The 103190-nt window shown below is 44.9% G+C and overlaps 1 protein-coding gene across 1 annotated transcript; it reads left to right on the top strand.

The window, feature by feature from the left end:
• Nucleotides 1-23947: 23947 nt before the first annotated feature.
• SLC7A10 (solute carrier family 7 member 10) lies at nt 23948-102731 on the top strand. Its single transcript, XM_084812431.1, has 11 exons — nt 23948-24244; nt 70259-70463; nt 84830-84981; nt 86243-86368; nt 87377-87530; nt 92301-92424; nt 92615-92718; nt 94451-94547; nt 97921-98070; nt 100188-100365; nt 102412-102731. Exons 1-11 carry the CDS (start codon nt 24052-24054, stop codon nt 102537-102539), a joined length of 1611 nt encoding a protein of 536 aa, XP_084668557.1. The 5' UTR covers nt 23948-24051; the 3' UTR covers nt 102540-102731.
• The last annotated feature ends 459 nt before the right edge of the window (nt 102732-103190 follow it).

Genomic DNA, 103190 nt, shown 5'->3' with positions numbered 1-103190 from the left:
CGAGGTGTATTTTGGGAGGGCGGAGAGAGAAGCAAAACGCAAAAGATGCAGTTGAGAAAACCATGCCTTGAAGGCTGCCAGCTGTCTCTTTCGCTGGTCTGTCCCTGCCTTTGCTTTTTGGCAAACGTTAAGGTTGATCGCTAAGGCGCAATCCCATGCAGTCCTACGACTCTCAGCATGGCTGGCTGAGGAATGCTGGGAGTTGTAGGACTTTTTTTTCTGCCTAAACTTGCATAGGTTTGCACCCTAAATAGTTTTATTTCTTGTTCTTTCTCCATACAGTTCCCCATTTGGAATCCATCTTCATTTATATTTATTTGTTTGTGATATTTATACACCGCTAAATATAATAAAATTGGCATCTAGCGCTTCCCCCCCCTTTCTAAATAGGCATAGGATTGCACCCTTAAAGACGTCCGTCTAGAATTCCTAATGCACTAGAATTCTAACAGTGGTGCGTTAAGAGCTGGTCCTTGGAGGCCCCGAGTTGATGGGGACAGTGGCGAACGGGCCCAGTGTCCCCATTTGGGCCGGCATGGGCATGCCAGGATTCATCAGGTCTGACGCTGGTCACAGCATCTTTTCTTCTTATTTTTAAAACATTTGACAGTCCAGGATGGCCAGCCGGACATATCCGTCGTTAGAGACGGACATTTTATTATTTTTACTTTTAAAATATATGATGTTTTTCGACCACAAAATGGTACTTATTCCTAAGTAAATGTGTTTAGCATCAGGGCAGCGGAAGCAAACTCCATTTTATTCCTGTAATTATGAGGATGCCATGATTTATGTTGGTTTAAAAAGCAGAACTGTGCATTCTCAGAGTATATCTTTACTTTTTTATTTTTAATCGTGTGTTTTTGGCTCTAACGTATCAGGAAACTAGAAGCAGTTTTAAAGCATGGAATGGTGGTGGGTGGGGAGAAGAGAAATGCTAGTTTTCTGCTCCACAAGTGAAGTAATACACATGGCCATCTAAATGGAGCCCCCAGAAGACTATCATGTCCAAGGTCTAAAACTGCAAAGCTGCACCACGGATTCCTCAGGTTTCAACCCTCCAGAGAAATTTTCAGGAGGAGGCAGCAGGGAGAAATGCATCTTTAGACTCTGCAGCGCATGCATGTGTATGGAATCAACATGCCAGTGCATGGCGTCTCTTCCATCGCCGCCCACCACTTCCATAACTGCCTGCCCTGACTGTACATTTTGCTGGATGCATTTGACACGAAGGCATATGCCACAGCTGAAGTTAAGGACACCGGACAGAAGATGGAGCAGGCTTGTTCTCTGTTGCTCCCAGAAGCAGAACTACAGCCAATGGGTGGAAATGGCAGGGAAGCAAATTTCGGCTAAACATTAGGAGAAACTCCCTAGCAGTGTAAGCCAAGGGTGGGGGACCTGTTTCAGCGCAAGGGCCCAATTCAGTTTCGGAGAAACTCTCGGGAGCCGCATTCCAGTGATGCGCAGAGCTAGAGGCAAAGGGGTGTGGGCAAAATACTAACAACTAGTGCTGTGCTAAAAATTCCTCCCACATTTTCTTCGACCGTTCTCATTCAATTTGATAGAAGATAAACTGCTTTCGAAAAGAAATTCAGTAATGAAGAAATTTCAGAGAAGTTCTCATGGGTTGGTTTTGGGGGCTTACCTTACTTAGGAGGTGGCCAAGAAGTGAGCACGAGTGTCTTGTTTCATTGTACCATCATCTCTCTGGCAGCTTGTGGCCTCCTCAGCCTCCTACACTTCAATCAAAGCCCATTTTAAGGCACCATGAGGTAATTCCTCCTATAGGGTTTTTTCAGATCAGGACGTGCAGGCAGGCTGAGAGGCTCGCTGTGATTAGGTAAGCTCAAAAACACCACAAAAATAAATTATAAAGCATCCTGAATAAGGCAGAACAATGGAAGCCTCTTTCATGGGGGAAGAAAACTTTCTGGAAATTGTAGGACAGATTTTGGCAGAGCACTAACACCACTTCATTGCTGGAGCTGGACATAACACTTGCCCCCACACACCTGCATCGAGATGGATGCAAACTGGGGGCCAGCCTGCCAAGACAGTTGATCCTGTTGCAGCACGAAGCACCCCAAAAACACTGACCAAAAAAGAAAGCAGCTGTGCTACAAGCCCTCTCAGTGGGGAGCCCTAGCTGGGAGAAACTCTGGAGAATTTCTCCTCCCCCTGGAGAAATTCAGTGAAACTGTCTCCCAGATTTCTCTGCCCACAAGTAAGGTGGAGAATTTCAAGAGGCCATTTGTGCACAGCTCTAATTTCAGCCTTTTAGACTGAGGAAAAACACACAAAAGCTGTGAAACCACCAAATGATCCACCAAACTATTAGTAGTCAGGGGAAAGCAGAAGGGGCTGTTGTATGCTGGGAGTTGTAGGACTTTTTTCTGTCGAAACATGCATAAGATTGTGCCCTTGTTCTATTATTCTACATGTGGTTTCAGTTACTGCAAAGCACAGAGGACAGGCTGCCTTGAGAACCCAGTCTATATATGGAAACTTACACTCCGTGGAAGAAACACAGGACATAAATGTAATAAATACACAAAACAAATAAATTTGTATAAATATATATTAACAAATGTAATTCTTTGAGAAGGGCTTGGGGATCTCAAAACAGAATTGTTTTCAACACTTGCCAGATGACAGTTCCCAGGATCCCTTGGGGAAAGCCATGATATTTAACATGGTAGAAAACTGTTTGTAGATGTTTGTAGTGTCAATATGCACAGAGAGGCACCAACAAGATCAGCCCGATCATGAGGTAGGCCAAAGGGCCTGTCTCAGGCAGCAAATTCAGAGCAAGGTATGAGAGGGGCAAATTTGTAGGTGGACATGTTATGTTGTTCAAAATGTGCCTCTCCTGTGCCCTGGAGTCACGGGGGAACACCTCCAAGATGCAGTGGGCAGCTTCCTAGAGCAGGTGGTTTATAAGACCTATGCCAGGGGTATTGTCTCCAAGCATCTGTAGGAATAGGCTCTTGTGGATAAAATCACTGGATGGAGAGTCGAGACAGCATGGCCCCCTCCATCAGTCTAGCTATGACCAGCTGCCATTGTCAGCTCCCAGAACCATCTCCATCTGCAGCTGATCTGCCTTAGAGGGACTGGTGAGACACCAAGGCCCCCTCCATCAGCCTAGTTAGGACCAACTGCCATTGTCAGCTCCCAGAACCATCTCCATCTGCAGTTGATCCACCTGGCTGCCTCAGAGGAAGAGGTAAGAGAGCAAGGCCCCTCCATCGGCGTAGTCAGGACCAACTGCCATCTGGCTTCAACTGTTTCCATCTGCAGCCAATCCACCTGCATGCATTAGAAGGAAAAACGAGACAGCAAGGCCCCTACCATTGTCCTGGCTGGGGCCATTTGGCTCTTCTCTTCCTAGAACTATCTCCTGCAGCAGCTGCAGTAGCTGAATTTGCTTATTCCGCTTTGGTGTTGCACTCGTTGACTAAATTTTAAGCCTTTGTTTTTAACTGTGAACTACCTCACGAGCACTGGAAGAAAGGCACTTTATAAATGTAGTTGAAGTAAGTATAAATTAGTCATTTCAGGGTTTCTAATTCCTCTCTCCCTGTCCCGCATTCTCATCCAGTCATCTATCCAGCATATGAGGCAATTTGCAACCTGTCACAGGGGGGAAAAGCCTCAGCAAATTAAGCAGCCGCATTTTGCTGAGACAGATGTGTCAAGTAAGAGGAAGCAAAACAGAAAAAGCCAAAAAAGGTGGGGGGCGGGGAACGGACTGAAGCTCACTGGCAATGTGCAAAAGGGGGGCTGTGAGTTTGCCTCCAAGGTGACTGTGCATCCATCTTCAGCATGAATGCCTGGAAGTGTCAATCATCTCCACTAGGCCGAGCTCTGGATGGGTTTAATGAGGAAGACAATATAAAGAGAAAAGCTGGTGAGATTCACTAGCCCAGAGGCCTTACAAAAACTGCACTCTAGCAGCAAAGGAAGTAAACCGCTCTGTGGGAAAGAATGTCTACACTACAAATTTTAAAACCAGTCAGGGCTCCCCTATGAAAATATATACTGCAGACAAAAGGGGTATTCACAAGATGAGCCTTTGGTCTCATCAGATCCAGTACAGCACATCTAATCCAGCATTGTTCCCAAAGTGGCCCAACAGATGCCCACAGGAAGCCCACAAGCAGGACATAAGTGCCATAGCACCCTTCCGCTAGTGTTCACCAGCAACTGGTATACAAACTCATACTACTCATGATCCTGGCAGTAATATGTAGCCATCATGTCTAACAGGACCGGTGTCAAGGGTAGGCATGGCTGGGCACCTGCCAAGGGCCCACACCCCAGCAGAGGCCCACTGGCAAGAGCTCCCTGAAGTTGCTCCTACTCTTCATCGCTTCAGCCTGCTTGGCTTTGCTTTTTGTGTCATTTGGGGCTTTTCTACGTGAGGCATTTATCATGTGCTTGTCATTCCTTACAGTTGTTTACAGGTTCTTTAGACAGTTTCGCATTTGTGTCTAACCAGCGCTTTTGGCAAGTTATTTTAGAGTAGGGGAAATGAGACATTTAATTGTGCAAGTGAAATAAAACATGATTTCCTCTTACGTATTTGCGCTATTCTGCTATAACACAGTGCCACCTAGAGGTTACGTAGCAGAAAACCAGGGAAGGAAATGCTCCTCATGTAGTGCTCAGATCTCAATTCTGCGACAAAACTGGAAGTAGATACAGCAGACTAACAGCAGGTTAACATTCCTCACCACCACCAAATGTCACAGCTGTTGACTCCCCAACGCCCTTTAGGATTGTCAATGGGCCAGAAGAACAACTCCCCCAAAACAGATTGGCCTGCTACACCCTTTAACAGAGATTTGATCTCTGTTGGCAAAATGTTCAGGGCATAGAGTTAAACGTGAAGACTGACCACATATTATAACTGTGTACACTAAATGAGCATTTGTGGGTGAAATCTATGGGATAGCCATTGCTAACGCCCTCTGGCCCCACACCTCTCCCTATGCATGTTCAGCAGACTTCACTCAATCATATATACCAAGCATACACATGCTTGTTTATTCCTTTCAACATTTATATGTTGCCTTTCTATGATGAATCATACTCAAAGAGATTTACAAATAAAAATATAAAAATCATAACTAGATGCAAATGTAATCCTAACAATAAAAAATAAACAAGCAAGCAATGCAAAGAAACAAAACACAAATGGTAATGAAGACGTACCATAAAATATATCAGCAAACTACAGCTACTGATGAGGGTGGAAGCCAAAACATTTAGCTTAAATATATATTTTTTTAATACTCTGTTGTTAGGCTTTCTATCTTTCATTATCACAGACTAACAGAAATGCCTACTGGATTAACATGGACTTGAGCCTGTTGAAAACAGGCAAAGTTGACTATGTACGTGTAAGAGGCTCTGTCTGTACCTGTGATCAATGACTATGAGAGTCAGAGTGGTGTAGTGGTGAGAGTGTTGGACTGGGAGCCGGAAGATCCAGGTTCTAGCCCCCACTCAGCCATGAAGCTCACAGAGTGACTTTGGGCCAGTCACTGACTCTCAGCCTAACAGACCTCACAGGGTTGTGTGTGGGGATAAAATGGAGAGAAGGATCACGTATACCACCTTGGGCACCTTGGAGGAAAAGGTGGGATGTAAATTGAACAAACAAACAAACAAACAAATAAAGTTAAATATATGTAGGGAGGGGGGTGTCATAAAAAGGTATGATCCCACTCAGTCCTCTACATATGTGCAGGGCACAAGATGCTAAGGTATGCAGAGCCTTTTTTCGACTGCTAATTGCTGCAAGTCGGATTAAAGGGACAGCCATAGGTGGGCTTCAAAATTTGGCACCATCATGGCCAGCCACTATCACCTAAGAAATGCTGTGAATTGTAGATCTGTGAGAGTAATAGGAGACTCCTTGTTTGTGTGTGTGTGTGTGTGCGCGCGCGCGCGCACATTCTCAGCAACCCCATAAAATCACAGTTTCCAGGAAGGAAGCCAAACACAATTTGAAATTGGGTTAAAGCTTGCAGTGGAGAGCAACAGTGCTCAAATTATGGAGGGGAAAGTAGAAAGGGCTCTGATTCACAAACCCCAAACCTGGACTCCCCCACCCTATTTCTGCCAAATCACTCCCCCTATATCTTTCTAAAAGCTTTCGCTAAGGGGGCTGCCATGAAAGTTAAGGGGACTAGTTGCCCCCACCTCTAATTTGAGCATTATAGACATATCCAGTTGCATCCATTCTGCAGGGAATCCATTTTCTATAGGAGCTCATCTACTGCTGTTCTGCATTCCCCAGCTGCTGCTTTAAACTCTTCCCCCTCTGTCTCATCATTATTTCTTGCCAAGGGGATGATGAAAGATTAGCTGCTAAACAGCAGCCAGAACAGCATTATCACTCTGTAGGTTCTGAGATAGTTGGTAGAATTGGCTGGCCTAAGACATTTTACTGCCTGAGGTAAAGAGCAAGATGGTGCCCTCCCCAACCCCCTGTACAAAAGCCAACTTATGCTGGCGGCTGAATCTTCCTTCAACACTGGCAATGGCACAGCATCTTCCATTATACCTGAAGGCAGCAGGTTAGCTTACAGAGCGCAGGGCAGACTATGAGGCACACAGGTCCCTCCACCAAAACTTTGCTGCCGCCTCCCAGAATCTGCTGCCTGAGGCGACCGCCTCACTCTGGCTAATGGTAGGGCCGGCCCTGATTGGGGAAACAGACAGGGGTGGCAAATGAGTGGCAGGGACAAAAAGGGGGAAGTGTTTGTTTAATGAGCTAGCCCACTCCTGAAGCCAGGAAGAGGAACCTTCTCGAAGCGTGAGTCCCACTGTCCAAAAAGGCCTAGGACAACTGCCTTGTACTTCTTGTAACCCACAGTAACAACCTGATCCTTGGGGATGGCCAAGATATTTAACTGCCTACAGCAGAGCAACAAATGGAAGACACACCCACACCCAAGTCAAGGTACATAGTATTCAACACTGGTCACATTTTGGCAACTACGGCAGAAAAAGTACTCCCTAGCAGTAAAAATACAACAATAATAAATGAAATAACTAATGGTGTGATGCCCTTTCATTTTTTTATACAATGGATTTAGGGTGCTATCCTATGCATGAATAGATGGGGGAAAAGGCCTACAACTCCCAGCATTCCCCAGCCAGCCATGCTGGCTGGGACATGCTGGGAGTTGAAGGCCTTTTTATGTCTAAACACACATAGGATTGCACCCATAAATTTTTATATGGTATTTTATCATGTTATATTTTATGGTTTTAACTGTGGTGAACCACCCAGAGAGCTTCAGCTATTGGGCAATATAGAAATGAAATAAATAAAATTTTATGACACCCAGAATCAGCTGCCTGTGGACATCCAATCAATGGCCTTAAGCATGCCTAACTCCGGATAGGATCACAGCCCAAGCCAAACACAGAGTTCGCTACCAACCACTTTCAGCATCCCATCATGGGCTCAAGAACCCTCACAGGAACATAGTAGAAGGCAGCTTCCATTGGTCCACATGGCTCAGTATTGTCAACACTGACTGGCAGCGGCTCTCCAGCATTTCAGGCAGGAGCTTTTCCTGCCCTACCTGGAGATGCCGGGGATTGAACCTGGGACCTTTTGCATGCAAAGCCCATGCTCTACCATTGACCTACAGCTCCTTTCCTGTTCATTTTGCTCCCTGCGTGGAATTGGAAATACATGGGAGGGTTACCAAACTTTGGGCAAGCCATCTTCCAAGGCTGGTTTGGCTGCATTCAGCTTGGTGGGTCCCAAGCAGGGTATGCCTGATTCAGAAGGAATGAGGTTCAATTCCCCTACACAGACAGACTCCCCAAAGGATTCTGAGGGTGATCAGATTAGGGGTGTCGGAGAAATCTGCAACAAAGTCAAATGAGTTCAGATTTCTATGAGTCCAGCCCGTGGATCCACAAAGGTGAGTTCTGCAGCAGATCAGCTTTTCCTGAATTTCCATGGACTTGCAAACCATTGTGTGTTTTTTTTAACTTTCCGGAATGTTATGCAAATTTAGTCATAGAAAAATATACTAAAACATTTTAAATGGCTAAAAATGCACATTTCCCCAATAGGCTAAAGCATGAAAATGCGTGTGTGGGTTGCGCATTTTTGCAAGTGTGGATTTGTGCAAATGTAGGAAATTTAGGGGGAAATCTGATTTCGTCAATAAGCAGATGACAGAACGAAAGGCGCCTGACAATCCGCAAAACACAGATGGAACGGATTTTATAAAAAATCCGTATATCCCTAGACCAGATGCAGATGGGCTTCCTAGACTCCTAAGTGGGCAGACTTTGGCCATGAGTTCCATGTACATGATGTCAGTGGAAAAGAAAAATCGGAACATTTTGAGATTTCATATGCAACACTTCCCCAGTTCTACCACAAGGTGTCATCATGATGCCAGGTATTAATTGAGCCCCCTGCTGCCAATATGATAAGGGCTTTAAAAGCAGCCCAACTGGATAATTTGGTTATCATATAGTTTAGACTCTGCTTTTTCCTGCTGGAAGCAAAAGGGGAGTTAGCAACCAGCTAACTAAGAAAAGTGAACTGGACTGCACTCAGGCAGGAGAGCTGGGAATCCACAACCAGATAATTATTAGAGACTGTAGGTACAGCGGTTAACGTTTATTACTGCTACATCACATAAGCAAATTCTTGGTAGAAGACTAGGTACGGCTTAACAACAATCAATTGAAATATTACCCACCCAGTGTTAGAATCTGCTAAAGCCCTGTTCCAGATGCCCCCACCTTGAGAGGTGATGGGGACAGCTACCGGGAACAGGGTCTTTTCCATGGTAGCACCAAAATTGTGCAACACCCTTCCCAGAAACAATTCCTTAAATGGCATCCTTCATTCATGCTTCTTAACACATTGGATGATGTTCACAACTGGATGTTCCAAACGATGGTAGTGCAAGTTTGCATGCGTTTTGTCTATTGGCTCTGCGGTGATATTTTCATGAGGTTCTTACACATCATTTTAATATCATCATTGTCGTCGTCATCATTACAAGGCACATTGAATTAGGCTTTGCCCAACCTAGAGGAGAAGATTATGTAATTATAGCTAGCTGGGGGACAACAGGAGTTGTAGTCCGTCACATCTGGGGTGCAACAGGTTGGGCGGGGGCTGAATTACACTTAATGAACCAGGTGACTGAAATAAAAGTGCAAGTACTGAGTATAATGTTAACAACTGGAAAGAAAAACAACACAGCCTGGAATGCTTTTGTGTCTTAATCATTCTCACATGCTAATTACTGCAAATGAAACTGCTGTTAAAGTAAAAAACACCTACATGGGCCAGTTCATAAGTTGGCAACCATAAGTGGGTAACTGTTCACTACACAGATCTTTTCATTCCAATACGCTGTTTGGCTTACACTGGAAATAGTAGTCAGCTATTATTCTCCTCCATTATTCTGATGTTGCAGTTTTCTTTCATTTGGAAGTGATATTCACCCACAGGCCTTCAGATTTACACTTGGGCTACATTATCCTTCTGAGATGGCTAGATAGTATCACCGATGCAATTAATATGAACTTGAGCACACTCCAGGAGAGAGCACAGGACAGGAAGGCCTGGCGTGTTATGGTCCATGGAGTCATGAAGAGTCGGACACGACTGAACAACACATTATCCTTCACCTTCATTTAAAAAAAAATCAGGAGAAGAAATTAAGGAGAAGGCTGAAAAGAATGTGAATACAAACATAAGAGAAAATATAATATCGTAATAGTTTGAAATCATCATAATATAATATGAGATCATCTTCTATTCCATGCTTTTGTAGACAAAACAGCACCATCCATGCACAAGAAGGAGGTATCAGCAGACTTCAGGGAACCCTGAATTTTCAGAAATCTCTGAAATCCCTCTGGTGGGGTGGGGAGGAACCAAATAGTCCAGTGACTGATCATGCGCTGTGATTGTCGCAGGGTGCAACATTTTATTGCAGAGGTCCCACTTGTATTTGTCTACGGAACTATATGTTTGTCTAGAAACTATGGAAGAAGAAGTGCTTTAGGTCAGCAACAGGCAGAAGGTAGATTGGGATTTACCGGGTGATTTGAAGAAGATAAAGGTTTCTGACTTGCAAATAAGGTAACAATAGCAAGTAAAAATGCTAGGGTTTTCATTTTTTTAAAATCCCACCATGTCTGTCTTTTATTTCTAGCTTCAGTGTTCCCCACCCATAAAATACAAGCATAAATGGCTTGCTTTTGACCATGCCTTCATTCAGCTCTGCTTTCCAGAGTTCTACAAGGGCTAGAGACTTGCTACAGCAGCAGCAGCAGTATTATTTAGTAGTAGTAGTAGTAGTAGTAGTAGTAGTAGTATTGGACAGGTGGAGATCTGCAGCACCTTTAGCTCACTGGTTAATGTAGCCATGGAGCTCACAGTCCTTTTACACAAAGGTCCATTCCTGGGTGCCCCAAGCTTTCTTCATTTCAGCAGCTTAATTTAGGTAGAAAAGGCCATTTTGCTGTTGCTTTTGTTAGACAATTGGGAGTCAGAAACCTTTGCTAATCTACTGCAACTCACCCAGAGATCTCAAATTACCCAGAGATTAGCCAGTAACTCCTGATCTACCCTTCTGCCCACTCCTGGCTTAGTTGGTTTTAAAGAGGGGCAGGGGTAGACGAATCCATGGAGAGGGATAAGGCTATCAATGGCTACTGGTCATGATGATTATATGCAACCTCCAGTACGCTTCTGGGGAAACATGGACAAATCTATCAATTTTGGTTCCTCTCAGTACCTCATTTTTCCAATCTTAAGTTAGATTTGTCTCAAACTTTTGGAATTTCTCCATTCTTAAGTTTGGTTTACCCCAAACTTTAAGAATTATTTTTTAAAGTTTGCATGAAAAGTCATAAGCATTTTTCTGCACATTTCTCCAGACATACATTTTTGTATGCATTTTTGCCTAATATACACACTTTTTGCAAGCAATTTTCCTTTGAATGTTATTTCCCTGATATACACATTTTATATGCTTTTTAAAAAATGGGAAAACTCCATTGCAAAATTCAGAGAAGTGCAAAGTTTGAAGGACAACTGAATTTCGATTCAAAAGTGCAAAATTAGGTAAGTTCACATTAAAATGCAAACTGAACAAACTTCTCTCCCATCTCCATCTCTGAGTGCCCATTGCTAGGGGTCAACAAAAGGAGAATGCTCTCCACTTCATTGCTGCCTGCGGGCTTTTCAGGGCCACCTGGTTGGCAACTGAAGGAAATAGTTTGCTGGGCTAAATGAATCTTCCGTCTGATCCAGTAGGGCTCTTCCTATACTGTTCTTAATGGCCAGTGGTGCTAGCAGTACATTTTGAAGCACAGGTGCTCACTGTGACTGTACCCATAACCAAAAATTAGGGATGTTGTGAGCGTCCAGTTGGGGCTCGAAGCCCAGTGAGAAGTTGCCGGTTCTGCCCTCTGGGCACCAGCTCGCAGACCTGAGCTCTTGCCCGACTCGCGGCATGCTGAGTCGGGCAAGAGCTCGGGCGCCCCCTCCCTCAGCAAGGAGAGGGGAAGAAGGCAGTGCCTCTCCTCCTTCCCCCATCCTTGCTACAGCAGCCGTGGCGTGGGAAAGGCTGGTCATTTTCCATAAGTTTTCCTGGCCTTACAGAAAATGACCAGCTTGTCCCTTGCTGCCGCTGCTGTAACAGGTGGGGACGGAGGGAAGAAGGAGGCACCTATCCTCTTCTCCCCCACCTGATGGAGGCCAGGGCAAGAGGCTGGGGGCTGACCGCCCAGGCCCTTTTTCCCTCACCGGCCTTTGCCAGCCGGTGTATGGAAGAGGGGCAACGGCGGCACCCCAGCGCTCTCTCCCTGGCCTCCTCTAGAGAAGGCCAGGCAAGAGGCTAGGGGTGTCTGCGCTGAGGCCCTCTTTCCCCACGCCAGCCCTTAACAGCTGGCATGAGGAAGAGGGGCGGCTCGCACAGCTCGCAGGCAGGCAGGGAGAGCAAGGAAGCTTGCCAAGCAGGCCCAGGCTGCACAAGCTACACGGGGGGGGGGGGCAATTCGTCAAGCTCCCCAGTCCCGGACGGAGATGGGCTCATCCATCCCTACCAAAAATGCAGGCAGCTATGTTGATCTCTATCAACAAAAACCACTTCTAGTCGTTTCCATCTCTGCCAGAAGCAGGTCTTTTGCAAAGCTAATGGGTCTGAATTGCCCAAGACAGAGCCACCCCCAAATGTGACGTATTACAGCAGAGAACAATATATTGTTCCTGGGAAAATTCACCCCCACGCCCCGCCCAGCCAGTGGGGGCTGGTGGCTCCAATGTCAGTGGGGTGGTGAATCTGCTCCAGGTTTCAGTCAGAACTCTAAAGGAGCTGTAGCTGAGATTCTCCCTTCCCGCCCCACTGGCACTCTTCCTTCTCACAGCATTGCCCCTTCACACCTTGGATCGCTCCTTTAGAGTTCTGACTGGTTCTGATTGAAACCTGGAGAGGATTCATTGCTGCACTAACATCACAGCCACCAACTCCATTGCCCCCAGCTACTGTGATGATAGCAGTCAAGCTCAGAGGGCACAGGGGATTCAGGGGCGGGGGGGGGGTGGTAGATGACGTCAGCATCCCTGCTAATACAAAAATGCCAGCATTGCATCCCCGTGAGCGCTGTCCGCACTACACCACTGTGAAGGTCTGAGAAATGGTGCTGAAAAGGACTTCTCCTCCTCTTCTTTGTTTTAAAGGGGCTTCTCCATATACATATACAGGCTTTGCTACGTTTCAGAGCGTGAAAGAAAACCAGGCCAGACACAGCAACAAGCCCTCAAAGGAGCCCACGGCCGTTTTCACTGTGCGCGCTCTTGCGCTCTCTCGCTCTCTGTTCAGTTGCTACGAAGCGGTCACCTTGCGGCAAAGAACTCTGCCTTTTTCTTTTTTTTTTTTTTGCTTACTAACATTTCATCATTCAAGGGGAACACAGTATGTTCGGAGCTGACTGCCCAGAGGAAGTTGTTGTTCCGAGAGCTGACTTTGGGGAGCTGGTCGCTGGACGAGTGTGTGCCTTTTGAATGCCGCATTTTAAAAACAAAAATGATATGAACTGTGGGACAAAACGTGTGGCCTTGCTAAGACGAAACGCAGGGCAGGTTCATCCTAATGCACAAACACATAGCAAGGTGAGCAAGCACTGAATCTTATTTCTTAAAACATAAAGAAAATAGAGGAGGAGGAGGAGGAGAAGAAAGGGAGAACCACATTGGTTTTTATTACCACATTGGTTCATTGGTTCTCATTACTGCATTGGTAATCCCTGTTATGTTTTTGTGATCACCGCTTTTTTACAATTAGTTTTCCAAGCCCACCGTTTCCCCTCCCTCACAGGCTCCAAGGCCTATGCACACTTACTCGGGAGTAAGTACCATTAAACGCAGTGGGCCTTACTCTTGGGTAAACATGCACAGAATCGAGCTGTTGGTACTTCACTAGGGCCTCTGGATGGAGCACAAAAGCCGGTGTCATGAACTGCCACTTGCTTGCTTCTTTTGCACAAGGGGAAAGCAGCCAATCATACCTTGCCGAAGTTAAGCACGCTTCAGGTAAGGATGCTTCAGGTAAGGATGCTTCCAGGCAGATGGCTCCTAGCGCTACCAATCAAAAGGCCTTGTGCAGCCATTCCGTCTTTCCCTCCTTAACGGATTTTCTGTGGTAAGAAAAAAATGGAAGAAGTGGTGGAAAAGGCCATGTGGATGATGACGATGTCTGGACCCCCCCTCCCCCCCGTAAAATTCTGTAAATGAGGCAGGACGAGGCTGGACAGCCACCAGTCAGGGATGCTCTGACTTGGATTCCTGCATTGAGCAGGGGGTTGGACTCGATGGCCTTGTAGGCCCCTTGCAACCCTACTATTCTAGGATTCTAGGACAATTGCAGAATAGAAGCCTTGTCTGGAAACATTCTAATGCTTGGGGCATCTCTACACCAGCCTAAAATCCTGCATTTAAAACGGGGCTTTCTGCTTCTGTTTTAAATGCAGGATCACAATGACTCCCTTTTTCAAGTGCTTCCTCCCTGCCATTTCCCCCTCCTTCTCCCCATATCTGAGTCTTCCATTATCTTCCATTGATCTCACTCCTCTTCTTGCTGCTTTTCCTCTTTTCACAGAGGGAACTCAAGCAGAACTCAGTGGGGTAATTTGATAGCTCATTATCTGTGATCTATTTAAAAACGGAACAATGGGCATTTGGTACAGGAGACTGCTTGGATGATCACGGTGTCATGTAAAGAGCTTGCAAACTTCCATGAAGCAGCCATCTCAATCGCAGGGTAAAAGCTCTGTGTGAAGAAAGCCTTGGTCTATCCATGAGGTACCATGAAGTGGTAGGATAGAATTTACTGCTTTAGAGGGGGAATAAATGGGTTGTGTGTGTTTTTTTAATATTCTGAAAAAACTACCCTGCAATGAAAAAAAGAAACTCCTAGCACATCAGGGAGAGAAAAGTTCTAGTCCAGCCTGCTTCCTGTTGTGCTAGTTTTCTGCTTGTATGGTGTTGTTGTTTTTAATTATGTGGGGGAACATTTATCAATGTGATTTCACACCTGAAGTCTGAAATGGTGCCATGCATTCTACCACCTTTTTCAGCTGTCTGAATGTACTCCTTGCCTTAGGCTGCAGTCTTATATACACAGTTGGGAATAAGACCCACAGAAGTCAATGGGGCATAGCTCCGTGAAGAAATGCTTAAGACTGTGCTGTAAGTCTGGTTCATCTCACGGTGGAAGAGAGTGAAGGCAGGGACTCTGCTGCCAACACCTCCTCCATCTGGAGCCAGGCAGGTGGCTGTCAGGAGCAGAGTCTTCTCTGTTGTCCCACCCGATTTGTGGAACTCCCACCACACCTCTATTCACCAGTCACTTAAGCTACTCACATTTCAATGCCAGATCAAAACAGTTCTGTTCTTTTTGCCTCGTCATCTAGCAATAATTTACCACCTGAACTTTGCTGTTCTGCATTAATCTTTATTGTGCTGTGTCTCCTCAAGAGGTTTTTGCTGTAGGGCAGAGGTGGGCAGAATAGAAGGTAGATGGACATCTACTGGTAAATCTCTTGGTGACTTGAAGTAGAGGACAAGGATTTCTGACAACCAATTATTTAACAATAGCTGCAAACACCCCCCCCCCCAATTATACTGCTAAGGTGAAGAAAGCTTGCGGGGTGGGAGCAACCAAGAGTGATTTTATTTGCTAAAGGACTGTGAGCTTGGTTCTGTTCAGTGGAGGCTGGTGGCTCCAATGTCAGTCGGGCAGTGAATCCACTTTGGGTTTCAGTCAGAACTCGGTTCAAAGCATCTTGGATAGTTCCTTTAGAGTTCTGACTGGTTCTGACTGAAATCTGGAGTGGATTCACCGCCCCACTGACATCAGATCCACCAGCCTCCACTGCTTCTGTTCTGGTACTCAAATCAAATTCCTGGGTTCAGAATTCTTTAATTCTAAGAGTGTATATGTTTTGTACCAAGCTCTGGCTGGTGGATCCCAGGAGCCTGGTAAGAAACAAAGTAGATTCCGCAAATCTGAACACTGCCCACCTTTGGTGTAGGGTGTCTGGGAAGAGTATGTGTGCTTTAATTCTAAGTATGCTTCATCTGAAAACATCAGTCACTTTTATTATGATATTATTTAATGTGATAAATTGTACGCCACCTTGGTTGAAAGGTGGGGCAGAAATGTTTTAAACAAATAAATATGCTTGACTTGCTGCCACTGACATTATAAAAGAGTTTACAATAATTATAAAATAGTGTATTAAGTATAAATAGTACATCATTATACAACCCCAGAGTTGGAAGCGACCATGAGAATCATCTAGTCCAACCCCCTGTTCAGTGCAGGGTCTGCAATGCAGGATGCAACTACAGCATCCCTGCTAGATGGCCGTCCATCCTCTGCTTAAATACCTCTAGTAAGGGAGAGCCTATCTCTCCCCGAGGCTGACTGTTCCACAAACATCTCTTACCGTTAGGTTCTTCTCATTTCTAGCCCAAATCTACCTCTCTGCAATTTCCACCTATTGGTTCTAGTCCTGCGCTGTGGAGCAACAGAGAACAAGTCTGCTCTATCTTCTTCATGATAACTAGGGATGTCGGAGCAATTTGCAATGGGTTCAAATTGCTGTGAACCAGACCTGTAGATTCCACAGCAGGCCGGATTTTTCCGAGTCACACAGATTCCATGGACTTGTGGACTGCTTTGTCACTTTCAGGGGGGATTTGTGCGAATTTGCATTAGTGTAAGTTTGCATTAGCACATTAGCACAAGTGCCCATTAGCGGTAATGCAAATTAGCACCAGTAGAATGAAATTCTGGTTTTAAAAATCCAGTTTGCCCAACAACCTGCAAAACACAGATGGAACGTATTTAACAAAATCTGTACATCCCTAATGACAACCCTTCTGATATTTGACAACAGCTAGTTTGTCTCTCCTGAGTCTTTTCTTTTCCTGGCTAAACATGTCCAGCTCTTTCAACCATTTTTTCATAGGACTTGATTTCCAGACCCCTTGCCTCCTGGTTGCCCTCCTCTGAACATGTTCCAGTTTGTCAGTGTCCTCCTTACAATGTGGTACCCAGAAGTGGACAGAGTCTTCCAGAGGTGGCCTGACCAGCACAGAGTAAGAACATCAGAACATCAGAAGAGCCCTGCTGGATCAGACCAAGGGCCCATCTAGTCCAGCATTCTGTTCACACAGCGGCCAACCAGCTGCCCATGGGAAATGCACAAGCAGGACATGACAGCACCCTCCCACCCATGTTCCCCAGCAATTGGTGTACATAGGCATACAGCTTCTGATACTGGAAGTAGCATATAGCCATCAGGATTAGTAGCGTTTCTAAGGGTTTTTTTTTAAGTATTTTACTCAGCTGGATAACATCACTGTTCCTAAAATTTGAAATGAAAAAATCATTGTTGGGCACTTCCCCCAAAATATCAGTAGTTGTTGTTTTTTTTAAAAAATGTTATTATCATTTTCCCAGAGTACAGGCTATTCAAAGGGACTAACAAAGTCCCATTGACTTCAGTGTGACTTACCTCCAGGCAAGTGTGAATATGATTGCAGCCTTACATTCACAGAAACAATGAATAATCTCAGAACAAAATAAAAAGATTTTTTTTAAAACAACAACAACCCAATCTTAATATCAACAATCTAAAGACTGTAAAAACAGATTAAAACAGCAGATTAAAACAAAGCCAGCCAGCCAACAGCAGCAATTAAATCCCAAAGAATTTCAAAACTCTGAAAGGGCCCGCTGAAATAAATTAAACCTCCTCTTTAGTGTGGCCCGTTGCTAGTCCACATTAAGCTTGTTTGGGGTTGCCTACCTACATTGCTTAGTAATCAAGCTAAACCCCTTAAGAGCTTATATATTTTTTTACAAATAATAGAGGAATTTACCGCAGGTATAGGGCACATGGGTGCCTGCCTATTCAAGAAACCAGGACAGCAAGGCAGGAGGTTAGATTTAACTTTTCCAGTTCTACCAGGCAGGTGGGTATCGTCTGTGGAAGACTAAGGGGTTTCTTCCCATATAGCTCTTCTCTCTGGCAACATTGATAGGATCAGGAGTCGACATTGTTGGGCACCTGCCTAGGGTCATGTGTCGGCAAGGGGCCACTACTGACCCCAGAGGCCCCTGACATTCCTCTTCCTCCTCGCGGCTGCTGCCTGATCACCCGTCCTCCCAAGCACGCAAGCAACAGCAAGAGCAAGGACAAGGAGGAGCAGCCTCCATTGGCCGCATCCTCTTCTTCAAGCCAGACTTTCCCAACCTGTCGCCTTTCAGATGTGTTAAACTACAACTCCCATCAACCCTAGGGGCAATTGCCAGGGGCAATGAGAGTCGTAGTCCAACAGATCCGGAGGGCACTAGGCTGGGGGGAAGCTGTTCTAGGCAGTGGTGCAGATTGGGCCTAGCAAATGGGCAGTGGTGACAGGGGCAAGGAGGTGGCCCCACTCGGTTAGGGTGGCCATTTGTGAATCTCCAAGAAGAGGACATGCCTCACCAAATAAGAGGCCAAAAGAGGGCATCTCTTTGCATAATATTTACATATGCTCATGTATATGTATAGATGCAAAGTTAGACATAATTATTATAATTTAAATAGAAATACAGTACATCTTACCAGAGTGTGGAAGCTTGCGAACAAGTGACTGTGTGCATTGCTCAGTCGACTGTCCAGGTGCTGCTGATGGGCAGCTTCAAGGCCCAGCATTTCCTTCGGAGGGTTCTTTATCTTTATACCAGATTTGGACTGGCTAGCCCTTCAAAAAGAGGGTGCCTTCAAAACTGAGCACAGTCCTCTGTAAAAGAGGACACATGGCCACTGAATGACAGTGTCTTGCCCAAGGACCCCTCAGAATCTGGTGTCTTAAACTATTTACTGGTTTCCTGGAAGTTAACATATGGTCAACACAAATGGGTTTTCCAAGCTGTTTTGACAGCCAAAAGATTGATATCACAATGTTGGAAGGATAAATGCTCACCTCCTATAATACAATGGATTGGAGACCTAACAATGTTATCAGCATTTGAACAGGTGGTATATAGACAACACTTGTGAATGGACAAATATATGGCTATTAGGTCTGCTTTTATTGAAGCTTATGCATCATTTCCTGTCTTGTACAGAACGTTGTATTTAATAGAATATTGATATTTTTATGCATGTAATTTCTTTTTGTTCTTCCCTTCCCCCCCCCTTCACAATTTGTTTTGTTAAAATCACAATAACAAAATGATTTTAAAAATCTGGAGGAAACTTCACTCTCTGTTTTTAAACCAGAAATCCATTTTGCACCCAAAAATAACATTTTATCAGGCCTTTTGCACCCATAAAGTAACATCATGTGATCAGTCAACCCTTGATAGTTGCAGTGGTAAATGCTGAAGTGATGGTCCCCAGAGCCACACACCCAAAGAAAGTCCATACATTTAGGCAGCTGCCTTGATCCATATCAACAAACCACTTATAGCAGTTTTCATCTCCATCAGCAGCAGGTCCTTTTGTGACCCTAAGGAGGCTTAATTGACCGCTCAAGAAGAAGCCACTTCAAAATACTCTGCATAACAACAGCAATCAAGATATTGTTGCTGGGAAAATCCATTTCCCCACCAGCTACTGTGAGGATTGCTGCTAAGCTCAGAGGGAACGGGGGAGTCTGAAGAGGGTGGCAGGATAATGTCAGCATCCTGCTCATCAGAAATGGCCAGCACTGCATCCCTGTGAGCCCTGGTTCCACTATACCGGGGTGGGCAGAAAGTAGATCTCCAGATGTTTTGGACACCTACTGGCAGCATTCCTGACCATTGGCTGGGAATTTCTGGGAGCTGAAGTTCAAAAATCTCATGATCTACCTTCTGCCCACCCCTGCACTACACCACTGAATGGTTGAGAGCTGCATGTGTGAACTGAATGTGTGATTAAAGAGCACTGTGTTAAGAGAGGTGACACTGGCTGACATGGAAGTGGGATGAAAGGACTTTCTGAGGTCTGTGTGCTGGTTTATACAATCTGCAGGTTTTGTCAGATGCGTCTCTAACAAAGGCTAGATCTACACTCCTGCTTTATAGCAGCATTAAAGTGCACTGATAACTGTTGGGGCACAGCAAACATTCGATATACTGCTATTGCAGTTTAATTTCCAGCTTTTTTATTCCACATTATGCAAAATACCGCAACAAATGTCATTGTGTGCCCTATGAGGTATAAATGGTATAAACTTGTATAAATTTACATAACTTGTATGAGGTATAAACTTGTATAAATGTGCAAGAAGGATATAGCATTACCATGATGGGATAGTAACCCTGCATTGAGCAGGGGGGTGGACTCAATGGTCTTATAGGCCCCTTCCAACCCTACTACTTTATGATTCTATGTAATGTTATGACACCAAGTGTAGAACTGGCCAAAGACACACACATGTAGGCCCATAAAAGCTGGAGTTCTTGCTTAATGTTGGCCTCCTTACTCCTGGGCCTCCAATGTTTAGTTGATCAATTTGTTGGATTCATCTGTGTTTAAAAAAAAAAAAGATCAACTAAAAAAAAAGTGCCCCCAATTTTATCAGCCAGCAGATTTTGTTTTTATGTTTCCTTTTTTGTATTTTACTGTATATTGTATTGCTGTTACCTGCAGTAAGCACCACTGGTTGGAAAGTTAGGATGCAAGTTTAACAAACATACAAATTTTTAAAGAAAATGTCATTATCTTTAATACAGGTCCTGGTAAGATCTACAGATAGCTCCATCTTAGCAGAAGCATTTTAAGGGGAAAGAGAGAGAAGGGAGAATGCTTCTTTGAAGATAATGCCTGCTACTCAGCACATGTGAGCATCCTCTAAAGCACCCAGAAAGGAGCCCTTTGTCTTTAAAACCATCGTTTACCTCATATGCAAATATATGCAAACTGAACTATCAGTTAATCTAGTAAGGCCGCAATCCTAGGCATGTTTAGACAGAAAGAAGTCGTGCAACTTTTCTGTCTAAACATGCATAGGATTGTGTCTTAAACCCCATATAATTAATTGACAAAGATCTGGTCTACACGTGTAGCAGAAAGAGGTGGCTATGCCATTTTTGAATGCCCCGCCCCCCATGTAAAACCTCCCTGCAAATAAAGAAGAAGAAATGCACTAGGGAGAAATGTTGTACCCCACCTCACTTCCTGCTGTGCTAGTCTTTCGGGCTGCAGAAAGGTATTTCCATAGGGGAGCATTCAAAAACGTGATTTCCACCCCACCCACCTGCAGTCTACAGAGAGACAGTCTATTTACCACCTCAGGGCTCATTACCACCCAGGCCTAGGACTGTGCCATTTATCTTGCTTGATCCATTTCTTGTTCCCTTATTTGCTCCATTTTTGTTTGACCAGCTTCCCACACATAGAATCATAGGGTTGGAAGGGGCCTACAAGACCGCTGAGTCCAACCCCCTGCTCAAGGCAGGAATGCAAGTCGGAGCATCCCTGGCAGGTGGCTGTCCAGCCTCCTCTTGAATGCCTCCAGTGTGGGAGAGCCCACATGTTACACACTACATTGTTACATTGCGATACTTCTCATATTCTATCCAGGTAAGAATTTTATTCCAAGGATCAGTATTATATGCCACACTTCAGTTAATCTCCAGAGATAAAGTAATAAAACAAACCCATCAAGAATCACAGCCAAGCAAACCTGCTGAGGCTAGGGCCGGCTCTACCATTAGACAGAATGAGGCAGCCACCTCAGGCAGCAGTTTTTGGGGAGTGGAGGGAGTGGCAGTGAGGTATTGTAGAACAGAGCTGTGTGTCTGCTGCAGTCTGCCCTGCACTCCCTAAATTAGACTCGGGTGAAGTGGATGATTCTTTCCCTTGGTCAGTGTTAAAGTAAGATTCTGCTGCTGGTCTGACTAGCTTCTGTACATGGACTGGCGAGGGGGATCCTGTCCTTTGCAGCAAAATATCTTGGGCTGGCCTTGGTTGTGGTGTTGTGGTTAGAGTGCTGGACTGGGACTTGGGAGGGTTGGGTTCCAGTCCCCATTCAGCCATGATGCTCATTGAATGACTTTGGTCCAGTCACTGACTCTCAACCTCACCTACCTCACAGGGTTGTTGTGAGGATAAAATGGAGAGGAGGAGGAGGACCGTGTAAGCCACCGTGGGTTCCTTGCAAAAGGAAAAAAAGCAGGATATAAATGTAATAATAAATACATACATGCATACATACATACATACATGGAGCTTTTTGGGTGCCAGAGAGTTTCTCTGCCAAATGCATGAAATGGTTTCCTTCCTGAGTTGGTAGGTGCATATACACATAGGGTGGGGAAGACTTTGCATACACTGGGCCAAGAAATACAAGAGACAGTAATAGGTGTGCCCATTTCTAGGCTGATCACAAATGAATACAAGCTTACTATGCACTTTTGTCTTGGTTTGTGCTCAACAAAGAAAGATGACAGACCTTTTTCTATCTCTCTTGCATTCCCTCAGCTTCATGGCCCCACTATCTAAATAAATTGCTTGCTTTTGTTCATCTGTACCCATCTTTATACCTACCAAAGCCAAGAGACTATTCAGATACCTGCTAAAAGTGCTTTAGGACACAATCCTATGAATGTTTAGACAGAAACAATTCCTACAACTCCCAGCATGACCGAGTCAGCATGGCTGGCTGGGTCACACTGGGAGTTGTAGGACTTTTTTCTGTCTAAACATGCGTAGGATTGCACCTTTAGTCTACAAAAGCTTATGCCACCAAGTACATCCGTTGGTGTTTAAGGTGCCACAAGGCCTTGGGTTGCTTATGCCATAAAAGACTAACTCAGCTACCCCTCTGGGATTTGTTACTATAGAAAAAAAAATCTCCTTTTTGAACAGCTTCCATCAGCTTTTATTTTAATTTTGCTTCTTAAGGATCTTGTATGGGATTTGGCAGAGAGAGAATGAGAGAGAGAGAGAACACACAGACACATGGCACAAATCATATTAATCTACTTTTTCAGGCTGGTTGTTCCAGAGTGGGCTGTAGCTCACTAACAGAGCATCTGCTTTGCATGCTGAAGGTTCCAGGTTCAATCTCTGCCATCTCCAAGTAGGGCTGGAATGGACCCCCATCGGAAACTTGGAGAGCTGCTGCAAGCCAGAATACACCAGGGTCTACTCTGGTCCCAGGCATGCCCTGAAGGCCCATGAGGCAGCCACCTTCCTGAAGCTAAGTTCTGGATCTGGTCAGTAATTGGAGGGGAGACCACTTGAGAACCCCATGAGCCACCTTGAGTTCCATGAGGGAAGAAAGGTGGGATATAAATGAAATCAATAAATAGGCACCATGGCACTGTCCAGATGTTTTGGACTACAGTGCCCATATCCCTGACCACTGGCCATGCTGGCTGGGGTGGATGGGTGCTGCAGTCCAAAATATCTGGAGAGTTACCCCTAGAAAAGACAATAGCGAACTAGATGGACCAATGGTCTGGCATGGTGTAAGACAGCTTCCCATGCTTGTCTATCTTTGGAATGTAGGGACACTACGTGACGGGTTCACAGTGGTGTAGTGGAGATGGGCCACACAAGGACACAGCACTAAGAGTTTCTGATTAGCAGGGACACTGATGTCATCTGCCACCCACCCCTCAGAATTCCCTTCTACCTCTGAGTTTAGCTGCAATCCTCACAGTAGCTGGGGGGAAACGAATTTTCCCAGCAACAAGAGATCACTCCCTATTGTAATGAAAAGTATTTTGGTGGCTTGGCCTTGAATGGGCAATGAAGACCTGCGAGCTTTGCAAAAGGCCTGCTCCTGGTGAAGATCAAACTGCGAGAACTGCTTGGTTGATATGGATCCACCCAGCTGCCTGCCATTTTGGACTCTCCTGGGGGGAGTGGCTCTGGGGGCTGTCATGATGAGCGCCTGCACTTCCACACTGACCTCCGCACCCCCGGTTGTGGCCCCTCGCCTATCTGGCACCTGCTTTTCCAAACTTCCACCAGTTGAAACTCCTGACGCTTCTCCATTCATACGGAGGCAAAGAAGGGCGGCGGCGGCGGCGGCGGCGGCGGCGGCGGCGGGGGGGGGGGGGATTTGCACGGGCGCGTACATCCTGCTACATGAAGGGCAAGGGCAAGGCAACAGCTTGGCTTTCTTCCATTGGCACGTGCAAAACTAAAATGAAATAAAACCACACTCTCCCTCGGCGCTTGCACGAGGAGGCCACGCCTGTGCAGAATGGGTTTTGGAGGATGGGGGGAGAGAAAGCAGAAAGGGGGGGGGAGGAGGAGGAGGAGGCGGCGACCCCCCCCGCGCTCCCTCCCGGCCAAAGTCCCCCGCCCCCCCCCCGCGCCCTCCGAAGTCCTCGGATGTGCCCCTTCGAACAGCAGGAGCAGGCGGCGCATGCGCCTCCCAGGGAGAGCGCTCCAGCTGGGCTCCGCGGATCTCCGCAGAGCGGCGAAGGCTTCCGCGGGGGGCACCCAGACGAGCGGCCGCCGGGCTCGGGAGAAGCGATGGCTGGGGAGAACCAGCAGCAGACTCTCCGGAAGAGCGTCGCGGCTCCGCAGCCTGCCCCGCCGGCCCGGCAGCAGCCGCCGCGCCAGCCGGGGAGCGCCACGAGCGGCCCCCAAAGCGCCCGCCGCAGCGCGGACAGAGTCGCTCTGAAGAAGGAGATCGGCTTGGCCAGCGCCTGTGCCATCATCATAGGTGAGAGCCGGGGGCAGAGCAGGGCGGGGGGCGGCCGGGCTCTGGGCGCGAGAAGTTGGGGCGTCTGCGGGCAGAGGGGGGGGGCCGTTTCAAACCGTGCTGAGCGGGGCGGCCGGAAGGCAGAGCTGCTTCGACAAGCCCAGCCGGCGGAGAGCGGGGCTGTCTGTTGCTTTTGAGGGGGGCCCCATCACATCCCCCCACGGGCAAAGCACGGCTGCGTTTTCCGGGGAGACGCCTCTGCGGGTGGGATCTGGGGCGAACTCCGCTTGCTCCCCTCAGCAGCGGCGTTTCTGGACACCCTCGGCTGGTGGGGGTTGAAGAGGGCGTCGTGCGTTTTCGCCCGGCTTTGGAGAGCCGGCGAGCGCTCTGCGAAGCAGCCCTGCGCGCGGCAAGGGGAGGTTCTCCGCTTTCTTCCTCTTGTGCCCTGTTCGATCCTCTCACGGCTCGGAAAGGGGGAGAGGAGAGCAGAGCTGGTAAACAGAGGATGGTCAGAGGTGCTCCGAGGACGCTGCCAGGATAGAGACAAGCAATGTGCTGGATTCCGCTTCGAATGCTGAAGCTGATTCACACGTTGTCGTTCGGTCGCGTCCGGCTCTTCGTGACCCCGTGGGCCACAGCACGCCAGGCCTTCCTGTCCTGCGCTCTCTCCCGGAGCGTGCTCAAGTCCATATTCATTGCATCCGTGATGCTATCTAGCCATCTCTCTCCCGGAGCGTGCTCAAGCCCATGATTCACACACTGCTCGGAAACCTGGGTTTGCCACTAAGCATATGCTCAGCAGGGTGCTGCCTCCAATCCTGGCTCTCCGATGACCTTATGATGAGCTCAGGCACCTCTTTGTTATGAGTTCCTCAGGGGTCCGCTTAAAAACAACATAAGTGTGAAGACTTCGGGGGAGGGGGGCGGCCGGGGAAGCCATGCTTTCATCCCTTGCTTCTGATTATGCCAAGCCACAGGTATCCCAAGCTATGCCTTTGCTAGCCCAGGCTGTCCGCACACCAGCTATTAAGGATAGCAGGTTAGCACAGCCTATTTAGAGCATTTCCAAAGATGACACAAAAACTGTCCTTTGTTGTTTGTGTGCGCATGTAAATGAATGCAATATGGTTTTTGTTTATTACGTTCTTTTATCTTACCCGTTTCCAAAAAGCTCACAGCTCCACAGCCTAGAGGTAGAGCACAGGCTTTGCATGCAGAAGACCCCAGGATCCATCTCCAGGTAGGGCAGGAAAAACTCCTTCCTGAAACACTGGAGAGCTGCTGCCAGTCAGTGTTGACTGTACTGGCCTAGACGGACCAAGGTAGACTAGGCTCAGAGAGAAAGATTGATCCAGGGTCACCTTTTGAAGTGAGATTCAGTGTGACCAGAACCGGGCTCTTCCTGGCTTTACTCTGAAACGTTAACCCAGCTTTCCTCAACCTGGTGCCCTCCGGATGTTTGGACTACAACTCCCATCACCACTGACCATTGGCCATGGTGGCTGGGGCTGATGGGTCTTGTAGTCCAAAACATCTGGGGGCACCAGGTTGGGGGGAGGCTCCTCTAACCATTACACCACACTGCCTTTTTCTTCTTTTTTTAATATACAGCGATCCAGTCTCAAAATCAACCAACTGCCCTGTAGACAGATGGATTCGTTCTCTCAGTTCAACCTTCAGGTGCTCTATCACCTGTGAGCAGAGGTGCTCTACCTAAAGTGCCTTATTGGTCTTTCATTATGACCATAGAGCTCTGTGTTGTTGTTTTTGTTGTTTTTACTGAGCATGTTGGGAAGTGTCCTGTTCCATACTAGCTCAAGAAGAAAGTGGCAACCTTTATAGTAGGAGAGGCCTCGCTCGTGAACAAAGGTGATGAAACTAAGGAGAAATAGAGTTCCGTTCACACTGAGCTTTTATCCTGGGATTGAGATTGCTCCTTCACAGTCATTTGTGGGCTCTTTAGATGACACCATGAACCTCCAAGGCATCTCCTGCACTAAATGCCCTTTGTTTCATTTTTAAATAGGACGCAGATAATGAGCTATCAAATTACCCCGTTGTGTTCCGCAAAAGAAAAGAGCAAAAGAAAAGAGTAAAAGCGGCAAGAAGAAGAGCAAGAGCAATGAAAGATAATGGAAGACTCAGATACGGGGAAAGGGGAGGGGGAAAAGGAAGTGGGTGAAGAGGGGAGTCCTGGCGCTCCTACATTTAAAAGGGAAGCAGAAAGCCCCATTTTAAATGCAGGATTTTAGGCTGGTGTACAGATGCCCGTAGTGATGACATCATAGATCGGGGGGGGAGTGGTTTTTAAGGCACTTATGGCACAATCCTATGCATGTTTAGACAGAAAAAAGTCCTACAACTCCCAGCATTCCCCAGCCAGCATGGATGGCTGGGGAATGCTGGGAGCTGTAGGACTTTTTTCTGTCTAAACATGCATAGGATTGCGACTTTAAAGGATGAAGACAGACAGCCAAAAGTTATTTAGGGTGCTGTCTGTGTTATATGATAAAGGCATTCTTGCTTGAGGTGTGTAGACTCATCCTGTTATTTGCATCTAGTAAACAGGGTCTTGCGGCAGTGGGGGCTTGCTTCAAAACCCTGCAGAACCTGTTTGTCAGAGATTAAGAGGGACAAACAAAGGTGGGTACACCAAGAGCAACAATGATTTTATGGTCTCCCCTTTCAGCGATCTTAAAAATGATTGCCTGTCTTATGTTCATTTTTTATTATTTATTTTAAGCTTACTCTTCAGACCAGAGGCACTCAAGAGTGCCCAGTAGAGTTAAAACAATAGATGTTTACTTTTTTATTATTTAAAAGATTTATAAGCTGCCTTCTAGGATAAACCCTCGCAAGGCAGCATGCTAAATTTAAAAAAACTGAACACAATTAACAAATGATAAAAACAACAATACAACAATAAAATCCAAATGAACAACTACAACCAGATAACACCATATACACAAAGGCACCCAGTAAAATCCTGACTCAGTTATTGGCCAAGGCAAACAAGTCTTTAAGGCTCCCTTGAAGGCCTGTAATGATGGGGTCTGGCAGACATCAATTGAACAGAGTTCCATAAGTGGGGGGCCTACTATGGAGAAGGCCCTGTCCCTCGCACTCACCAGCCTGAATGCTTTGGCTAGTGAGCTCATAAGCAGGGCCTCCAATGTTGATCTCGGAGTGTGGGTAGTTTGGTATGCGTGAAGGCAATCCTTCAAGTAACCTGGACCCAAACTGGTCCCAGGTCATAGTCTGAAGGCACATGAGGCAGCTACCTTGCTGAAGCTAAGCAGGTCTGGGTCTGGTCAGTGCTTGGACGGGAGGCCACCTGGGAACCACATGTAACCACCTTGAGTTCCACAATAGAAGAAAGGTGGGATATAAGTGAAATAAATAAATATTTAGGGCTTTGAAGGCCAATACCAGCACTTTAAATTGGGCCCGGATACATATTGGCAACTAGTGTGATTGGTAAAATATGGGTGTCACATGACCTGACTGCCTTGCACCCACCTGTACTCGAGCTGGTACTGGGGTTATTTAGTAATAATGGGTTTATTTAGTAATGATGCCTCCTTTTAGAAAGGCAATTATCAGAGAAAAAACAAAAGGCTAAACAGAAGGAGTGTTTACCAGTCACATGTGCACACAGAGGCTATCTTGCCATAATGAAGGAGGCCACACCCTTCTTCAGTGAAGAAAAAGTAAAAAGGTTTTGTTCACAAATGTTCTTGCATATAAAATGCAGGTACAGCGTAGAGTTTCAAAAAGAGTTTGTTTAGTCCATTTTGTGTTCTATTACACAGGCAGATGCACAGGAGCAAACACACATGCGCCCAGCAATGGTGGAAGCTGGGGGCGGGGGGAGGAAAGGGAGGCGCAAAAAGAAGAAATCATAGGAAACCACACTGTGGAATCCTAAGAGATCCTAAGGCTGTTGGTGGTCAAAATTCGCATGAACTAACTAACTGCAACACTGCCCCCTTCCAGTAACTTGCAGGCAAGATTGCAATATTCCAACAATGTCAACCTTTTTGAATGGGGAAAAAACTGCACAAAAGCCGGGAAGCCACCAAATGATCTGGGGAACCTCGGAGGGCTAGATTTGGCCCGCGGGCCTCACGTTCCACACCATTGTCTAAGAGAATCCTTAAACAGTGTACTTGGTCCTTCAGGGAAGTACAACCCCATCTAGTACCAGCTGTAAGCCTCCATCTATAGTTGGTTTCCCTTCCCACAGAACCTCCATCTTGCCTGGATTAAGCTTCAGCTTGTTTGCTCTCCAGCCAGCAGTTCGAGAATTCTGCAGCCTCCCTGAGATGAGTAGATCAGGGCCGGCCCTACCATTAGGCAGATGAGGCAGTCTCCTCAGGCAGCAGATGCTGGGAAGCAGCAGCAAGGTGTTGGGGAAGGTAGCTCAGTGCCAAGCAGTGTGCCCTGGGCCTCCTAAGCTAACCTGCTGTCTTCAGGTGTGGTGGAGGATGCTTTTCCATTGTTAGTGTTGAAGAAATAGTCCAGTCAGCTTTTGTATATGGAACAGGAGTGGGTGCCATCTTGTTCTTTGCCTCAGGCTGCAAAATATCTTGGGCCAGCCCTGGAGTAGATGGAAACGAAAGGTAGAGCTGAGTGTCATCCACATACATGTAAATAGTAGTTGTAATAATAAATGAATAAATAAATATTGATGACACCTCAACCTGAACCTCAGGATGAGATCTCCCAGCAATTTCATGTAGATATGAAAAAAGAACAGAGAACAGCATAGAACCTTGAGGTACCCCATAAACCGATTGTCATGAGGTAGAACAACAGTCCCCCAGCACCATCTTCTGGGACAGATCCTCCAAAAAGGACTGAAAACTTCAAAATATTGTACCTCCCAAGCCCAGCCTGGATAGATGGCCCCAAAGGATAGGATGATCGATGGTACCAAAGTCACCAAGAGGTTCAGGAGAACCAGCAGGGTTGCACTCCCCACATCCATTCCCTAGCGTAAGTCACCATAGGGAGACCAAATTATAACTATAGATTTTTAAAAGACAATAAAAACAACCGAATAAAGAGACAGCTTTGGCTATTGGGCAGTATAGAAATTAAAGGAAGGAAGGAAGGAAGGAAGGAAGGAAGGAAGGAAGAAAGAAAGAAAGAAAGAAAGAAAGAAAGAAAGAAAGAGAACACTTCAGAGCAGCCTCCAAAGTAGGCTAGTAACCACTGGGTTAAAACACATTCACACTGACTAAGCATTTAGGGAGTGCTTTAACATGTTCAAACCACTTCCCTTACATTATCTTATAATAATCAGTTGAAAACCTGAAGGGCTGTCACATAGAAGAAGGCAAAGGTTTGCTCTCTGCTGTTCCAGAAGGCAAGGACTAGCTCTAATGGGCTTAAACTACAGGAGGGTAGATTTTGGTTGAACATTAGAAGGAACATCTTGATGACAACAGCAGTTTGACGATGGAACCAGTTTTCCTTGGATCAAATGGGGTTGGACTAGATTACCTCCAACGCCGCATCCAACTCTGTGGGCAGTATCCAATACTGTCATTCTGCAAACTCAAGTAGCGCTAGCAGAGCTCCACTGAAGTGGTTGCACATTCTGCTTGTGCAACCGGTTGCGCAAGCGTTTGCGCAGCTGGTTGCGCAAGCTTAATGCAGAACCAGTTGCACAGTGGGTCACACATGCATAATGCGCAGCTGGTTGCACAATGGATCGTGCAAATATAATGCGCAACCAGTTGCGCAACAGGTTGCACAAGCAGAATGCATAACTGCACTTGCGCAAATGTAACTTTAGTTGGATTCTCCTCTTGCGCACAGTTTCTGCTAGCACAATAGCATTTGCACTTGCGGAATGACACAGTTGGATAGTGCCCCGTGGTTCTAAGCTACTCTGTGTTATTATCACCACCTTGCAGATGTGGAGCAGCGGCTGAAAATGACTTAGCTAAGGCTACCTGGTGAGTTCATGGCACAGAATTGCAGACTTCATGATTTCTAGTTCAATCTCTGAGCCACTATGCCTTGCCAGAGCAGTCCACAAGCGGGGACAGGCATAGCTGCTCAATAGTCGGGAGAGGAGACCTTTAGTAGGAGTTGTAATGTCTCCAACTGCCTCCTCCTCTTCTTTTTTCCTCCTGTGCCTTTAGCAGATGCACCAGATGGCTACCATCAACCACATCTCTGGGTATGGTGGCCATGTGCCCTACTTTACACAGGAGAGTCTTCTGTCAGAAGGTGTCCCTTATTTGAATCACTGTCTAGTCCAAGTCCAGTTTAAAGATCAAGAACCACAATAAGAATGGAGCACAGGGGCCTTGAAGTTGCCCATCCAATGTTACCACCTGGATAGCAAACTGAGCAGCCGGCACACGGATCAGTCATTGTATTCCCCTCAGTGGTGAGATGTACAGCCACTACTTACGGATTAGCACATGCAGATGTTACATCGATACATGTCCCCTTTTGGCCTCTATTTTGGTGATGTATTTCCTCTTTTTTGGTGGTGCATAAAGTAGCCAGGAAAAGCTTTGCTTGTTGAATTTCTCTACCAGAACCTTGCCAGAAATATGGCAGCTCATCCAGAGGGAGCTGTAATCTGTGTACACCACAGAAGAGAATTCGTTGGCATGGAAGTTAAGAGGGGAGCTGATCCAGAGCTAATTCTGCATTTAAAACAAACAAGCACATGATGTCACGTTAAACTTGGAGCTACAAAGTGCTGCTGCCTCCTGCAATAGACAAGCAACTATTTCAGGAAGGCCAATCAAAGTTCAGTAGCTTAACCCCAGTATCTCTCCATTTTTCTGCTTTTAAGGCACAATCCTCTGCATGTTTAGACAGAAGAAAGTCTGGCTGGGGCATGCTAGAAGTTGTAGGCCTTTTTTCTGTCTAAATATGCATAGGATCGCACCCTTAGGGAATCCCCTTTTGACATCGACATCCACCAAAGGACTCCTGAGCATCCGCCATGAAACCTGGGCATATTGCTGGAGGCAATATTCACAGGCACAGCCGCAGTTCGCTTAGGACATTGGTTGGGCAGCCTCTTTCTCAACTAGGAATGCCAGCTTTTCAGCAGACCTCTGTAGCTCTGCCTGGTTTGATGTCCAGAGTGATTTGGTGTCCAGAGCGCTAAATCTCCTTTGCGTAAGCTGTGGGTCCTGCTTGCACAATGGAATTGGCAGGACCCACTGCTTGCAGAAGGGAATCAGTGCGGTGGAAAAGAATTGGTGGGAGCGTGAGCACCCTGTTGGATTCTGCCCATGGCCACCCTACATTGTGGCCCTCCAGATGTTGTAGCTTACAACTCTCATCATCCCTCGCCATTGGCTATGCTGGCTAGGGCTGACAGGAGTTGTAGGCCAAAACTCTAAATGAGGGCAACAAGCCCCCCACCCCCGCCTTAAAACCAGTAGCTATCAGATGTCACAGAGCCACAGAGACAGGTGATGTGTGGCAGTTATCAAGTATTATCGCTGATATCCAGCTTGCCTTTCATCGATGGTTAGTTGTTGTTTTCTTTCCCACATTAAAAAAGGCAGTTTTGAACTGACCAATGTTGCTACTATCCCTTTGAAAGCAGTCTGATCTGCAGTAGATAATGAGAGATTGTGCTTAGCTCTACACTCTGAAACTGTCACCTGCTAATAGCACATTTCTGTTAAAGTGGCAGGAGCAAGGCAGGTTTCTTCCTCTAATAAGTTGGCAACCTTTTCCCTGATAGCTGGTTTGTCATAGGGGTTTCACACTGTCTGGGTTCCCCTTGTGACCTGAACCCCCTGAGCAACTCCTTAAGGATCTCTTGCCTCCTTAAGAGTCCTACCTTCCTTCTTTTACCTTCCCCTTTCCAGTAACATAGGGTTTAGGCTGTAGACGTGACACTCTAGACACAGGGTTTAACCACAACAGTTTACTGATAAATTAAAGCAAGCAAATCACAACTAAAGGTATTTACACAATAGAGCTGAGTGATGCAAAAGGCCTTAAAAAAATAAAAGTTGCAAAGCACAAGTTCCTTTACCCTTCCTGTACTTAGACTTCTCCAGGCTGCTTCTTCCTGCTCCCTCTTCAGATCTGGTTTCCCTGACTCTGCTCTTACTGGCTCTCTCACTCTCTTTATATACCCTCCTCCCTCAAAACCGAAAGTGTTGCTTCAACCATGAAGAAATGAAACTTAACTAGGGAAATGAAACTGCAACTTAACTGGGGAAATGAAACTACTCCTCTCAGGGAAACCTCCTCCCAACAAAAAGCTCCAGGCCTCTAGGCCTGCCTTTTTTCTTTTCTTTGCCTCTGTAGGCTTCAAGCCTTCACACACAGCCAAGACTTCATGAGAAACATGGTCCTATGAATTAATTTATAGCAAGTCTCCATAAGTTGGGGGCGGGAGGGAGGAAGAAACATATTTGAGCATGCCCAAATGTGACTTCTTTCTGGGCATTTTTAGATCACTAGGCTGAAGCTTCATCTTCTGGCACTGCATATGGAACGTTTACTACAACCTTTTGGCAAACTGTGACCAGAATTGTATAGCTTGATCTGTGGGTGTATATGATTTATTGTCTGCGTAGACCTGCATTGCAGGAGGGGGTTGAACTACATTGCATGCTGGCCCCTCCCTAAAACTGAATCTTCATAACGATCACATCATACAGCTCTTTTGGTTCAGAAGCTCTTCTTATTCCAGGTAGGCTATTGCAAGTTTAAACACTTCCTTCTGTTTAAGAGAACATCTTTTAGAAAACTAACATGTCAGGAAGGGAGGTTCTATTATTTACTGTGTGTTTATTTATTTTATATCCCGCCTTTCCGCCCAAAATGGTGCTCAAGGAGGCTAACAATAATAGAATACAGTTTCAAAACAAAATCTTAATAAAAATGTAACAAAACAGATCAATTCATAATTAAAAACACAACAATAAATGAAAAAGACAGCATCCAACCAATTAAAAATGCCTTTAGCAACAGACCAACTTACGTGCCAAAGGCCTGCCTGGATAAAAATGTCTTTGCCTGTCAGCAGAAGGAAAACAGAGAGGGAGCCAACATAGCTTCCCTTGGCAGGGAGGTGCACAGCCTGGGAGTGGCCACCAAGAAGGCCCTCTTTCTGATGTGCTACTTTTCTATATGCAGGGTTGTAGAGAGCAATTTCCAACCTACTGTCTGGGGATTATTCTATTGAGGAGTACTACATAGTGCAGAAGAACTGAGATCGGTAGAAAGTGACGAGATAATATGTGGAATAAATGGATAGCTCACTCTGGTCCCTAGAGTAGAAACCCCTTATAGACCCCTCTTTTGAGTTTCAGACCCTTTTAGGGTGAAATCCATGCTGGCTGGGGAATGCTGGGAATTGTAGGGCTAATTTCTTTCTAAACATGCGTAAGATTGCAGCCTTAGTATATCTTGCCATCAGCTTTTAAAGCTTACATTTTGTAAGCTAGTCCACAAGGACTAGAAACCTAAGTTAAAGATAAAAGCAGGGATTCTCAGCAATCTGAGGGATATCCATTCTGCCATTCACAGGAGGTTCATGGTCAAGCAGTATCTGAGGCTGCAATCCTGAAGTCACTAACTAGGATGGAGTAAGTCCATTGACCTCACTGGGACTTATGCCTGAGTAGATATGCATAGACTCACATTTGGCCATAAATGGCAATGACCAATATCCCTATTTATACCCTGTTGCCTTTTCATGGGCCTTATACCCATGATACTGCCTTTTCATGGAGAGATTCACTAGTACTATTTGTACTATTTGAGTAAACTTCACTAGTACTATTTGAGTTTGCGGAATGACACTGTTGGATACCACTTTATGCTGCCTTTTCATGGGCAATATCCAACAGTGTCATTCCACAAATTCAAATAGCACTAGCGAAGTTCTGCTGAATCTTTCCATTGTGCATAATGCACAACCAGTTGTCCAATGGCTTGTGCAAGCACAACCACTTGCACAAACATCACTTTAATTGGATTCTCCTCTTGCACACAGTTCAGAACGTAGTTTCCACTAGCACAATGTCGTTTGTACTAACAGAATGATATGGTTGGATACTGCCCCATATCAGGTGTACGCTACAGGTGTAAATTCCTAAATCCTTCCTAGTAATCTTCCTTTTGCTCTTTCTCCATGTATAATCTTCAAACCTGGATCCTATGACCTCAATAACTTTTGAACCTTTTAAAATTAGAATAAGACTTGTGTGTGTGAAGGTGAGGGTACTGATGCTGAGAGGGTGGCCTGAAAGGCCAAGTCAGGTTGTGTTGAAGAGGACACAGCAGAGCAATATCTTGATATAAATGCAAAGGCAGGAACTTCCTGTTCTAAACCAGAGGGGTGGAAGGAAGAGAGGAATACCTTAAAAAAATCTTGGGCTGAACACTGTGTTTAGTAAGAGCAACAAATCTCTCTGGCAATTTCTCTCCGCTACAGAATTTTGGAGTGTGCTTTAGTGCTTCCTTTGGGAGGACTGCAGCTTGTGTCCTTGTTTCAAAAGTGGTCAAAAATACACTGGAAACCGGAGTTGTCCTTGGTGTTGGCTGGTGGCTACCTTGTAGGACACTTGCAGCCCCATCCTGTGCATGCTGACTTGGAAGTAAGCCCCACTGAGTTCAATGCAGCTTACTTCCAAGCTGGGGTGCAAAAATCCTGTGTGTGAGAGAGAGAGCCTGAGAGTTTAAGGCTAATGCCTGCTGGAACAGGCACTGGGTGAGTTACACAAGAAAGAGAGAAAGATCTCAAGCCTTTCCTATCTGCTCTGTAGTTCAGGATTATTATGTCTGTGTTGGCATCTGTTACCAAGACCTTGTTTACAAAATGCACCAGAATGAGTTGGTAAGATGGCAGACAATATTGTGTCAGACTGCAAATGGGGAAAGCTGGGCAGGTCATATATTCGAATTCTCTCTTCGGTTCTATTCTAGCGCGTTCCCTGCTGTGCTGGTTTTCTACCTTCAGGGAGGCTTTCCCACCTTTCTCTCCTTGCTCTGCTAGTTTTCTGTTTGCAGGGAGTTTGTTTGTTTGTTTGTTTTAAAGAGGAGCAGTTTGAAGTGATGCAGTCTATTCCATCACCTCATTCTCCTGCTCCTGTGTAGACCTAATCCAAAGTCTACCCAGAAAGAATGACAGTAAGACTGGAAGAACATGCATGGGAAAGGAGGTGGTTTCAACCTTAAGTTGGCAAGTGGCGGGGGTGGGGGTGGCAATCAGGGCTGAGTATGGGCCCTTTTGGAAAACTGCTTGCCCTTTTTGGATCTGGCCCCTCATCCTATGGCAGGTTAGAGGTGTCTTCTATGTCAGCTTGTCCACCCATTCACTTGCTCCCCTGGCCATGGCCATACCTGGCTGCCTTCCTCTTTGCATCCACACAATTCTATCTTGTCATCCCCACACTTGCCATGCTTTATCTTTACCACAACCTTGTGTATTCTTTAAAAACAATGGCCTGGTCCGTACCTTTTAATAGTGGCTTGATGTGTTGAAACCAGGAGATGAAGTTTTGAACGGCATGGAGATATCCGTTATTCTAACCCACTTATGCAGTGCCAGCTCCAGGTTTCGGAGGGCCCTTGGGCAGGATGCCCCCCATGGGCCCCTCCCCCAGCGAGTCAACCTGCTCACCTCCATCGTCATCAGCTGCTTCTCCTCCTCCTCCTCCTCCTCCTCCTCTTTTGCATCACTGTGACCTCTTCCTTGCCAGAGCAAAAGGCAGGTGAGCACGCAGGTTGCATTGGCGAAGAGTAGGAGCAGCTCCAGGGGGTTCTTGTCAGTGGGCCCCTGCTGGGGTGTGGGCCCTCGGCTGGTGCCCAACCATGCCTACCTTTGGCGCTGGCCCTATGCTGATGTCTGTATGACATGCTTCTGCTCAAGATACAGAAAAGAAGCCAGCAAAAGGGAAGGAAAATTTGGCAATCCTATGGACGTACTTTTCTTCAAGCCAAAAACCCCTTTCCAAGGTCAGAACCTGGCGTTCTTGGGCAACCATCAAGGCCCTAGGGATCTAGCAGAGCTCACCATTTTTCTGAGCATTGCTCTGAGGCATAATATAGTATTGCTCTGGAGCATGGTGGGAAATGAAAATGGCAGCCCTCAACCACCTGACGGTGCTGCTACTGGCTGCCATTGCTACCAGATAAGCCCGCCAAGGCCCACCAGGCTGCATTCGGCACCCTCCAATCTGACGCCATATTTTCTTTCCTATTCCATCCCCCACACACACTTTTTTCTGTCTTCTTGCGTCTGTTTCTCCCAATTTTTCCTCTTCTCCAGACGATAGCATTTCCAGAAACAAGGCTTAACTTAGGCCTAGGCTACTGTCTTAGGGCTTGTCTCTTGAAGAGAATGGAATAGTAGCCATAACAGTGGCTACAAGGATGGATATTCAGTACCTTTCCTTGGGTAATTGCAGGCAGCAGTCACTCACTGGAAGAAGGGGTCCCAATGTCTCACTTGGGGACCAAGTCCATCCAATGATGAAGAATGTATCACTCACCCAGACAGCCTGTTCTTGGTAGAACATGGGAAGCTTCCATCAATTAGCTTTAAGTATCTCCCTCCCCCCCCCATTTCTCATTTGATGGTTTTGTGTTAGATAAAATTCTGGGGAACACAGCTTTACTTTGCTAGGTTTTGCAGTGCCAACACTGCAAAGTCGATGCGGGCGGGGAGGGGTCATCAAAAATGCTCCTTGCCCGGAGAACTATTTTTCCTAGGTTCAGCCATGACTATGCACTATGTGAAGAAGGACTTCCTTTTATCTTTCTTGGGTTTTCCACCACTCACCTTCATTAGATGCACCTATGCCCCTTGGAGCTCAGAAGCCCCGCACAGCTGCAATTCCACCTCGCCTATAGGCAGTGACATCATTTTGTGGGAATAAAGATGCACCAGAAAACATCACCATTGCCTGGAATGCCCTGGGCCAATTGAGGGGCGATATTAAGTAGGATATCTTGTAGGGTCGGCGGGGGGAAGGGGGGTTACCTATCCAGTGTTCTGGGAGCTGACAAAGAAAATGCACATGTATTGTTTTGGGTGTTGAGTCATGCCATCTGCCTTTAGTATCAGAAGTTTAAAGAACACAGCTAGAAGGAGACCCACAACCCCCCAAATTATGCAAAGTATTACTGTAGAGATACTTCATTTGTTTAAAATATTTATACCCAGCCTTCTGGGCCATGACCCCGTGTGAAGGTTTAAGGCCTACAGAGGCAAAGGGAAAAATGATCAGGCTTAGAGACCTGGAGTTTTTGTTGGGAGGGGGTATCCCTGAGAAGAGTAGGTTCATTTCCCCGGTTAAGTTTCACTATCATTTCTCCACTTGAGCTTCATTCTTCAGGTTTGAAATAGTACTTTCTGTTTTGAGGGAGGAGGGTATATAAAGGGAACGAGAGAGCCAGTAAGAGTAGAGTCAGCGAGACCAGAGAGAGAGTAGGAAGAAGCAGCCTGAAGAAGTCTTAAGTACAGGCAGGGTAAAGAAACTTGTGTTTTGCAACTTTTAGCTGCTCTTAATGCATTTTGTATCACTTGGCTTTATTGTTACAACCCTTAGTTGTAATTTGCTTGCTTTAATGCACCAGTAAACTGTTCCAGTATAAAACTGAATACCTAAAATAAGTCAAGAACACCATTCATTCATTCATTCATTCATTCATTTATGCTGCTTCTATACTGCTTGACCTCCCAGAATTTCCAAGTGGTTTACGTTAAAAAACAACAGCATACAATACATTACCTAATGTATAAACAGTATAAAACAGTATGAATATGGCCTTCTGTAGAGCCTAGGGCAGTCTTCCCTGATGAGTTGGACTACAACTCCCATTATCCCCAACACATCTGAAGGGCACCAGGTTGGGAAAGGCTGCCCTGGGGATTGTTAAAGTAAATATATAAGGAACCAAAAAAAGAGTGCGAGAGAGATCTCATCTTCATCCACAAGCTGAAATTCAGCCTGCTTTATCTATTTGCCTTATTCCACTGGCCTTCAACTAGTGCAGCCTTCCTCAACCTGATGCCATTCAGACATTTTGGACTTCATCTCCCATCAACCAGCATGGCCAATGGTCAGGAATGCTGGGAATCAAAGTCAAATACATCTGGAGGGCACCAGGTTGGGGAAGGCTGAACTAGTGTGCATTGGAACACACTACTGGGTGGTGGCCATAGGAGTCGCAACAGCAGTATTACCACAATACAAATATATGAGGGGAGGGAAAAGAAGTGCAGGGCCAGCGACAAGGGTAGGCATGGTTGGGCACCTGCTGAGGGCCCACACCCTAGCAGGGGCCCACAGACATGAGTGCCTGGACATGCTCCTCCTGTTCTCCATTGCAACCTGCTTAGATCATAGAATCATAGCGTTGGAAGGGGCCTACAAGGCCATTGGGTCCAACCCCCTGCTCAATGCAGGAAGCCTGATTCCCGGGCAGTCTCCCATCCAAGTACTAACCAGGGCTAACCCTGCTTAGCTTACGAGATCAGACGAGCTCAGGCACATCCATCCATAGGATTGGAGGAGCAGTAGCAGCTGGTGGTAATGGTGGTGAGACAGTAGGCTCACTGAGGGAGGGGGCCCATTGAAGGTGTCTTGACAAAGGGCCCTTAAAAACCTGGACCTGGCACTGAAGAAGCGAGTCCCCCAATGCATTTGGATCAAAGGTCGGTCTCAGTTCTGATAAGGCTGAAGACCAATGGACTAGCATGGCTCTCCAGGAACTCAGCCTCTTTCCCATCACCTGCTTCCTGATCTTTTTGTACTCTTGTTCTTAACTGGCAGTGCCAAGGATTGAACCTGGGGCCTTCTGCTTACAAAGCGTGTGCCTTGCCACCAAGCTGTGTCTCCTCTCCTAAGGGAAGTCCTGCAAGTCCTCTCATCCAGAAGCTCACCTCCGAGGCCCAAAAATGAGTTGCACAAAATCAAAGGGAACAAGGAGCTCTAATTAGAGCTTCCTGGCAGGGGGAAAGGGGTAAAACAAACCAACACACATTATAGTTTTCCTAATTGAGTCCTGGAGTACATAGAAAACCATTTTGCTTGTCCACCCATGTGCTTTCCTGCCACAGTTGATCTTCATCCAACCTCACGCCCCTCATCCTGGGTACAAAGAGAAGTGTGTATGGTGTGTGTGTGTGGGGGGAATACCCATCAAAATATTCGGGAAAGAAAGAAGTAGCAATTGGGTGTGTGTGGGTGGAAAGGGGGGGGATATATTGACATGGCTGGGTCATTTTCAGTTTCCTCTGTGTGAAATGGACAGGGTACAATGGCATTCAGTCTTGGGAATATTAATTATGACCTTTATTTTGTCCTTTTCAAAAGGTTGTTATACTGTTAGATCAGGGTATGAAATGTGATGCAGGTCCCACTGAATACCTTTTCAAGGAGATTGGGGCTTTTGTGTGGTGGTGATGATGATTTAAAATAATAATAGTTTTAGTGCTGCAGTTATTACTGCCACTAAGCACTTTACAAAGGGGGGGTGGGGAATCAGACAAACCCTGCTTCCTGGCTTACAGTTTAATGAAAGCAACATAAAGAATAAATAAAGGCACACTTTATTATCTCTTTGCTGCAGAAAATCCAGCAATTTTTATGGCAGAGGCATTTTTGCTCACAGTTTGCTATAGTCTAGTGGTTACAAGTGTGAGCTGTGAGCCAGGAAGTCTCTGCTCTAAATTGGACTCAGGCTTGAACTTACTAGGAGGTGATCTTAGGCAATTGTCATTGCCTAAAACATTGTCTCTCAGTTTCATTGGATGATTAGGCATTGGTCTTCACCACACGAGGCTAAAATCCGGCATCCTTTTCAGGCCTTCTGCATCTGGATTCTTTGTGGGATTAAGCTTGGCTCCTTTATACAGGCTGACAGGTGCTGTTTGTTTTTTTTCTCAGCAAGTTCTACGTATATGTTTCATTTTACAGCCACTAGGTGGCATTGCTGTTATAGTGCCAATATGGAAGGACACCCAGTAAGTAAAGTGCTTCATAGCACTTCCTAGAGAAAAACTGGACTTTCCGCACTTTACAAAGGCAGGATAAAGGTCATAAACCCATAGGGGGGGCCCTAGAGGTTGATGACATTGTGTAAGGGACCCACAAACTTCTGTGAGTAACCAATCTTGATCGCACAATATAAGCCCCATGTGGAGAAGCCCATTGTCTCTCAGTTTTAGCCCCCCTCCCCACTGTAAAATGGGAATAATAATACTTCCAAAGTTCTTGTAAGGGTTGAGATAATGCGTCTGATGTGGTTTGAACTCTTGAAAGGAGCTGTATTAACTCATTAAGTATCGTTATGTCGCGTTTCCCAAGCCTTCAAATTGTTAATAATTTTGTGGCTGGGAAAATCCCATTCTTCTCCTAGCTAGAGCATCAGTTGTGACAGTGAGTGCGCTGTGGAATGTGGCTGTGCAAGTCTCACGGGCAGTGGTGCAGTGGAGCCAAGACTCGCAGCGAGGCAGTGCTGGCCCTTTTTGATGAGCAGGGACACTGATATCATCTGCCACCCCTTTCGGAATTCCCTGGTCCTTCTAGGTTTAGCTGCAATCCCCACTGTGGCTGGAGGGTATTTTTTCCAACAGTTTCCCAGCAGCAATATATTGCTCCCTGTGGTAAGATTTTTGGGTGGCATGGTTCTGAATGGGCAATGAAGACTCATTCGATTTTGGACTCTCCTTGAGGAAGCAGCGAAGGAGGCTGTCACTTCAAAATGGACTCCTATACCGCTGATTGCAAGCTCCTAATGCAGGGATGGGCCCTAGGGCTATATGCAACCCATGCCCTATTTCCAAAAGCCTTGTGCAGGCAATCAGGTCAGACCTCTGGGGAAAGCAATCCCCGCCCCCCCCCCACACACACACACAAGACCAGCCACTCTGTGGTGGGGGAGAGTGAAGACAGAATGGCAGTGGGGGGATTGCATGTAACAAGAAGCCACTGTGGGGGAAATTCCCTGTGAGTCTTTTTGTTGTGGCAGCAGCCGCCATTTTGAATATTTGAACAGCGTCAAGAGCGCGTTGTAGCTTGTCATTACATGCGAACCCAGCGACGGTGAGTTGCTGGGGTGGTTGGCAAACCACCCACAACCCTAAAACAGCCCATGGGTTCTGCGTGGCTTGTCAAGCTCCCCAACAACCCACCCTCGCCAGGTGCACACATAATGATAAGCTACGGTGCTCCTCCACTCCAGCTCAACAAATCAAAATGGTGGCGGCAGCAGCAAACAGCCTGGCGAGGAAATTCCCCTACGGGGGCTTCTTGTTACCTGCAAACCAGGTCAGAGAGAGAAGGGGAATGGCCCTACCCACTCTTGGCTCTGGCCACTAGCAGCTATGGCTACCCCCACTGGAATGCGGACCCCAACAGATTACCCCCAAGAGAACATAGCCCTGTTTGTTTGGGATGTGACACAGCTGTGACCCAGAGCACAAAACGATGGTAACTCCAACTGCTATTGGAATTACAAGGGGCGTCTTCTTCCAATAGAAGAAGGTGGATTAGGGTATTTTAGAAAATGTTTTTGTTGTGGAATGTTATTGTTTTGAACTGTTTTATTATATGCTGTACATCGCCCAGAGTGGCTTGGTGACCAGCCAGATGGGCGATTAATAAATTTAATAATAAATAAATAAATAAAATACGCCACTGGGAGGCAGATGACCCTTCCTCCAAATATTGACCCAGTTTATACAATTGCCGCAGCTCTCGGTGGCTTACTTAAGTCACAAGGGGTTGGGGCGCAAGCTGCCCACCCTTTTGAATATTCAAGATGCGGCTGGCAGCCACTATGACATATCGTGTCCTGTGAACCCATAAGGGTGGCTTATGCGAGGGTTAAACAATCATCGCATAACCTAAAACAGCCCATTAACTCTCAACTCATTGATGACAGAAATGTTTGCATATTCTTTACCATATAAATGAGCCGACCCAGTCTAGCAACCCAATTTGTGTCCTTATTTTGCCCTGGAGAAATGGAAGATATAAACAGATCTGTTATCTTGCTTTAGAAATATTCTTTGTCAAGGGAATTTAAATTCTGCTGCTCTTCCTAGAAGGTTGAGATATAAATTTAAATGATAATAAATTAGGGAGCTTAAGCAAAATGACATAATTATCTTATTTTGCATATATAATTTTTATCTGATCCTTTGAATGTTTCAGCTTAAGATTTGTCTTGGGTCTCTGAAGGATGAATGGTGCAAAGAATATGGATTTAAACTCATGTGTTCCAAGTTCTGTTTCATTGATGTCAGTGGCTTTTTTCCCACCCTTCCCCCCCCCCCCCGACCCCCATTTCAAGATTGAATTAAAAATAAATAAATTAGGAGCCTTTGAGACAGGGGTTTCCACATTGCTTTTTTTAAAAGTTTAGTTGTAAATGAAAACATTTGCAATAAAATACTCTGCTTTCAGAGGCATTATTGTGGAACAACTCAGCGACTTGAATGAGTAGCAGTTATCCCCCTGTACAGAACAAAGGCCCTTTTATCATTTATGTGAAGCAGTTTAATCTAGATCAGACCAAATATTTTAATGCAATAAATCACCAAAAAAGGTACAGTTCGATTCAGACATCACACCAAACTGTGGTTTGCCTTAACCATAGTTTACAACCCAAGCCACGGTTTGAGCTTCCAAACCATACAGGCAAGCCATGGTTTAGAACTGCTTGTCTGCTTCCATTCTCCATCCACTCAGCACTTTTGTTTCTGTGGTACTGGGGCCTCTGGGAGTGGAGCAACAGCCAGAATTATGGTTTTTCAATTCAGACGTTGTGCCAAACTGTTGTTAGCACAAACCATGGTTTGCAAACCTAGCTAAACCTAACTTGTGATGCTGGTTTGCTGGCTGGTTGCAAACCATGATTTGTCAATTTACATCAAAGCACAATCCCCTTTTGTCTCTTTCTTTAAAACAAGTTGTAGTGATGGCCACCAATTTGGGCAGCTTTTAAAAAAGGGTTAGACAAACGCATGGAGGATACAATGTCTACTAGTCATGATGGGTATATATATAACCTCCAGTATCAGGGGCTGTATTTCTCTATATACCAGTTGTTGGAGAACATGAGCAAGAGGGTGCTGTTGCACTCATGTCCTGCTTGTCAGCTTCTCATAGGCATCTGACTAGCCACTGTGGGAACACAATGTTGGATGATATGGGCCTTTGTTGTGATCCAGTGCAGCTCTTCTTATGTTCTTATATTAAAACTCACAATAGCTAGGAAAACATGTGAAGAAAAGTACAGAAGAGCCTCATTCCCAATGCTCTTTTATAAGTTCTGATAATGAAAATATGCTTACACAATACTTCAGAGACAACTGATCAGAAAACTGACCTTCTCAAGGCCCGAGTTAATCTTTGTTGTTGTTTAGCCCAGGGAAGCAAGGCTTTTAGTTTGACTGTGCAGCATTCCGTTTATAAGCTTATTTATGAGAACTGAGCACTGAGAGACCAAAATGAAAATTTGATACAAAGCTATATTCCAAATACCGTTTAACACCCACACTCATACAAAATATAAACCATAACCCAATGTGCTAACTTGACTTGAACACTGATTGATCAGACTCAAAACTGGCATGCATGTTCAGGACAACATGTTGTGTGTCAGGGAGAAATATCAACTTGACCTCCATTATCCATTTTCGAGGAGTTCAGAAAAGATGTAAACAATACAGTGCAATATCTCCCCTGAAGATGCTGGAATATGAGTAATGTACATGACTCCCCTATGAGGAAAGGTTACAAGAATTGGGCTCTTTCGCTTAAACAAAGGGTAAGGAGGAACATGATCTCTTCCTCTCTCATAATACTAGAACCCGTGGTTGTCCAAAATGCTGTGGACAGATAAAAGCAAGGACTTATTCACACAGCATGTAGGTAAACTGTGGAATTTGCTACCACTAGATTTAGTGATGGCCACCAACTTGGATGCCTTTAAAAGGGGATAGAAAAATTCAGGGAAGATGAAGGCTGCTAGTCAAGATGGCTATGTGCTACCTTCTGGCAGTATGCCTCTCAATACCAGTCAATGCTCAGTAAGTCATTCTTACCAAAATGGATGCAAAGATCACTCTGCTAGTGCCAAGCAATGAAACTACGCACATGTGTGTGAGTCAGAAGAACTATCCCTATGTACTGAGCCTTTACATTACAAATGTTCACAAGTTCTGAGTTTGGACCAGGGTTTCACTGTGGTCAGCTGTGTTGGTATGACTGAGTTGCTGAATTGTTTATATGACATGGCTGTCCTTGTAAGTGATGATCTCTAGCCTGCTGTGTTCTGTAAATTGCGATGGAATGCAAATGGTTACCTCCTGGAAAATGCAGTATCCGTGGGTGTTTTCAATAACTGGTGGCTTATCAGTGCAGCTTACTTAATGTAATCGTTATGTAGTGTTGTTGTTTGCTGAAGCCAGTTACCCTGGGTGAAATTCATACATTTTAGAAGTTTGAGAGAAGGCCAGTTCATTACATAAAACCTGCAGCTGGCAGAGGAAGGAGGCAAGGCTGTGATTATATGGGAGCATAGTAAAGATACAGAATCTGATACTGGCTGCAGAATTCAGCATTATTTATTTATTTATTTATTTATATACCACCCAATAGTTGAAGCTCTCTGGGTGGTTCACAAAAATTAAAATCACAAAGGACAGCATAAAACAATATAAAATATGAAAGCTTAAAACTACAATATAAAGTACAACCAGAATAAAACCTAGCAGCACTGCAGAGATTTAAAAATACTGATTTAAAACAGCAGAGCTAAAAGACTAGAATGCTAAAAAGCTGGGAAAATAAAAAGGCCTTCACCTGGTGCCGAAAGGGGTATAATGGAGGTGCCAAGCAAACCTCTCTAAGGAGCTCATTCCACAGCCAGGGTGCCACAGCAGAAAAGGCCCTCTTCCTGGTAGCCACCTTCCTTTGGCAGGGGCTCCCAGAGAAGGACCCCTGAAGATAATCTTAGGGTTTTAACTTCCTTAAAACCCCAGGTTTCCCTTAAAGCAGTCTCAGTGTGAAATCCAGAGGATGCCCTACAGGGTTTAGTTTCCGTTAGATGAAAGAGCACTGGAGACTTAAGATGTGTCCCTTGTAATATCCATTTTATTTAGAATATACAAGCAAAGCAGAGCACAGAGGAAGCAAATATTCTTATAGCAGACAGCAAAACCACCAATCCTGCATCACATTCTCAGAAACCAATTGTGTGGACCCCAGCTCCCCAGACTTCTCCCTGCCCAGCTAAATTCGCAGCTGAAAACCCTCATCTCTCTGCCTCTGTCTCAGTTTGGACACCATGCCAAACCATGGTTGAGGAAGGCTTAACTACAGTTTAGTATGATGTCTGCACTGGTAAACCATAGTTTGCTGTTGGTTAGCAAACTGGAATTGGAAGCCATGGCTTGAAGTATGCTTGAAGGTATCTTCAGCATATGGAAAATGAAAGCAGACAAACAGCTGTAGCCTAAACCATGGTTTGCCTGTGTTTGGAAGCTCAAACCATGATTTGGATTTTAAATTATGGTCATTGCAAGCCATAACTTGGTGTGATGTCTGAACTGAGCCAGTGAATTGCAGGAGCTGAATAAATTATGCAAAATTAAATCATGCAAATTTCCTTAATTTTGCATGATTTATATAAATTTCTGATTTCAGCGTTTTCTCGTAATAGAATTACAAAATTAACACAACCATGGACATAAGAAACTGTTTAATGAATGTTGTGAATGCCTTGGTGTTACAGAATGTACTATGAATGGGCCAGATGGATGCCAAGATAAAATCGTTGGCATGATCCAGCCAAAGCTATGAACCTTGTATTTATTTATTTCATGTATATCCCACTTTTCCCCCATGGAATTCAAGGAGGTATACAAAATCTAAGGTAATCTCCTGTCCAGGAACTGACCAGACCTAGGCCTGCTTAGCGTCAGCAAGGTGGCTGTGTCATGTAGTTTCAGACTATACCCGTTAGGCAGGGCCAGCATCAAGGGTAGGCATGGCTGGGCATCTGGCAAGGGCCCACACGCCAGCAGGGGCCCATTGAGAAGAGTGCCTTGAGGTGCTTCTCCTCTTCACCTCTGCAACCTGTTTGTTCACCTGCCTCTTGTTTTGGCCCAGATAACAGTGGTGGTGAGAAGGAGGAGGAGATGCCACTGCCTACTTGCTCCTGGGCTGTCTGCCTGCCAAGCAAGCACACAACAGCTATGATGAGAAGGAAGAGCAGTAGCAGCTGGTGACAATGGTGGTGAGTGGGTGGGGGCCTTTTGAAGGTGTCTTTCCTAAGGATCCTCAAAAACCTGGAGTCAGCGCTGCCTTTAGGCCTCATTCATTTCAGCAGAAGAACTGAGGTTGTATCCAACAATGTCCTTCCACCAGTGGACGCTGCTGGAAGAATGAATCTCTCCTCTGCCCTGCAGTCCACTGTGTGCTTCCCCCCCCCCCCGCATCTGCTCCAGCGGGTTGGGGGAGAGGACGGGGAGAGGAAGCCCCATTGTTCAAGCAGACGTCCACTCACATAACTGATTTAGGCCAGGCTCAGAGCTTTCCCATTGAAACCAATGGGACTTGAAAGTGATTTGTTTGGGTTGGATTATGCCCAGCGTGTTTCAAAGAAAAAAAGAGAGGGAAGTGTGACCTGCTACTTGTTTCAAGGTGGTTTTATAATTAAGAAGTGTGTGTGCGTGTGTGTACATGACCGGTGCAGCTTTGCCAAGAGCCTAATAGGCCAACAGGCTTAAACATGCGGTTTGTTGCAGAAGTAACTTGCTACCTAGCAACGTGTTAATATTATAAATTAAAATTCTGCAGAAGGTTAAAGAAGTGCAGAGCATGCTGTTAGAATATACAGACTGCCGTCGCCTTCCCATTATAGTTCTTTTCTTGTAATGCTCCCTACAAAAGATTAACAACTTGTATGGAGGTTGGCTGAGCGCATTCAAATTCCACTGCAACGGGAGAAATTGGGGCTAATCAGACTTTTGACCGGACCCCAAAGGAAATTAATAAAATTTGGTTTGTGAAGAAAATAATCTGGTATTGTCTTCGTGACTGAAGGCATGTTGGGGGGGGCAGCTCCTGGCACAAGAGTTCTGTGCTCAGGGGCTCAACTGGAATGTCAGGAAGCAGGACATCATGGTATTATATTTCCAGGATCACCTTTCCTCATAGGGGGCCTCAGTGTTTGATGAGGTCCTCGAGAGAGGCTCTTCTTTTGCATTCCATTTAGGGTTGAGATCTAGGGTGGCCATGTGTCCCCTTTTAAAGAGGACAGTCCTTTGTTTGAAGAGCTGCCAGAGGACTGTTCTCTATTTTGAAGGCATCCTCTGTTTGAAGGGCCTTCCTGTCCAATTCCAATTTAAAAATAAAGAGCCATCCAAAAGCAGAGCTGGGCCTTGAAGTTGCCCCTGAACAGCACCTGGACAGCAGATTGAGCAGGGCACAAATTTGTCATTTGGTAATAGTCTTCCACACTATGCGAAGCACTATATTTCTATTTAAATTGTAATAATTATTTCTGAATTTGTGTCTATACATATAAATTAACATATGCAAATTTTATGCAAATCAGCCTCCTCTTTTGTCCTTTTTTCAATTATGCATGTCCTCTCTTTTTTTGGTGATTCACAGTGGCCACCTTACGTATCAGAGAGAGGCATGAAGTACTGTGACTGCACTTGGAGGGCATTTTTTTAAATAGTCACTGGACTTTTGCATAGCAGGAAATTGAAAGCTGCTGTGCTATGGCGACTTGGCAGCCTGTTCCAGTGATTCAGGAGGTGGCATCAGGGAGCGAGTCCCTTGCGCAAAAGAGGAGGGAGGGGAAGGATCGCCTGAGGGTGCAGCTTTCTCACCAGCCCATTGGTACCACTACTGCCAACGCTGCCTCCTGCTGGGGTAGGAGACACTTTGCAGCTGCAGCCCCCTCCCATCTCAAGCAAGTGAGTTGTATGTCATTCCTCAAAGGGAGGAGGAAAAGGCAGCATCCAGCCAAGCGGTGGTAGCATAGCAGCACTCAGTGCACTGCTATGCTACTGTCCCATGCACGTTAAAAAGGGTGTTCTCGGGAGGGAGTTCACGGGGCTTGGAGCCTCTTTTTGATAGCTATATCTGGCTTGGCTCCTTGTGGAGAAATTAGAGTCAAATTAGAGTCTCCTGCCTACAAAATGCACAACTCGAAATCTTTGCGACAGCTCAGTTCTTTGCAGGGTATTTAAAGTTCAAGGGCTCAATCCTATGCATATTTAGAAGAAGAAAAGTCCTGCAATTCCCAGCATTCCCCAGCCAGCCATGCCGGAAATGTTTGGACTTTTTTCTGTCTAAATATATGTACGATTGAGCCCTAATTGCCTTTGAATACCCTCTCTGATCAGAAATAACAGCAAAAGAAGCATGTGGGTTGGAGGTTCCCCTTCCCTGAGAATTAGCCTGCGAAGCACTTGAGCTAGAACAACCTTCCCCAACCAGGTGCCTTCCAGCTGTCTGGGGATGATGGGAGTTGTTCTCCAACACATCTAGAGGGCACCTGTTGGGGAAGACTGTTGTAGACCATACTGTGCTAGATGGACCAATTGTCTGATTTTGTATAAGGTGCCTTCTTCTGTTCCTTATACATCCAGTTCCATTGTGCAGTTAAACATCCTATTAAAGCATTTGAACATTTTAAAAACAACCATCATCGTCTGTTTAACATCCAGCAGGCAGAAAAGAGTGATGGTTAAGAGTGCTTCTGGATGGACAGCTCCTAGTGCCACCAGTCAAACTGCATTGTGCAGCTGTTCCAACTTTCACTCCTTAATGGATTTGTGTGTATGTGTGGTAAGAAAAAGATGGAAGCGTTGGGAAAACATGGCAGAGTTACAAATGGAAGATATCATCATATGGATCCTCCATAGAATTACATGAATGAGTCAGGGCAATTGCACAGTAGAATTATGTGAATGAGGCAGGGCGACTGGACAGTAAAATTACGTGAATGAGGTAGGGTGATTACACAGTAAAATTACATGAATGAGGCAGGGTGAATGCACAGTAAAATTACGTGAATGAGGCAGGGCGATTGCACAGTAAAATTACGTGAATGAGGCAGGGCGATTGCACAGTAAAATTACATGAATGAGGCAGGGCGATTGCACAGTAAAATTACCTGAATGAGGCAGGGCGATTGTACAGTAAAATTACCTGAATGAGGCAGGGCGACTACACAGTAAAATTATGTGAATAAGGCAGGGCAAATGCACAATAAAAGCCTTGTCTGGAAGATGAGCAATCGTTGGTTTGAGAATAAGGGTATTGACAAGCGGCCTGTTTTTGTTTTGCAGGCCTGAAGTGCCTCTCCTGCCATCCGGGTTGGCGTTTTCCCCTCTGAACCTTGAGGAGTTCCCTTGCATAACACACTCATAAGCATGGCGAGGCACTTTTTCTGCCCCATCTAGCTGTGCGAAGCTCAGACTTTTCCCTAATGAAATGCAAGCCACATCACCTAACCCTGGCAAGGCATAAGGAGCAGGATGTCAGAAACAGAATAAAGTCAGAGGATTTGGAGGAAAGTTTTTTTTAAAACAAAACAAAACAAACATAGAACAGACAAGCTTGAAATGGGACACTGAATAGGATGACCAACCACAAAACAAAGCAATAGTTCCTGTAACTTCTTAAATAATTGGGTACAACCAGGGTGGGCAGAACGTAAATTGCAGCCTGCTGGGGGGCCACGTGTCCTCTTTTACACAGGACAGTCCTCTAATTTGAAGGTGTCCTCTGTTTGAAGGGCTGTTCTGTCCAGTTCTGGTTTAAAGATAAAGAACCATCAGAAGGACAAGCTGGGCCTTGAAGGTGCTCTTGAACAGCACCTGGAGAACAGAGTTTACATTTAAATTATAATCCATTCTTTCTAAATTTACATCTATACATATAAATTAGCATGTGCGAATGCCATGGAAATCACTGTCCTTTCTGGGTGATACATTTCCTCTTTTGGGTCGGGGGGTTGATTCATAAGTGGCCACCCTATCAGGAGCCAAAACTGAGACATGTCAGCAACGGTAACAACCCACACAAGCCCTAGGAGGTACCAACATTTAGCTCCTTCAGCCATTTCTCCAAGACCTGCCATGGCCCAGAGATTCACAGTGCTTCTAGACCAACAGCTGCCAATCAAAAGACAATGACTGGGTTCACACAACACACTAACCCACATTCAGTGGGTGAGTGTTGGTTGTTGTTCAACCATGGGTTGTTTGTTGAACCATGGGTTAGTGTGTTGTCTGAACCCAGGACCTTTTCTGCAGGGTGGCTTGTTAGCCATTCAGTGTGGCTTATTTTTCTTGAATAAGCCACCTTGAGAAGCCATGGTTTGTTGTTGGGTTGTTGTTGAAGGTGGTTAACAAGCCACCCTGCAGAAAATTCCCTGGGTTCAGACAACATGCTAACCCACGGTTCAGCAAATAATCGATGGTTCAACAACCCACACTCAACCACTGAGTGTGGGTTAACATGTTGTGTGAACAGCTCCATTGTGCAGCTATTTTGTCTGTCCCCTCCTGATGAATTTTCTGTGGTAAAAAAAAAAAAGACGACAAAGGAAGTAGTAGGAAAACATGGAATGGTTACAAATGGAAGAAAATGTTGTCCGGACCCCATGTACAATTCTGTGAAGGAAACAGGACAATCGGACAATAAAAGCCTCATAGCATCTGGAACAGCTGAGTGTATGTGTGTGTGTGTGTGTGTGCTTTTATACACGTTTCCCCCTCCCTACTAACTCCTGTCTATTTTGTTGAATTTTAAATGTGTTGAAACCCACATCAAGGACTTTAATTAGCAAGTGAGGTATAAATGCTACAAACAAAACAAAGCACACAACTTCTTTGCAGTAAAAAGAGTATTTGTTCCATTAGGCCTCACAAAAATAACAGTTAACTTTTCCCTGACATGCTATGTGTAGGGAGTCTTTTTCAGGGAGAGGCTATTCAAATTTGCAACTCTCCCACCCCAAGACTAAAGTGGTACAGTCCAGGAGAAACTTTACCACTTGATTCTGCTTGTTAAATATATCCAGGTGTTTCAGTTGAAAGGCATCTTTGATGCACCACTATGATCCTTAGTGTATATATCACGTAGATTAATTTGATGTACTAGATGCAAGATTGTCTTGCCATACCGTTAAGATTATTTTTAAATGATATGAGCAGAATTAAGAGTATCCCTTATAAAATCCAAATAAAATCACATTTCCAGAATCATTAACTGCTCAGTTAAAAAACAAAAACTATTCTGCACAAAAACCGTTCTGCTCTGAAGCCAAATAATTTCTTTACACTCTGGTAGCAGGTTAAAGAATAACATTTGTCACAATCTTAAACCGTCTAATTTTAAACATCTTTAAAGTTTAACATAATATAATCAGATTAGAAATTCCTGCTCTAATAAAATCCAGGAAGAATGCTGGAATTATAGCTGGGAGGGGGAAGCTGAGCAAGCCCCCACACACATACACACACACACTGTGGCGCATGTGGAGACGCTATTTTGCTCCTTCAAGAAGCAACTTGTGTGTCAGAATGTCAAGCTGTATCCACAGAAAATCTGTTCCACTTGCGCAGACCTGTTTCCTAGGCACTTGCAGCTTGTGCCCTCACTGCTGAGGGATGGTGAGCAATGGAGCATCCAGTTCCGTAAAGTTTGGGCCATGTTTCTCGCTCGGAGGCTAGGTCTCTGCCTCCCACCCACCCCCGCTGAGTTACAGAGGGGATAGGGAGAGATGCCAGCCCCTGCAGGGGCAAGATCCAGCCTGAAACCTGGAAGCCATGGGGAACCCACAGGGAGTGGGGGTGAGATCAACTCGGGAATGTGGGTACCTACCTCTCTCTCTCTCCCCCCCCCATCCCTCTCTCTCTCACACACACACACACACCCTTCTGTCTCTCTCATAATACTAGAATCCAGTGGGGTCATGCCCTGAAGTTGAATGGTGGGAGAATCAGGACAGATCAAAGGAAGAAGTCCTTCCACAGTGCCTAGTCACATAATGGAATTGGCTACTTCAAGATGCTGTGATGACCACCACATACTTGAACAGCTTTAAAAGGGGGTTGGACGAGTTCCTGGAGGAGAAGGCTATGGCTGGCTCTGAGTCCTGATAGCGATCTCCTCTTTCCTTCAGTCTGGATGCCAGATCTACCACCCCACACCTGCCCTCCTGCCCTTCAACTTCCACTAAGTCAGCAGAGGTCAGTTTGCCCTGGACCCCTTCAGACTTACAGCCACCCCTGCAACTACTTTGGGTAACAAAATATATATATAAAAAAAGCCAAACTAACTCAGGCCAAATATCCACATGACTTGAGTGCTACATGTAGTTTGACCCTTAAAAGAACCCAACTTCTGCTGCTTAGGTCCATTCCTACTTTGGACCATGACAAGCACTTATTGCCACGAAGTGGGAAAACATTTTATCTTATGTAAGACACAGGTAATTATCCCTTTTCAATTAGACCTTCAGGCACTGAACTGTAGAATGCTCAGTTCGCTGCCCAGAAGCAAAACAAATACATGGTTATATAATACTTTGTTTTGTTTTTGCCATTTGGTCCCTAACTAAACCTGTGTCCTTATCAAATTTGATGAGTCTGTGGTTTGAACTCCAGGCAAAGTAAAACACATTTTTTCAAGGCTGCAATCCTATGCACCCTGAACTCAGTGAGACTTCCTGCTCAACAAACAGGCATAGGACTGGGCCACGTACCCTATTGATTTTCCCACATCAGATTTTTTTAAAAAAACTGGTACCTGCAACAGAATGTTGTGGTGCGCCTCACTCTGCCTCATGGTAGGGCTGGTCCTGCATCCTACTTCCCTTTGGGACGAGTACTCTTTGTTATGGTATGTGAATCACTACAACATAAGAACCAACCCAGTCCCTTGGACTTTCATTCTAACACTCTGCATCGCTCCACACCCTACAGCTGTTTCCTAAATAAACTGTTTCTATATGGAACACCTGCATGATATAACTTCTCTTGTTTCCTCCAAATCCCTTCTCAAAACCCCCCCATGTTTTCCATGGAGCTTTTGGCGCAAACCCATAATTCTTATCCCTGTACTGAAACTAGGCCTCAATAAGTGTTAATGGAAACCAAGGCACATTCTTCCCCAGTTGCCCTGTCCTCCTCCATCTCCCTCCCCTTCATCTTGTGCTGAATTTTAGATAGTACGCTACTTGGAGTAGCGCCTTTCTATGTTTTCTCATATTCTGTAATGCCACAAGTTGTTGTCGTTGTTGTTCAGTCGTTAAGTCGTGTCCGACTCTTCGTGACCCCATGGACCATAGCACGCCAGGCCTTCCTGTCCTCTGCTCTCTCCCAGAGCATGCTCAAGTTCATTGCATTGGTGATGCTATCTAGCCATCTCATCCTCTGCCGTCCCCTTCTCCTTTTGCCTTCAGTCTTTCCCAGCATCAGGGTCTTTTCCAGGGAGTTTTCTCTTCGCATAAGGTGGCCAAAATATTTGAGCTTCAGTTTCAGTAACTGTCCTTCCAATGAACACTCAGGGTTGATTTCCTTTAGGATGGACTGATTTGACCTCCTTGCAGTCCAGGGGACTCGTAAGAGTCTTCTCCAGCACCACAGTTCGAAAGCATCAATTCTTCGGTGCTCAGCCTTCCTTATAGTCCAGCTCTCACAGCCATACGTTACTACTGGGAAAACCATAGCTTTGATTAGACGGACGTTCGTTGGCAAGGTGATGTCTCGGCTTCTTACTATGCTGTCTAGGTTTGCCATAGCTTTCCTCCCAAGGAGCAAGCGTCTTTTAATTTCATGGCTACAGTCACCGTCTGCAGTGATTGTCACAGAGAAGAAGGCCAGGATCTCTTCTTGATCATCCCAGAGTGCAGGACATGGAATAATGGGCTCAAGTTACAGGAAGCCAGATTCCGGCTGAACATCAGGAAAAACTTCCTGACTGTAAGAGCAAACAACAATGGAACCAATTACCTGGGGAGGTGGTGGGCTCTCCCACACTGGAGGCTTTCAAGATGAGGCTGGGCAGCCATTTGTCAGGGATGCTCTGACTTGGATTCCTGCATTGAGCAGGGGGTTGGACTCAATGGCCTTGTAGGCCCCTTCTAACCCTACTATTCTATGATTCTATGATCTTGGAGCCCAAGAAAATAAAATCTGTCACTGCTTCCATTTCTTCTCCTTCTATATGCCAGGAAGTGATGGGGCCAGATGCCACGATCTTAGTTTTTTTAATGTTGACTTTCAAACCTGCTTTTGCACTCTCCTCTTTCACCCTCAACAACAGGCCCTTTAGATCCTCTTCGCTTTCTGCCATTAGGGTGGTATCATCTGCGTATCTGAGGTTGTTGATAATTCTCCCTGCAATCTTAATTCCAACCTGTGAGTCATCCAACCCGGCGTTTCTCATGATGTACTCAGCATATAAGTTAAATAAGCAGGGCGACAATATGCAGCCTTGTCATACTCCTTTCCCAATTTTGAACCAATCGGTTGTTCCATGCCTGGTTCTTACTGTTGCTTCTTGACCCTCGTACAGGTTTCTCAGGAGAGAGGTAAGGTGGTGTGGTACTCCCATCTCTTTAAGAATTCACCAATGCACATTAGCCCTCTTCAACAGGGCCGGCCCTACCATTAGGCAGAGTGAGGGGGCTGCCTCAGGCATCTGATTTGGAATGCCATGAAAGGGCAGCAAATTGTTAGTTATTTAGGCTGCAGTCCTATGGGGATGGCGTAAGCCTCCAAACTCAGGGGTTTATGGCCATCCAAAGCAGAGCGGGGAGAGCGGTGAAGGCCATCTTTGCCTCCACCCTCCTCCTGCTCTGCATTTCAGCTAGACAGGATTTTTCACCTGTTTAGCTGAGGCGCTGGAAAAGGGGAGGGAAGGAGGCTGGAGAGGCCAGAGGTTTCCTCATAAGGCAGCCTCCCCAGTCCCCTCCCCACCAACAGCAACTCCCCCTTTCCCTCCTCTCCGTGGTTGCCTTTGTGGCCTCAGAGAGGCAGCTGGCGCAGATCTCTCCAGGCTGGCTGCAACAAGGGGAGAGGCAGGGGGTGGAGAGCTCACACTCCTGAGTCTGCAGTTGAAGCAGTGACTCTGACCTCAGATCCAGGAATCCAAACTATCCAGTGCGCCCCCCCCCCCCGCGATGCTGTCTAGGGGTTATAGGATTGCTCTCTTAATAATTTTTGCAACCACGGAGGGGGAGAGACGCCAGTGGGATTTCTGCCTCAGGTGCCAAAATAACTTGACCAGGCTTGGGTACCACACACCTTGACTTGGGAGGGGGCACCATTTGCTGCCCCTCCTCAGGCAGCAAAATGTCTTGGGACAGCCCTGGTCTTCAGGCATTATGCCCCTCATACAATGAGAGGGAGAGTGCGGCAAACACACGAGCTCTGCGCCCTCTGTCGTCTCACCATGCCCATTCCTTCCACCTTCCGCATGTTGGGAAGCGAACATTCGCAGCGGGAAGACTTCTCTACTCACGCAGGCTCCCCACATGAGCTTCCAGGGTTCTACATTGCGTAGGGGATTTCCGTAAGTGGAAAAGGCTCCCTGTTGCAAAAGTTCATTTCCCAACAAGTGGATGAAGCCCGCAATGGGACGCCAGCAGTGGGTTCATCTCTGGCCTCCCCATCACATGACGGTTAACTGTAGGGTGAGAACTGCCAAATAGGGGTATCGATAGCAACATAAATCTAGAGTTGACAGAGTGGCCGCTTACGCGTTGCCAGAGGATTTGCATCACCCAAACAATTGGACAAAAGAGGGCACCGATGGCATGACATTTGCATGTGCAAATCTATATAGGTACAAATTTAGAAATAATCACTATAATTTAAATAGAAATGCATGACCTCTCATCATCGTTGACTGGGGTGACCTGTGTGCCTGCTTAGTCTGCTGACCAAGTACTAGCTGTTAAAGAGTAACCTCAAGGCCCCTGCTGCTCTCCTTGTTTATGGTCCTTCTTGGTTGTTGATAATTCTCCCAGCAATCTTAATTCCGACCTGTGATTCATCCAACCCGGCGTTTCTCATGATGTACTCTGCATATATGTTAAATAAGCAGGGCGACAATATGCAGCCTTGTCATGCTCCTTTCCCAATTTTGAACCACTCGGTTGTTCCATGTCCGGTTCTTACTGTTGCTTCTTGACCCTCGTACAGGTTTCTCAGGAGACAGGTAAGGTGGTCTGGTACTCCCATCTCTTTAAGAATTCGCCAATGCACATTAGCCCTCTTCAGCAGGGCCGTCCCTACCATTAGGCAGAGTGAGGGGGCTGCCTCAGGCATCTGACTTGGACTGGACAGACTTGGACTGGACAGTCCATCCACCACTCCTCCTGCTCTGCACCGGATGGCCGTAAAGCTCTGAGTTTATAGGGGACTTACGGCCATCCCTGTAGGATTGCACTCCAAGTCTTTAACAAAGGATACGGTAAATGTATTTAACTCATTTATTAATCCATGTTTATGGCATAAGTCTTCAGGACTCTTGAATCTGCGCAGGTGTGTGCCATAACAAATTTGCTAGGTCTTTAAGGTGCCACAGGACGCTTAGGCAGTGGAGGCTGGTGGCGCTGATGTCAGTGGGCACCTTGGATAGCTCCTTGAGAGTTCTGACCGGAGTGGATTCACCACCCTACTGGTGGAGCCACCAGCTTCCACTGCACTGAGATTTTTTTGCTGCAACAGACTAATTGAGATATCCATCTGGATGGAGTATATAGGTCAATCTAATTTTGAGCCCTATGAACTGAAATGCTTTGATTGAAATACTTTTAAAATCCCTGACACAGTGGATCCCACTGCTGGTCTGGGAGCTTTTCTTTTCCCTTCATATTGCTTGAAGATTGTTTTTTTTAAGGGAAGCTGCAGCCACTCAGCAGACCATGAGGTGTAAAGTTACGCTTCTATCCTGCTGGAATAAAACTAGGGAGATAACAGTTACAAAATCAAGTTACAGATTCTCTTTTTCCTAACGAATAGCATGGCCTTAAACACACTGCATGTGCCATAGATTAATGGTGCCCACAGGGGCTGGGTGAGTGTACTTGCATGACTAGAAATACTGGAGAAGATCACCTAAGGTCTCCTTACCTTTGGCAGTGCTGCAGGGGTCATGTTTTCACATGAATGAATGGCTCTTGAATGATTTGCGGCCGAATTTCTCAAAGTTGTTAAGAACAAAAAGGCTTTTCTTTAAAATCAAGTGTGCACGGCTACTGAGATTGCCAATCTCTCCCCGCACCCCACCTCCACTTTGGAGAACATTATTGTAATTAAAGTGAGGAGATATTTTCTAATTCATCATATGCTATTAAGATCAAATATGTTTAATGTCTGCTTTAATATACGAGCAAATAAAGGCTAAGGTTCAACTCAGACATCATGCCAAACCATTGTTGGCTCTAACCATAGTGTCCAAACCATGGTTTGAGGTTCCAAATGTACAGGCAAAACATTGTTTAGAGCTGCTTGACTATAGTCATTTTTCTTCTGATCAGCACTCCCATCACTAGCAGGCTTCCAGAGATGAAGGAATGGCCAGAGCTGTCCTTTGTCAATTCAGGTGTTGCACGAAACCATAACTTAGAACAAACCATGGTTTGCAATCCCAATTCACAACATAGTTTCTGATTCTAGTTTCTTGGCTGATCTCAAACCATGGTTTATCAGTTCAAATATCACGCCAAATCATAATTAAGGTTCCTTAACCACGGTTTAAAGTGAGTTGAACCTTGTAGGAGTGGTATGGAATTGTCTTGGAGCTGAGCTGGTGATAAGCTTTGAAGAAATATAAAAGCAGGGGTTGTCAGCTGTCTTTCTCTGTAAAACGATGGATTTTCTACCGCTTTCCTGGCTAACTTAGATTATGTCACACTACATTTTCTAAGGCGCCAGCCTCTTGTAGAGATAGGTTTTTGTAAAGATAGAGGTGCCAGGTTTTTGTAAAAATAGAACAGAATAGTACAGAATGCAGCAGCTCCATTGTTGTCAGGAGCTTCCCCTTTTCAGCATGTAACTCCTTTGCTGAGGGAACTGCACTGGCTGCCTATTTGCTATCAGGCCAGGTTTAAGGTATTAGTACTAATGTACAAAGCCGTAAACAACTTGGGACTAGGATACCTGAGAGAGCACCTTCTTCTTTACCAACCTGCCCAGTCACTGAGGTAATAGAATCATAGAATAGTAGGGCTGGAAGGGGCCTACAAGACCATCGAGTCCAACCCCCTGCTCAATGCAGGAAACCAAGTCAGAGCATCCCCAACAGGTGGCTGTCCAGCCTCATCTTGAATGCCTCCAGTGTGGGAGAGCCAACCACCTCCCTAGGTCATCGGAAGGCTTGCTCCTGGTGGTTCCACATGGACCCATGGCCCGGTTGGAGTCCACCAGGAAGAGAGCCTTCAGCATAGTGGCCCCCTTCCTGTGGAACTCCCTGCCTTTGGAGGTCAGGCAGGTGCCAACATTATGTCTCTTTTGGCGCCTCCTGAAGACATTGTTATTTCGAGAGGTTTTCTCTGAGTTACCAGCCATGGTTTATCATGTTCAGAATCTGTTCTTTTAAAATGTTTTAACTGTTTAATTATGGGGTTTTATTCTTTTATCTTGCTGTTCACCGCTCCGGAATCTTTGGTGTGGAGAGGTATATAAATATTGTAAATAAATAATAAATAGAGTACTTAGGTGAAGCCAACCTGCCATAAACCTCCCGCCCTGAAATCTTTAGTAAATACAATCTTTACTGACACTCTGTGCCTTGCACTCATATTTGTTCTGAAACCGTAGGAGCTACAAATGTAGTGGTGCGATCTAGAAACCTGCATAGCCAGAGTGATGCAAAATCACGGAATCCAGTTTTCTAGAAAAAAAAAAAAATTCTGCTTGTTTTTCAGGGCCAAAATGCACTTTACTTTAAAGACATAGCTAGCACCGGTGTCTTTTTTCCTTAAATGACCAGCCACAGTTTTTATTGGCATTCTGTTTTTAATAATTTTAATATGGTGTTTGCATCTTTTCCTTTCTTTTTTTACTATCGTACGTCTTATGTCCACCACTCCAGAATATGTTTTGGATGGGGAGTGGTATACAAATGTTGTAAATAAATAAATAGATAGATAGATAGATAGATAGATAGATAGATAGATAGATGTTTACCCCTCACTAGATTCCCCCACCCCACACTTGCAATTTACATTACCAAAAAGGGATTCATTTGTTTCAGACTGTTAATCCTCCTACGCTAGAGTCCCAATCCAGATTAGGTCCCTTGCATGTACTTTAAAGCAATCCCCCTACATCTTTAAATGTGTACTAACTGTCTAATGTGTACTTTAGCCCTTGGGCTCCTAGGAATGTAATGGCCATGGCTGAGTCATATGTTTATTGCATCAAATCCTCTGTGTTTAGTATATCGGATCCTCTGTAAGTACCATGTTAATACTTATCATTCATTGCAAAAAAAAAATTGTAGCCAGTCCACCTGCCAGGACACTCTGGACAAGTGACAATCAAACATATAATATTCATGTACACAGATTAATACAATAAATTAACATTAAAAACCCAAGGCACCATGATCCAGATCTGGAATTCATAGGATCCAGAATCCAGTGTATAAGAGCCAACATCAAATGTTTAGATGCCATTCTATCTGTTTTGCAGAGATAGAATTGGAAAAGTATTAAAATATTTCGACACCAGCATCACCTCCTCCTCCTCCTCCTCCTTTATGGGCCATGCCACATCTGGTGTTATAATCAAATGAAAAAACAAAACAAAACCATCAATAGTTTGCTTATAATTAAGAAGATTTAGGGTGCAGTCCTTTACTGAAGATCCCCTGGCTGAGACACTTATAGCAGGAGTGGGACACTTTGGGGAGGGTTCAGGGTCCACATTTGCACCCCCCTTGCAGACCACACTCCTGTTGCCACCCCATTGTCAGAATTGGTGGTGAGTAAAAAAATTAGTGGTCGGCCACTGAATATTGGCAGCAAGCCACTATGGAGGGATAAACAGGACAAACATAGCTTGTTTTCAAGCTACATTTGTCCTGGTTACCACTCCACTGTGGTTCGCCAACAAATTACTTTTTTGCCCCCATGATTTTTGACAGTGCAGCTGCAGGGGACACACTGGGTGATGGACGGGGGACATGCACCCTGAGAACCATGTGTTGCTCACCTCTAGGCTATAGGATTCGACAGAAGCCCTGCTGTGCCGGTGCACCATCCCTTCGACAGATATGCCAGCAGAACGCCCCAAACGCAAGAGCAATATCGGTGGAGCAGTTCAAGTAATGAAGATACATGGGAGAATGGCTGAAATGGGAAGGAATCGATGGCCTCGATGGCCTTGTAGGCCCCTTCCAACCCTACTATTCTATTCTATGAATCATGGGCAGGATGTAGGTGGCACAGAGAAGGAGCACACTTATGCCGGATGCTGTGCCATCACAAAGCTGTTAGTCTTTAAGGTGCCACGAGACTCTTTGTTGTTTTTGTTGCAACAGACTTAACACAGCTACCCTTTTGGATATGGAGAAGAAATGTGATCCCACTGAGCAAGTCATTGTCTGGGGGCAAGGCCTGCCTGGATCATACGGTTAATATCCACTTTCAGTACTTGGGTAACAAACCTAAGTGGTACTAAAAACAAATTGACAGAAGAATAAGATTTATGAGAGCATGAATAGAAGGCATAATCTCTATCATTAGGATAGAGGAATCCCAAATACCTTTCAAATGCAAATTATTAAAATATTGTTAATAAGGTGGCTACTTGTAAATCACTAAAAACAACAACAACCAGGACATGCAACACTAAAAAAGAGGACACCAATTTGCATAAAATTTGCATATGCTAATTTATATGTATAGATACAAAGTTAGAAATTACTATAATTTAAATTGAAATGCAGTGCATCTCACTACAGTGTGGAAGACGGTGACCAAGTGACCCATGTGCCTTGCTCAATCTGCTGTGCAGCTGGTGTTGATGGGTAACTTCAAGGCCCAGCTCTTCCTTCAGATAGTTCTTTATACCAGACTTGGGCAGGACAGGCCTTCAAAATAGAAGACGCCTTCAACAGAGCCAGTGTGGTGTAGTGGCTAGAATGTTGGACTGGGAGTTGGGAGATCTGGGTTCTAGTCCCCACTTGGCCATGGAAGCTCACTGGGTGACTTTGGCCCAATCACAGACTGTCAAACCAACCTATCTCACAGGGTTGTTGTGAGGATAAACTGGAGAGGAGGAGGATTATGTACTCTGCCTTGGGTTCCTTAAGGAGGAAAAAAGGCAGAATATAAATGTAATAAATAAACAAACAGAGAGGACAGTCCTCTGGCAGCCCTTCAAATAAATGGCCACCCTAACTGTTAATCAAAGTTTTAAGAAAGCTTCTTGAAGATGTGTTAGTTGAGGACCTTATCTAATTTTCAACGTTTTAGTGGGTATGTTTTTAACTGATGAGTTTTTACACATTTTTTCTGTGTTTTATTGTTAGATGCCTTGAGCACTTTTTTTTAGTGCAAAGGCAAAATATAAATTAAAACAAACAAACATGCTTTAGGCACCTGGGATTACCACAACCACCACAATCTCACTTCCCACACACCCCTGTTTCTGATATCTCACTGGAGGAAAAACAGATTAAATCATGCAAATATTGATTAAACAAGGATGAAATGCAATATATTCAAATAGTTGTATCTGAATAATATTCCTACTATTCATAAGTTAGGGACAGCTGGGTAGGGGAAGCATGGGGAGACACATAGATATTCAAAAAGGATAAGATGAACCTTTTCATTATGTAGATAGGCCATTTCCTGGTTTACACTGAGAAGCTATGTATAAATGTCCCCATGGACAGACTTGAGAGCTACCCATTGAAATCAATAGAAAAAGCCAAGATTTTAATGTCCCTGGGGTTGGGCAACAGTGTGTCCACCCCCCAAAAAAACAGAATGGAGAACCCCCACCCAACCAGCCCAAGCAGGACTGAGTATGCTTGGTGGGTGTGGAAGGCTGGCTGACTGTTGGAGGGGAGAAAAGAAGAAAATGGAGGGGAAGGTGGAATGAACTGACTAGATCCCTGAACAGAGGCACTCCATACTGCAACATCTTGTTGCAGAGCCGCATTTGAACTATCTGATTCCTGTTATTTTCTCTCCATAGCATCAGCTAATATCCCAAATTAGTTTTTCGTGCCAAGTTCCTTTTGTCATCATCGTCATCTTCTTCTCTTCTCTCACTCACTTTTGTTACTACAATTTATGCATGCCAACAAAATAGAGTGAGAAATCTCATCTCACAAATGTTCTCTCAGATACCAATGCATTCCTTTGTGAAGTAAGTGTTGTCTTATTTACTAGGGTGAAAATGGAAAAGTGCATTTAGTCAATGCATTACCAGTGGTACTATTAAAAGATTCTTCTGCCAGTTCAAGGTGCTGGTTTTCATCTTAGGGCCACCAGATGGAGACCAAGCCTTGTATACCTGCACATTTCATGTTTGGAGTGTTCTCCCCCTCCCCAATTTGTTTCCATGGCTGTCCTGATCCTATATGTAACAATATGAAATAACTCTGGGTTCAGCCCAAGTCGGCTGTGCTTCCTCGTAGGAAGCAGGAAGTAGTTAAGAGCAACACCCACTGCTTCTGTCCTGAGGAGAGAGTGGCCGCAGCATGAGGGAGCTCCATATTGGAGTGTTTGTTTAAATAAAACTTGTACGTTTGTTTGGAAGCAGAGTCTCTTTGAATCTGTGGAGTGCCATCCACCAACTTTGAAACACTCTGCATCCTAGCTTTTGTTTAAAACCTAAGTTAGGGATCAGCAACTAGATATTTCTGAGCCAAATCTGGCCCCTTGAGTGATTGTACTTGGCCCCTCAGTTGCTAACCCAGAAGTGAAAGGGGGCAGAGCGATGCTGGATCAGACCAAGAGTCCTTCTAGTCCAGCATTGTGTTCACACAGTGGCCAACCAGCTGTCGACCAGGAACCCACAAGCAGGACACAAGTGCAACAGCACCATCCCGCCCATGTTTCCCAGCAACTGGTGTACATATGCTCACTGCCTCTGATACTGGAGGTAGCACATAGCCACCAAGACTAGTAGCCATCGATAGCCTTTTCCTCCAGGAATTTGTCCAACCCCCTTTTAAAGCCATCCAAATTGGTGGTCATCACTACATCCTGTAGTAGTGAATTCTGTAGTTTAACAATGCGCTGTTAGAAGAAGCCCTTCCTTTTACCTGTCCTGAATCTCCCACCAACCAGCTTCATGGGATGAACCCATTGGGTTCTAGTGTTTTGAGAGGGAAAAAAATGTCTCCCTATCCACATTCTCCACACCACGCATAATTCTGCAGACCTCTATCATGTCTCCCCTTACCCTCCTTTTTTCGAGGCTAAACAAGCCCAGCTGTTGTAACCTTCCCTCATAGGGGAGGTGCTCCAGCCCCTTGATCATTTTAGTTGCCCTTTTCTGCCCTTTTTCCAGCTCTACAGTATCTTTTTTTAGGTGTGGTGGCCAGAACTGGACACAGTGTTCCAAGTGTGGTCAATATGGAAGGAGCCATAGTTGTGCTAATGCAGGGATGAGCAACTTGTGGCTCTCCAGACGTTTTGGCCTACAAATTCCATCAGCCCTAGCCAGTATAGCCAATGGAGAGGGACATTGGAAGTTGTAGGCCAAAGCATCTGGAGGGCCACAAGTTGCCCGCCGTTGTGCTAATAGAAATAACCAACACGCTACTTTACAGGGTCGGGGCTGGGGCTTTGACCTACCACCCGAGCCCTTTTTAGCAAATTTGCCCCATGCCAAAACATATTGCTGCCTAGGGATCTTTCAGATTATCTAAAAATGATACATTCATCTGCAGGGGCATGATTCAGCAGTATAAATAAATTATAAGAATCTAAAAACTGTGTTGCAGAAAGGTTCATTTTGGCCAGATGGCTGTATCCGACAATAGCCTTCCTGATGCCCCTGGAAGCTTGCAAACAAATCTGGAACTCAGAAGCACAGTAATTGCAACTACGTAGGTTCTTTATGTAGCTAGCATGGCTTAATAAAAACAAGAACAAAATAATTGCTTTGCCCATCAAAACAAATCGATCTACCTTCTCAGATTCAACAGTAAGCATAGGTGTTCTTAAAATGTTTATTCAAGTGAGCCAAAGAAATGCCAATTTATTTGTATTCGATGTATTTATTTATTAAAAATTTATATCCATTCCCCCCCCCCCCGGCAGCCTTCCCCAGTTGGTACCCTTCAGATGTTTTAGACTACAGCACCCAGTATTCCTAACCATTGGCCATGCTCACTGAGGCTGATGAGCTGAAGTCCAAAACTTCTGGAGGGCACTCGGTTGGTCATGGCTGTGCTCGGGGAACTCAAAGCAGCTAACAAAATAAAACTAGGAAATAATTGAGACAATATCCAAAGCACCACAATAAAATGAGTTTGCGTGCCATTTTGGGTGGAAAGGCAGGATAAAAATCAAAGAAAGAAATAAAATCCAGAGTTAGTTGTGATAGTCTATTGCAGCAAAAACAACAAGGAGTCCTGTGGCATCTTAAAGATTAACAAATATATTATGGCATAAGCTTTCATGGACTAGAGTCTACATCAAATGCATGAAGCATTATCCTGAGCTGCAGATATATATAGGGATGTACGGTTGTTGTTAACTCTGTTCTGTCTGTGTTTTGCGGATTGTCAGACAGGTGTCCACTCATTGACAGAATCTTTTTTTTTTTTACGGATGTACAAGAATGTCACTCCACTTGCGCAAGTGTGCGTTAGCACTATGAATTCACTAGGCAGCATTAAGCAATCTAACATTTTTGACTCATTCAGTCTGCAAAATTTGTCAGGGTATGATAAGGCTTTTAGTCGGGTCCTGGGATTTCTTTTTGTTGATGGGTAAAATTGTGTGTGTGTGTGTGCGCGTGCGTGCATGCATGTGTGTGTTGTCTGTTTATATCTTTGTATACTCCTTTTTATATTATGTACAGTATTGTATTTTTAAAGTTTTTAATCTTTGCAAACAGCCCCAAAAGCTTTTGCTATTGGGCAGTATAGAAACGTAATGAATGAATGAAAATGGGGAATTAATAATAACTGACCTACTTTACAACGGTGTGGTAAACATTACTGAGGTAATGTGTGAATAAAGAAAAGTCTTGTGGCACCTTGAATATTAACAAATTTATTGTGGCATAGTCTTTAAGGTCCAGAAGGCTTAGGGCAGCATCCTATGGTTGGCCGGCTAGAGGATGCTGGGAATTGTTGGACTTTTTCCTGCCTAAACATAGGATTGTGCCCTTAGTCATTTTGCTGTAGCAGACGGACATAGCTACCTACCTTTCTGGAAGCTGAGGTGTGCGAAACACCATGTATGCTTGAAATGTGGTATGCAAACACTCAATATTGCCATTGTTGTTAAAAACATTTTTGCACCTTTGTACTCTATATAACCAATGGTAGAGGGTGCTTAAATATAGCATCATGACATTTTACTAAAAACCACCATTTTGGCCTGCGGAGTCTTCCCGCTACCTCCTAGCGTCGCCTTATGTAACCCGTAGCACTTGAAAGGAAGTTACTGAACCTGTCGGCACATCTCTTGTTTAGAATCCAGTCTATTAACATAGCTGTTCTCCTTCCAGGCTCTGAAGTGTCAGGTTTTCTCAGACTAGTTTAGCATTCCACCCAGGGTGACTGTCTTCCTTTGAGAAAGTTCTTCTGAATATTAATTAGGCTCTCCCCGTCCGGGTCTCAAACCTTCGCCAAAAAACCATCCGGCTGCAAGATTCGAGTTCTTAATCTCTTCATAAACCCTTATTTTTCCTTTCATTATCCTGATAAAATTCTCCTCTTGTGGTGTCTTTCTGCCCCTCGCTCACAGCTGTTGCAGAGGCTATTTCTTGCATTGAGTGGCTTTTATTTAGTGCCTGGACCGTCAGAAACAAATTGTTCTAGAATTTTCCTGAAAAAGCACCAGCAGTTGTCGTTCATTTCAGCGTTCATTATCAGGTTAGGGCCTGTTTTTACAGAAGGCTCCCGTGTTCTTCATTTAGTGCTTTAGCACCAGATGAGGAGTGCAGGAAGCAACACCTGAGAAGATGAAGAGCCATCGCAAGGTGGCCATGTGTCCTGTTTACATAGGACAGTCCTCGATTTGAAAGGCTGCCAAAGAACTGTCCTCTGTTTTGAAGGTGTCTTCTATTTGAAAGGCTGTCCAGTCCAAGTCCAGTTTAAAGACAACCATTTGAAGGAAGAGCTGGGCCTTGAAGTCCATCAACAACACCTGAATAACAGACTGAATAGGCAGGCACACAAGTCAGCTGGTCATAGTCTAGTCTTCCACACTCTGGGGAGATGTGCTGTATTTCTATTTAAATTATAATAATTATAATAATTTAAATTACAATAATTTTAAATTTGTTGCTATACATATAAATTAGCATAGGCAAATGTGTGCAAATCAATGTTTTCTTTTGTTCTCTTTTTTAGTGATGCATTTCCTCTTTGTTGGTGGTTCAGAAGTGGCCACCCTACAAGGCCAATGGAGGCTGGTGACTCCGATGTCCATGGAGCAGTGAATCCACTCCAAGTTTTAGTCAGAACCAGTCGGAACACTAAAGGAGCTTTCCAAGATGCACCTTGGAAAGCTCCTTTAGAGTTCTGACTGGTTCTGACTGAAACCTGGAGCGGATTCACTGCCCCATGGATATCGGAGCCACCAGCCTTCACTGGACAAGGCTTCTTTTCTTGAGTAGATGGACCCAAAACACCAAATCCATTTCCAATTCTGCAGCTGCCCATCCTGAAGCCCTTTTCCCCCATCTGCTTTACCAAGCAGGGCAATAGCAGTGCTAAAGAATATGTGCCCCCAAATGTGTTGGACTGCAACTCCCGTCACATCCAGCCATTGGCTGACTGGGGATGGTGGAAGTTTTAGTCCAGCACATCTGGAGAATGCTTCGGGGAAAGGCTGATATTCACAACCAAAGGACTTCCTGCACATGTGTGAACCTGGCTGGGCCTTCAGATCAGCCTCTGAGGCCCTGCTTGAGGTCCCCCCATTATGGTCAGGGCTGGCGACAAGGGTAGACATGGTTGGGCACCTGCCAAGGGCCCATACCCATTGACAAGAGCCCCTTGGACTTGCTCTTCATCTTCACCACTGCAACCTGCTTGTTCACCTACCTCTTGCTCTGGCCCAGGCAACGGTGGTGGTGAGAAGGAGAAGCAGCAGATGCCACAGCCTATTTGCTCACTGGGTCTCTGCCTGGCAAGCAGGCAAGCGGTAGCCGTGATTTGAAAGGAGCAACTGCGGCTGGTGACAATGGCGGTGAGAAGGCAGACTCACTGACGGAAGGGGCCCACGGAGGGTGTCTTCCCCAAGGGCCCTCAAGAACCTGAAGCCAGCACTGATAAGGGTGACCACTGAGGCATGGCCAAAAAAGAGGACCAAAGAAGCCACCAATTTGTATAACATTTGCGTATGCTAATTTATATGTGTAGATGCAGGTTTAGAAATAATTACTATAATTTAAATAGAAATACAATGCATTTGATAAGGAAGCAGAGAAGACTTCGACCGGGTGACCTGTGTGCCTGAGCAGTCTGCTGTCCAGGTGCTGTTGATGGGCTACTTCAAGGCCCAGCTCTCCTTTCATAGGGTTCCTAATCTTTAAACCAGACTTGGATTGGACAGCCCATCAAATAGAGAACACCTTCAAACAGAGGCCTGACATCTGTAAAGTATGACACATGGCAACCCTACAGTTAAGAACAATTAGACTGGTGGGAACTAGAGATGGGGCATTCCTGGTGGTGTCCCCAGCGGCTTGGCTTTTAAAACCATTTGTTCTGACCTGATTTTAGAAAGACATTCAGCTGAATTTTGGGTAATGTAATGGTTCATGCTCCTGCTGGTTTTTAAATAGCTCTTTGCTTAACTTGGTTTTATATGAGTGTTGTGGTGGGCTGCGAGATGTTTTTAAACTGTTGTTTTAATGGTTTGCTTGTATTGGAACTAAAAGAGGTTTTAGTTTTATGTTTTATTTATGTATATAAGGCACCTTGGGAAGGCTCTGCCCTGAAAGGCAGCTCAGGAAGTGTAAAGAGTAAAATACAGACAGACATGCAATTTGCAGTGAACAACTTACAGGTACCTAAAAATGGAAAAGTACATGTTTCCACTCTTTTTTAAAAAATAAGGTTTACATCAGTTCTCTTGGACTGGTTCATGGATGCATGTTCATCACCTTACAACTGCAAGAGGTGGCATGCAAGTGGGAATGAACCTCCTCCAGAGATCAAGCGCACCTTATTTCCAACTCAAGTAGAATGCTTTTCCAGGGAGCTAGTTGATGCATTTCAGTTGCCAGGCATCAAGGGTTGGGTGATCAAGTGCATTTGCTCAACCTGCCTTTCTTTACCCTGGGCACCGTCTCTCTTTTTCATTTCTTGTCCCTAGTAAACCACTTTCCTTATGTCATCCCTAATTTTGACTTTCAAGGAGGCCTTGTTAAAATGTTGGTAGTGTGAGTTGCTAACATTGTCATTTTTCAGGCTGTCTCGCCCAGCCCACAAAATTCAAGCCAAAAATTCCCCATGGAAAACGTTCAGCTTAGCCTTTGTCAGGGCCAGCTCTACCATTAGGCGGAGTGATGTGGCTACCTCAGGTGGCAGATGCTGGGGGGGGGGGCGCGCAGGGACAGCTCATTCCATCTGAGCTTTCCAAGTGTTCCCATCTTCCAGGAGCAGCCAAGCTTGCTTGTTGCTGGCCTTGACATTCTGTGCACCCTCTAAGTTAGCCTTCTGCCTTGAGATGTGGTGGAAAATTCTGTCCTTTTGCCAATGTTGAAGCAAGATTCAACCGCCAGTCTGATCAGCTTCTGTACATTGAATGGAGGGGGCATCATCATTTTGGCTCAGGCAGCAAAAAGTCTTGGACCTGCCCTGCCATTATTATCTATCTTTAAACAAAAGGACAATTGCCCCCTTGGCTTTTCAATCAGTGGTGGACAAGCTAATATGGAGAACAAAGAAATGTATCATGCAATAGCAGTGAGTAATAGCAGAGAGTGAGCGACTTGCATAGCAGTACTATGTATAAAAAATGGGATGATGAAAGCATGCCTGTAGACTTTCATCTGTGACATCTTGGAGAAGGGAAAGTAATGTCATTTATATGCATTTATTTTTTTAAAAAGTAGCCATGTTGACAGTAAGAAAAATCTGCAAATCTATGGTACCAGTGGAGGCTGGCGCCTACGATGTCAGTGGGGTGGTAAATCTGCTCCGGGTTTCAGTCTGAACCAGACAGAACTCTAAAGGAGCTATCCAAGGTGGTCCAAGGACCTTGGATAGCTCCCTTAGAGTTCTGACTGGTTCTGACTGAAATCCAGAGTGGATTCACCGCCCCACTGACTTCGGAGGCACTACCCTCTACTGTATGGTATTGTAGTACCTTTATTAGACCAACCAAAAGATCACAAAAAATGTGCAAGCTTTCACGATCTGCAGATCTCTGGCAAGATATTACAAAAAGCGGGTTTGAAGGGCGGAATACAGAAGTGGGGGAATCACCGGTCAAATTCTTTCCCCTCCCCTATTTGCCCACATACACACACACCTGCTTTTTGTAACATCTTACCTGATTAAGAGATCTGGAGATCTTGAAAGCTTGCACATTTTCTGCGATCTTTTGGGTGGCCTAATAACAGTATTACACTAAGACAGATTTTGGAATTTGTATGCATGTGAATGAGGCGCCTCCCTCACGTGGCTTTTGTGCAGATGAATGAGAAGATGACTGTGAAGTGCAACCTGGAATTATCAGTCGCAGTACTTGGAGCAGCAACGGCAGTAGTAGCATGAGTCAAACCTAATAAGAGTCATTCTGGGAAGTGAAATGCAAAGGTGTGTATATTAATTTAGCTTTCCCCCAAACTTTTGTTCCTTCCAGGTAATATTATTGGCTCTGGCATCTTTATTTCACCCAAAGGAGTACTAGAGCACACTGGGTCAGCGGGACTCGCCCTCATAATTTGGGTGCTCGGAGGAGGGATCGCAGCTCTCGGGTCTTTGTGTTATGCGGAGTTAGGAGTTACCATTCCTAAATCAGGAGGGGATTATTCCTACGTCACCGAGATTTTTGGTGAATTAGCTGGGTAAGTGTTGGTTCAGTATAATAATGCTTAGCATTTATGTCATGCTGTCCAAGTGTTCAGAACACTGCGTACACGCGCGCGCACACACACACATCACCTCATTAATCCTCACAACAACCCTGCAACGTAGATCTGATTTGTTCCACGCTTCCCATTTCCCTGACCAATGACACATTCCAAGGTCAGCAGCACCCAGGTTTGGTTTCACTTGGAGGAGAGAACACTGGAGACTTATAGTGACCTGGTTCACACATAATGACAACCCGTGGTCTAATTAACCAATGCGTTGTTGCCTTACCCAGAGTTAAACCATGATATGGCTGCCAGACAATCAAGCAAACAGTTGGTTGTTTTTTCAGATGCTGGGTTATTTGGTTTCTGCCCCTTTCACCCACATCTTCCCTCTATCACTCATGCCCTCACGGCACTGTAGTACTGACATGCAGAGTGGCTGGGTTTTTTTTGTTTTTTTACCACTCTTGCCTGATGCCTTTGTAGCCTGGTGAAACAACTCATGAACAACCCACTGTTCTGGGTTCACATGTAATGACAACCCATAGTTTAAACAACCTGCAGTTCACCACCCAACAACAAACCAGGGGTTCTCTTTGTGGGTTGTTTGTAGTTAACAACCCAAAGTTAACCCATAGTTCCGGGTTCGCATGTAACAACGACCCACAATTTGTTACATGCAAACCAAGTCTGTGTATGTGTGTTTTAGGTAATCTTTGGTTTATTCACAAGTATACAAGAACAACGTAAGTGAAGGCAAGCAGCATATATCATCCTACCAGGCATGAGATTCACTACTTCACACAGAGAGAGGCACCCTGCAGCCCAAAGTGCTCTCAACTTTCAGCTAATCTCCCCCCCGCCCGCTCTCTCCACAAAACAGAAAAACACAGAGTTGGGAGGGGTGGGTGGTGGGGGATAGAATTGGGAAACTGTAGTTAAACGTGCTGTAAAAAACCTGAAAAATCAGAAATAAACTTTTAATAACCACCACCACAACCACGGCTTTATATCCTGGCTTGTTTCAAAGCCATTAAACAGAGTTTCCCAGTTTGGACAAAACGGGAAACTATAGCTAATGGAAGACTTCTTAGTTGTTCACTTGCTTGGTTGAAGGGAAGAACAAAGGCCAAAATGCTCATTCATATTTCAGTTTATTAAGCCAAGATATGATTGTCTCAACACGGCCAGTGATTGGCCACAGCTCTCCGGCCAAGTGTATTTCTCATCACCTGCTACCTTAGGTCTCAGCCTGAACTGCATCACAGGTGGGGATGTATGGATTTTGCTAAATCAGTTCCATCCCTGTTTCACAAATTATCAGGCGTCTTTCCTTCCGTCATCCTCTTGTTGATGGAATCAGGTTTTTTTTTTACCAGAATGTCATTCTTCTTGCACTAATTTATATTAGCATGTTAATGCAAATCCCCCCCGCCAGTGAAAAACCAGTCTGCAAGTCCACAGAATCTGCACAACTCAGAAACAAACCAGTCCACTGTCAAATCAGAGTCACAGAAGTCATAACTTGTTTGAATCCGTTGCGGATTTCTCCAACATCCCTACTCAGAGGATTGTTGTGAGGAATTGAGGTGGGGGGATGAATCATGTTGACCACCCTGAACTCCTTGGAGGAAAGTTGGGATTTTTAAAAAATGTAATAAAATAAAATATCTGATCCTTTTCTTTCTTTTAAACTGGAGAACGCAGGGGATTGAAGGAGGGACCTTCTGTGCACAGAGCATGTGCTCTACCACTGAGCTATAGTTCCAAACCCAGGACTTTGTGGCTCGCCCTTTTACCACAACACTACCCTAGCTCTCTCTTGCACAATTCCTATTCATGCTAAGGGGCCCTGAACAGCTGCTCCTGGTGCTATAAACTTCCAAGCTCATTATTTTGCTTTTAAAGGCAAGCATACTCATTTGATTTCTATCTGATGGAACTATCAGGATTGCTGATGCAGTGTAACCAAGTGGGAAGCATCTACATACAGATGGGAATGTTTTTCATGTCTGCTCTGGTAAGTAGGCGGCTCAAACATGCATCCTTAGGGCACATTAAGACAGGTTGGGCAGATCTTTTAGAAAGATCACTAGCACACTATAAAGTTTAATTAGGGCAAAGGCAACTAAAGGAAAGCTTTTATTCTTGCAGCACTTAATAAGTTTCAGAGCTGAGCACCTCCTATGAGTCAAAATGTATTGTATCAAAGAAAGAGGCCATTCAAGCGTTGTAAACAAATGTATAAGAATGGAAAGCTTTCCATGTTGTTCCAAAACATTCACACTTATGGAGGAATCAGCTCTACCCTCAAGCCAGCAATAATTCAACTGTGAAATCTTTTAACCGTGCTTTTTCATTAGAGGGCCATTTTTTATTGAGGCTGAAGATAGACACTGGTTTTAAAAGACCTGAATGTGGCATGTGAGAGGCATCATTTGCCCTTGGGCTACACGTCCATTTCTTTTGTCCCACTTTTGTCTCTAGTTAAACAGGTTTTAACTAGAGACAAAATTTTGCTGGAGGAAAATTCTGAGAGTGCCTTGGACTGCAAGAAGATCAAACCAGTCCATACTCCAGGAAATAAAGCCAGACTGTTCACTTGAGGGAATGATATTAAAGGCAAAACTGAAGTACTTTGTCCACATCATGAGAAGACAGGATACCCTGGAGAAGATGCTGATGCTAGGGAAAGTGGAAGGCAAAAGGAAGAGGGGCCAACCAAGGGCAAGATGGATGGATGATATTCTGGAGGTGACGGGCTCGACCTTGGGGGAGCTGGGGGTGGCGACGGCTGACAGGAAGCTCTGGCGTGGGCTGGTCCATGAAGTCACGAAGAGTCGGAAGCGATTGACCTGCAAAACAGGTTTTGCAGGTTTTTGAAACACTACCCCTCCCGCCCCCAGAAAACCCTCCACTCCTTTCAAAAACCAGACGTAAAAGTGATAGAAATGTACATGCCACTAGTGAAGGGCAAACACCCTTCCACTAGATTCAGAATTGGTCTTGGGGGACAAGGTATCACTGTTCAGAAAATTCATGTGAGGACTGCAGCTAAGCTCAGAGGGAACAGGGAATTCGGGTGGGGGGGGGAGTGGCGGCAGATGAAGCAAGTGTCCCTGCAAATCAAAAAGTGCTGATGCCACCTCCCTGTGAACCCTGGCTCCATTACACCACTGTTTCTCAAGTCTTGAATTTGTTCTTTTTAAACATACATTTGCTGTTATTCTTTTATTTTGTATGAAAATTAAAGATAATTATAGAAACGAAATGAAAATACAGGGTTTTCTGGGGGGATTTAAATTATCCAAACATGAGGGCAGGGCCAGTGCCAGCACCAGGCATGCTTATGCCGCTGCCCTGGACCCCAGGCTGGCGCAATGCTGATGCCTGTCTTGGGCCCCAATTAAAAACAATTCTGGGCAGCACTGAGTGGCTGGGTCTAGCTGCCATATTCATTTCCCACAATATTCTTGACACAGCATCAATCCAGAACATTGTGGGAAATTGAAATGCAGTGAGACTTGGCCACCTAGGAGTCTAGGACTTCTTGGATAGCTTCATTGGTTTTGGCTAGTTCGCTGCCAAGTAAGCCTGAGGAGGGGGGAGGCCAACAGTGGAGGGGCCAACCAGAGGTTACTTTGCCCAGGGCCCCCTCAAACCTGGCGTGTGGGTTAACGTGGCCACTCACGCATTGCCAAAACAGAAGTAGATGTATACATGCTAATTTATGTGTACAGATAAGAGTAGAAATCATAACCGTGAGAACTGTCCTCCAGCCAAAGGCATCCTCTCTTTGAAAGGCTATCCTGACCCATTCTGGTTTAAAGATAAAGAACCATCAGAACTGTTGCCCATCAGCTGTTAACCCCTGGGCATCAGACTGAACACGCAGGCACACAGGTCACCTGGTCAGTTTTCCTCACTAAAGTGGGCTGTACTGTATTTCTATTTAAATTATATGTATCCATACATATAAATTAACATATGCAAATTTTATGTAGATAGGCAACCTCTTCTTTGGTGATGGATGGCTCTTTTGGGGCAATTCATAAGTGGCCATCCTAGTGACCTGTGTGACTCTTAGGTGCTAACCATTGATGAGCCATTTCAAGGCCTTGGCTGCTCTCTCCTCTTAGGGTTCTTCATCTTTAAACTGGACTTGAACAGGTCAGTCCTTCAAAGAGACAACGCCTTCAAACAGAGGCCTCTGATAGCCCTTCCATTAGACTGTTCTCTGTAAAGCAGATCATGTAGCCATTCTACTGTGGGTCCCAATCAGAGAACCAGCACCCTGTGGGGAAGCCCTGTGGGGTGCTCTTCTATAACATATTTAAATGTTATAGAAGAGCACCTCCCACATGGCTAAAGCAACATTAAGAGCATGTGTGTGTGTGTGTGTGTGTGTGTGACAGAGAGAGAGAGAGAGAGAGCACCCTTGGTCAAGTCCAGGTCCGGCCCTACCATTTGGCAGAGTGAGGCAATCACCTCAGGTGGTACATGCTAGCGGTAAGGAGTAGCAGCCTCCCGGCTGTTCCTGGACAACCTGGAATTTTTCTGGGAGTTTTGTGCATTTTTTCATTTATGCAATTTGTGCACATTTCTGGGCAAATGGCACAAATTACAGCTGAATTTGCACGAATTGCTCAGAGGTTTGTGTAAATTGCAGAACCTGCCCAAAAACATGCACAAAAAAGTTTGCGGAGTTCAGGGAACTGCCCACAGCTTGGCTTGGAGACACAAAGCAAGTCGTGCACACAGCAGAACTGTGTAGCCAAAAAAAGAACTGGATTTCCCATTGACAAACATTCCTAGGTGGAGGACACTATCCCATCCCCAGTACTGAAGTAAGGTCCAACCGCTAGTCCAGTTGGCTTTTGTACATGGAGTGGGGAGGGGCGCCCCTCTTGTCCTTTGCTTCAATCAGCAAAATGTACTGGGCCTGGCCTGGTCAAGTTTCTAGTTAAGAATGAAAAAACGTAAGAATCAAACCAATGTCCATCTAGTTCAGAATTCTAACAGCAACCAGCTGGATTCTCTTGGAAGCATACAGGCAGGACATGAATGCAACAGGCTTTCCTTGTGGTTTGTGACAGACTTCCCAAGTTTCTCCCCAGCATCTGTTTGAATATACTGCCGATGTACCTCATTTTTTTTACTGGAACCCCTAAATCCACCAATGGGATACAAAAGCCATAGACTTACAATGAAAGAATTACGTGGTGGGGAATTTGCCTTCAGTACCACTATCCCTCCACCCCAAAACTGCTCTTGGTTACCCCAAGCTTTTTATGTTGCATAAGTATAATTTAGGGTGGGGGTATTTTTATTGCTATTTTGAAACAATTGGGAGTCAGAAATCCTTGCAGATCTACCAGAGATCCACCTGTACATCCAGATCTACCTTCTGCACACTCCCCGTCTAATCTTTATTTTTTGAAGCCATCTAAGCTAGTGGCCATCATCATCTGTTGCGCTTGTGAATTCCGTGAGTGCATTACACATTCCTCTTTCACAGTGCTCCACTGGTACAGTGGGAATTACGACTTAATAATGGCCCACATCCCAAGTGGCTATTGGAACAAATGTGGCTAGGATTGGAATGGCAGTCCAGTGGGTTGGACTACAACTCCCATCATCCCCAACAAGTATGGCCATTGGCCTGCTGGCTGGGGCCTATGGGAGTTTTAGTCCAACACATTTGTAGGGTGGCCAGTTGAGGAAGCCTGAAATAAAAAATAATCGCTATGTAACCTATGCTATTCCAGGTGTCCTTTTTTTTTATCAGGGATAATCCATACTTTCTGGTGCCCATCCATGGCAGGTCATTGTCCTTGTCTTTGCCTTTTGGAGCTGCTTTGTTAAAATGTTGCTAGTGTGAGTTGTTATGATTTGCCATTCTGCAGGTTTCAACATGCCCCTTTCCCTGGTCTTTAGAAGTTTACTCATCTCTTGATTTGGAGGAGGACGCATCTTGTCTGAAATTGCACATAAGATAAATGCACGAAGACTAACAGTACAATCCTATAAACATGTCTGCTCAGAAGTAGAGATGGGGGAGAATTTTGTTTGCTTTTGTTTTGTTTCAATAAGAATTTACCCTAATCCGCACTTCCCAAAGCAGCAAGGCAAACCAGATTGCATTTAATCCTCTAAGTAGTCGCACTTCTCAGAATTTTGTGATGCAGTTCTCCGAACAAAAACTGCAAATGAAAATGTGTATATTAGGCAAAAGTGTGCACAAAAATTCACATATAAGTGGGGAAATGTTAAAAAAAAGCATAATGTAAGATAAATCTGTTTTAAACAAGCATATATTGGGTAAAAATGCACACAAAAATGTGTATGTTAGGAGAAACGTGAATTAGCATGCATACCAATTTTCATGTGAAATTATTATTATTTTTAAGTCACAAACTAATGCAGAAATGGGAAGGAATGAACTGATGATTGGAAAAATGAAGAACTATAAGAAACCAAAATTGACAGATTCGTCCCTCCCTCCTCAGAAGTAAGTCCCTTCCGTTCAGTGGGGCTTACACCTGAGTAAGTGGGTATAGGATTTTAGCCAAAGGCAGCACTTGTCATATACAGCCTGCCAATTCACATGCTTCGAAGACTAATTTTGAACTGTTCATGATAGATAGTAGGAGAGTTCTCTTTCTCTAGCATATCTTTATCCAAAAGAGGAAATACCATATAGGAGGTGGAGCATGTAACATATAGAAGATATGGGACTTGATACGAGAACAAGGACATTATACGCTTGTCCCTATTTTTAACCGAGAAGCGTTAGAGGGTTTTTCCGTCATGATAGTACTTGCTAAAATAACAAAGTGTTAAAACAAAAACTAAAAGGAGTTTTTTCCCATTTCTTTTCAGGAATCTCTTTCAATTTAATGACCTATAAAATGACCTTAGGAATCCTGTTCTAACCAGAACTTAATTAACCTGCATATTTAACAGCTCTTTCATGAAGCCAACTAGCTATAATAACCATCTAAGCACAATCTAACCATATTTTAAAATTTTCTTTCTAAAATGTAGGTGAAGGAAGATTAGTAATGGGGTGGGGGGGAGGTTGCATAATAAGCAGCTTTGGCTTGGGAGTAGCCAATTTTTTATTTAGGTTACAAATCCCTTCAAGAATATTAAACCTTGAAGAACTCCTGGAGTGTTGTTGTTTTTTAAAAATCTTGTAATCTCTGCATGTCTCTGCAACTTGAAAGGGTCTGTCTGATGCTGTTTTGTTACAGTCAGAACATTTTGCAGTATCTTTCACGGAACAAAAAGTTTCTCCAAAGAAGACAGCAGAGCCCCAACGACTCCAAAACTAGTGCCCTGCATATGTGTTGGACTACAGCTGCTATTTTAGGGCTTTTCTACATGAGGCTTTTAACCCACCACTTTGCCAAGGCTTCTGCTTCCAGATTCTTTGTGGGATTAAGATTGGATCATCTACAATGTTTTTTCCAAGTTTTTTCCTTCTCTGTCTTTCTATATGTTCCATTACATAACCTCTAGGTGGCGCTGTGCTACAGTAGAATTGTACGACTACACTACGGTTTTATTTTGCCATTCTCTGACGTACTGGACTTTCCCCAATTTAAAAAACCCCCATGAAAATGGTTGCAAAGAATGGGAGAGGCCCTGGTGGATGATGAAATCATGTAAAGCACCCGCAAACTCTGTCATGAGTGAGGAATCATGAGTGCACAATAAATGCCTCATGTAGAAAGGTTCACAGTCGAACACATCTGCAGAGCACCCGGTTGGGAAAGTCTGAAAAGTGAAACCCGAATCTTAAGAGGAAGGTCATCATTTCAATTTCAAATGAAGTGGGGGGCGTGGGAAGAGTTTTGTGGCCTCTTAAAGGTGGACAGATTTATTGTGGCATAAGCTCTCATGGACTTTCGCAACCCTGCTCAAATTCAGGTGGGGACAGTGCAGTCACTCCCAGACCCCAGTGGAGCATCTTTTCCAGGTTAGGATTCTGGGACTTGTAGTTCCAGTCCCTGATGGGGGAAAATGCTCCATCCCACAGCCCCATGCCCACTGTCATCTACGCCACTGGCCTAAATGTACAGTTTTCTACAACCTCTGGCAGGGGAAGGCAGACAAATGAGGTAAAGGCTTTTCTGAGTGTTTGCTTGAAGGCTTTTTGGGTGTTTGCTTGGCACACTCGAAAAGTCTTAACCTTATTTGGGGGCAAACATGAGGGCAATCGCCTACCCCTAATCCCATGATTCCTTCTACATCTGATGTTCCACAATGAGTGCCGATGCTTATGTAGTATAGAGCACCCCACACACACACTAGAGGGAAATATGAGCAGGCTCAGCAGAACCCCAAGGTTTGCAGAAGTACACAAAATCTTAATGGAAAACGAGGTGGGAGGGGAAATGCAGTGCAGTACCATGGAGCAGGGCTCCTCTGACTGACTGAAACTTTGAACAAGAGCACCCCATCCTGCAACATTTTGTTGTGGGCCTGTGTGTGTGTGTGTGTGTGTGTGAGAGAGAGAGAGAGAGAGAGAGAGAATGAATATCATGATGCAAAATATGGCACAAAGACTCTGTCAGCATAAAATCCTGGCAACCAACGTCTCTATAGCCTTAGCCTTCTTGGATTTTGAGACTGTTTATTATTTTATGTATTTATTAAAATATTTTTAAAGCACCCTTCATTCTTATGGGTACCAAGGCAGCATACAAAGGGCATTAGTCGTTTCAAACATTTCAGTGGCTGTTCTAAGTGCCACATTCCTCTATCAAGGACTCAGTCCAAAGGCTCCAAATGTCATACCACTACAGAGCAGAAATGAGGGATCACATTCACACAACTGTTATTTGAACATCCGTGGGTTTGACTGTCATCCACAGTAGTGCGGCCAGCAGTGAGCCCACGTTGGCTTCTCCACACGGGCCTGGTTTGCACATAACACTAACCCATGTATGGGTTGTTGAATTCTGGGTTTTCGTAATGCATGAAAATTGCCATGCTAACAAACCATGGTTTGTTAACCCCAAACAACCTAGGAGAACCCATAGTTTGTTGAGCTGTGAACTCTGGGTTATTTAAACCATGAGTTCTCATTATGTGCAAACCCAGAACCATGGGTTATTCATGGATCGTTTTGCCAGGCTACAGAGGTAGCAGGCAAGGGTGGGGTGTTTTTGTTTTTTTTTTTAAAGCTAGCCATTCTACATGCCAGTACTACATCACCACAAAGGCATTTGGGATAGAGGGAGGGAGTGGGTGAAGGAGGAGGGAAACAAACAACTCAGGGACTGAGAAAACAAACCATGGTTTGTTCAATCATCTGCCAGAGAAACCCTGGGTAAGGCAACAAACCATGGATTAAATAAAATATGGATTAGCATTATGTGTGAACCAGGCCATGGGGTCACATCTGCTGAAAAAGCTGTATTCATTGCACGATAACTTGATCCAGGCACAGCTCGTCCACCTGGTGAGCTGAAGCAGGCAGCTTTCATCATCTGGCTAAAAGTAACCTCAAAACTGCCATGGGCTCCACTGATTGTGTGAATGAGCCTTGAGTTAAGAAGAACACAGGCCAAGATTCTACTTGCCATCATTGCCTCCCTTTCGACTCCTGGCATCCAGCCGGTTAAGAACATCAGACCCAATGGAAGCATCATTGCCCAAGGACTGGATGTTATTAGATAAGCCAGAGACAAGCTTGGCTCACCGGATCTGGGGTGCAGCCAAAGTCACAGCACACTCCAAAGTGTAGCTCATGCATAGCAGCACTGATCCTTTGAGTTCCTGGCCAAGGAAGCGGGAGAATCATCATCGCTTGGCATGGCTGGTACTTGGCAGTGAATACACAGTAAGTGGAGGCCACTTCCTGTAGGCATTGCACATCTGAGCATCAGTGGGAGGGGACTCATTTTGCCCATGGAGCAGTTGAGGATCCTGCTGGATCAGTAGAGGGTTGTATAGTCTGCCTCTCTGCCTTCCCATACTAAACCAAGGGCCATTTTGGGAGGAAAGGGCACTTGATTTTTCCAGGATCACTTCTCACACTCCCAGTTGCGGCGTGTTCAGTATCTTAACTATGAATATAAAATGCTGCCTTTATGGAAGTGTTATTTGAAGGCTGTTGTCCCATCTTAAAACATTCCCCATGAGGACTAGAAACATAGTGTATATTTTTGTATTTCTGAATTCTTACATTTTCTGAATGGTAAAGTCTTAGGCTGAAGTCTTGTACACATTTACCTGGGAATAAGCCCTACTGAAAATGGGATTTAGTTCTGAGTAGACATGCATAGGACTGAGCTGCTAGTTTCTCATGTCCTTTCAATAAATACATTTAACTTTGAACCATTCCATTTCTTACCTTATTGGTGTTAATAATTTCAGACTACAAACTGGTATTTATTTATACAATCTCCTGATAATAACAGGAAAAATATAAAGGTTAACATGCACCCAAAATCTCCACTGTGTGTCTTTCCCATTATTATTTCGAATTCCTTTTTTGATGCTTGTACTTTATAATCCTCAGCTAGCATTCTGCACGACATGTAATTGATTTTTAAAACTGGCATACACATTGCATCTCAGTGTGAAAGAAATTGAAACATTGATTCTCTGCTGAATAACAGATATTCATACTAATTGTATATGCAACAATTTAGAGCACAATCCTATGCATGTTTAGACAGAAAAAAGTCCTACAACTCCCAGCATGGCTGGCTGGGGGATGCTGGGAATTGAAGGACTTTTTTCTGTCTAAACATGCATAGGATTCCACCCTTAATTTTAATACTTGCTCCATCTGAAACATTTGGCATTGGTTACAACAGCTTTTTTGTTTTAAGTAAAAGATCAAATCAAAATTAGGAATGAATTCTGGGCCTCTCTTGCTTGTAGTTCAAAAATAATGTGAACATACTGGATAATTTCTAGCTGTCAAGTGGAATCCAGCAAAATAATCCATGATTTCCTAATGTAACTAGAATATTTTGCTGGACAGCCACTGGATAAGAGCTAGTGTGATGTAGGGCTTTTCTACATGAGGTATTTATCTTGCCCTCGTCATTCCCTACTCACAGTGGTTTACAGGTTCTTTAGACAACGTCGTGACCCACCAGTTTCACTTCTGTGTCTAAGAGCACTTTCAGGGGTGTTTTTTAGAACAGGGAAAGTGTGGTATTTAAATTGTGAAAGTGAAAGAAAACACAATTGTCTCTTGTGTATTTGCTCTACTCCACTATACAACAGTGCCACCTAGAGATTATGTAGCAGAAAAGCAGGAAAGGGAACACTCATATAGTGCTCAGTTCTGTCAAGAAATTGAAAGTAGATACAGCAGATAAACAGCCAATTAACCGTTAATCTTGTAGAAAAGCCAGTACTGGCCTCATGTAGAAAAGCCAGTAATGGTCAGAATGTGGACTAGGGCTGGAGTGAACTCGGTTCAAATCCACACTAAGTCATAACACGCACTGGATGGCCTTGGGCAAGTTCAGGCATTGGCAATATTGGGAGGTCTAGGGACTATTTTCGCCCCTGCATGCTGAACCACCCTGGGAGCCAAAAGGGCGGGGGGGGGGGTTAAAAAAATTAAAACAAAATGGCATTTGGAGCTGCTACAGAGCATCATTTTCTTTGCAAAACATTTTTAAAGTTTTTTTTGTTGTACCTCCAAATGGGGAGGGCACTATCTCTCAGCCTAACCCACCTCACAGGATTGCTGTGAAGATGACATGGCAGGGAAGAAGTGTGTTTGGAACTGTCCCCAGAAGACCTGCATGATGCCACCTGGCTTACTTCATTCAAATCCCTCCTCAAAACTCCCTTTCCCACAAAGCCTTTGGCGCAAGCCCCCAGGGCTATATCCAATGTTAGTCTTACTTAGAGCAGAGGCATTGAAATGAATGGGACTTACGTTAGTCATGACTAACGTAAGTCCCATTCATTTTAATGGGTTTGCTCTAAGTATGACTATTGTTGCATACAACCCAGAGAGCCAGTGCAGTGTAGTGGTGAGAGTGACGGACTGGGAGCCGGGAGATCCGGGTTCTAGTCCCCACTTGGACATGGAAGCTCACTGGGTGACTTTGGGCCAGTCACAGGCTCTCAGCGCAACCTACCTCACAGGGTTGTTGTTGTGAGGATAAAACGGAGAGGAGGATAATGTAAGCCGCCTTGGGTTCCTTGCAAGAGGAAAAAAGGCGGGATATAAATGCAATAAATAAATAAATAAATAGCACCCATGCCCTGTTGTATAACTCAGGCTGCAACAAATCCTAAACACATGCAACTGAAATGGCTTATTGCTTCCCTGTTTGCCCCTGCCATCGGTGGTTGAGCACATGCTTTGTATGCAGAAGGTCCCAGATTCAATCCCCAGCACCTCCAGGTAGGGCAGGAAAAAATTCTGAAACCTTGGAGAGCAGCTGCCAGCCCGTGTCATCAATACTGGGCTAGATGGACCAAGGGTCTGAGTCTGTATAAGGCAGCTTCCCATGATCCTAGTTCTTCCCATTTCCCTTGTGTCAAATGTTTGATCATACAGTACATTTTAGATTGTAAAGTGTCTTGTACACTGGGGACACTATATAAATAATGCCACTTCGATCTCCTTGGAGGGTGGGGTGTGATAAAAATGGTAATAATAACTTCCCAGGCAGAGTCTTCTTCTTAGTCCTGCATCAAAGCCCATCACAGCAGCATGGGTTGGCAGCAGTCTCCACAGGAGCAGCAACGACGGCATCCTACGGTTTAGCACATACCAGGCTGGATCCAAACTTGGTCCTACTTAAAGGTTAGACCCATTGCAATCAATGGGAATTTGCTCAGTCATGGCTTAAGTCCAGTTGATTTCAATGGGTGCAGTCTAAATAGGACCAAATCTGAATCCAACCCTCTATGTGGGAAATGCTTCATCAAAGGATGAAGCCTGGGTGTACCTGATCTCGTCTGATCTCAGAAGCTAAGCAAGGTCAGCCCTGGTTAGTACTTGGATGAGAGACCTCCTGGGAATCAGGCTTCCTGCACTGAGCAGGGGGTTGGACTCGATGGTCTTGTAGGCCCCTTCCAACCCTATGATTCTGTGATTCTCCAGAGCCAGCTTCTGCTGCTAATGTGCAACGGAGATTTCCCACATGCAGTAGGGTTGCAAGAAATATATGAAGTTCCCTTAAGAAATGAACTTTATTGTTCATTTTTCTGTTGGGAAAACTGTGGCTGGATCTACACATACCGCCTTTTTTCGCTTCCAATGAGGTTTCACCGCCCGCCTTTCACACTACGCAGTACCCACTTCGAATTGGAACCGGAATTTCCCACTTCCGTGTTCCCGCTTTCAATACTCTAATATCCCAGTATTTCCCCTTAATGTGCTCTGATTTTCTGCCTTCGTTACCATATCCGGTCGTAGTCCCCTCCCCCGCCTGTCCATATACAGTGGTGTTTGTATTTCCCTCCTGTCCAATCACAGCTCTCGATGGCCCCATGTCTTCTTCCTGCTACTGATCACATAGCTTCCTCAGCAGCCCCCATTTCCTCAGCAACAAGCAAAGGGCTGGATGTGCATGCGCTTGTCTGATCTTGGAAGCTAAGCAGGGTCGGTCCCAGTCAGTGCTTGGATGGGAGACCACCTGGGAATCAGGCTTCCTGCACTGAGAAGGGGGTTGTTGTATCCCTTCAAATGAGATTAAGTTTTACCCACTCCTATCCCCCGTTCTGGATGTGTGTGTGTTTTTTTTAATTCAGGTGTTATCCTCGCAGAATCGGGGCTTTTCCGCAATGTTTTTTTTTCTAATTGAGGCATGATCTTCGAAGCTTCCCAACTTTGAATCTTCCAAGATCATGCCTCAATTAGAAAAAACATCACGGAGAAGCCCCGATTCTGTAAGGATAACACCTTAATTTTAAAAAAAAAACAGCCGGAGCAGGGGATAGGAGGGGGTAAAACTTAGTCTCATTTGAAGGGATAGAACAACCCTCTGCTCAGTGCAGGAAGCCTGATTCCCAGGCAGTCACCCATCCAACTACTGACCAGGCCAACCCCGCTTGGCATCTGAGATCAGACAAGCGCACGCAGGAAAACAGCACAGCGCTCAAGTGTGAACCGAGCTCGTGCATTCGATGAAGCACTGCAACGGGGAAAATGGGTGAGTGTGAATAATCACTTTTTAATGTGAGAGCATTTAACCCGATAGGACACCAAATTAATTGCGATGGCGGGCGCAATGTAGATCAGCCCTGTGTCTCCCCATAAAGATGAGATTGTGGGTCCCTTATATGGTCAAGTGACTTCTGGAGCTGTCTAGTTTTATACAGCACCCATGTCTTTTTTCTATTTCTCTTGGTTGCAGGTTTTTACTGCTATGGAGTGCTGTGCTTATCATGTACCCCACCAGCCTGGCTGTTATTGCACTGACTTTTTCAAACTATGTTCTACAGCCAGTGTTTCCTAATTGCATCCCACCCTACAATGCCTCCAGAGTCCTCTCCATGGTGTGTTTATGTGAGTATTTATCAATAACCTTCTCCCTGGATGCTTATGGTTGCAGTCAGTGCTGGCCCAAGCCATGCTGCCATCTGAGGTGAGCAAGCAAAAAAGACCTCCCCACTCTCTCAGTTTGCCTGCTGCCACCACTCACTCACTCACACCCTCCCACCGCCCAGTCCCTCTGGTGGTGGCATCAGTGGTGGCATTTTAAAATAGTTCTCAAAGAAGAGAAACAAGTTCTCAGGATGCAAGGTAGAATTTATTATAGGAACCCAATGCATTTTGGCCTTTTTTCTTATTTTAGGGCTTCTTCAGAGGGCAAAGAAAAAGTCTGCAGAATTTCATTTTTTAGTAAAAGATCATCTCCTCTGTTAATCTACAGGTGACAGGAGACAATCTTTTGCTAAAAATATTCTGCAGACTTTTTTGTTTGCCCCATGAAAAAGGCCAAAAATAAGAGAAAAGGCCAAAACACACTGGGCTTCCTATAATAAATTCTAGCTTGCATCCTGAGAACTTGTTTCTCTTCTTTGTGATCTACTTTGGATGCTCCTCTCCATCTGTTTTCTTGGCATTATAAAATAGGAGCCAGGCAGAGATTTTAAGTGGCATCTGTCTGCCGTGGACATACTTCCAGGAGTCAGATGGAGGGAGGGCAAAATGAGCACACCCCTCTTACGAAATGAGCTCTCCCAACAGTACCTCCATTTAATTTATATATGCCACCCTGCACCAAAAAATATCGGGGCTGCTCATAAATTAAAATGGGTCACAGACAATAAATATAATTATAAAAAGCTAAAAAGCCTGGAAGAAAGTACATGCTCTGTTTTAATAAAATGTTTCCAGTGGCAAACCACAGTTTGCCATTACATTTGAACCCATCAACTGTGGTTGTGTGACTCCTCCTATCCTAGAAACTCATTTCCATGAAAGCAGAAGTAACTGATTAAGACAAAGGAAGGGGAAAGGAGGGAGGGAATTCGCAAGCACAAGATTAATTCATGTAATCAGTCCTTCCGTTTTTCCACCTCCTATTTTTCCAGCCCTTTCCATTGCTCTCCTTCCTTCTCTACAGGCAATAAAAATAAAAATCCTAAGCTAATAAAATGGAGGTGCTGGTTGGATCCATTTTATATACACCAGTGTTTTCTGCATTCACAAAAGTTGGAGCCCAAATTGGAAAAGTTCTCAAAGTGGAGTACAATAAAGCTGTTAAAGTTTTGATTTTAGGTATGACCTGTTTTGGACTGAACTGTGTTTTTCTGCTCTCCAGCACTCTTGACTTGGGTGAACAGTTCTAGTGTTCGATGGGCGACACGGATCCAGGATATATTCACAGCAGGAAAACTCTTGGCCTTGGGTCTAATCATTATTGTGGGCTTCGTACAGATCTTCAAAGGTACTTGTACAAAACCCCTGAATGTCAGTGTGGTATTCCGGATGAAAGCACATCCTTCTTCAAAAATATAAATCACCCGTCATACTGTTTTCTGGTGGGGGAGACTTGAAAGTATTTATGATAGACTTCAATCTGATAGATCAGGGTTGGAGAACATGGGGCCTTCCAGATGTTGTTGGACTTCAACTCCTATCACCCTCAGTATTGGCTATGCTGGCTAAGGCTGATGGGAATTGCAGTCCAACAACACCTGGAGGGCCACATCTTCCCCATGCATGATCTATCAGATTGAAGCATATCATAAATACTTTCATATTTAATTTAAGGTGCAATCATATGCATGTTTAGACAGAAAAAAGGCCTACAACTCCCAGCATGCCCCAGGCAGGCCTTTTTTCTGTCTAAACATGCATAGGATTGTGCCCTTAAAAACCAGTCTATTATTGGAAGAGTGTTATTTTATTCCCATTTGTAAATAATTTCTCTTAATAAACATCTTAATTTTGGTTTATTTGGAAAGGTTGTATCTAGTGGTGGTGTCAGTTGCATGCCTGTACCATAGGAACCTGGTTACTGAGTTTCTTTTAGGTAAAGAGCAGTAACTTCTGGCCCTCCAGATGTTTTGGCCTACAGCTCCCATGATCCCTCACCATTGGCTATGCTGGCTAGGGCTGATGAGAATTGCATTCCAACAACATCTGGCGGTCCACACGTTCCCCAGCACTGCAACGAATAAAACGTTTGCAGGCTACTTAGAATAGAACTACAGAACGACTGGCTTACCAGCCATTTCCTCTCCCCAGGGAAACCTGGGAACTGTAGGTCTGTGAGGGAAAAAAGCAGCATCAAAGTTCAGCCCTGTCCAGAGCACAACATCCCTGCCTTTCCTTGGGACAATTCCTTTGCTCCTCTGTATACACTATGCTGCCTCCATCAAGGTGCTGCTGGTGTGGCTATCTGCTAAAATGCACTTCTCAACTTGACTTTTGACTTGTCCTCTACTTGTAGGAAACTACGAAGAACTGCTCCCAAGCAATGCCTTCAACTTCTGGATGATCCCATCAGTGGGGCATTTGGCATTAGCCTTTCTCCAAGGTTCCTTTGCATTCAGTGGGTGGAATTTCCTAAATTATGTAACGGAAGAATTAGTTGATCCTCGCAGGCAAGTATTTCTTCCCCATTTGACCTGGGTTTAGAGAGAGATCAGCCACATTGAGGCTGTTCACACAACACATTAACTCCACACTCAGTGGTTGAGTGTGGGTTGTTTTGAACTGTGGGTTGTTTGTTGTACTGTGGGTTAGCGTGTTGTCTGAACACAGCACATTTTCCACAAGGTGGGTTATTGTGTTGTCTGAATGCAGTCAGGGTGGCTTGTTAACCATGCAGTATGGCTTGTTAACCACCCTGAACAACCCAAGAACAAAGCATGGGTTCTCAAGGTGGCTTGTTCAAGAAAATAAGCCACACTGGGTGGTTAAGAAGCCACCCTGTCTGTGTTCAAGCAACACAGCTAACCCACAGTTCACCAAAAAAAAAACCCCACAGTTCAAAACAACCCACACTGGGGCTGTTCACACAACACGCTAACCCATACTCAGTGGTTGAGTGTGGGTTAGCATGTTGTGTGAACAGCCCCATTGTCTTAGAGCACCATGCTTCCTACATGTGTTTTGACATGCTGTGCTGAAAACTGTCTGTGTGTGAAGAAGAACTGAACTGGGAGTGGATGATGTTGTGGGCATGACCATTTGCCCAAGTAACAGAGTCACCAAACAGCCCCCCACTAATTTCTAAGCATGGACTCAAAACTGCCTCTATACTTTCAGCCAGATCACTGCAACTGACAGGCTAGACTCTAAAATTCCCTCCTGATTTTCAGGCTTCTGAGGGAATCCCTTTATCTTATAGTATTAATGCTAGGTTTGTGCTCTGTCTGGGGCTGTAGAGTTTTCTACATCTCCCTCTGGTCCTGAGAGTATGTATTTGTGTGTATGTTTGTTTATGTCTGCTAGTATTTATGAAATTTCCTGTACATGAGAATATTTTCACTTCACATAGGTTGCATTTAGAACTTCAATTTGCATAGTTATAATATTTCTGTGTTGTTTTTTGTTGTGCTTAAAAAAAAAAAGATCACATGTCCCTTTCCCTTTTTAAAAAAGCTCTAGTTTGCCTGTGACCATTAAATACTTGCAAAAATGCTGACATCCAATCCCTTTGGTCCTATACAGGCAGTCAAAATGGCTAGAAATGTACATGTGGGGGAGGATCAGAAGCACACCTGTTAGTAGGGATGTACGGTTGGTGTAAAATCTGTTCCATCCGTGTTTCACGGGTTGTCAGGCACCTTTCGTTCCATCCTCCACCCATCAACGGAATTGGGTTTTTTAAAGTTTCCGGATTTATGCAAATTCACACATGCGAAGACCCACTAATTCCCACAAAATGTGCAAATCCCCCCAATGCACATTTTCATGCTTTAGCTTATGGGGAAAATGCACATTTTCAGCAGGGGTTTTTTTTTTATGTGTATTTTTCTACAGTGGAATTTGCGCAAAAATCCTGAATTTCAGAAAAACAGTCCGCAAGTCCATAGAATCTGCCCAACAGGGGGAAAAGCCAGCCTGCTGCGGAATCCACGGGTTAGATTCATGAAAATCCAAACTCATTTGGTTCTGTTGCAGATTTCTCTAACATCCCTACCTACTAGCCCTGCCTGGGATTGTGTATTTTTCATGCGCACCTAAACAAAACAAACAAAAAGAGAGTTGCACAGACTGGAACATAACATAGAGAATACAAGAAGAGCCTATTTAGTCCAGCATCCTTTTTCCCAGTGGCCTACCAATTTATTTATTTATTTTATTTCTTTAAGGTGCAGTCCTATGCATGTTTAGACAGAAAAAAGGCCTACAACTCCCAGCTTGCCCCACCCAGCCATGTTCCTCAGCCATTCCTCAGCCTTCCCGTTCATCAGCCAAAAAGGCTCACAGAGTGGGTTACATGGAATCAGGGAAAAAAGATAGCTCCTGCCCACAGGATTACAATCTAAAACAGGGGTGGGCAACTGTGGGAGGTCTGGGGGCCGTTTTCACCCCCTGACTCCCCCCCCGCCCCACAGGCCGCACTCTGTCATGCCCCAGAAAAATCAATTAAAAATGGCAATCGGTAGCACTGCGGAGCACCCACAGGGTCAAATTTAGCTTGCAAACAAGCTAATTTTTACCCTTTTGATGCTCTGTAGAGTGACGGATGACATTTTTAATTTTAAAAAACTCTGAATTTGGGGGGCAGCAGAGCCGGCAGCAGGGGGGGGCATGCAGCCCGCATGTTGACCACCCCTGATCTAAAAAGACACAACACAGAAGGAATAAAGGATGCAGAAAAAATCAAAAGAGTCTTTCAGCACAAATGACTCTGGGAAGCCCCTAAGCAGGGGCATGAAGATGATAGCCCTCTTCTGCTGTAGTCCCCCAACAACTAGTACTCAAAGGGGCATGCTGCCTCTGACCCCAGAGGTAGCATATAGTCATCACGACTCAGAGCCGTCGATAGCCTTATCCTCCATTATTTTGTCTAAAACCCTTAGGGCCACCCAAGCTGGTGGCCATCACTACATCCAGGGGGCAGCAAATGTCACAGTTTAACTATGCACTGTGGAGTCCCCGAAAGCAGTGGGGGCTGGTTCCTTTGGTGGGACTGTGACTCCATTCTGGGTTTCTGTCAGAACTAGCCAGAACTCTAAAGGACATATCCAAGGTGCTGGGCCCTAGCCCCCAAAAGGGTTCAGCACCTTGGATCAGTCCTATGGAATTCTGTCTGGTTCTGACTGAAACCCAGAATGGAATCACAGCCCCGCCGACCTCAGAGCCACCAGCCTCCACTGCCCCAAAACATTTCAAAACATGTTTCTTTATTAGTGGAAACATATTTCTTCCTAAACACTGCAGTGTGGATCTGTCTCACTACTTTGATCATCCACAGCACCTTGCAGGAAGAGCCCTTCTATTACTTCAGTGCGAGCGAAAAACATCCATCCCACCACCGCTCCCCCACAAATCCTTTGGCATACGTGGCGATCTTTAGGGAAGAACAGGACCAGACACCTACAAACCAGCCTTTGCCAGTGTCCTCCAGACGTGTTGGACTACAGCCTCCATCACCTTAGTCAGTCAAGTAGCCTCAGCCTAGAATTTGAGTCGCTTAGATGAGCTCCAGGCAGACAGCTTACTCCAATGCGTTCCGAGGCTCAGCTGGGTTCTTTTGTCCCCCTTGGGCCAGCGTTCTACCGCCCAGGTTCCACCCTGTTCTGGAAGAATGGAGAACCTTCAAGGCGCATTCTTCTGACGTGGAGCTTAGCACCCTATTGTCTCTCAGTCAGCTCCTGTCTTGTGTGTGGGCCAGGTTGGCACACAGGCTCTGGGGAGCACGACACCCATGGTGTAAAGGCGGCTGGTTCCCCTCTCAGGGGAATCAGTCTCAGCAGATGCTGCCTCTGGGGGAGGGGGGTGTTGCTACATTTTCAGCACTTTCATGGCTGGCATTGCTGGTCTTCATGATCCACCTGCTCCATCCTCCTCTGTATCAGAATCCCATCTGCTGTTCACAGTTGGGGTCATGACACCCAGCAATTCCCTCTCTCAAAAATAAACCTTGAGTTGGTCTCCTAGCCGTTCTGGATGTGGTTTCTGGATGGACCAAAGGAAACCACTCAGTTCCTTAGATGGTCTGTGCAGACCCACTGGCACGATACTGTCTGTACTAGGGATGTCAGAGAATTCTGCCACGGATCTCAGTGAGGCCAAATGCCAGTGCATTCGGCCCCCTGAAATCCGTGGTGGAACGAAGCCCCCTGCCCCCCCACCCCGCGAAATGGGCCCGGAACGGAGCACCTACCTGCTGCCATCTGCGCTGCATTGCGAATGACGGCCGCATTTGCAGCCACCATTCACTTCTTCCATATGGCCGTGATAGGCTACATAAATACTTAAGTAGCCTATCACGGCTAACGCAGGGACGCCATTTGCGTCCCTGCAGAAGCCATGATAGGCTACGTAAGTATTTACATAGCCTATCACAGCAGAACTAAGGGGACGCAAATGGCGGCGGCTACGGTGGCCGCCATTTGTGTTCCCTTTTTTTTGCTGTGTGATAGGCTACGTAAATATTTACGTAGCCTATTACGACAAAAGAGAGGGGGGCAATTGGCATAGTGGCCGCTATTTGCGGTCCCCCTTTTTTTTTTCCATAATAGGCTACGTAAATATTTACGTAGCCTATTACGGCAAAAAAAAAAAAAAAGGAACACAAATGGTAGCTGCCGTAGCTGCCGCCATTTGCATTCGCTGTTTGGTGTGGGTTTTTTTGCCGTGATAGGCTACGTAAATATTTATGTAGCCTATCACGGCAAAATACAGGGACTCAAATGGCGGCGGCTACGGCGGCCGCCATTTGCGTCCCTGTGCAGGCTGTCCAGCGGCCGGATGTCTGGCTGCGGGCAGCCCCGGCCAGCGGCTCTGCGGAATCTCCGCAGAGCGGAGCCGGACGGAGAGAATTTCGGAGGGAGGGATGGAGCACTCCCCCCCCCCACGAATGTCACCCTTTGAAAAGGTAAGTGACTTTCGTACATCCCTAGTCTGTACAGAAGCTGATCGTGGGAGGGGCCATAGCTCAGTGGTAGAGCACCTGCTTTGCATGGAGAAGGTGCCAAGTTCGATCCCCAGCATCCCCAGGTAGGGATGGAAAAACTCCTGCCTGAAATACTGGACAGCTGCTGCCAGTCAGTGTCAACAACACTGGGTTAGATGGACCAAGGGTCTCACTCTGTAGAGGGCAGGTTCCTACATTCCTGTGAGGATTTACCCTGTCCACAGGTTGTGTGCATATCAGTGCTTATCAGTCCCCTCCTGTTTTATTTTATTTTTATTAGGAATCTACCTCGTGCCATATTCATATCCATCCCACTGGTGACATTTGTGTATACGTTCACCAATATTGCATACTTCACTGCCATGTCACCCCAAGAGCTCTTGTCTTCCAATGCTGTTGCGGTAGTAAGTAAAGCATTCCCTGCACTTATTACTATTATTATTAGTTATTATTTGTTATCATTATAATGATTATTTGTTGTTATCATCGTCATCGTCATCGTCATCAGTATTTGTTATTATTGTTGTTGTTATTTATTCATGTTTCTGTGCTTTGCAGTTTATGTTTCAGTTTTTCTGCCTTTTGTTGCTTTAGACATTTGGTGAAAAGTTACTGGGCTATTTTTCCTGGGTTATGCCTGTCTCTGTGGCTCTGTCTACATTTGGAGGAATAAATGGATACCTTTTTACCTCATCAAGGTTAGACCAAGTGCAATCTCCCCCCACCCCTGCCCTGAATGCTATCTCATTTCAAGAAAAGCAAAGGGAAACCTTTTGTTTTCTTTACTACCTAGAAAGCTTTGTTGTGCATTACGCAAAACACCATGTGCCACTTCTAATTAATTACTATTTATTTATTCTAATGAATAGTGATTAGTCATATTTGTAAGGTGCCTTTCCTCTATGAAGCTCCAGGCAGTTTACACAGGGTTAACTCTGTGAGGTAAAGTTAGGCTGAGAATCATTATTTGTCCTCAAGTTTTTTCCAGCCCATTTTATGGTTTAGGGTAGGGGTGGTAAATATGCACACACACCCACTACATCCTCTTGTGCAGCCCATCATGCCCCCCCATGCCACCCCCCCCATCAGCAGTTTGACACCAAAATTCAGTAGCAAACCACTATGGAGGCTTAAAAAGGGCAAATTTAGCTTAGGAGTGTGGCCTGTGGGGGAGTCAAGGCAGAAAGTTGCCCCCAGATCTCTACGAAATTGCCCACCCCTGGTTTAGGGCCTAAACCATACAATGGGCTGGGGAAAACCAGCAAACACAAACCCAGTTGGGGGGTGGAGGTGGGGAATTTCACAACTTTCACAAATAAACTTTAAATTCAGACTATGGAATTTGCTACCACATTATGATGGCCGCCAGCCTGGATGGTTTTAAAAGGGGATTAGACAAATTCATGGAGGATAAGGCTATTATTAACTACTAGCCATGATGGCTACGTGCTGCCTCCAGTATCAGAGGCAGTATGCTCTGACTAGTAGTTGCTGGGGAACATAGGTGGGAGGGTGCTGTTGCACTCATGTCGTGCTTGTGGGCTTCCCAAAGGTGTCTGGTTGTCCACTGTGGAACAGAATGTTAGACTAAATACTTCTCTGGTCTGATCCAGCATGGCTCTTATGTTTTTATGAAAGTCACTTGCTGTAATGCATAGAATATTGGACTTCAAATACTCAGACAACCACAAAGCTCTCTGCCTGACCTTGGACTAGTCATTCTCTCTTAGTCTAACCTACCTCACAGGGGTGTTGTGAAGATAAAATGGGGAAAGTCCTTGTGCACCATCTGAGCTCCTTGGAGGAAAGATGGGATGAAAACATAATTACTTAGCTATTATTATGCAGGAAACATGCCCATTCAGTGATAAACATTTTGTTTCTGGAACTCTCATTTTTATTGTAATATACTAAGGCCAACTTCTGTGTTCTCTCTGTCCACTTTACTTGTGAAATAGTAGTCCGGTGGACAAAAGTGTATTTTGTCAGGCTCTGTGATAAAGTTGGTGCCATCTAGCAGTGGGGGCTTCCCAGGTGTGGAATATAGTATAGTATTACATATACAGCATTGTATTACATGCAAATATTGTTGTTGTTATTCTTATTAAAATATATTTTAAACTGCCCTTCATTCTTGGAGATACCAGGGCATTGTAGAAGAGTATGATCAAATTTTCATACAATGATCCCCCAAAAGTGTAACATTAATGTTTGAAATACCCCTTCTTATCACTCATTTCTCTTCTTATTAAGCGAAACTCTTAAATAGCCCATTGAGTCTTTTTTTGTTTCATTTTACACTGTTCAAGACCTCCCTGTTTGATTTTAGCATCTTTCGGTAGCCAGAAGAATATGGAGAAGCAATTATGCAATATTTGAAATGGGCTGTGCTGTCCACAAACCACTGGATGTCTTTCTTCTTCTTTTCAGGTTGTGTTTCTCTGGTGCCCGTGAAGGCCATTTACCCAGTTTGCTGTCTATGATTCACGTCAAACACTGCACCCCAATTCCAGCCCTCCTCGTCTGTGTAGGCATCACTGTTCCTCTAATATTAGCTTGCATGGTTCAACAATACATATGTCAAACGTCATGCCGGTGATATCAGAGAAGGGTGGCGGAGCTCATAACAAAGGGATCTGTTTTATGCTGACCCTGTAAGGCTAGTCATATGATTGGGAGGCATACAGCAGCTGCAGGGGTCCCCAACCTTCTCGAATCAGTGAGAACATTTGGAATGTTGAATATGTCATGGGTGCTCTCACAAAATGGGTGCCACGAGTGGCTTTCCCATTCACAAAATGGCTGCCATGGTAGATGTGGCCAGTCACAAAACACCGATTTCCCAGAAGGCTAAAAGGAAAGTAACTTTCCCAGGAACCTTAGTACAAGGTAGAGGTTGGGTCTGAGCTCCACAACACCAAACCACTCTTTTGAACCCACAGTTTTCTCCTACAACACCCATTTCACAGAAAGCAAAACTGATGAAGTTCAGGAACAAGTAACTCGGCCAAGAATGCCACATTGGTCCCTGGGAAATAAAGGTAGCTCTGGAGATTGGTGCTTCACTTTGCAACGTCAGACTCCCAGTTTAAAACAAATGAAAACGAAGAGGGGCAGGGCGCCGGGCAGGGCGCCTGGCGGGCGCCAAGAAAGGTGTCTGTGGGCACAGTGGGGCCCATGGGCACCACGCTAGAGCCCCCAGGATTAAAAGCTTACCACCGTGAATCTGTGATCATGTTGGGACACGATTCTCTGCAGTTTCAGCTGCACATATACACCCAGCTTTTCCACCCCAGTGCCTCCCGGATTTTGAGTGGCTGCCAAGGACTGGCTTAGCAGCGTGGCTGATGACTACAAAAGGCCACCTCCCAATGTGGGAGATTCATACCAGATGGTAAACTTGCATGTGAGTGCCGTGTGTCTTCCATTCAGCTGAATCCATCGTTGGTGGACAGAAGCACCAGAGACGGGTTTGTATGACTTGTCTATGCAGAGAGCCACCAAGCCAGGATGAACTTAAAAGGGATACATAGGAAGTTGCCTTATACCGAGTGGGACAATTAGTCTATCTAGCTCAGTATTGCCTATACTATGGGCTCCTTCACACCAGGCTTTTATCCTGTGATTGAAATTGCTCCTTCACGGAAGTTTGCAGGCTCTTTACATGACGCCATGACCCTTCAGGGCATCTCCTGCACTAAATGCCCTTTGTTCTGTTTTTAAATAGATCGCAGAGCTATCAAATTACCCACATTGTGTTCCACTTGAGTTCCCTCCGTGAAAAGAGGAAAAGAGGCAAGAAGAAGAGCGAGATCAATGAAAGATCATGGAAGACTCCGATAAGGGGAAGGAGGAGGGGGACAGGGGAGGGGGAAAAGGAGGCACGTGTAAAGGGAGTCAGTTGCGATTCTGCATTTAAAACAGAAGCAGAAAGCCCCACTTTAAATGCAGGATTTTAGGCTGGTGTAGAGATGCTCTATCTTGCAGTGGCTCTCCAGAGATTTTCCCCAGTCTTACCTGGAGATGCCAAGGATCAAACCTGGAACCAGGCAGGGGCTGTAGCTCAGTGTGATAGAGCCCCTGCTTTGCATGCAGAAGGTCCCAGATTCGATCCCTGCCTTCTCCAGGTAGGACAAGGAAAGAATCCTGCCTGAAACCCTGGAGAGCCGCTGCCAGTCAGTGTTGACAATACTGAGCTAGATGGACCCATGGCCTGATTCAGTATAAGGCAGCTTCCTATGTTCCTATGACCTTTTGCTACAAAGCAAAAGTGCTCTGTCACTGAGCTACTGTTACTGCCTCCCAGATTTGAGCCTCAGACAGTGGTGGCTTTGTTCTTTTCCCTTTCACAGCTCGCAGGTCATTCTGAGCTAGCTGGGGAAAGAGGGGCTACAGGTGAAATGCAACAGTGGATGGAAACAGTGCGGCCTGTTGCTAGCATGCTTTCCCCAAGGGAAAGCATTTTGAATTGTTTCCATGGACAGATAAAAAGCCAAGATCCTGGATATGTGATGGATTTCTTCTGTCTTGTTTGTATGAGCACCTTTTATAAGATTAAAAATGCAATATGAAAATACAATAACACCAAACGAAGGTAAAATAATGACACAAGAGAGCAGATAAAATTCCAGTTATAAGCTTAAATAAAAATGAATACATCTAAAAAGCCCAGGGAAATAAAAAGTATTCTCCTACTGCCAAAAAGAAGACAGACACGGTGGCAGGTGAGCCTCTCTGTGGAGAGAATTCCAAAGGCGGAGCGCCACCACTGAGAAGGCCCTCTCTTCGGAGGCCACCCACCTTATTTCCATGGCAAGGGAAGTGCCTCAGAAGACCTTATTATTACCCAAGCAGGCTCATGCAGGAGGCAGTGATCCTTTAGGAACTCAAGAGAACAGATTTGGCAGGGGTACAGAGATGGGAATTATTTAGTATTGATGCCTCCCATTAGAAAGGCATTTGGCAGACAAAAAGGCAGAGCAGAATGAATGTTTACCAGTCCCACATGCACATACAGGCTATCTTAATAAAAGGAGACCACTCCCTTCTTCAGTGTAGGAAAGAAAACAGCTTTACTCTCAATATTCTTGCATATAAATGCAGTTACGGCGTGGACTTTCAAAAGAAGGAGTTTGTTCAGTCCATTTGTGTTCTGTAACACTGGCAGGAGCAAGAGAGAGCAAACAACTGCCCCCAGCAATGGTGGAAGGCAGAGAAAAGGGGGGAGGGGAGGAGCAAAAGGAACAAATCACAGGAAATCATACTGTAGGCTATAGAGATCCTACAGCTAGCTGTGACCTAAATTCCCATGAACTAACTGCAACACTGCCCCCGTCCAGTAACTTGCTGATGAGGTTGCAGTATTCCCAACATGCAGAACCCCAGATGGGTCATGCCCCTTACCCCTGGCTCCACCCCCTTTCCCCGAACCACCAGTTGTTTGGTGGCTCGCCAGCATTTGTGCATTTTTTCCCCATTCTAAAAGGTTGAGATGCTTCTCCGAAGCCTTAGCTGCCTGCAGTAAGAGCTTTAAGCTACAATATGCTGTTACTGAGGGCCCTGTCCCTTTTGCCCACCACTGGAATGCAGCCCTGGCGAGCTGGGCTGAAAGAGGTTCAACACCTCTGAGAAAAAGGGGTGGGACATGCTGGGATTGTAGGACTTTTTCCTGTCTAAACATGCATAGGATTGCACCCTAAGCTTACCAGTGCAGTAGAACTTCAGAGATGCCACAGAAGAACCTGAGGGATGATCAAAACAATATCGCCCATCTAGGGAGGAGACCCAATAAATACCATATGCATAAAAAGAGTTCTCTGTTTTTCGTTGTCTTTTTTAAATAAGCAACTTTTCTTCCAGTAAAGCTTCCATTTAATAATACGCACTTTCTTTTTTCCTAGTGCCTGGCCACTGTCATTATCATGCTGGTTGGGGACACCTACACGTTAATCAACTATGTGTCCTTTATTAACTACCTCTGCTATGGAGTGACAATAATAGGCTTGATTGTGCTACGCTGGAAGAAACCCAAAATCTTCAGACCTATCAAGGTGAAAAATATTGGGGCTGGCTGAATGACATTTCTACAGCTGGCGGCCTATGGTTAGGGATCAGGCAGGCAGTGACTGTCCTTCACATCCCATGATGCACCTGAGGTAGACAAGAGAAGGCCACTTTGGTTGCTTTCCTTACAGCTAAAACAACAAAGAGCCTTGCGGCACCTTAAAGACTAACACAGAGCCAGTGTGATATGGTGGAGTGTTGAACTGGGACTGGGAAGAACCAGGTTCTAGGGCATTCCTACATGAAGCTTATATCCTGCACCTTTACCAAGGCTTCCCTTTCCAGAGTCTTTGCGAGATTAAAATAGGGTCCTTTACGTGTGCTTTTTCCCCGGGGGTTTCTTTCTCTGCCTTTGTTATATGTTTCATTATACAACCACTAGATGGCACTGTGGTATAGCAGAATTGCACAATTACATGAGAGTCTCATTCCGCCATTTTTAAATAATACCGGACTTTCCTCGTTAGGAAAAAAAACCTGGGATAATGGTTGCAAAGATGGCAAGAGGCCCTGGAGGAGGAGCATGTCATGTAAAGGACCCGCAAACTACTGTGAGTGAGCAATCATGAGCACACAATAAAAACCTCATGTAGAAAGGCTCCTAGTTCCCACTCAGCCATGAAGCTCACTGGGTGACTTTGGGCCAGTCACTGACTGTCAGCCTAACCTAGCTCACGGGGTTGTTGTCTGGATAAAATGGAGAGGGGGAGGACTATGTAAACTGCCTTGGGTTCCTTGGAAGAAAAAAAGAAGGGACATAAATGTTATAATGAATAAAATGCAGAGATTCATTATGAATCTCTAGTCCAAAAAACCCCCATATGCCATAGTAACTTTGTTGAAGGTGCCGCAATACTCTTTGGTGTTTTGCTGTAACTAGATTAACAAAGCCACCCCTCTGGAAGGGGTGCTTAGCTCCCATTTTGTTGTGGCATCATGCACCACTGGCTCATCTCAACCAGAAGAAGAACTGTGCAGTCAAAGGGGATCGCTGTTTGTCACTGTTGCATCTCTTTCCCACCCTGTTCTAAATACTGCAGCACGGGGGGGGGGGGGAATGTGAATGATGGGAATACAGCACGAGAGCAATGGGAATATACTGTGAGATATCCAAAGCCTTTGAGAGAGTAGGAGGAGGCACTGTAGATGTGTCAATTCCCACAACACGTTTTATTTTATTTATTTTTAATTACATTTCTATACTGCCAAATAGCCGAAGGTCTCTGGTTTTGCAGGTTTCTCTAGCACTTTGTTCAGTGTCAGCGGGAAAAAAGTAGAGACCGAATCCTATACAGTTCAATTTTTATTGTTTTAGCCATGACAAAGAAACAGAACCCCAACTGTCTTCAATCAGTCAATCAATCAATTTTATTACAGTCATAGACCAGCAAGGGACCCCTGCTGTGCAACCAGCAGTGTTGCAAAGGACATGTGTACATTTTGGTGTGACTTTTTTTTTTTAAGCTGTTGGATAATGTCCAGAATGAGAAACACATCCCTCCTCCCCCTGCTCTTATTGCTGACATGTTTTGGAACTGGTTTTAAAGTTTTGTGTGTGTGTGTGTGTTTTAATTACATTTTAATTTCATATTTATATAAATATGTAAAAGGATGAATGGTTATTAATGTATCACCTGTCTTTTAAGTCCTGCTTTTTTAATGGAGAAAGGGTGGTACAAAGCAAGACCACTAAACACGTTTAAAGTTTCCTTGATTAGTTACATTGACTAGACCACAACACCTTAATCTGGTCTTCCCCAACCTGGTGCACTCCAGATGTGTTGGGATTGCAACTGCCATCATTTCCAGCCAGCATGGGATGGGGATGTGAGTTGCATCCAACACATCTGGAGGACACTAGGTTGGGGTGCACTGCTCTACACACTACACCATGCTATCTCTCAGTCTATTCCACACCTTTGATTTTGTATGGCGCTAAGGGACTTAGAATGGAAATTCCTTTATACTTTAAATTGATTAGACCAGAAGCTGCTTGTGATTTGGTCTAGTCAATGTCAACACTCCTTTGACATATATGTCACAAAGGAAATTAGGATAGAAATAACAGGCTTCTGTACACTTCCAATATTTTCTTTCCTCTTAGGTAAATCTCCTGGTTCCAATCACTTACCTGATATTTTGGGCCTTTCTCTTGATCTTCAGTTTATATTCTGAGCCAGTAGTCTGTGGAATTGGACTGATTATCATACTAACTGGAGTGCCAGTGTTTTTTCTTGGAGTGTACTGGAAAAACAAACCAAAGTGTGTAAATATGATAACAGGTAAGAAAGAATCCATGGAAGTGCACACTGTGGGAAGTCAACCCATGAGGCTATGAATATGGAATAAATTACATTGATTATCCAAAGAAAATATCACAGGGTTCTGAACTGACACAGATTTTCATCAGCCTATTTCTGAATCCACAGTAGAGGCAGAAATTGAACTCAGGACTTTCCAGAGCTCAGCATTCAAGCCATATGGCTAGGCAAAGTCTGACATTGCTGCCACATCCCACATCTCATTGTGTGTGGGGGGGGGGACTACAATGTATAATCCCTCCTCGTGCTTTTTTGTGATTTCAGACCTTTTTCTCTGTTCTACAAGTAAAGGGTAGGGGAAGGATCTGCCCTTAGAAAAACTTCGGAGTGTGTGCATGGGAGCAGGAGGGAATCCCAGAACCCGGTGCCCCAAAGTTTTGAGCAGGAATGGGGCCATTGTATTGCACATGCAACAAGAGCGTCAAAAGTAGCTGTAGAAAATGCATCCAACACACACAGATCTCCAACCACCTGGATCGTGCTTTATTCCCAACACATTTTGGTATCTAATCTATTTCAATGGGGAGAAATTCTTATATTCACTCCTAAACATGCAGCTATGGGGGATTTTTTAAAGCATTATTACCATGTACCATGTAGAATCGTAGGGTTGGAAGGGGCCTATAAGACCATCAAGTCCAACCCCCTGCTCAATGCAGGAATTCAAGTCAAAGCATCCCTGACAAGTGGCTGTCCAGCCAGAATCTGGCTTCCTGTAACTTGAGCCCATTATTCCATGTCCTGCACCCTCGCATGATCGAGAAGAGATCCTGGCCTTCCGCTCTGTGACAACCTTTCAAGCACTTGAAGAGCCCTATCATATCTCCCCTCAGTCTTCTCTTCTCAAGGCTAAACATGCCCAGTTCTTTCAGTCTCTCCTCATAGGACTTTGTTTCCAGTCCCCTGACCATCTTCGTTGCCCTCCTCTGAACCCTCTCCGGCTTGTCTGCATCCTTCTTAAAGTGTGGTGCCCAGAATTGGACACATTACTCCAGATGAGGCCTAACCAGTGCTGGTTAGAGAGGAACTAGTACTTGATTTGGAAGCTATGCTTCTATTAATGCAGCCCAAAATAGCACTGGCCTTTTTTTGCAGCCACATCACATTGTTGGCTCATATTCAGCTTATGATCTACAACAATTCCAAGATCCTTCTTGCTTGTAGTGTTGTTGAGTCATGTATCCCCCGTCTTGTAACTGTGCATTTGGTTACTTTTTCCTAGGTGCAGAACTTGGCATTTATCCCTACTAAATTTCATTCTGTTGTTTTCTGCCCAGTGCTCCAGTCTATAAAGATCACTTTGAATTTTGTTTCTATCTTTCGGGGTATTAGCTATCCCACCCAATTTTGTGTCATCTGCAGATTTGATAAGCATTCCCTGTAGCTTCGCATCCAAGTAATTAATAAAAATGTTGAAGAGTACTGGGCCCAGGACTGAGCCCTGCGGTACCATTGATAAGCACTCTTAGAGTCCAATTCAGTAGCCAACTGTGGATCCACCTGATAGTTGTTTCATTTAACCCACTTTTAGCTAGTTTTTAGCTATCTTGAAAAAGATAATATATCAAAATATGTTTGGAATAAATAATAGCCCATGCATTTGTTTTCTTTCTGCATTGCAACGGCATTTCCACCACCACCACCATCCCTTTAAGTATATTCCAGAAGAACCTGTCTCTCGTGAATTCTAATGCCCCACGTAGACGCCTGTTCTGCCTATTGGATTGTTCTGGTCCTGCATAGCCAGATTTGTCACACAGAAAAAGAAATCCATAGGAACCTAGGAAACTGCCTTCTTCCTCAGAGGAGACATCTGAAGGAGAGCCTTAGACAATGAGCATAGTGAATGGGTAGGTTCATGATGGGAGAGGGGCTCCGTCAGGTATTGAGTTGAACCTGCTCTGCATGCAAAGCATGAGCCTTACCTTTGAGCTATAGTTCCTCCCTAATTGATACTGGCAGCTCTAGTCTCATCTAACTGATAGCCTGGTTGTTCATTCATTTTAGAATCCTTGACGCATTGGGGCCAGAAGGTGTGTTTTGTCGTCTACCCTCAGGGGGGATCTCAAGAAGAGGATGATCTACCTTTCACTCCCTCCCCCCTCCCAGGAAATGAAAAGACCTTAAAGAAATAATGATATATTTTACACAAGAGAAGTAGATTTTTGTTGTTGTTTACATGATGATCTTTTTTTTTGAAAAAGAAGAAAAATCTTGAAAATGTGTTTTGTTTTTGTTTTTTTAGAAATCCAGTAGTAAAACAGACAATGAGATACGCCATTTCAACAACTCTAGTAGACAGCTAGTAGCACTTAGCTCTTCTTCCTAAAAAGAAAAAAGAAGAGGAAAAAAGAGGAAAATAAAATAAAATACGCTGGTTGTTTGTTTCTGATGATGCATTTTAAAGGCAGGCAGATTGTTCAGACTTAAAACTGATATTTGCCTTTGCATTTGCAGATCAGGGGCTAGTCCACATGATCATGTATCACTTGATTAAACAACATTTAATGGCCTGGTTTGCATATAATGACAACCCAGAGTATGGGTCGAGTATGAGTTGTTGTTGAATCGTGGGTTGTCGTTACATGCAAACCCTGCACTATGGGTTAACTATGGTTTGTTATCCATAAAGAACCCAGGAAGAGAACCCATGGTTAGTTGTGGGGTTGTGAGCTCTTGGTTGTTCATGGTTAACAACCCATAGTTAAACGATATTGCAGGATTCACATGTAACGACAACCCATGATTTAGTGATAGCCCATACTCAAACCATACTCAGCCCATCC

This window comes from Heloderma suspectum, chromosome 8, assembly GCF_057233095.1.
Source record: "Heloderma suspectum isolate Gila_16-S chromosome 8, 16-S_ref, whole genome shotgun sequence".
Lineage (NCBI taxonomy): Eukaryota > Metazoa > Chordata > Lepidosauria > Squamata > Helodermatidae > Heloderma > Heloderma suspectum.
Note: the sequence above shows the minus strand (reverse complement) of the source record. Positions and strands in the feature narration are given on the sequence as shown.

Excerpts from the sequence above, each read along its gene's own strand:
- SLC7A10 (XM_084812431.1), top strand. The coding sequence starts at position 24,052 with ATGGCTGGGGAGAACCAGCAGCAGACTCTCCGGAAGAGCGTCGCGGCT. Across the intron at positions 92,719-94,450 it reads TACCTTTTTACCTCATCAAG|GTTGTGTTTCTCTGGTGCCC; the intron begins GTTAGACCAAGT and ends TCTTCTTTTCAG. Across the intron at positions 98,071-100,187 it reads AAATCTTCAGACCTATCAAG|GTAAATCTCCTGGTTCCAAT; the intron begins GTGAAAAATATT and ends CTTTCCTCTTAG.